Source organism: Hippopotamus amphibius, chromosome X (assembly GCF_030028045.1).
Source record: "Hippopotamus amphibius kiboko isolate mHipAmp2 chromosome X, mHipAmp2.hap2, whole genome shotgun sequence".
Lineage (NCBI taxonomy): Eukaryota > Metazoa > Chordata > Mammalia > Artiodactyla > Hippopotamidae > Hippopotamus > Hippopotamus amphibius.
In genome coordinates this window covers 100,968,564-101,110,650 of record NC_080203.1, presented here as the reverse complement: position 1 = coordinate 101,110,650, position 142,087 = coordinate 100,968,564, and the positions used below count along the sequence as shown (strand labels likewise).

At 52.3% G+C, this 142,087-nt stretch overlaps 1 protein-coding gene across 14 annotated transcripts; it reads right to left on the bottom strand.

Annotated features, from left to right (window-relative positions):
- Nucleotides 1-32,401: 32,401 nt before the first annotated feature.
- Nucleotides 32,402-122,413, bottom strand: BCOR (BCL6 corepressor). Of its 14 annotated transcripts, none has more exons than XM_057718230.1 (16): nucleotides 122,293-122,413; nucleotides 59,455-59,580; nucleotides 58,039-58,117; nucleotides 54,254-57,088; nucleotides 53,538-53,591; nucleotides 52,880-53,066; nucleotides 46,456-46,716; nucleotides 45,806-46,150; nucleotides 44,874-45,199; nucleotides 44,297-44,551; nucleotides 39,212-39,378; nucleotides 37,920-38,065; nucleotides 37,395-37,472; nucleotides 37,050-37,206; nucleotides 35,560-35,847; nucleotides 32,402-33,334 (listed from the first exon to the last, which is right to left on the bottom strand). In XM_057718230.1, exons 2-16 carry the CDS (start codon nucleotides 59,538-59,540, stop codon nucleotides 33,304-33,306), a joined length of 5,295 nt encoding a protein of 1,764 aa, XP_057574213.1. In that variant the 5' UTR covers nucleotides 59,541-59,580; nucleotides 122,293-122,413; the 3' UTR covers nucleotides 32,402-33,303. The 14 variants fall into 14 exon arrangements, with proteins under 14 accessions (XP_057574213.1, XP_057574214.1, XP_057574210.1 ...); XM_057718231.1 differs by lacking the exon at nucleotides 122,293-122,413 and adding an exon at nucleotides 122,270-122,291; XM_057718227.1 differs by lacking the exon at nucleotides 122,293-122,413 and adding an exon at nucleotides 78,723-78,989.
- Between the last annotated feature and the right edge of the window lie 19,674 nt (nucleotides 122,414-142,087).

Below are 142,087 nucleotides of genomic sequence, written 5' to 3'. Positions count from 1 at the left end.
AGTTCAGTTCTAGCCTGCAGAGCTCCAACACTGCGGCTTGAAAATGGGAATGGGGTGGGCATCTGTGCAGGCGAGGTCAGCCCCCCAAGCCAGGGGGCAGGGACCAAGGGATGTGGGATTCAGGAAGAGAAACACTGCAGACAAACCCCAGAAAGCAGCTGAGGATTTGCAGCCAGAGACTCAAGAAAGGGAGAGAAAACCAGGCAAAGGCTGTTTAGGCTTTGACTCCTGTAGAGTCTGGGGGCTGCGCTAGGGGAAGGCCAGGAGAAGAGGCCCCGGGGGTCCTGTGCACTTCTTAGGACCCGGGCACCTCTGGTCAGGCTGTCCTTCACTCCAAGCAGGAGTCAGAAGCAAGCGAAATCGTGGGCTAAGACTTCCAACTCAGTGGCCATGAGAGATGGTCAGCTGTGGCCCCCCAAAGAGGGACCCCAGAGAAGGCTTTCTGCCACCCCCAACCCGAGAGAGGCTACTGAGCTCTGCAAGCAGCAGGGGGAACGACTGCAACACCTCGCGGTGGAGAAAAATGAGAGGAAATACCATTAAACCTACTTCCTCTAAAGAGCGCCACCCCCAGTTTTCTCTGAACTGCACCTAAAAAGTCAGGAGAGAGAACTCGTTAACCTTGGTTTGGTTTAACATTGCCAGCTTCAAATCAAACGTAGCTCCCCCCCGCCAAAGGTTTTATAAAATATTTCACCTAGCTCAGACAATTTCCTGCAGTCCCTAACCGGACCACCCCATTTACTGAGGAGCCGCCAAAAAGCAGGCTTGACTACAGGCTGGCAACCAGAGGCCTTCCAGGTGCCTGGCTGGCCTTGTACTCTCCACTCAAGAGTCTGATCCACACAGACCAAGACCTGGATAACCCTATAAGTCCAAAACCGGAAGGAAGAAGCCCAGAAAAGAAAGTTAAAGACGCTTTTCTCACTAAGCTGGTGTGTGTTGTCTGTGTGAATTCCCCCACCCCCCACCCCCCGCCCTCCCTCGCCCTAAGTCTCTACAATGGGCATGCGGATGTCTCACATTCCTGGGTGCGATGGGGTGGGAGGGGGTGACCCCCCTGTGTACCCTCCAGCGCCCTCCACTTCCACCCGTTCACTGTTTTCTTCCGCATCATCTCACTAGGGAACAGAGCAAGCGGGGAGTGGGATCCTTCGACTGCGCTGAGCCTCGGCCCCTTCCAAACGTGAGGCTCACGGGGAGAACTCCTGCTCTGCCCAGTTTCCACTCCCGCCTCCAGAATAACGAGCCGAAAACATGTGTACTGTAAATAAAGCCTGTCTAAATAAAGCACTCTCGGTGAAGGCTGCCGAGAAAACACTCGGCATCGCTCTGTGTTCGGAGCGTGAGTCAGCTTCCCAGCTCCCAGGGAACAATGGGGACCTTGCCAAGGGTCCCCTTCTGTCGACCCCTTAAGGCCCCCGGGCCCGTTTAGGTGGCAGAGGCGCCGGCCCATTGGGATCTTCGACCTCGAGGTTCGGGAGGGGGAGGGGCGCTCCCGGCGGCCGGAGGTTGGGGTCCAGCACCAGGATTAGCGCCGCCGGGAATCCCTCTACCCGCAGCTGCCGCGGAGGGGTTGAGGGTTAAACAAACACAGAGCAGAGGAGCGAGCCTGGGGCGGTGTGGGGCTGCGGCCCGGAGACGGGAGGGTAGAGGATACTGGGGGAGCGCGCTGCGGAGCCTCCCGGGGGGAAAGACGCCCCCTCCCCGTTCCCAAGCCCGGCTCTCGCCCACTCCGCTGGCCGCCTCTGCTCCGCGGCCTCCCAAGTCTCGGCGGAAACGAACGTAGCAGCTGCCAGAGTCACCCCACTCCTTTTAGAGTCCCCATAGGCCCATACACCGACACTGACCCCCCCCCACACACACACACACACTATACACGTGTGCGTGCTGGGGACTCGAGGAGGCTCGGCCCCAGACTTCGCAGTGTGGACGCCAAGGCCGAGTGAAACGGCACCCCTTTGATGGAGGGCAGTGTTGGGACTCGTGGTGGCCTCTGCGCTACGTCTTCTAGCTCGTCCTCTGGGCTCCCCTGCGGAGCTGCGCACCCCCCAGGAGGGTTACGACTGGAGCGTTGGCCTCAGCTCTGGCGTGGGCCGGTGGTTTCCCCGCGCCCCGTGACCTTGAGGGTCAGTGATCCACCCGGCAGGCCCGCGGTTTCCGGAGTGGCGCGGCCAGCCCTTCCTCCCCGCCTCTCCGGCCAAGGCCGCCCCTGGCCGCCCAGGCTCGTAGCGCTCAGCCTCCGGCTCCCGGCCCCGGGCGGGGACGCGGGGGTGAAGGCACCGAGGACCTCACCCACACCCTGCGGACACGCGCCCCGCCGGGGCCGGGGTTGGCGCTGTAGCAGCCTGCAATTGCCAAGTCGTCGCTGAGCAGAGTTGGGGGCGAGGCTCTGGGAATGGGGTTTGAGCTGGAGAAGGCGAGGAAAACAAGTGAAACGGGAGGGGCGGAGTGGGGTGACGGCCCATAAATCACCCAGCCCCACCCTCGGGCCACACCGCAGAGGCGTCCCAGGGCCGCAGGGATGGAGGGTCACTCGGCCACTCCTGGCCGACCTCTGAGCTCTCCCGGAGCCAGCGCCCCACCCTGGGCTCAGGCCGCGCTAGGACCAGCTCCCGGCCTGGATGGTAAACCACCCGCCCGATTCGGCGGGAAGCCACCCTTGGACGCAGCGCGCATCCGCCCAAGGGGAAGTTTATTTATAGCTTGTAAACGTAAAGGAAACCAGACCGCGCTGGCTCGCCGCGCTCGGGCTCCTACGCTCCCCACCTGCCCACCAGGGAGGGCGCGGCGGGAGGCGAGTAGGCCGTCTCGGTTCTTTCCCTGCCCCCTCCCCGTCCCCACCCCCGCTCCGCTCCCGGGGGAGAAAAGGGTAGGGTCCTAAGGGGCTGGCAAGCCTTAAATTCCTTTCGGGGAGCCTATCTAGTGCCGCGAAGGCTGGAGAGGGTGGAAGACAGGGCCCAGGCACTGGCCTGGTGAGGGTGGGGACGGCCGAGCTGTCCCACTTGGCACGCACCGGCGGGCAGGCCCGTCAGTGCGGCGCGGGATTCCGCAGCTCCCGCTCCGGGCCCGGGGAAGTCCTGGAGAGCCCGGGATCGAGGCGCTCCGGGAACCTCTCCTTGGAAGGCGGGACGCTTCCCCGGTTCTTCCCGAGCACGTGTCCTCAGCAGAGCAGGCAAGCGCTGCGCGCCTGGGGCTGCGATCTGCGGGTGACAGCGGCTTAGTGCGCTCCCTCCCCAACCCCCGCCGTCGCCGTCGCAGCCTCTCCCGGGGAGCTCCAGGCTCCGGGGCGCGCTCGGGGCAAGCCCGAGGAACTGGAGAAAAGGAAAAGTGCCGGGGAGGAGATTAGGGAGAGAAGACATTAAAAAGCCCAGCCCTGAATAGACAGGCAGCCGAGCTGAAAAAGACGCCTGCTAGCTCCTTCTCCCCCCAGCCCCCCAGCCCCAGCCCCAGCGGCCTCTCCCAGTCCCGGGGGAGCGCACCCACCCCACCATCCCCCTCCCCCCCCCCCCGCCTAGGCCCAGGCGAATTCCTGTCTGTGTGTGTGCGTGTGCGTGCCTGTGCCTGTGCGTGTGTGTGTGTGTGTGCGCGCGCGAGCGCGAGCGCCGGGCGGGCAGTTGCGAAACGGGCTCTTGGCTGCAGCGCGGCATAATGGAGGTGGCTGGAACAATGCGCGCTTTGTGCGCGCGGGGAGTTGTTTTCCACCCGCCTCGCCCCCCTCGTTCGGGCCGTATGGCACTTTAATCCCCACCACGGCTCGGCACAAATGCACTTGTGTCCTGCGGGTCACCGGGGGCCGTGCGGCTGGAGCCGACCCCCTCCATCCGCGGGCCCCACCGCCGACTGCCCGGTCTTTCTTCATGTGCACCCCGCCCCCCAGCCACCACCACCTCAATTCCCGGCGTGGGCCAGTGAGCCGGCTTGGAAGCTTCCGGGCCCGCGAGCCACTTTTTTTTTCCGTGGAGACAGCGCATCGCCCCCCCCCCCCCCCCCCGCGAGCTCACACAAACACACACCCCGGCCGACCGCAGGCCCCACACTCGCCGCCCTCCCTCTCCCAGTCTGGGCCCGCCCGCCCCCGCCCCGTGCTCCGGACTCCTGCGAACAATAGTAAATGTCAACAGATTCCGCGCGGCGAGTGTCTGACTCGGCCGAGATAAGGGTGCGCGGTTGGCCCCGCGCTCCTCGCCGCCGCGGGGGGAGCCCGCCCTGACCCCGGCAGGAAAGAATCGGCTGTGACGAAACCCGTGCCGGAGCGGGGGGTGGATAGGAGGGGAGGCCACCAGTCCCTGCCCGGTGGGGCAGTCTCGCCGGGAGCCCAGGCCCTGCCCCGCCCCCACTCGGCTTAACCCGGTGCTAATGCGGGGCCGGTGGGCACGGTGAAAGCGGCCGGGTCGACGTGGCGCTCCGGCCTGCTTTCAGATCACGATTCCAGTGCCCTGCGGATTGTCGGAAAAACGCTGACCCGGGTCAGGACGCGGGCAGTTTTCGACCTCCTAGGAGCTGGCACCCGAAAGACGCGAAGGATTCTAGTGTTTGTCCCCGGAAACTCATTAAAAGATATTTTTAAGTGCGCACACACCCTCGCAGGTCCTCCTCCTCGATCGTCCGCAACCCACCACCCAACCGAGTTAAAATTCGCAAATTGATTCTCACGCGTTGGTATTAATGGGTTGTTCCTCTTAAATTGTTGCCAACTTTGCTAATGGATTATTATTTAAATGATTTCTTTTTTATAAAGTACGTCTTGTTTTATAGATGCGTATTTACTTAAAGAAATCAACTGCATCTATTAACATATTAAAGAGAGAATAAAGCATCGGGGCCGGTGTAATGTACTGTTCAGCCTTACTTTGGGTGCTCGCAAAGATAGGAAAATCTTATTTGTTTAATAATAAGTCACTCATGAATATGCAAATAGCATCGGTGCAGTACCTCACTTCTGTCACTATTAATGAGTTGCAAATTAATGTGACAACAAAAGGAAAATCTATTTAGTGGAGGAACTCGGGTTCCTACCTGGGGAGATCACAAGCAGGCCTGGAACCTGGGTCTCCAGGAAGGACAGGAGTGGGGATGGAGGCTTCCTCATCCAGGCTTTTCCTGGAGACCACTATTGTCTGGTCTCAGGGACCTGCTTTGTCAGGAGCCCCTTAAAATTCCTGCTCCAGGCCTAGGGAAGAAAGGCTGTTCCAGGGTAATTAGGGCCAAGTGTGATTAATGGAAATCAGCCCACAGATTGAAGGAAAGCAGTTGGTGAAGCAGATTTGGGGGGAATCTCCTCCATCTAGCTTAAAGATTCCCCAAAGCTTTTTTGGTCTCTGTTGCTTTGGACAGAGTTAGAACTGTAAGTACCAAATCAGGCCTCATAGGCCTGACCACAGGTATTAAGACAGCACCCTACGCGCTTGCATTTTACAAGGTGACTCTGCTGATGGGAGGTTTAACAGCAGATCAGCTCATTTTCCTGCCGACCTACTTCCCAGAGGTTACAGACTGAAATCTGGTTGTCTTCTATTCGAGCCTGAGCTCTTTTCTGGCCTACACATCAGAACCTGTTTTTATTCCATCGATGGATACTGAAGAGAATGTTTCTAATCCAGTTTAGTTTGGAAACATCTCTGAGAAAAAATAAATGCTGAGCTGCCGGGAACTGTGCGCTAATAGTTCAGGTGCCTGGGTAGTATTTCAAGAAGGTGTTTGACTAGGGAACGTTCTGCGGAGATGCAAATGTTCTATATCTAACCTGATTGATGACTACTTGGTTATTTACAAATGTAAAAACTCATCAGGCTGTACTTGTAAGATTTGTACGCTTTACTATGTGTAAGTTATATCTTGTTCTGTTTATCTACTACTGGGTAAAGCCACCTCAAAGCTTAGCAGTGTAAACAACAATAATCATTTATTTTGCTCAAGAATCTGCAATCTGGGCAGGTCTTGGCAAAGACGACTCACCTCTGCTCCACGCTGCGTCAACTGGGGCAGCTCAACTGGGACTCAAGAATCCATGTTCAGGATGGCTCACACACATGGTTGGCAAGTTGGTTCTTCTCCATGTGGGCCTCTCCACAGGATCGCTTGGGCTTCCTCACAGCATGGTGGCTGGGTGCCAAGAGTGAGCACCCAAGAGAATGAGGAAATGGAAGCTGCCAGTTACTTAAGGAAACAAAGCCTGGAAACTAGCAGTATCAGTTCCGCCATATTCTGTTGGTCAAGCAGTTATAGAGCTCAGATTCAAGGGGGGAGAGGACATCAACCCCTCCCTTTTATCTCTCAATGGGAAGTATGTCAAAGAATCTTGGGGCTCTGCTTTTTTTTTTTTTTTAATATTTATTTATTTTGGCTGCACTGGGCCTTAGTTGCGGCACGTGGGATCTTCATTGCGGCATGCGGACTTCTTAATTGCGTCATGTGAACTCGGTTGCGGCATGCATATGGGATCTAGTTCCTCCACCAGGGATCGAACCTGGGCCCCCTGTCTGGGTCCCCTGTATTGAGAGTGCAGAGTCTTACCCACTGGACCACCAGGGAAGTCCCTGGGGGCTCTGCTTTAAAACTGCCACCTAGCGACTTAACTGGCGGTCCAGTGGTTAAGACGCACTTTCACTGCCGTGGCCAGGGTTCAATCCCTGGTAGGGGAACTAAGATCCCGCAAGCTGTGTTGCATGGCCAAAAACAAACATACAAAAAACAAAACATTTTTGCTTCATGTCCTACCCTCCCTTTTTTTGGGGGGGGGGGAGGGCCTCACCTTGCGACATGCAGGATGGAACCTGTGCCCCCTGCATTGGAAGCGTGGAGTCTTAACCACTGGACCACCAAGGAAGTCCCTGCTACCCCTCCTTTGCCTTCTTCCGCATCTCTTTCCTCCAAACCATCAGTGGGAATTATTTGATATCCCAGTAAATTCATGTGGGTGTATATAGCAAAAGACCATTCAGTTTTGGGTAAGTTGCTATTGATTTTCTCAAGTTCCAGATTTTTAAATCTAGTCTCACCAGTCTTTAACTTCCATTTATTAACCTTGTTATTTTTATATAAAATTAGAGCAATCATTTTCAGAGAGGGCTTTGATTAAAACTCAATCAAGACAACTTGAACAGACAATGCTCAAACTGTCCCATCCCTTTATAAATTTAGCTAAATTTCCCTGAACATTTTATATGTATTCACACACACACACAATTTGTTTTTTCTTTTTAAGCATTCAAATGCCTGAATGAGCAAACTTGTGAACCTAATACAGTATCCACAGGGGATTGGTTCCAGGACCACCCCTCAGATATCAAATCCAAGGATGCTCAAGTCCCTTCTGTAAAATGGTGTACTATTTGTGTGTAGCCTACACATTCTTCCATATACTTTAAATCATCTCTAAATTACTTATGGTACCTAATACAATGTAAATACTATGTAAATAGGTGTAAATACAATGTAAATGCTATGTAAATAGTTGCCAGCATGCAGCAAATTCAAGTTTTGCCGTTTGGAACTTTCTGGAATTTTTTTGTTTCCAAATATTTTCTGTCCACAGTAGGTTGACTCCTCGGATGCACAACCTGCAGATACAGAGGGCCGACCAAAAGCAAAATCGAATCCATTAAATGTGTAAATATAGTGAATATCCAGTTCGCTTAAACATTGCAACTCTTGCTTTCCAAGTCAAATTTTAATTCCTTTTACCTTAAAATTGCAAGTCTAAAGTCTATTATACAATTTTAAGTTGAAAACATAAGGCTAATCTATGAGATTCTTTATTACCCCCAATTTGTCATAAACACTACAGATTAAATCACATGCATAGATTGTTCCTGAATTTCACACCAAAATATCGCTAGGGTATATTTGATTGACTTCATCTTCTCAATATTCAATTCTCAACCTTCCCAAGGTTAAAAGGACACCCTCTGAGAAGTGTGTTTTGCCAGCTCAAGAGAGGTGAAGTTATTTGATACAAGGAAAAATATAGGGCTTTGGAATAAGCAAGAGATTACTGGCTATTCTTTCAATGGAATGCTGGAGGCTGAGGGTGGGGGTATTTTCTGAACCTACGGCAATATGAACCTTTGTCTTTGCCAAGGCTATTTTACAACTCTATAAGATGCAGAGAGCTAGTAGCGCTGTGAATACTTATTGCCTATAGATAAGCAAATAACTTCTCTCTGGGGAAGTGACAACCCCTACCCTCACCCCCAAAGCCAGTTTTGCGTCCATTTGCAAATTTATTTCAATATTCCTGATCTACAAATGTTTCTGTTCTTGGGATGCTCCTTTGAGCCAGTTATAGCTCACTCATTCCCTCATTTAATTAACGAGTTATATAAAACCTGTGACATATGTTCATTTTATATTTGTATGAGAGTCATGATTTTGCCTTCTTTTGAGACACTGAATGCTTCACGTCGGTCACGAGTTCATCACACTATATAGATAACTTTTGTGGCTGGCTAGAAATCGGAGACCAAGATGCAGGATATGGGCCCTACAGACCTCCAGGGAGAATTTGCTTACACCCCAGACAGACCACCAGAGCCCTTCTTAATCCTGTTTATAGTTGCTATGACAACTGAAGATCCAAGGCCATACCCTTTGGGTGGAATTTTTTTTTTTTTTTTTTTTTGGTTGTGTTGGGACTTCCTTGCTGCACGCGGGCTTCCTCTAGTTGCCAAGAGCAGAGGGCTACTCTTCATTGTGGGGCACGGGCTTCTCAGTGCGGTGGCTTCTCTTGTTGCAGAGCACGGGCTCTAGGCAAGCTTGCTTCAGTAGTTATGGCTCGTAGGCTCTAGAGCGCAGCCTCAGTAGTTGTGGCGCGTGGGCTTAGTTGCTCCACTGCATGTGGGATCTTCCCGGACCAGGGATCGAACCCGTGTCCCCTGCATTGGCAAGCGGATTCTTTTTATATATATATATTTTTTTAATTTTATTTAGAGTGTACAATTTGGTATTTTTTTTTCTTATTAGTAATGTACATATGGCAATCCCAATCTCCCAATGGCAGGCAGATTCTTAACCACCATGCCACCTGGGAAGTTCTCAGGTGGAATTTTTTTTCTTAATCTCAGGTTCCCAGTTCAAGGTCAATCCTACCCTGATTCTTTCCTAACCTCTGATCTCTCTGTACCCTGTCATCTGATTGAAGGAGAGAGAAATGTGTAGCCACCACCCATGTTGCCTCAATACTTGATTGGATTCAATTAACCTATTTACCACCTGTGCTGGTTTTTAAATATGTCCACAAATTCTTTGATTCTCCTCCCTTCAAAAGGTGGAGTCTGATTTTCCTTCCCTTGGTTGTGGGCGGTGCTTAGTGACTAACTCCTAATAAATAGAATGTGACAGAAGTGACTGTATGTGACATCCATGATTAGGATAGAAAAGGCCTGTGGCTTCCTCATTGCTATGTGAGGAAGCCAGCTGCCATGACATGGGCATATTCAGCCTCCTGAATGTCATGGGCACATAGCAATCCTATTGGGTGAGCCAAGTGTCGAAGAACTGAGGCCTCCTGTCAACAGCCATGTGAATGAGCCATCTTAGAAACAGCCCCAATGGAATCTTCAGACAGACATCTTGACTACAACCTCATGAAGGCCCCTGACTCCTGAATTCCTAACCCACAGAAACTGCGAGATAATAAACATTTTGTTGTTGTAAGTCACTAAATTGTAGGGTAATTTGTTATGCAGTGATAGGTAACTCATACATGAGTCAACCTTGCATTTGGACATAGCTCTAAACCATTCTAATAACACTAAACACATTTCTATTTTGCCTAGCAAATGGATGTGCCTCTGCCAACCCCCAAAGCGAGACAGCCACCCAACTCTAAACCTTGAGAACCATGTTCTCTTTTTTTTTTTCTTTCTTTCTTTCTTTCTTTCTTTATTGGCTGCATTGGGTCTTCATTGCTGTGCAGGCTTTCTCTAGTTGCGGCAAGTGGGGGCTACTCTTCGTTGTTGTGTGTGGGCTTCTCATTGCAGTGGCTTCTCTTGTTGTGGAGCACGGGCTCTAGGCACGCGGGCTCCAGTAGTTGTGGTGCACAGGTTTAGTTGCTCTGCGACATGTGGGATCTTCCCAGATCAGGGGTCGAATCCATGTCCCCTGCATTGGCAGGTAAATTCTTAACCACTGTGCTATCAGGGAAGTCCTGAGAACCATGTTCTAAAAGCCACGAGAAATAACCTAAACTGCATTGCAGAGAGTGAGAGAAAAGAGTGAACTAAATATATGGCAAATTAATGTTTCCGGCAATAACAGTGATGATAAACTAGCAGAAGCAGTAAAACAGTTTTAAATAGTTCTTTTGATCACTTTGCAGTTGAAAGTTAGATCTTTGTAAGAATTCATTACCACTTTAACTTACAGAGAGGAACCATTCTTGGAGATGGAGTCAAAACGAAACAAAACACACACTCATACCCTACAAGAAGTCACCAAAAGTGTGAAAAGCTAAACTGGGATGATTAAGTTCTAGAGGAGCGAATATCCTATAGGTATGCCCTGAAGTGCTACTTAAAGATAAAATAACTTCCTTTCTGTGTGCATGGTATTTTTCAACAACTGAAATGATAAAACATTTGGAGTGTGACCTAAATGACTCAAGCTGCTTCCTGTCCCAGGAACAGGGACTTCCTAAGGTAGCTAAGACTCTCCTCTAGAAAAGAGTAGATAGACCATCACATAGTCAAATTAGTCCCACTGCTTTCTGAGTTTAGATGGGAAAAAGGAAGCTCTGTGTGTGTGTGTGTGTGACATTTTTCCAGAAAGGATTTTGAGTAAATTTTTAATAAAAATGTAATAAGCTAATTGAAAAATATAAATAGTAAATAACAGAATCTGGGAGAATCTAAGAATAGAAGGATGAGACAATACAAAGACCAGAGGAGAAATACTTTTCTCCTAGCAATTTGTCAGCATTCAGTATTCATTCATTTGAAGAATATTTATTGAATGACTACTATAAGCTAGATGATGAGACAAAAATACGTAAGACATAGCCCATTGTTAAAGATGTTCACAGTCTAATAGAGGGAAACAGAGACACAAATTATAGTGATTTGTTGGGAATTAACCGGTGGTCCAGTGGTTAAGACTCCAAGCTTCCACTGCAGGGAGCCCGGGTTCGATCCCTGGTCAGGGAACTAAGATCCCACATGCCCCATGGTGCAGCCAAAAAAGAAAAGGAAGAAAAACAAAGTATACTGATTTGCAGTAAAATGTTGCGGTTGTTTTAACCTGTTTTGTAGGTTTCTAGAAATGTATTCAACCAGAAATGTGTATCCATGTTCCTCAAAAGGCAGGGCCCACTACATTGCTATTGGTAATGACCCCAAACTGGAAACTACCCAAATGCCCATCAACAGCAGAATGGGGAATGAAACTGTGATGTCTTTGCACAATGGAATACCATACAGCAGTGAGAACAAACAATCCACAATTGCACCTAACAATAGGGAGAGAATCTCATAAACATGATATTGAGTAGAAGAAGCCAGACATCAAAAAGCACTGACTAACACAACATTGTATACAACTATACTTCTTTTTTTTTTAATAAATTTATTTGTTTATTTATTTTTGGCTGTGTTGGGTCTTCCTTCCTGGGCACGGGTTTTCTCTAGATGCGGCGAGCGGGGGCTACCTTTCGTTTCGGTGCGTGGGCTTCTCATTGCCGTGACTTCCCTTGTTGTGGAGCACAGGCTCTAGGCGCCTGGGCTTCAGTAGCTGTGGCACTCGGGCTCAGTAGTTGTGGCTCGCGGGCTCTCAAGCACAGGCTCAGTAGTTGTGGCGCATGGGCTTAGTTGCTCCACGGCATGTGGGATCTTCCAGGACGAGGGCTTGAACCTGTGTTCCCTGTATTGGCAGGTGGGTGCTTAACCACTGCGACACCAGGGAAGTCCCACAACTATACTTCAAATAAAAAAAAAAAAAAGCACCTACTGTGTGATTCCACAGATCTGAAGTTAAAAGCAGGCCAACTGGTCTTTGCACTTAAAAGTCTAGACAATAGTTATCCTTGGGGGGGAGAGGCATAGTGACTGGGAGGAGGTAATGGGGACCACTGGGGGATTAGGAAAGTTTTGTTCCTTATTCTGGGAGCTGCTTACACACACGTACAAGTCTCTCCAGTCCCCAAAAATCCATTGAGCAATACTCTTATGACACATGAACTTTTCTGTATGTGTGCTGTCCTTCAATAAAATGTGTAAGGAAAAATATCCACCCTTTGAGAAAGTGGGTGGGCCAATGAGGAAGGTGTTGGTAGTTACTCTTAGGGTGGGGAGCCGAGGAGAACTTCCTGGAGGAGGTGATGCTAGCCTGGTTTTCACAGGTATACCCGCCTTAGCCTTGGGGGTGAATTCAGGGGAAGGCGTTGGGAGAGGGCAGAAATGCAAAAGCAAATTCAGGGAGGCTGGAAGCAGCCCGAGTGCTGGGAAAAGATAAGAGATGTGTCGTGCTGTAGAATAACAGTGGCCAGGAGAGAGGGGTCTGCTTCTGGCTTGTCTTTGTCAGAGAAGCTTTTCTCCCCCTCGCTCACCAGTATGGCCTTGGGAGCTGGAGCCGGAGAGGACAGGATTGCATTTGTGTTCTAGAAAGTTCTCTCAGGCAGGAGGGCAGTGGGTGGGTGGCACCGGGCAGGACTGAGAGAGTGTGCTGCGTGGTCCAGGCCAGGAGCATGGGCACCGGAGCAGCTGGGTTCTGGGGATGGAGAGGAGCAGAGAACAGTAAGGAGACAGCAAGAGCTGCTGTAGGAGAAAAATGGGAGAGGACATCAGAGAACAGGGAGAAGAATGAAAGGAGGGGTATTTTTAAAGCTTCCGGTAAAACACATTTAAAAATACAGTCTGTTCAGCTGTCTATAAAAGCTGCTTCACTGAATTCTTAAGAAGGACAGAATCAGTCATCAAAGGGATGCCCCGATTTCGCTCTGAAATAGGGCTTCTTAACTTGGGATCCGTAGATAGAACTCAGCAGACTTGTGAACATGGATGGGAAATCTTTTTATTTTTCTTTTCGTTAACCTTTAGCTGAAATTTAGCATTTCCTTCGGCCCTGCACGTAGGCAACTATTATCATTGTATTAGCAGCACCTGTGACTTGGTCACCAATCATAATCACAGTTATTTTCATGTCAGAGTATAGTTGACACCGATACCTCATATAGTGATTACACTCATCACTAATTCGAAATTATGATATTTGTTAGGCCTGCTGTTAGATCTTATTTAATTCATAATTAAATAGGCCCATGCTTTAGCGTTCTGGTTATCTATGCTCTGGAACAAATTACCTCAAAAGGTAACGGCTGGGACTTCCCTGGTGGTGCAGTAGTTAAGAATCCGCCTGCCAATGCAGGGGACACGGGTTTGAGCCCTGGGCCGGGAAGATCCCACATGCCGCGGAGCAACTAAGCCCGTGCGCCACAACTACTGAGCCCGTGCACCTAGAGCCCATGCTCTGCAACAAAAGAAGCCAGAGTAATGAGAAGCCCGTGCACCGCAATGAAAAGTAGCCTCTGCTCACCACAACTAAAGAAAGCCTGCGTGCAGCAACGAAGACCCAATGTAGCCAAAAACAAAGAAAAAAGATAATGGCTGAAAACAGCAACAATCATTTCTTTTGCTCTTGAACCTGCCATTTGGACAGAGCTGGGTGTGCTGTGTCTGCTCCAGCCAATGTCGGAGGCCTCAGGTTGGATGATCCCAATGACTGGGGGCTCCTTTGTGCATCTCTGTCTCTCTGTCCCTCTAGGTAGTCTGCTAGCCTCCCCCAGGTCCTCTACCCACCTGAGCTATCTATCATGGCACCCTGTGGGTAGTGGGACTTCTTACATGGTGGCTCACAGCCCCAAAAAGAATGTTCCAGAGAATGAGGAAGCTGCCAGGCATCTTCTCATCTAGCCTTAGAAATTCCAGAATGTCAAGTGCGTGAAATGGATGAAGGGGGTCAAAAGGTACAAAGTTCCAGTTTTAAAATAAATAAGTCCTGGGGATATAATATACAGCATGGTGACTATAGTTAATAACACTGAATTGCGTATTTGAAAGATGCTAAGAGAGTAAATCTTAAAAGGTCTCATCACAAGAAAACAAATGTAACTATGTATGGTGATGAATGGTAACTAGCCTTATTGTGGTCATTACTTCATAATATATACCAATATCGAATCATCATGTTATATACCTGAAACTAACAGAATATTATATGTCGATTGTACCTCCATTAAAAAAAGGAGATTCCAGAATGTTGCTTCTGCCACGTTTTATTGGTCGAGCAAATATCTTTTCTTTAATATTTATGTATTTATTTGTTTGGTTGTGCTGGGTCTTAGTTCTGGCAGGTGGGCTCCTTAGTTGCAGCATGCATGTGGGATCTACTTCCCTGACCAGGTATCGAACCCAGGTCCCCAGAGAGCGCAGAGTCTTAACCACGGCACCACCAGGGAAGTCCCTAAGCAAATTTCTTACTAAGGTCAGGCTAGATAAAAGGGGAGGGGACATAGACCCCACCTCTCAGTAGGGGAAGTGTCAAAAGATTTGTGGCCACAATGACTATATCACAAATTTGTGGGGTTTCGGTATTTTGATAGCATATTTCAATATAATTGGTTTCCATTGTAATCCTGTTGTTTTAGTACATGCATTGTAAAGCGCGATTCTGAGAAGGGGGTTATAAGCTTTCTCAGACCAGCACAGGGGTCCATGATGGAGAACCTCTGCTCCACAATGTCCCTCTATTATAAGCATCCTCCTCCTGTCCACCCACCACAGCCTTGGCCCAGGCTCTCATCATCTCTTGCTGGACCACTGCAATAGCATCCTGATTGGCTTCTGCCATTGGGCTCTTTATGTCAAATCCTTCTTCCAAAGTCTATCCTTTCTTGGGGATTCCCTGGAAGTCCAGAGTCCTAAACTCTGTGCTTTCATTGCTGAGGGCCCGGGTTCAATCCCTGGTCAAGGAACTAAGATCCTGCAAGCTGCACAGCACAGCAAAAATTAAAAAAAAAAAAAAGCCATCTTTAAGCCCAGATTCATTCCTTCATCTATTCATCCATCCGTCCGTCTATCCATTCCATGAATGAAATGTCCTTGACAGCCAAATATAAAATGATCCCACGTTTTCCCAGTGAGAAGGTCCCCAAACAACTTTTGTGACTACCTTGAAGTTTTAGGCCTTGAATAGTCGACACAGGCCAGGGCTGCAGGGCAGCAGGGGCTGGAAAATCGCATAGCTGTTGGCAGGCCTCAGTTCCTCACTGACAGTGGCCAGAGCAAGTTCTCCCTCAGTCAGTCGCCACACAGGCCTCTCCATCGGGCCCCTCCCAACATGGCAGATGGCTTTCCCCAGACATAGTGATCCAAGAGAGGGCAACCAGATGCCCACAGTGCCTCAAGACCTACCCTCCAGAGCCACACACCATCATGTCCCCTTTAGTCTATTCATTTAGAAGTCTGCTACTAGGTCCAGCCCCCAATAAAGGGAAAGAGGATTTGGCTCTGCTTCTTTTTATTGTATTATTGTATTGTATTGTATTGTATTGTATTGTATTATTTATTTATTTGGTTGCACTGTGTCTTAGTTGAAGAAGGCGGGCTCCTTAGTTGCAGCACGTGAACTCTTAGTTGCGGCATGCATGTGAGATCTAGTTCCCTGACTAGGGAACGAACCCAGCCCCCTCCATTGGGAGCTCAGAGTCTTAACCACTGCACCACCAGGGGAGTCCCTGGCTCTGCCACTTGAAGGGAGAAGTGTTCAAGAATTTGTGGACATATTTTTAAAACCATCACAGTTATCTTTATTATTTAGAACTTAGTATTAAAATAATGCATAAGTTGAGATTGTATTGCCTTTTCTGCTGTCATAGCCCAAAGCCACTTTATTAAACTTTCCACAAATCTTTGACATTAGTGATTTCATTAGCACTACTCACTGAGTAGTTTGAGACCCTACACTTCCTGTGTGGAAGTTCTATCCAAAGCTACAAGCACTTGTCCAACCATTAGGTTCTCTCTTCCATGCCTTCTTTCTGTGTGCATTTGGCCTTCACAACAGAACCACTGACTGTGTTGCTTTTGAAAGCAGGTGTTCAAGGGCTTGTCCAAAACAGCATCCAATATTTGTGTTGTAACCAGGAATAATGAGTAAATCTTGGTTAACTTTCTTTGCCTCTACAAAGGACTGAATATTTGCATCCCCCCAAAATTCATATGTTGAAACCAAAGGCCTTGGCATCAGGAGACAAGGCCTTCGGGGGGTGATCAGGTCATGAGGGTGGAGCCCTCATGAATGGAATTAGTGTCCTTATAAAAGGGACCCTAGAGAGCTTTCCTGGTCCCTTCCACCATGTGAGGGCACAACAAGAAGACAGCAGTCTATGAACAGGAAATGAGATCTCACCAGACACCAAATCTGCCAGCACCTTGATCTTGGACTTCCCAGCCTCCAGAACTGTGAGAAAGAAATGTCTGTTGTTTTAAGCCCCCTAGTCTATGGTATTCTGTTACAGCATCTTCCTTTTCTTTCTTCTTCCTTCCTTCCTTCTTCTTCTTTTTCTTAAATAAACCAATTCTGTTAGGTGACCTCTCTAAGCACTGCAAACCAGCATTGATTGAGGCCATTTCGGGTTAATGGGTCTTCCCTAAACACCACTTTGTTGTTGGAAATAAAGTCATTGACGGTGTCATCCAAATCAAGAGAGTTTTCCGGGACTCAAATACAAGGCAACTGTCACCAGTCAAATGGATCAATGCACTGTGATGAACCCATACATTGTGGACAGTTCACAGAATGGAACACCACATAGCAATGAGAGTGAACAAACTATGACCACCCATAACCACGTGAGAGAATCTTACAAATTCAACGTTGACCAAGAGAAGCCAAACACCAAAGAAAAGGCACAGTAGGATTCCATTTATATAAAATATAAAAACTGGCCAAACTCATTTATTGTGTTAGAAGCCAAGCTAGGGGTTACCCTTGGCGGGGAGGTGACTGGAAAGGGGCATTGAGGGACTTCTGGGGTGCTGGTCATGTTCTGTTTCATCTGAGTGCTGCTTAGATGGGTGTGTTCAGCTTGTGAAAATTCATGTATTCATCAAGATGTGTATTTATGATTTGTGTACTTTTTTGTATGTTATGCTTCCAAAAAAGTTTCTATGAAAAACCTCTGGGGTAGCTTCTGCTTTCTGAAGGAAAATTTGGTTGCAGTAGTACTTGGGCAATAGAGACAGGTCTGATCATATTCTCTTTAGTTTTATTTTCCTACTACCCATAGTTATTTGACAAGACAGATGCTTATTTCTCTTCCATTGAAAGACTCCATTGCAGGGAACTTCTATTTTTTTGTTTCAACATCTTAGGCACAATATGGCTACTCAAGCTCCAGCCATCACAGTTGCATTCCCACCAGCAGAAAGGAGGAAAAAGAAGCTCTACTGTTTCATCTCTGTCTCTTTCCACTTGCCCTCAAACCCACTGCCTTCTTGGATCTGCTCTCCCACTAGACTGTAAGCACCAACAAGTTGGGAATAGTCTGCTATTTTACCCCAGGTCCTGATATGGTGCCTGACCCATAATAAGTGCTCAATAAACAATTCTTGAATAAAGTGAACATCAGGGGCCAAGTCTGTGACTTGTATTATGCTCCTGCCTCTGCTTCTCACCTCCTGCCTCTGCTCCCAGGCTCTGCCTTTGAAATGCCACTGTCCTTCACGACCCATGTATTTTGTCACCTCTTCTAGAATGTACCTGTTATGAATTGAATGGTGTGTCCCCCCACCCCCAAAATTTGTCCACGGAAGTTCTAACTTGCAGTACCTCAGAATGTGACCATATTTGGAAATAGGGTCCTTGCAGATGTAGTCAGTTAAGATGACGTCATATGGGAGTAAGGTGGGCCCTACTCCAGTATAACTGCAGTCCTTGTAAAGAGGGGACGTTTAGAGACAGACCCACAAAGGGAAAATGAAGGCAGAGATGGGGTGATGTTTCTACAAGCCAAGGGACGCCGAAGACTGCCAGCGAAGCACCAGAAGCTGGGGAGAGGCCTGGAACAGACGCTCCCTCTCACCCTCAGAAGGAACCAGTCCTTGTGATATCCTGATCTCAGACTTCCATTTCCTGAAGCCATGAGACAATCACAAAGTACCACAGATATGGAAACCCTAGGACACTAATACAGCATCTCACACCAAACAGTTGAGAGCTCTGGTATCTGAGTTCCCTGGGCGCCCTTTCACACGCTCTGGAGGAGGTTGTGAAATTCGCTCTGGACAGGGGCCTGTCTGCCCTCGTCCTGTATGTGAGTTCCTGAGGAAGGAGTGCTATGAGTCCTACAGAGTGGAGTGACCCTTGCCCAATACCCGGTAATTCACAGATATTTGTGAATTTGGCAGGGCCACCAAAGTACCCAGAGTCCCAGGAGTTAAGCCATGTTGGATGCAACAGTGTGATGCAGTCATATTTTTCTTTCTTGTTCTTAAAATATGTAATGAACACCCTCCAGTGTAAGAGAAGTAGTACCTTTTGAGCTGTTTTAAAACCAAGCAATAAAATCTAAGAAAACTGAGGTGGGAGGGGTGGTGGTGTTCTGTTTGTTTGTTTGTTTTAGTGGTACTGCACCTTTCAAGAAAAGACCTGTCTGCTTTGCAGTTTGCCTGATTCAAATGGTAGGAAACAGGGAACAAGAAAAAGTTGGAGGAGCGCATGGCTGGACAGGAAGGGGACGGCTGTCTGAGGACAATGTAGCGTGAGGCGTCCAAGGTTAAAGGCCCTGGCATGGGGGCGGCCTTAATTCTGAATTCACTGGACCTCTTGTGTCCAGAAAGATGCTGGATTGTTTAATTAACTAGGAAATATATAAATGAATAAACAGAAGTATAGGCCTCTCTGCTTTAGGCTTCCCTGAGGGAACACTGATTCCTGGGTCGGGTCATTTCTCTTTGCTGATGGAGGAAAGAGGTACAATAGCGCACATTCTGGCGGGGCCTGCCCTGACTCAGGCCTGGTGCTCAGGCTGAGGAAATACAAAGAAAAGTCTCTCCAGCTTCAACCATCTTGCAGTTTAGGGACTGACAATGCAAATTGCTACAGGTAGATTGCCTGGATCCAAAGTGGCCGGTGTAGACAGAGTAAGCGTTGACAGAGGGGCCTTGGTGGGCAGACTTCTGAGACTCAATACTCAGGTGGACACGAAAGACCTTGGCCACTGTCCTCAAGGAACTTACGACACCCCAAGGCAGAAATACAGCGTGCCTGTTCTGTTCCAGGGACCAGAAAAGACAGAAGCTCCTCCTGGGTTTCCAGAAGCTTCATTCTAATCATGAATTTTTGGTGGTGCCTTACATTTTACTTCATTTGTTTTATTTCTTTTGTTTGTTTGTTTGTTTGTTGTTTTGGCCATGCCACGCAGCTTGCAGAATCTTAGTTCCCCAACCAGGGATCAAACCTGGGCCCTTGGCAGTGGAAGCACAGGGTCCGAACCACTGGACCACCAGGGAAGTCCGTATATTTCCTTTTAGAACCGCATGGTAGGGGAGGGTTTCTGAGAGAGCTAAAGGAAGGCGCAGCTGTGAGGGTGAAGCCACAGCTCGGGGAGCAGGAAAGATCTGGCAAGGTTGGTGTGGAAGGAAAGGGTGGGTGGTGGTGATCTGACAGGGGAGTTGGGAATGCGAAGCCCTGGGTGCTGTGGAAGGAGAGAGGGCTGAGGGCGGGGGTTATATTTGAGGCTACCCAGCCTTGCTGCTGGGCCCTGACTAGCCTGGGTTCTGGCCTTGGGCCTGGGAGAATAAGAGGAAAGTGGTTCTGAGGGACGTGGTAGCAAACACGGGTTGACCTGGAGGTTGACCTCGAGGTCCTCAGAGAAGGAAGGGCCGCAAAGGGGAGCGGGGAAGTGGGATGGGGGAGGTTGGGAAGGGGGGAGGGGTCTCAGTCAGCAGAGCGTCACGTGGGCCGCAGCCAGGAATAAGAGGGAGCTAGAAGTGGGAGAGCGGGCTGAGACTCGGTCTAGTGTGAGGAAAATGGCGCTCTTCCAGTCTGCGAAGAGTTCCTTGAGGTGAGACTGAGTGTCTCACCTAAGCGCTCCTGGGTGTCCAGTCTGCTCTGAACACCTGCCTCCACCCTATCTTCCCCCGAAGCAAGGCGAGTCGAGAGAGCAGGGTCAGTTGTTGGAGGTTCAGGGGCTTGGATAGGCCAGGGACTGAGGAAAGGGGATGTCAGAGGAAGGGAGAAATTTAAGGGAAGGTAGAAATTTCTAGATGAAGACCCAGGTGACATCAACAGATCCATCAGGCCTAAGGGGCCTAAGGCTACTTTTTTCTTTTTTGAAGCCTGTTTCAAAGTTTATTTTGTTCGTTAAATTTCCAATTCTTTCAAGATAAGAGCCTTTAAAAAAAAAACACCTCAGAAAATTCCACTGCTGGGTATATATCTGAAGAAAACAAAAACGCTGATTCAGAATGATACATGCACCCCAATGTTCACTGCAGCACTATTTACAATAGCCAAGACATGGAAGCAACCTAAATGCCCACAAGAGAGGAATGGATAAAGAAGATGTGGTATGTATGTACAATGGAATATTACTCACCCATAAAAAAGAATGAAATAATGCCATTTGCAGCAACACAGATGGACCTGAAGGGTATAATGCTCAGTGAAATAAATCAGACAGAGAAAGACAAATACTGTATCTTATCACTTATATGTGGAATCTAAGAGGCTACTTTTTAAGAGGACTTTGGGGACTGGTGAGGCCTCACCACGTGTTCTTGGCCTCCATTCCAGTTTGTGGCTGTGTCTGGTCTTTAACCCACCTGCTGGTTGAGGAAATGTTGCTCTTAAGCTATGGGACGTGTCAGGGTGGTGGTAGTGGGTGACCAGACCCACTGGTCTGGGCCCTGAAACAGGATCCAGGACTCTGGGGACTAACATTCTTATAATAAAGTGAGAAGGGGAATTCAAGAAGAAAGCTACTTATGGGACTTCCATGGTGATCCAGTGGATAAGACTCTGTGTTCCCAATGCAGGGGGCCCGGGTTCGATCCCTGGTCAGGGAACTACATCCCACATGCATGCCGTGACTGAGAGTTCGCATGTCGCAACTGAAAGATCCCATGTGCCACAACTAAGACCCGGCACAGGCAAATAAATGAATAAATAAATATTTTTAAAAATAAAAAATAAATAAAAGTTGGGTTAAAAAAAAAAAAGGAAAAAGAAAGCTACTTATAAAACACCTGTATGGGAATTCCCTGGCAGTCCAGTGGTTAGGACTCCGTGCTTTCATTACAGGAGACACGGGTTCGACCCCCGGTCAGGGAACTAAGATGCATGTGTGGCGTGGCCAAAAAAATAATAATAAAATAAAAATTTTTTAAAAACACCTGTATGATATGAAAAAACAAAACAAATACATGAACAGAAAAAGAAAGTTGAAAGGCTATTCACCAAAACTTTGTCTCCCCCGACCCATGGGCTTGCAGTTCATTTGTATAATAAAAATTTTTTAATTTTTAAATTAAAAGAATTTTTTAAGTTCATGCTCTGTACTGGATTCACTTATTTATTTACCAGGAAATTAACCAAGACCCCAGGCTTAACAGCCTCATTGCCCTGCTTCTCTGGGGGGGGAGCGTTTGAAGCAGAGGCTCTTGAAATTATCTTTTCACCTCCCCCCACCCCCAGGGGGTGAATCATGCAGACCATGGACAATTCTGGAAATTTGTATTCCCTATTTTGATGTGAGTGGAAAAAAAACCTCTACGGATTTACATCAGACTTTGCAAACTGGTGGGCCCGGGGCCTCCCTGGGATGGTTTTATTTGGCCTACCCAGTGTTTTATCAATGTCATGAATGCTTGTGAGAGTTCACGCAAAAACCCAGAATACTGGCTTCCCTTCTGAAAGGTCAGAAGACCTGGCAATCCAGGGTCTGATCGCAGCGTCAGCCCATCCCAGAGCCACACTGCCCCTTCAGACAGGGCACCGATGGTTCTTACAGCCTCTGTCTCAATCTGGTGTAACCCCAAGTCAGGTGCATGTGAGCATTTGGCCCGAACTTATCCTTTATGTTGTTTCGTGAAACATAAATCCCTCTGTGGACATTTCAGTGGGGATCCTTGGTTTACACTCAGTGAATGGTTTTCCCTCCATAAAGATTTGGAGCACGTATGGAGCAAAGGGAGTGTGATGGCTTGAAAACATGCCTCTAAATTCTTTGATCCTCTTCCTGCAAAAGATGGAGTCTAGGGAATTCCCTGGCGGTCCAGTGGTTAGGACTCCTTGCTCTCACTGCTGAGGGCCTGGGTTCAGTCCCTGGTAGGGGAATTAAGATCCCACAAGGCGCGCAGTGTGGGAAAAAAAAAATGGACTGTATTCCCTCTCTTCTTAAATATAGGCTGGCCTCGGTTACTCGCTTCTAACAAATAGAATGTGTGGAGAGTGACAGCGTGTGACTTTCAGAGGTGGGTCATGAAAGGAAAGCTTCGGAGCAGTCCCCACTTTTTTTTTTTATTTTTTTTATTTTTTTTATTGTTTTGGGGGGTACACCAGGTTCAATCATCTGTTTGTATACACATATCCCCGTATTCCCTCCCTTCCTTGACTCAGTCCCCACTTTTAAGGAATGCTTGCCCTTGGAAGCCAGCCACTGTGGAGGGAAGTGTCTGAGGCCACATGCAGAGTTCCAGCTGCCAGCCCCCCCACCCCCAGAGCCCCAGATGATGGCTAGCTTCAACTGCCAGACGTGTGAGAGAAGGAGCCTCCAGAAAATCCCAACCCCAGCCTTTGAGCTATCCCAAAGGAGGCCTGCTCAAGTTACGGATTCATGAGCAAAATAGATGTTGCTGTTTTGAAACAAGAAGTTTCTTTTTGACTTCTTCACTGACATATAATTCACATATCATAAATCTCACTTATTTGAAGTATATAATTCAATGGTTTTTGTATATTCACAGGGTTGTGCAACCATCACCACAATCACTTTGACAGCATTTTCATCACCCCCCAGAAAAGCCCCACGCTCCTTCCACGCTCGCTCAGCCCCCGGCAAATACTAATCTGCTTTCTGTCTCTATGGATTTGCCTATTCTGGACATTTCATGTATATGGAATCGTGTAATATGTGGCCTCGTGTGTGTGGCTTTCTTCACTCGGCATAACGTTTTCAAGTTTTATCTGCATGGTAGCAGGTGTCAGTCCTTCATTCCTTTCTATGGCTAAGTAATATTCCGCTATATAGATAGACTACATTTTCACATTTATCAGTCCATCCATTGATGGACATTAGATTTATATCCACTTTTTTTCACTCTTATGAATAACGCTACTATGAATACTCATGTACAAGATTTTCTGTGGAAGTGTTTTCATATCTCTTGGGTATATATCTAGGAGTGGAATTGCTGGGGCATATGGAAAATTCCCTAGTTAACATTTTAAAGTACTGCCAAAGTGTGTTCTGAAGTGGCTACATCAGACTTCCCTGGTGGCGCAGTGGTTAAGAATCTGCCTGCCAATGCAGGGGACACAGGTTTGAGCCCTGGTCTGGGAAGATCCCACATGCTGCAAAGCAACTAAGCCCGTGCGCCACAACTACTGAGCCTGTATGCTGCAACTGTTGAAGCCCACTCACCTAGAGCCCGTACTCTACAACAAGAGAAGTCACCACAATGAGAAGCCTGCGCACCACAAGGAAGAGGAGCCCCCGCTCTCCGCAACTAGAGAAAGCCTGCGTGCAACAACAAAGACCCAACATAGCCAACAAATACATAAATAACTAATTAAATAAAGTGGCTGCATCATTTTACATCCCTACCAGCAATGTACATGGGTTCCAATTTCTCCGCATTCTTACTAACATCTGTTATTATCTGTCTTTCGATTAGAGCCATCCTGTGGGTGTGAAGTGGTATCTCATTGAGGTTTTGATTTGCATTTTCCTAATGGCTAATGATCTTGAACATTTTTTTTAAGTACTTTTTGGCCATTTATGTTGATATATCTTCCTTGGAGAAAAATCTACTAGTATCCTTTACCTATTTTTTAATTGGGTAATTTATCTTTTTGTTATTGAGTTGTAAGAGATCTTTCTATATTCTGAATGAGTCCCTTATCAGATATAAGATTTGCAAATATTTTCTCCCAATCCATGGGTTATCTTTTCACTTTCTGGATGGTATCATTTTTTTAAGTTTTTAATCCTGAAAAAGCCCATTTTCTTTTTTTTTAACCTCATTTATTTTATTTTTTTAATTGAAGTATAGTTGATTTACAATGTTTCAGGTGTACAGCAAAGGGATTCATATATATATACATATATATATATATATATATATATATATCAATTTATTTTTTCTTTGGTTGTTCATGTTTTTGGTGTCATAGCTAAAAAAAATCGCCAAACCAAGATTTGCTCCTACGTTTTCTCCTAAAAGTTTGATAGCTTTAGTTCTTACATGTAGGTCATTGCTCCATTTTGAGTTTCTTTTTTGGTATGCTGTGAGGTCGGGGTCCAACTTCATTCTTTCCAGGTGGATCCCATTTTCCCAGCATCATTTATTAAAAAGACCATCCTTTCCCCACTGAATAGTCCTGGCACCCTTGTTGAAAGTCAGTTGACCATCTATGTGAGGGCTTCTTTCTGGGCTCTCTTCTATTCTATCCCATTGATCTATATACCTATCCTTGTGCCAATATAAGCCATAAAGCTTGGGAGTTACTTTTATGCAGCCATGGTAACTGGAACAGGGAGGCAGCAGGGAGGGGAGTGGCTAGAAGAGATGAAGTGTAAGATGGAGATGGAGAAAAGTGGCTGGAAGAAGAGATGGGAATTTTCCCTGCTCCTTGTTGAGTTCCCTTAAGCCTACCTTTTGCTTAAATTTGCAGACCCTAAAAATGCCAGCCTTGCACATGCACAAGCTGTTTCTTCCAACCCCAGGGAATGGGCTATGAGTGCTGCTCATTTCTGGGGAACTGAAATTTCACGCTGTAACAGAACAAGTAGGCCAACTTACAAAGGTTTCAGGCTTGTCCTTCTCGATCCCATCCTTTTAGCTTGAAGCCTTTTTGGGGGGCATTGTTAGGACTTGTATAGACCTTGCAAATCTAGCAGACTTGGGGTTGGGAGTGACAGAGGCAGAAGTTCAGCCTTGGGCCAATCAGCCAGGCTCACAGTTGCCTCCAAAACGTGCTTTGGGTGATGCTCCCACCTGCTAGAGAGATTAATCTGTAGAGAAAAGCCAGACAGATAAGCAATAATTGCAAACTCATAATTTTCCTTCTAGGATTGTGGACATAGGATGTGCCGGAAGACCAGAAACTATTTGTGATTTTAAGCATCACACATGCTTCAGTCAAAAAAAATTTTCTGCTTCCAAAGTTCATATCCTTTGCATTGCCTTCCTTCCTTCCTCCCTCCCTTCCTTCCTTCTTTCCTTCTTCTTCCTCCTCCCTCTTCTCCTTCTCCCATCCCCTCCTCCTTCTAGTAACCATTTCACTTCCTCCGCTGCTCACCCACCCAGAGGTAATAACTATCCTGAATTAGGTATGTATCACTCTTCTTGTTTTTATATCTTTACTAACTGGTCGGAAACCCATTAAGAGTATAACACGGTACTTGGCCTATTTGGAAATGTTAGAGAAATATGTCATGCGCTACATATTCTTCTGTAATTTGCCTTCTATTTTGGTCAATATTATGTTTGTGACATGCATCTGTCTTGGTCGGTGTAGCTGGTGTCTAGTATCTCTTTGCTTGACTATAAACCAATTTATTTATTCACTTGCCTGAGCAAAACGCCACCTCCCTGGAGAGGCCCCCTCTCTCCTGACCAGTCATCTAAAGCCGACTTTTTATTTCCTCTTCTTCCTCCCCTGCCTCCTTTTAATAAAAAAAAAAAGCAGTTTCCAAAATCAAATTAGACCCCTGCTAACTCTGGTCCTAGTCCTCTTTTATAGCATGTGTGGCAGAGGGAAAGTTGTATGCGTTTGGGTTGCCCAAGAAGTAGATGCCAAGATGGGACTAGATAGGAAAGCCAGTCATTGGGGAAGAAGCCGGAAAATGTAAGTCAGGTCAGACACTTGTGGAAGGAGAGGGGAAGGAACACTCAGACTGCAGTGTAGTTCCAAGAAAGCTCCAGCCAGGCTGTAGAGAGTCTTGAGCTAAAATGAACCATCGGAGGAAACTCACATCTGGCCAGAAAGAGCAGCCTCAGTACTGCTGCTGGGCTGGGTCCATGGCTGGGAACAGCCACCCCTCACCCCCTCCACCCCCCGCCCCGGCCAGGAAGTGTGGCCTTGGCCTGAACTCGGTAGTGGTTCCGGAGGAGAAAGACAGCTGGGACCTTCCATGAAATATGCTCCCTGAGCGGCAGGTGTGAACAGTACACTCTCATGGCAGGCTCAGCAACCCTCCCCAGCAGCTTGGTTCTGGCTGCCCTGCCTGCAGGGACTTCATGCAGGAACAGCCTGCTCAGGTTGAGGCCTGGTGGATCAACCCTCCCATTTGTCCAAACCGGAGGGCTCTGGGAAGGAGGGTGTTGTGGATTGAATGTTGGTGTCCCCCTCAAATTTCATACGTTGAAAGCTTAATGCTCAGTGTCCTGGTATTTGGAGGCGGGCCCTTTGGGATGCGATTAGGTCATAAGGGTGGAGTCCTCATGACCAGAATTAGTGCCTTTATAAGAACCCAGAGGGACTTCCCTGGTGGTGCAGTGGTTATGAACCTGCCTGCCAATGCAGGGGACACGGGTTCGACCCCTGGTCGGGGAAGATCCCACATGCCGTGGAGCAACTAAGCCCGTGCGTCACAACTACTGAACCTGTGCTCTAGAGCCCGTGAGCCACAACTACTGAGCCCATGTGCCACAACTACTGAAACCCACACGCCTAGAGCCCGAGCTCCACAACAAGAGAAGCCACCACAATGAGAAGCCTGCGCACTGCTATGAAGAGTAGCCCCTGCACAGCAAGGAAGACCCAATGCAGCCAATCAATCAATCAATCAATCAAATAGAAACAGTTTGTCTTAAAAAAAAAAAAAAAGAGGCCAGAGAGCTAATTAGCCCCTTTCTGCCATGTGAGGACCCAAGAAGTTGGCAATCTGCAGTCCCAATCCCAAAGAGGGCCCTCCCCAGAAACCAACCATACACATACCCTAATCTCAAACTTCTAGCCTCCAGGACCATGAGAAAGAAATTTCTGTTGTTTATAATGTCCCTAGTCTATGGCATTTTGTTGTAGCAGCTTGAACAGACTAAGATAGGGAGTGACTTCAGTGTGAGGGGGAGAGACACCCCCTTCCCCAAACCAGACCCAAATCCAAACCCCAAACTCTGAACCTGGGCTTTGGGAGAGGCCTTAGTGGGGAGGGGCTGCGAAACCTTTGGGGTCCTCTGTTTTTGACAGAATCCTAAGACCTTTTAGAAAAGGAAGAAGAGTGACAAGGTAATAAATGTTTTAACCTGTCTTTGTTTCATCTTTCTCTGCGGAAGCAGTTATGAGAGGCATTGAAAAAAGTCTGAGATGAAAATTACATTTTTTTCTTTTCTTCCCCCCCAACTTATTATTCTGAAAATTTTCAAACCTATAAAAAGTTGAAAGAACAGTTTAATATTCCCTTTGCCTAGATTCACCAATTATTATTTTGCCATGCTTTTGTTATCTGTGTGTGTGTATACTCTTTTAGCTGAACCATTTGAAACTAAATTACAGACATCATGATAATTCACCCCTAAACACCCTAGCATACATCTTCCAAGAATAAGAACATTTTCCTACATAACCACAATGCCGTTATCACTCCTAAGAAAATTTACATTTATTCAATAATACCCTCTAATTTATAGTCTTTATTTCAATTTCCCCATTGACTCTATAGTGATAGAAACCACATCAGTGATTGCCTGGGGTGAGGGTAATGTTGAAAGCGAAGAGGCACAAGGGAACTTAGATTCTTGATTGGGAGTGGTGGTTACATGGGTGTAAAATTGTGAAAACTCATAGAACATTTAAAATGGGTGTCTTTTATTGTATCTAAATTATACCTCAATGAGATTGAGTTTTAAAAATTTCCCCAGTAGTCTCAAAAGTGTTTTGGTTTTTTTGGGTTTTTTTTTGTGTGTGTGCTTATTATCTGAATTATTAGTCAAAAGTGTTTTATAACTATTTTTAACCTGATCTAGGATACTCTCAAGGTTCATGCATTGCATTTTGTTGTCCTTTCTCTTCAGTCTTCTCTAATCTAGACCATTCCCTCCTGCTTTTGTTTTTCAGAGCAGTGATTAAAAAATAGAAATAAAGGAAAGCCAGGCCACTTGTCTTGCAGAATATCCCACTTTCTGGATTTATCCAATTCCTCATGATTGGATTCAGGTTCCTCATTTTTGACAACACCGCAGAGGTGATGCTATGTCCTTCTTATTCTTATTCATCATGTTGGGAGGCATATGGTGCCATTCTCTTTCTCTATGGGTGAGGCTCACCTTGTACGTTCCCTGTTACAGACTCAGGGGCAGCCATTTCTCCAAGCAACCCCTGGTTCTTGATAGTGGAGAATGGTATTTAGAAACCAAGCACTTGGTCCTGGATATGTTCATTGCTACTGGGGTATCAATATTTTTTAGGCCCTTTTAGTGGGCAGACATAGCTTGGAAATCCACATTGTATTTGTTTAAATATTGAGCTGACAATTCAAATCCAACATCACAAGGTTTTCTCCCTTCTGCACATTCCATCTTCATATTTCCCTTCTCACACAGAGGTTCCCAACATCGCCAATATATTTATCATTTGCTCTATCTTATAATGCTTATAAAATATCTTCAATAAAATACAATTTCAATAAAAATATCACTACAAGAGATCTGCTAAGTAAAGTTCATGATACCTTTAAGTTGTTTTTTTCCTTAGAATATATTCCACTAAGGATGTACACTCTGTATACTATGTTTAAAACTGGCTAGAGAAAATTCTTTTCTCTGTGTGGTAATGTTGTCAACAGGATACAAAGTTTCATTTGTTCCCATTTATATTCAAATTCAGCATTTATTCATCTATTTTTATTTTTGGCTTTTGAATATTGAAAACATTAAAAACTATATAATACATGTACACAGAGAGACTTGCCCCATTCCTGACTGAGCTTTTGCCATTGAGGACTAACATTTGCTGTAATTTCTCTCTCTGCCAGTTTTCCCAGTGACCAGGTCATTACCAGATGGTAGAGATAAGGAAAACAAATCTAATCTGCAGGAATTTACAAATTGTATGTGAAGAGACAGGATCATTTCAGGGTCTTTTTTTTTTCCTTTTTAAAGTATACACTTTTTAGAAAGGGGAATCTAAGCATTTATCTAGTGTCTACTACCTAGTGGGCATTGTGCTTGGTGCTCTAATTTAATCCTCACAACTCTGAAAGGCAAGTATTGATGCTCATTAAAAATAACAACAAAAATCTTTTATTGTGGAAAATTTCAAATATACCCCAAAGTAGAGAGAAGAGTATAGTGCAAATAAACCCCCATGTACCCATCACCCACTTCCACAGTTACCAACTGACGAACAGGCTTATGTTGTCTATACACACCTCACCCTTCCCCCGTGTCTCCTGGATGATTTTCATGCGAATCCCAGATATCCTATCATTTCACCCATAAATATTTCAGCATGTATCATTAAAAAATAAGGTCTCTACCAAAAAAATGTTCAGTATTCCTATTTCCCTGGTTTTCACAAATATTTTCTTTTTTTAGTTTGTTCAAATCAGACTCTAAGATCCATATTTTGCAATTCTTGGTATTTCTCTTAAATCTCTTTTAGTCTATAGGTTCCCTCTCCATCTGTTTTTTTTCCACTTACAATTTGAAGAAACTGAAATGTGCCTTACAGAGCCTCAATTTGGCTTCTGCTGAATGCATACCCATAGTGCCCTAACATGTTCTTCTGTCCCCTGTATTTCCTGTAAATTGTAAATAGATCTAAACCTGCACTGTCTAGTATGGTAGCCACTTGCTACATGTGGCTACTGAGCACCTGAAATGTGGCCAGTCCAAACTGAAAAGTGCTGTAAGTATAAAATATACATTGGATTTTTTTATAGTTTTAGTAGAAAAAAAACAAAAGTATCTCATTAATCGATAACATGTTGAAATGCTAATACTTTGGATATATCGAGTTAAAATATTAAAATTAATTTCATCTGTTTCACTTTTTTAAATGTAGCTACTAGGGAATTCCCCAGCAGTCCAATGGTTAGGACTCTGCACTTTCACTGCTGATGGCCCAGGTTCAATCCCTGGTTGGGGAACTAGGATCCCATAAGTTACGTGGTGTGGCTTAAAAAAAAAAAAAAAAAAAAAAAAAAAACTCTAAAAGAAAAAAACAAACAAATAACCAAAACACCTCTCCTAAAAAAATGTAGTTACTAGAACATTCAAAATTCCACGTGACTCACATTATATTTCTATTGAGCAGCACTGCTCTGGAGGCTCATCAGTTTCAGGTTCAATTTTTTGGCAAGACTACTTCATAGGAGGAGTGTCTGCTTATCAGGAGGCTCAGAATGCCTGGTTGTTCCTTTTTGTGTTTTATTCTATTTTCAGTAATGTTGCCATTCATGAATGGTCATTGCCTAGATCTACTATTTCATTAAGGGTTGTAAAATGGTAACACCTCATATTGGATGTAATACTGTTGTAAAGCATTTCTTTTCACCTAGAAAAGGCAGGGAAATTCTTCATTTTTTTCCCCCTTTATTTGCCAGTTTTCAAATGATGAGGTTTTCCCTAACATCCTTCCAAAGAGATCATTGAGTTTGCTGTTTTGTATATCATTATGAACTCATGGATTCAAACATATTTAATGTTTACGGTACTCCCCCCTTATCAATGAGGGATTCAAGACCCCCCTGAAACTGCAGATAGTACCAAACCCTATGCCCAGGGGCTGTGACAGTTGATCTGATTACCCCTCCGCTACTAAGTGACTAATGAGCAGGTAGCATATACAGCGTGGATAAGTTGGACAAAGAGATGATTCACGTTCCGGGCAGGACTGAGCAGGACGGAGCAAAATTTCATCATGCTACTCATAACATTGTACAATTTAGAAATTATGAAGTTTCTGGAATCTTCCATTTAATATTTTCAGACCAGTGTTGACTGTGGGTAACTGAAACTCAGAAAGTGAAACTGCAGATGGGTGGGGGTGGGGACTACTCTATATTCATTGCAGTTATCCTCATTGATGCTAAAAGAGACCCACATTTCTAGGGGCTTCTCCAAGTTAGCTACTGAGTCTCTCTGACACAGCCCTACCAGCTTATATTGTGTATGCCCATACTCCCTACCAACTCTCGATGGAATCAACCATTTCTCAAAGGAACCTCAATTCTCTTTAGTGGGAAAAGGTATTTAGGAACCACAGTCTGGGAGTTAGTGGTGCTCATTTCTATTAAGTCATTGTCTCTAGGCATTTTCAGTGGACAGAACTGGGGAACTTTTTGCCTTTTTTTAAGATAAAATTCATCATGAGTGCATAGTGATACTTCCAATTTAAGCTCAGGACTACACAATTTTTTTCTTTTTTGGCAGAGGCATGCAGCTTGCAGGATCTTAGTTCCCTGACCAGGGATTGAACCCGATCCTACAGCAGTGAAAGCATGGAGTCCTAACCACCGGACTGCCAGTGAATTCCCAAGGACTACCAATTTCTATTTAACCTCACCAGTCCTATATTTGCATCTCCTTTCTCCCATGCCAAAAACCCCAGTTCTCAACCATGCCAAATACTTTATCTCACAATACAAAGAGGACAGTCTCAGCATATAAGAATGCTGACACTATCACCAAGGATAAGATTAGTGAAAATAATCTAAACCGTTTTCTGCACTTTTCTGTCCTTAGGGCAAGGGATTACATAATCACTTCATTGTGTTTTAAAATCACTTGAAATAGTTCCTTTCTATGTGGTTATGCTTCCAACTGGATAGTTAGGTTTGTTTCATTTTGCTTTTTGATTTGACATTGCTTTTGGTTTATAATTCTGTAAACTCTAAAGTCAAATCGATATTATAAGAACATTAAGAGAAGTGAAGCTTCCACCCCCTTCCCTGGCAGCTTGTTCTGCCTCACCCAGAGGTAACCATTTCTAAAGCAATTTAGAGAGCTAGCTCTCAATTCCTAGTACGGTTGCACAGTACCCACTGGGCAGATGTACCACCATTACTTTAAACAGGGCCCGGCTGACAGAGATTTGGGTGTTTTTACCCTTTTGCTGTTACACTATTGGGCCAATTTGACAAAGATGAAAGAGAAAGATGCGCAAGTGCACAAAGATGGTAAGCATATTAAGATTAGATTTGATGTGAGTAGCAGAAAAACTCAAAATAACAGTGGCTTCAACATAATTGTTTATTTTTCTCCAACATAAATGACAGGCAGATCAGAGCAGGGCAGGGCAGGGCTGGTACGGTGGCTCTGTGCCACTAGGTCTTCAGGGACCCAGGCTCCTCCAAATACATTGAGTGCTTGACTCCTATGCTTCATGGTCCAGGGTGGCTGCTGTGGCTATAGCTGTCACAACTACATTGTGCCCTTGACCTTTACAGGCACCTTCAGAAGAACCATACTTCTATTCTTCACCAGTGGTGAGTAGTATGAGTGAATCTATACCTGGGAGCCCGCTGCAGCCAGTATGATCTTATTTACACCTTGTCTTCACTGTGGAGAGCTCCTCTACACCCAGTGGAATGTGGTCTCTACCTGTGCTCCCTCTGCTCCCATAGGAGGTACATCTACACCTATGGTACCTCCTCTGTACCCATGGGGAATTCCTTGACATCCAAACTTTTCTAAGCCATGGGCAGCTCATCTATACCCTGCATCAGATACCCAGTTGTTCTTCATCCACGTTTTCAACACCCTGATGGTTCTTACAATAAATGTTCTAACTCGCCTGCAGCTCTTCCAACTGCATAAACCACAACCTTAAATGTCTCCTAAACCAAGCCCATTACTTCCCCCGCACCCCCTTAAACCTGTGGCTCCCACCTATTTTCTTGGCTTAATTAACAGAATGACCTTCATCCAAGATAGAAACCTCAGTTGGTCTCAGGCCCTCCCTTTACCTCCAGCCCAAATGCAAATACAAAGAGCCAAATACCTTGGAGTTATTTTTTGCTTTTAATTTGGGCTCTCGGGAGCCCCTTGTTGCCTACAGCAGTTCAGGCTCACCACAGTGCTCTTTCGTTTCAATCATTTCTGCAGGTCTGTTTTACTGGTCTTGCTATTTGCTTTGTCTTTAATCATTTTCATCTGTTTCAGATGACTTCCTAAAAAACAAAAATTCAGCAAACTATTAACACTGGTTTTAACTCTGGAGTGGGGGATGGGAGGAAGGGTTGGCTTGGGATGATAAGAACCTCTATTTCTGAAATGTTGGGATTTTTTTTTTAATGAAAGTGTATTTTTTATGACCAAAAAATTAATAAATCAAGAACAATGTTGGTGCCCTTTTGTCTTCAGAATACATCCCAAACTTCATTTGGTACTCACCAACAATGGGCTCTCTCTCATTTTCACATCCGACAGTGCTGGATTTCCCGGTTCCCAAATATGACTCTCTTTTCCCACCTGCCAGGTCACAGAGCTTGCCCGTCCCCTCCCTCCACATACTTTAAGACCCTCCCCACTCAAGTACATCATCTTCATGGCCCCTTCTGTCTGCTCTGCCTAGGTGTTCTCAGGGTTCACTGCAAGACCGAAAAGCACGAAGGGCATTCTGATCACAAAAGGATTTGATACAAGGAATCAGATGCTTATAAAATCTTTGGGAGGGCTGGAGGAATGTGAGTCAGGGACAATACCAGAACCACTGGATTTAAGAACAGTCTGCTGAACTTGTCATCCAGGCATCACCACAATCACTACTGTGTCTCATTACCCACGAAGCTGAAGACCCAGTATTGGAAGGCTGGTCGAGTCACTCCAACTGGCCAGCATGTCTCCCTAACCTTTCTTAGCAGCAGCCAGTAGAGCAGGAAGACGCCTCTACCTCACTCTGCCTTCGAAATCAAACAACCATTCGGAATCCTAGCTGCAAAGGAGTCTAGTAGTTTTCAGGTTTCTAGCCTCTGCAATGAAGGAAGGAGTTAAAAGGATAGAGGATGGAAACTGAAAGCCAACTGAGAGTACCCAACAGGGATACTGCTGCAAGTGCTAAGAATGGCAGAGTAGCAGAGTGGTCAAAACTACAAGCCTGACTATCGGGCCAAGCAGGTTTGGACTTGATGCTAAAAGGTAACAAAAACATGAGGTCTGGAGGGAGAAGTGACACAACAAAAGCCCTGTTTCTGGAAAAAAATGCTCCTAAAGAGGGTTGGCCATGATGAAGCTACTATAGTCCATCAAGGTCAAAGGCAATGTAAAAGCCTACTAGTGCATCAGAAGAGATTAGGCAGAGAAGGATCTGAGAAACATCAAAATACACGTCTATGAACTGAGCTTTCAGGACAGAACTTCAAATTGTCTTCTGAGTCTCATTCCCTTGAAATCCTCTAGTCTGTTTCATTTTATAAATTGCCCTAAAGTTACATATAGGGAATTGACCATCAACACCACTTAAAAAAAAATTGTGACAACAGTAATGTTTTAGGAAAATACATAGGAAACAAGGTACTTCAATTTCCTCCTTTCCTCAACAGGTTTATTGCCTTTTAAGAAAATTTTTGTAAAATATAAATACAAAGGCAGAGAATTTACTTACAAAGTTAAAACACAGATTTCAAACATAAACACACAATTCAGAAAATTTTAGTTTTATGTACAATTTCAAGCAACCTCAACATATTATGTTAGTTTTCAATATTTTACAGGGTACAGAAAAAAATAGCTCAAAGTCTTCTTTAAATAAGAGCATAAAATGTTTAAACATATAAACAATCCGGTTTGATGCGTGAAAACTAATTTCACAGCTTTTAAATTAGGATATAAAAGTTTCATACAATTAGTTGTTGTGTGTGGATATGGTTTGAATTTATATTACATACTACTGGATCACATCCAATAGCACTGACCTGGCCCGAGCAGGTACTCTGTAAACAAAACATAAAGTTACAACGTCGCCAAGTGCCTTCCCCCAAATTCAACCCCGAAACCAACCACACGGTTCTGACCACACTGTCAACAGTTACAGCCTCTGTCCTCGGAGCTTTGTATGAAATTAAGTCAAAGTGTGGAGCTCCTTTTCCTTATTTTTTTTCTCCTTAAAAAAAGAAAAGAAACAAATGTTCCGAGTAAAAACAAACATATCCCAAAGCATGTGTGCATTGAAAAGTAAAGAAACATTATAACAACTTCATAAAAACTGACTTAAAAGTTTAAAAAGAAAAAAACATGTTTCTAAGTCCTTCCGACTGGAGTCATGTCTCTTATATAAAGAAGAGATATTTTCATATGTAATAGTGTCCTTTCTTTACAGAAATAGTCGTATTATGACACATATGCACAAGGATTAACACTATGACACACTGTACACGGCGGGCCCCGGCGAGCTCACCAGTAGTCGTCTGAGCCCATGTCGCTGGGATGGAGCCACTCCATGGATGAGCCCAGCAGAGTCTGAAGCTCGTTCGTGAACTCCACCAGATCTAAGAGCTCCTTGCTCTCAGGGTTAAAGGCTTCCAGGTCTTTGGAGCAAGAGAACAACAGACTTGCTGACACTTGCCGGTAGAACTCAGCCTCTGAGATGGTGACAATTTCCACATTTGGGAAATTGCAGCGGAATATGCGGGAGGACATTTTCAATTTCTTGAGCACGTCTGAAAGCAACAGCCAGTTCCGAGGCCTGCACCAGAGAAAGGACAGGGGTTGGAGTTTCCGGCAAAATTAAAAGCGCTCCCAACTATGAACTACCTATCTCCCAGCTGTGAAAGGGCCAGTTACCTCCGCTTTGATTGCCCGCCCACCGCCCCACCTTCTCACTATACTTAGAAGATGTACTTCTAGAGGGGGACCTCTGGACTCATCTGGATGTATTAAGAGACCACCTAAGGCGGATCAGCCAACTTAGACAAAAGTGGGACCAGCACCCCTGAACAAGCCTCATCACAGGCTGCCCCGGTGCTGCCAATGCTGATGGAAACATCCCAGGTAAAGGCTTGCTCCCTCGGCTCTGGTCACAACTCAGGTCAGCCCTCTCCAAGTTAGTTCCCGCACTCTTAGTCACTGGGGAAAACCAGTCTGTCTGCCAACCCGAGGGAGACAGTGACCCCCACTCCAATCTTGCCTCTCCTCAGACCCTCATGGAGAGGGCATGACAAACACTCAAGGTCGCCTGACTTTCCTTTCCTTCCCCACACCTCCGACCCGCCCCTCAGTGCTTCTGGGAGCGAAGCTTTCGAGAAGGAAGGTGGTACAGTCCTTCCCTGTACCCTGCCATGCTTGAAGATCTCTATGCCTAATAGAACGTCACCACAAAGGCAGACACGTTCCCAGCCTCAGAGTCCGAGGAGGACGCTACTCCTTAAGCACTGGGGTCAACACACAGCAGAGCAAGGACACCTGACATGTTCACGCTGAAGGGTTACTGCTGGGGCACAGTGGCCCGGCCATGGGGGCAAGACTCAATGCAACCAAACTGAGGACACAGAAGATCCCACTGCCTTTTCTAATCTCACACGAGAAGAGGGCATATCGGTATCGTGCAGTGGACCTCACGTGCCTTGGAAGGCCCCTACAGTGGCCCTTTGGGGAAGCTCCTAAGGGGGATCCCTTCCCCAAGAGTTTAGTGACTGAAACTGTGTGCAATTCCAGTTACCGATTCCCATGTCCTTTGGGCTCTAGGGGTGGGTTCCAATGAGGGTAGTTTGCTGGGACCCCACCCACCTTTTCTGGAAAAGTTCTACTGCATTATGTGAGGTCGGTGGACACTTGGTGAGGAATTCCCTCCCCCCGCACGTGCACCCTCATCTGCTGACAGGAATTTCTAACTCCTGCCACCCCAAGAGCAGCTGGGCTGGTTCTCGACCACACGCTGGCCATGCTCACCCCTGAGCGACGGACACCTGGACGTTATAACACGGCAAGAGGGGGGTTTCTGAAAATTCAAATTCAAACACGTCGCTGTAGGTGTCGTCGTCATCATCCTGGTCCTCCGGTCCTGGGGGATTTGCTAAAACGTCATATCCACTTTCATCATCTGGTTCTAATGGGGGACAAATGAGAGAGAGAGATAGGTAAGCCAGAGCAAGATTCCAGCTGTTCTCCAAAAAGGACCCTTGAAAAATTCTTTCCTGCTCACGGCACCACCACCCCTGCCAAGCCCTCGCCCAGAGAGAAGCGTTCTACAACTCTTACACATCCTGCCCAGCTGAAATGAACAAGGCTGCTCACCGCACACAGAGCTGCCATAGAACTCCCAAGAGCTATTGGTGTCATCTTCATCGCGACCCTGCAGGTCATTTAAATAATCTGGGGAGAGAGAGAGAGAAATTAGGTAACACCTGCTGGCAAGAGGTAAATGCTGGCAGAGTTTGGGAACATCTCACGCTGGGGCTGGCGTGTTACCTCCCAACAAGTCCCTCTGCACATGCCTCCAGGTATCTGACTAAAACCTACACATGCATCCACCCACCTGCCTGAGGCACTGCCTGCCTCACTGCCCCAGTCTGCCAAACAAAAGCCAGCCTGGCTAGCTAAGAATTTTCCAGTCCTCCCTTGCAAAACTCAATTATGCATCTCTTCTTTTTTTTTTTTTTTTCTTTTTCTGGTATCTCTTCTTTGATAGACTAATGTGACACTGTTTTCCCAGTAAGTGTAACTTACGGTAAATGGGCGGGCGGGGGGGAACCCAGGTGAAAGCATATGAAGTTACCATCTAGATGCTTGAACTAGACCGTTTCTTGACCTCTGTCGTACCTGTTAAGAACTTTTCCATAAGTTCGCTGTGGGTCATTTTCATGATGGTTCTACCTGAGTATGTAGCCAAAGTGGGATCAGCACCATAGGAGAGGAGCAAACGGACAATTTCCAGGTGATCATTCTCAACAGCATCATGGAGAGGTCTAGGAGAGGTGCGGGGGGTTACACAAGGCAAAATCAAGTCTGTGCGGCCAAGCCTCGTAGGCGCACTATTTCACCAAGGAAGTGAGTGTACAGTCATGGCCATTCCACACAGGGAACCTGAGGCACCGTGACTGGCCCATGGTCGAGTGACAGAATTACTGTTATTATTTCTACACTTAACCCTTTATAGGACAGGCGAAGGGACTATCTCAGGCCTAATTCTCAAATGCAAATCTCTCTTAATCCATGGCCTAAGGAGGAACTCAATGAAAACATTTCCATTGAACTTAAATATTGACAGACTGTAAGAAAATAACTTACAGGGAGGAAAAAAATCCCAGCATCATGGAAGCCAATACGACAAGCAATTATCACACCATTTAAAAAAAAAAAAAAAAAAGTGCCGTTTCTAAAAGAAACTAGAGGCAAAGTGGAACCTCTCCTGAAACCAACTTGGGAGATCAATGATCAACCCTTTGGCCTAGAAGCAGTCACCAGGCAGGGTGAGTTCTCAGGAGGGTACAGAGTCCTCCTGCCTGCGGGAACACTGCCCACAGTCCCATCTGTAAAGAATGTTATTTGGAAACCATGAAGCACCAAATATATTTCGGTTTTGCTAATTTTATGACTGTCAGGAAAGCCCTAGTGCCTTGCCTCCTGGTAGCACCTGAGGCACAACAGGAAGATGCTTGAGCTGACTCAGACCTGGGCCTCCGGCCAATAAGCCGAAGTCAAGGTCAGAGTGGGGGCCGGGCCCGGGGATGTGGGTGGACACGGCAGGTCCTATCAAGCCAGTGGCCATCGGCCCTACCTGTAACTCCTGAGATTTTTCAACTCATATATTTTAAATACTGTGATTTAACAAGTGCTGGTGAAGAGTCCAGGGTCTTAAAAGGCAACCCCCCTGATTATTCACGCAGGCTCAACATTTTCAGGGACTTTTGTCCATGAGAGCATCACAACGTTTTAAAATTCTATCTAAATTTGCCAGAAAGATCTGTTCGATTCCATTCTAGAGGACTCCGCCATCAGTGTGCTTACATGGCACTCACGCTCCATCTTTCCTTCTGGGGTTCCCCGCACACCCTGAGAACCGCTGCCTGTGCCCCAGCAGGGCCAGGCCGAGAGCCAGATCTGCCACTGACCTGGTTCCATCCTGGGCACTGCAGTTGACATCGGCGCCATATTCAAGGAGGTGTCGTACGATGTTGAGCCATCCCCTCGCACAAGCCTCGTGCAGGGCACAGTAACCTGCATTGTCGCGGTGGTTCACGTCACAAATCTTGTTCTCTAGGCAGTACAAGACCACTTCCTGTGGGGAGAGGAGAGGAGACGCCATGAGACCACCACACAGTGAACCTTGTAAGGGTGACCTCTCTACAGCTTGTGTCCAAAAGCCCACTATGGTGCGGGGAGGCGGTGGGCGTCTTGGTGAGGGGCAAGAGCGTGTGAGAAGGGCATGGAGATGCAGATGGCGTTGTCTACGGCTCTGCTGCCCCAGTGGTCAGGCCCTGGGCAAGTTACCCTTGAACTGCTCCAAGCTTCCACAGGGCGGCTAAGAGGACAAGTTCAGATAGCCATGAAAGCCCTCAGCCCAGGGGCTGGCATGGCCAAGTACAGAGGTGTCCTGGCTGCTAACATCTTAGATGATGCACCACCAAGTACAGACCATTCTCAACTGATGGGTCTGTTCAGTTGGTGGCAAGTTTAGATAAAAGTATGGATAAAAGTTTAGATAAAAGTATGGATGACTGATGCTTAAAGAGAGCTTAAATCAGCTGGAGAACCTTCCTCAGCTTAGAGAAGGAGCGATATCCAGGCCAGCTACATCCTCACACCCCGTGTTAAGACCCCAAATCAGAACCTGGGCCTCAAATGCTCTTGTTTGTATGTTGGGCAGAGTTAAAGAGAAGCTCTCTCTAGCCATCAAGGAATGACACAAATGCTTCAAAGAACCCCACCCTCTATTTTGCCTCACTCCACCCCACTCGGGGAAGAATCAATCTAATATTTTCATATTTACTCAAGTTAATGACAGGGATCTGATATACCACATACCGCAACCTACACATTTCAGGAACCAAATAAAACAAGTCTACCCTTCCCCCTCCCCAGAAGGTGTTCTGTGTCAACAGTGTGCATTAGAATCACTGTTATTAATCTTACTTCTTTGGCGTGTTAAAATATTAATATGAACCGCTCCCAGGAAGCAGAGCAGTAATTTATTCAATGTTTTATTACCTTGATTAAGAAAGTTCTCAAACGCATCGAAAGCATTTGCCACCAGAAAACACGTTATACTGTTTTCCTCCAAGTCATGCGGTTCTGAGAGCCGGGGGCAGGCCGAGCTTGCAAGTGGCCCGACACATGGTCTGCTCGGTAAAGGGGGATGGGAGGGGGTCCAACAGGCCTCCTTGTGACATCGCTTAAGTAAACTCATCTGTGAAACCTAAAACGGGGGTCATTCTAGCCACCCATAGACGTGAGATGGGTTCTGTCAAGCCTTTTATGCCCTTTGGAAGACACGCCAATCAAAGGTGACCACTCACTTGGGAGCGAACTAGAATGTTCCATGTGTTCACCCCGAGAACCTAATGGGGCATGCTGGTAAACCTGGCCATCGGTGCCCTGTTACTTCAGGACTGTGGCAGCTCCCTTCCAAAACAAGAGGAGGAAGAGAGAAGGCACGCCCACGAACGCATTTCTTCGTTCAGATCCCAACCTGTCAGAAAGCCCACAATCCTCTGGGCTCCCCGGCCACCTGCCCCGAGCCCTGGTATCCAGGATACCGCACGAAGCTGCTGCTCTTTTAGCAGGCCCTCACTAGCCGGACTCGAGTGGACGGCTGCAAGCTAATGAGTTGTGTGCCCAGCCAGGGAGAGGCCCCATCATGTGGCTCTGGAATCAGGTCTGAACACCACCAACTGCTGTGCACAGATCAATTTACCCAGGCCCCGGAGGGCTGCCTGGGGTCCTATCAACTCAGGGTTTATTTGCTCTGACAATCATGGCCTTCACCTGGAAACCTTCAAGGGTACCTAGAAATGGAAGGCTGTCAAAGCTGATGGGTTAAGTAAACCCTCTTCTCTTGGAAGACGGCAGCAAAGGCAGCAGTAGCCCCATGGCCAGGTCGGACTTTTGGCCACGGGCTGTCCTACCTCAACTGTGTCGATACCACTATTTACACAGTGCTTCTCGTTTCCCCGGATGAGGACGTCTTCTGTCAGCCACGGGGACCCGGGAGATATCAAGAAAGGAAGGTACTACTATCCTCGCTCAACACTTGGGGAAATTGAGGCCCAGAGATATGAAACCCCAAGTTCAGTTACCATTAAGTACTAGACTGTAACTCAGGTCTTTGGTACCTGGTCAGCTGGGAAGATTCAAAAGGCCCAAGAGGGCCCCAGCTAGAGGGATGCAATCCAGCTGTGGATGAACATCTTACAGGCCTTCTCTGTTGGGGGGCCAAGCGGGCTAACTACACTCTCCTAGCTGGGACGGTGATGGCCTCTAAATGGTTGGCAACCGCTGTCACCAACAGTTAGAGAGAAGGGTGAAGAGGCCGGGCAAGTCTGTCTACCCAACACATTTCTTGGTTTATCTTCTTCACTAGAAATGGGAGTGTTTGAAGGGCAGCCCACCCAGTCCCAAGAAAATCAAACTGTTTTTGTTGGACAACTCTGTCAAGTGGCTATCAGCCGAATGCCATTAACCGCAAAATGTAACCACAAAGGCCATAAACCCGACATTGTTAATTAATTAAATGCCTCATTAACTGTTTAAAAAAACATGATTTATTCAATTCATAGAAAAATTAACCATCACCACTAAACACACAAGCATGTGGTTGCACGTTGGCATTTTAGCCTCAGAAATAGAAGCCTTTTTCCTGGGAGGGAAAGGTTTGAGGTCTCTGGCCGTGCAAGTGATCTATTTAACGCAGATCTGAAGCCAGGGCGTGTTTCTAAACTTTCAGAACCAGATTATCATGCCAGAAAGCTCAGACAGACTTTTTACTGCACATGGTATCTTTAGCTAAACAGAAAATGACCAACAATGGTTAAGACAAAACTTCAGGAAAACACAAACTGTGTGTTCAAACCACACCCTTACCTGGTTAAGCAAACTATCCTTCAATTTTAAAAGGTTTTAATTGCCACATCTCCCAACTGCGCCATCATCCCAACATTTAAAATTCTGCCTAGAGAAATCCCAGAAAGTTGGATTCAAAGTTGAAATGTTCATCTACTAGTCACAATGTTCAGCAACAAATCTGGAGATCTGTGTAATCTACATACTGAAATTTACATTTGAAGAAAAAAAAACAAGTCCAACCATAAACATTCTCAAGGCTTCCTGTGCAATTAAAGGCCAGGTAGCCTAAAAAAGTATGGATCAAGTGCCCCTTGGTCCAGGCCTCAAGCCTCACCAAACCGAAATGGACACTTTCTTGGGAGATTGGGGTTGTCATATATACATTACTAATAAGAAAAAAAAATCAAATTGTACACTTTAAATATGTGCAGTTTATAGTGTCACTTACATCTCAATAAAAGTTCTTAAAAATAAATAAATAAATAAATGGAAACTTCCTTAGAGGACCAACGAGGGTCTCTTGAGGTCTCTGGTCCCAAAGGGACTCTGCTTTAAATGATGCCAAGTTCACAGGTGGGGTAGGAGCCCTGCCCTCTATGGTGGGTGCAGCAGGCTCCCCCTGCTCCCCATCTCCAGCGTTTGCTGAAAGCAGGAGTCTATTTCCTCAACCACGACTAGTAATGAACAAACACTTGGCATGGGGGTGGGGTGTCTAGCTCAGCGCTAACACGTAACATCTACTCTGTCTTAGGTGCTGTTGTTCTCAGCTCTAGGGAAACCAACTGGGTGCTCTTTGGACTTCATCTGCCAGTAACTGTGCTAACTACCAGAAAGTTCTCTCTAGTGAATGGAGAGGTCTCCAAGAGACATGTAGATATAAACAACAGCACATTCAACCGACAGCCAAAACACCCCCAAACTAAGCATAGCCCTGGTGCTTCAAACTTCCCACCCACAGTTACAGCCTTATGGCTGAGGCGGGTACACCTTGAAGGGCTCACAGCACTATGGACACGGGGACAGGGGCACAGAGCTGGCTGGGGTGTGGGCGCCAGGGCTCCGGGCCAGCATGGGTCCTGCCACCCTAGTGCTCGTCCACACATCCACGCTCAGCCTGCTGAGCCACATTTTATTGTCACCATTCAACTCCCAGAGGGCTGATGCCAGCATAAAAAAATGCCTCTGCCCTGTGGGCTATGATGTCACAACTGCAACTAACAAGTGCGGTGGGGGAGCTGCGCGGGGCAGAGGGAGTAATCTGTCTCACAGAGGTTTTGAACTGTAAAAAGGGCAATTCCAATGTGAGCCAGTCTCAGTTGAGGAGCGTGCTGGGGGAGGGGTGGAGGAGATGGCTGGATCGCTACCTGTACAAGTATCAGTTAACCCCTCTGAGGCTCAGTTTCCTTGTCTGCAAGTGCGCTAGTACTAGTTACTACCATGTGAAGATGTTAAAAGGGTGAAAGGAGTTACTACAGATCACACGGGCTTAGAAAGATACCAGCTATCTTTCTATCTATATTGCTCTAGCAATAGAGGCTATCACTGTCATCAGCCATGCTGGAGTGGATACGGCGGTGTGGACAGGGAGTTTTGGTGCAAGGTTCAACCCCGCCCCCCACCCCCCCACCCCCACTGCCCATCATGTCTGCCCCACCCCCACGCCTACTCTGCCCAGACACTTCCCGCCCGCTACCCCACAGGGGCATCACTCTGCCCCAAACAACACAAGCAACCCGAAATAGAGCTAATAACTTCTCTCCCTCTCGCTGATCAGAATCCAAAAGGGCTCATTAAAATTCCCCTAGTCGCCAAGCCCCGGGTTAGGTCAGATTTTGTATCAGAGATAAGTGAGCCAGACTGGAAGATGCTGAAGCAGCCTACCTGCCTGAACATGATCGGAACATCAGAGAGGCCTTTCTTTTCACACCGTGACTGAACAAGCCACCAAAGAGCCGGCAGCGCGAGCGGGGCTCAAGCAAACATTCTGCTGGAACACCCAACCCAGCCCCCCACGTGGGGGGGGGCCCTGGGCTCCGAGACTGCCCCCCACCCCCCCATCTGCAGCCAGTGTGTCCCCCACCCAAGCAGCAGCAGTCAGTGGCTCCTGAATCCAGGACACCCACAAGGATGCTTACCTCGTAGCCAAGGCGGGCGGCCCGCTGCAGGAGGGTCTCGCCTGCGTTCTTATTGACAATAAGTCTCCGCGCTTCTGGTGGCATCGGGCGTGACTGGGTGGTCTCTGGAGGGGAGTTTGAGCGTGGCAGCTGCGAGTTCTGGGAAGCTGGTAGCAGTTGTTGCAAACGGTCCAAGGGCTTCTGGTCCTGCTTGGCCGGTGACAGATCATAGTCGGAACTGGGCTCAGGCCGCTTTCGGAATCTCCGGACGGTCACCTATCACGAAACCAGGCAGCGCGCACATTTCAGGCTGTCCCTCCGCCACCCGCCTCTTCCCCGCCTCCCTGAGTTACAAACTGGGGTGGAGGAAAGCACTTTTTCCTCCTCTTTTTCGGGGGTGGGGATGGGAAGGAGGGGTTGCATTTTTACTAGCCGGAAACTTCACCACCACCCAGGAGACATGCCCCCCCAGGACGGGGCAGTGATATTTTGGGGGAGGGGTTCGGGAAAAGGAAAGCTTTGTCCCCAGAAGCAGAGGAGCAGGCAGGCGAGATGTGCTCGCACAGGCCCAGAGGGGACAGCCAGGGGCAAGAGGTACCTTGCCGTCGGCATTCTCCACATAGTAGTCCCCTGGCAGCGGCAAGCTCCGCCTGGGCTCCTGAGGGATCAAATGCTTGGTTTTACACAGTCGCTTCCCGGATGGTTTCTCGCTGTTGTCGGTGTATTTCTGCAGCAGGGAGGTAGCCTGGCAATCCTCTTCTTCGTCCGTGCACAGCACATCTGTCTTCTGGCTTTCTTTAATTTTCTGCTGTTTGGCAGGAAGCCTCGAGGCTGGCGTACAGCTTGGCTGACTCTGCTTTCTGCTGCTTGCATTGGTGGATGAAAGGCTCTTCATGGGCGGAGAGCTGGAGAACACAGGCAGGCCTAAATCCGGAGGGGGGGTGGGGGGGAGGCGGGAGGCAGGGGGAGAAGAAGCGGGCGTTACACAGTTGTAGCCGGTGCAGAAAGAAAAGCCCATTGTTAGCACTGATCACTGGAGTGGCTTCAGTTTTTAAAGATATACCAATTATGTTTTCAAAGCATTAATATTTTAATTATCCCACATTCAAACGGCAAATAGGTTAACCCACGAAACGCCAAATGGCAAGTTGCTTCAAAGGGCCCTAAGAGAGGGCAGAAGCCAGCCCTTCCTGCTCTCCCATCCCCACCCAGGAGAGGCCTGGGTGCTCGGGGACCCGGCGACTGGGGACAGCCTGAGGCTGGAATGAGGGCGCTGACCAGTGCCTTGGGGTCATCCCAAGACTTCCCTTCCTGCCCAGCCACGCGCTGGGTGAGGAGCAGCCCAGGAAGGAGGGCTCCCTCCCCACTGTACATTCCGTAAGGAGGTGTGGAGGCTGAAAGGACCTCGTGAAGAGACCTCCCCGCTGGCCACATGCTACTTTGTCAACTTGGATGGCGCTCAGGTCCCCTCCAGGGCCCTTTCCCACAGAGGGCAGGTGACCCACTCTCTACGAGAGGGCCCCCCCGTACCTTGTTCGTTGTCACTAGATTTGAGGGACTCCTCCGACCAGCTTCTGTGGCCTTTGGCCTCCGCCCTTTTCCTGCCAGGTTTCTCTTCAGAGATGTTATTGCCTTGGGCCACGACCTCAGGCTGACTCGCCTGGGTCACTTCCTTCCTGCCCTGCCGGCTAGGTTTGCTGTCTGCTGCCGACACCTGCTGCTCCCACCGTTCTCTAAGGTGCAGCAAGTGGCGTTGCTTTTTGGGGTGGAGCCCTGTTAATTCAATGCACACCTTCAGGTTGGTCAGCTCACTATAATGTGGGTCTTCTAAGTGGTTAGAGGAACTGTTTGTCATTTCCCTCTCAGGCCAGTCATCTAATGGAGAAATAACTACAAATTAATCAAAAAGCCCCCTGGGGGGGTGAGGAACAAACTGTCTTACACATCACTAATGGGGGTGGGGTGGGGGAGGGGGTGTGGCCACTGTCTTGGCTGGAATCTCGGGAGGGGGCCTATTTGCCTTTGGCCATCTTTGGGCTGGAGCCCCTGCACCTGGCTTTGGGGGCAGGGAGGTATGAGTGGCTCCCCCCGGGGCTCCAGGGTGGGACTGGAACCTTCCACTGCTCCGCCCCAGGACTTCCGCTGGGTGCCCTGCAGGCCCAAAGCTGAACCGAGCTCACCTTTGGAGACCCGTCTCCGCTTGGCTTTCAGCAGAGGGTCCTCTGCGAGCTCTTCTACGGTGGTCTCAGTGTGGCTGCTGTCACCCGAGACCTTGCGCTTTCTGTCCAGCCGGAGGGTGGGGCTCTGCGGCACGTCCAGGGCCACCTGGTCGGCGGAGGGCTCGCTGGCCGGCTGCCTGTCCACGAAGTACTTCTCCACGGGAAGATCTTTGTCCTCTGGGGCTTCAAAGGGGTCGTGTTTGCTTCCAGCACTATACTCGCCTAGGGAAGGGGAGACAACCCGGAAAGGAAGGAACAAAGGTCACCAGGAGCAGGCAGGACCCCCATGCCCAGGGTAACCTGCTACCAACAGACCCTCCTTGGGAGACTGGGGGCCTTTCACGCTGGAAGCACGAAACCCTCAGAAAGACAATGTCCCAAAGGAAGGGTAGCTGTAGACGATCAACAAAGAAACCAGAAAGTGAGGCATGGAGCACACTCACAACTTTCCTTCTTCCTGTTCATAGCTGGGGCAGGAGAGTCAGGATGAGGTGTCAGCATCATCCTTCTATAAACACATGAGAGAACTCCCCCCGCCTGCCACCTCCCAGTTGGTCAACTTTGATGGTGTTCTGGTCCCCCTCTAGGGCCCTCTCCCACTGAGGGTGGGTGACCTCGCAGCAAGACTCAACCAAGCCAGGCCTGAGCTAAACATCTCTATGGAAACAGTTGCTGAGGTCATTATTTTGAAATAAAAAGGCTGATGTAATAATGAGACCAAACATCCCCCAAATGTCCTGTGCGAGGGATAGCGCCAATGACCACGTGGGTCAGCAGGGTAGGGAAAGAACAGCGGAAGGCTGGCAAGCCAGGAGACCAAGGGAAAAGGAGCCTAGCAAAGATAAAGGCAAAGCTTCCTGGTGTGCGCCCAAGGGTCAAGGGCAATTTCAAAGAACTCAACCAGAGTGCTACAAGTCCCTCTGTCCCCTTTCTACATCTGTTGGGGGAAAAGCATTTCACTGCCACCAAGGGGCTGCTCCTATTTCCTGTCTAGGGAGAAGGCCCTCAGTGACACCAGGCACGCCCAAAGGGACACGAGTCACCCCCCCCCCCCCCCCCCCCCGCCACTCCTCCACGCCTTCCTTCCCAGGCAGGCATCGAAGGACATGCCAAAGACAAGACTCTGCCCCCTTTGTTGGGGGCTAAACTACTCACACCCCAGCTCCGCCGGTGCTGCTTCCGCTCCCTCTGCTCAACCTAGCATCCACTGGGGGCTTTTCCTCCAATCGGCCCAGCCTAACATCACTTCTCACTTGTGCGCTAGCCAAAGAAACAGTCCGACTGCTTTGCTGCTCGCATTTTTTTTCTAACACACAAAGAATTCCATAATGATCACTGTGGTGTTAAGATGTTCCCCTAAGATGACCCTGCCCATCACCGGGGGGTATGAGTTTGGTATTTCAGTAACACCTGACCTAAGCTCCCACAGCCCGTTTTTCTAGCTGAAATCACGGACGCACCCCTCAACATGCGGCTCTCATTCCTCCTCCTCTGTTCCCTAGACCACTTCAAGTATCGCTCCCACTTCTGCCCGCCGGCTGGTCCCCTGATCAGCCTCTCTCGGGGGCATTCCCAGCATTTAATGGCAGTCAGGTGGGGGGATGAACTTCACCCTGGCCTTGGCTAGCCTGGCCCGTGTTCTCAATGGTGGAACCCATCCCCATCTACTCTTGCAAGGAATGGTGGCAACACCCCAACTGTGTGGGTCTCCTGTCATGGCAGCAGGAAAAACCCCAAACTCCTGGCCTGTGCTTAGGGGTGACGCAGCCCAGACTACCGCGGGCCTGGTGAAGGGGGCGCGCTGCGACTCTCACTCCGGCTGCTCTGTGACCCTCTTAACCACTCTGGCCGGAACAGCACCGCTTTACAACTCGGCCACCTTCAGCTGTAAAGTGAGACTGTTACTGCAAGCCTCCTCCCAGGGGTGGGCTTCATAATCACAGGCTGGGCTCAGCACAGGGAAAGACTGGAAAAATCCCTTTAACCAAAAGATGCCAAGACTTTCAGACCAGCCTGCATTTCAGGCCCGAAATGTATGAAATTTTAAGAGGTGAGCCCCCCTGGTTAAACTACTGGACTTCTCTGGTCCAATGAGCCGTCCCTAAAAGCCCCATGGGACGGGATCCAAGAAGAAATGTAAGGGCTACCTTAAGAACCCCCATGTCCAATTTTAAAGTTAATTTAAGTTAATTTAAAGTGTGTTCTCCCTCCCCACTGTAAGTAGGAAAGATGGGTCCAACCCGGTGATCTGAAAACACAAGTAACTAGGTGATGTCAGCAAATGCCTCCCAGGGTTCCTAGCACCATGCAGATTAGCCAGCGTGGGGCCCCACCCAGAAGCAGCTGCCACATCTGCCCACACCTGAGATGGCCCCAATCACATTAAGAAGCTGTCAACCCTCAGGGTTTCTGATTCCACTCCCACATGTTACATTTTAACCCTGTCTCTGTAACAGTCTCAATCTAGGAGGCATCTTGATGAGGGGAGGTTTTCCACCTAAAAGTTTTCACCCTCATGGCAAGCTTCCTTCCTCACAGTGAAATTAGTTTATGTCTCACATACTCGACCTTTGGCCACAAAAGGCCGGCATCTCTTGTCCACAGAAAACCACCTGGAAGACCTGTGATGACTATTTCTCAGGTGTGGGTAGGCAGTGAATGACTGGGGAGCCTCTGCCCTCTGCTCCGAGACAGACCCTTCCCGAGGGCTCCTCCAGGCTTCCCATCTGGTAAAAGCTGCCTGGGTACAGAGGGCGCCCCTTCCCCTGCCAGCACTGGGAGTGTGTCACACACGTGCCCACCATTCCCGCTCAGCCAGGGATGGCATTCCTGTGCCTGACCTTCCCGATGGTCCCCTCCTGCCTTGTCCCCAGGGGCCCCATGGAGTGATGTCTGTGGTTCCCCATCCTGAACTATTATCAGGAATCCTCCACTGCTCAAGTCGGGCCTCACCGAAATCAGCCACCCATGCACATTGCTTAGTTGCTTTCGTCCCCATTAGGCAAGAGGATCTTTCCCCAAACTAGGTCCATCCACCCTTCCCCCAATGCCCGAGCCTTTGAGGGCAAAGATCTCAATTCTCTTCAGTTAAGGTCCCCCAAGAGCGTACGCTAGAGTGCCCTTACCCAGGCCAGTAATAACCCTGAAGGACACCCACCCCGACTGCCCGAGATACCCATGGCCACCAGCTATGGGGGAGAGACTCTGTGTCACTTGGAGCTTCTCAATGACTGTAATAACCATGACCCACAGGATTACCCTTGAGGGCAAAGGAGATGGGGGGATAAATATACACACGGGGATGGCAACCATCAGGCTTTGCCATCACTACTACTTTTGGCCCTTCTGAAAGCGGGAAGCCATGTGCCCGTGGTCACCCAGTCTAAGCAGATGTGAACGTGGCTGTATTGTTTGAGGTTTAACACTTGCTCCCTGCAGCATGGTCATATGACTCACAGCACACATATCCCATAATTTATCACGGTTGCACCATAGCATCACCTCACAGAAGCATCACCATAGCAACATTTACAAGTCACCGTGGCAACAAAGCACCCTCACTTACTGTTGAGCCATGCCCAGTGAGGCCTAAACAAGGTGGGAGGGTTCTGAGATGTTGGAGGGCTCCCCAGGACTAAAATCCCCTTCCCTGCAGCTTAACTATAGCACCTCCAGTAAAGGCTAACCTTGTTAAAACTTACACCCTCTACAGAAGGAACACAGGGAATTTCTGTTCTAAATTAGTTTACAAACGTGCAGGTGCTCAGCTAGAAGAGAAGTTCCCTGAGCTAAGAAGTTTCATGAAGCCCCTTGACTGAGGTTTCCTCCAGTTCCTGGCTGGGCATTGCCACCGAGCAGGTCCCAGGTCTGTCCCAGCCAAGTGGTTGGCAAGGGAGATGGTCACTCTTAAGTTTGAGAAGGAAGGGACCAATGCCTCCTTGTCCCACCCCATCTTCAAATGCCACTGAGGGTTCCTAGTAATGAACTTCCAAGTTTGAGGAACCTGCAAACTCATTTGGTGAACTTCCAAAATAAAAATAACTGAGCCACCCATGTGATCATAAAGAATAGGTGAATATCCTGGCCACTGTGTTTTCAAGTTAATTCACTTTTTTAAAACAAGCCCCTCACGACGAGATGCACCCACACCAGGGCAGCCAAAGCCGCGTAAACAGCACCCATCACCTTAGAAGCTCCCGGTCCCTCCAGGGGGTAGGCGCTGCCTCAGAAGAGAGAGGGCATCTTGAAGGCGTCCTGGACCCTCTTTGTGACCCTCACCCATCCCAAATCCTCGCCCCAGCTCCTGCATGGTGTGCTCATAGCTTGGCTCTCAGCCACACTGACACCCATGAGAAGGACCTGAGCCCATATCGACTCAAGACATGACGGCCCAAGGACAAGAAGGCCCATTAATTTCCAGCTGAATGGACTGAACACCTGCTGTGCCTTGGATCAGGAGGCTGCAGTAAGGACAATGGCCCCTTTAGGTGACTTTTCTTGACCGACTCTTTACAAATCAAAGTCTCTGGTGACCCGCCCCCACTGCCCTAATCTTTCAAGGGGAGCCTCTCACCTTCCCCAACCCCTCTCCTGCCCTCCCATGGGGGCGCTTCATGGCTCATTGGGTTATGTCCTGGGTGCTCCAGGAAGAGACCTGTTGGTCTGAGCTTGCAGGGGGGCAGTAGGGGGAGGGGGGCTTTCTGAATCATCTGGGGCTTAGGCCCTGCTCCCCAACAGCCACACCGAGCTCTCGTCTCGAGGCTCAGCAGGAAAGGGGGAAGGACACACACAAACTTCTCTGGGAAGACGGCCGGGGTGAGGCCATTGAGATCTGAAGGGCACCGGCCACCCTGGATCTGGCCACGTTTCTGGAAAAAAGGGCAAGAAGACTTGAGGCCAGCTAACTTCCAGCTCCCTTCCTCCAGCCTCCCTCACCATCCACCCAGAACAGGTAGATCCCCGCCTCAGAGAGGCGGCCTTCCTGTGAACTTGGCCTTGCTCACTTTGACCAGATTGCTCTGAGAAACTATCCCAAGAGCCAAGTTATGAAGCCACTCAGGAGGGCAAGGGCTATGTGTTGGCTGTGAGCATCGGCAAGGAGGGAGGCTTTCTTGCTGCTTTACTCCATGGTGGCCTGGACCCTTCTCCACTTTTCACTCCAATCCCGAAGGGGGAGGAGTTCAGAATCATCTACTTCAGGCACATCAAGAGTCCCCACCACTCGGGCAAAGCTGCCACTGACTAGCCACAGAAATCCCCTCCTACGGGACCCATGTAGAACAAACCGGTCCCGGTGTGGCTTACCTAGAACCCTGGCCACAGGCCTTTGTCTGACCCTAAAGATGAGCTGCAGCAGGTGGGGTGCTCTAAGCAGCAGAGAGCACGTTACTGCTGATCACGAATGTTCCCGGACTCCATCAGCGTGTGGGCGAACGCCGACCCTACGACTCACTCACCATCACCGGTGAGGTTTCTGGGGTCCGGACCAGGCTGCAAGGCCATAAGCACGCACTTTGAAGAAGGCAGGAGAAAGACCCCCACTTGCTGCCAACACATCTCACTAGCCCAGGAAGTCTCCGAGAGCAAATCCCAAAGTCCTCCCCAGTGGGGGAGCAGCTGTTGGGACGGCAGAGTCACCGAGGCAAACAGTAGGTTTCTCTCCAGTTTTGCCTCCAAAACAGAATACACCCCGTCTGGTAGGAGGAACGCCCTCGTTTATCCACGCCCTTGGAGCGCGTTGTCAACTCCTAATGACCGCACACAAGCCTGCCACAGAGGATAATCACGCTTATCTTTCCGGCGCCTTCATCAGCCCTCATCCCACTTTAACGAAACCTCTGCCTTTGGAGGGATTCAGAATCCGAGTGCTCTCCATTCCCTACCATAGGAGACTGTCACTATGGAGGCTCTGGCTCTGGCTGCAAGTGTCATTCCACTCCTACCATACCTGCTACAGAACAGAACACATACCTGCTACAGAACAGAACACATACCTGCTACAGAACAGAACACATACCTGCTACAGAACAGAACACATACCTGCTACAGAACAGAACACATACCTGCTACGCTTGAGGTCTTGCCCCGCCATTCCTCCCCTCTATTGTATTAGACTATTACTGACTACGGGACTATCATTTCTCTAGAAAAGGAGAGGCTTCATTCCTGGATGCCGCAACGTTCAAAAAAGGACAACGAGCCCTGCCATCCACACTGGGAAGGATGGCCAGAGCGGCCTGTTCTCCGGGCAGCCGCCACCCAGATGTCGGGCCATCGGAAGTGTATCGCTTCCTCTCACCTCCCTCAGCGCCGGGAGCGGAACTGTCCCGTTCCCACCGATTCCCACCGACGTGGTACCCCATGCAAGCCGCCTGGGTTCACTTACATCTCTCACTGTCATTCTGGTCGGCAATGGCCTCCTCCAGGGCGACTGACTTTGGCTTTTTGTCCTGACTTCCTTTCAACCTTTCCCAGTCAGCAGGGCTGAATTTGCACACCTCGGAGTCTTTGGTTGCGGGGTGGCCACCTTCTCGCTCTTTCATCTCCAACTCTGAGAAGCGCATCATTGCACGCTAGAAAGAGAATGGAGATGGAAAAAAGACACACCTTACCATCAAAGCTGTTTCACTGGCCTTACCTTAAAGGAAAGTATTTTCAAAGAAAAGTTTGCCCAAAACCAACCACAATTTATGATACAACTGAGATATTTTAAAATTTAACGATAAAAATGTAAGAGTGTCTATATGTAAGTAGTTACACACTCTTTATTCATAAAGCCATATGTATGTAGAGATATATGCGGTGTGTATGTATAGCCATACATACACTGTGGCATAGAGACAGACATTCTTTTTCGAAGGTAAATAAAACAAAACAAAAACACAACGCAAAGAAAGCAAAACAAAAACACAACAGAAAAGAAAACAAATGCACAATGAATAAAGACGACCATGGCCCACAAACTTCCCTTTGTATATTTGGAAATGAAATTTAACTCAAAAGGTTTATGTAAGATTCTAGTAATAAAAATTTGAAGAACTGACCTCACAGTAAGCAGCGGGTAGACATAAAATACTGTCCTCTTGTAATCCTTCCATCTATGTAATTAAAATGGGCACTCAATGGATCATTTAGATAACTTCATCCATTTTTATAAGCATAAACCAATTTTTTTCTTAACATTGCAAAACAATTTGGCTTTATTTATCTTTTAATTAAAAGTAAAATATCTTAAGGAAATTCCTATACAACATCTATCATTCACTAGCAAGTTAAATACATACTCTATCCCTTTAAGCGAGGTTTTGTTGTTTTTTTTTTTTTTTTTGGTTTCTCTTTTTTTTTTTTGGTGGAAAAAAAAAATTGCACGAATCTCACAGACATGCGGCCGCTACACACCTCCACCAAGTATCACGTAAGGCATTCTAAGCAGCGCTTTTAGGTATATTTGTTAACGTACAGTAACGGCAGAGAAATCAAAGCAACTGATAGGTAAACGTCATGCAGTCTTTTAGACATCCTTTGCAATAATTAAAACTTCCGTTATCAGCATTCGAGTGGAGTTTGCTTAAAATCTACAGAATAACTTAAAGTATCCACTTATGTCCCCTTACTGGACACATTTCAAACATTTAAATTATAAACTTCATTAACCAAATCTGCCCGGTGTCCTGCCCTATCATCCCCCCACCCCCTCCTCTTCGCACATTAAAAAAACTGACAACTGGTCAAGCTGCTGAAATTCGAGTGGAGGGCTCACCTGCAATGCCCGCTGCTCCCGGCTGAGCTGACTGGAATCTGCGTACAGTTCGGTAGTGACGCACTTGAACCGGTCACCCACGTAACCAGCGGAGTTTGCGATTCTCTTTGCCAGCTTAGATGGCTTCGGTTTCAGAACTTTGCCATCGGTTGATTCTGCCTCATCCGCTCCATCTTTGGTATAGGTGGGGGTGACGTCCACACTCGGTGGGGCACCGCCCACACAAAATGGTTTGGGATCCTCTTGGGTTTTCCCAAAAGTGACCGCAGGGCTATCGCTCCCCAGGGTCGGCTCCAGGAATGGAGTCGAGACTGGCATCGCCAAGTTCTCCTTGTTGGTTCCCGCTGGAACATTCTCCTTGCTTAAGCTGAAGACTGACTGGCCTGGAGCCTGCTTGAAAGCATAGGCTTCGTGGAAGTCACTGATGCGCCCCAACTCCTCTCTCAGGGCGATGAAATCCCGGTGTGGCTGTAGGGCTGGGTCTGGCGGGGGTTTGGTGGGCTCGGTGCTCTGGCCGACATTCTCAGCTGTGAAGCCGGATTTGGACACGCTGGCGTCAGTTTTTGCATCTGGCTCTTCCCGGAGGAGGTCCACATAGACAAGCTTGTCGCTCTTGAGGACGGTTTTCCCTTGATTCCAGCTGGGGCTGGGCTTTAAGTTCTTGTCCGCGGGGACGTCTGGATGTAACTTGGTGCTGCTAGCTTCCAGCATCTCAGAAAACCGGTTCCGAAGGTTTGGGTCCTCGTAGCGGGCCCTCTCGTGGGACCGGGACCTCCGCTCCGGTTTCTCCTCTTTAGTGATCTCCATGGGCGTGTGAGGTATCAACATGGGATGCACCATGCCCAACCCCAGTGCGTCCTGGTAGGTCACGAACTCCGGCCTGCCTGTGGGCAGCCCGTAGGGCTTTGGGGCGAGGTGCCCAGGAAAGAGACTGCCATTGGGCAACAACACCGGGTGAGGGTAGACAGGGCCTTTGCCGTGTAAGGAGAGGGGACTTATGGCAATGCCCTCAGGCGCTGGGTAAGGGAGGTAACTCCTGGGGTAGGGGATTGGTGGGGACCTGAACGCCTCGTTTGGAGAGAGAAATATTGAGCTTGGCGGGAGTCCATTCTCGTTCGCTTTGAAGCTCGGCTCTGGGTTGCTGGCTTTGGCGCCCTTGCTGCCGATGCTGCCGCTGTGCTTGGCAGGCGTGGTTGGGGGCTGGCCCACGTGCTGGATGACGGATGGCGTGGTATCCACGGAGCTCCTGCTGGTCTTGCTGCCCTCGGCGGTGGCGTTTGGGGCTGGTGACGCAGAGGCCGGGCGGCCGGCGCTCGACACCGACCCTGAAACATTAGTGATCACGGCGTCAGCGGCGCCCATGCGGGGACATGAAGAACTGCGCTGCTGCGGGATGGCCCAGTCCAAGGCCTTGTTTTTCAGTGGCAGGCCTTTGCCGTTGTTCTCTTCGTTAGGACTTGGCCCGGGCACCACCCAGGACGAGGGAGCTGTGCTGATGATCTCAGATCTATAGATAGCACAGCCGTTTCCTGGAGGAGATAGAGTTTCTTTCGGAATCTCACTTCCGGAGAGCACGAGGCCACTTCCAGCCCTGCTGTGAACCAGGACTGTGGGAGCCATCTTTTTCATGTGGTCAGCTTTGGAAGCATCTACATCCACCACTTTAGAAGACAAGTCTAGTGGCTTGTCAGTGACGTCTTTGGTAACCGTCTGCTTCTCCAACAGAGGAGGCGAGCTGCCATCTTTTCTGTCTTGCCCCGCTGTTTTCCGGGCGTGCCCGGGAACTGGCTGGGCGCTTTCGGCTCCTTCCAGAGCCTTTGGATACTTGCTGCTGCACAGCCTGGCTGTGGGGAACTCGCTGCTGACCGTCATGTATGGCTTCGACAGGGTGACGGAGGGCGAGGTGGAGATCCTGGCATAGTGCTTATGGAATTCGGAGTAGGTGTCCGCGGTGGGCTGGGAGGGAAGGTGGACTCGGGGTGAAGGCCGAGGTGAGGGGGGCAACAGGAGAGCCGTGTCCCCTGGCAGGCCGCTGGTGACCGCCTTGGCAGAGGGCACCCTAGGCTGCTTACTGTTCTGGATGTGGGGATACGAGTGGGAATCAACCGGGTTCCCAGGACTGACACCCATCTTCCAGGGCAGGCTTTTGTCTGCGCAATGGACCAGAGGTGGGATGGCTGGTGAGGCTGAAGGCGTCGAGAGCCTCATGGGCGAAGCCAGGGATGACGGGATGTGGGGACTGACGTAGTGAGGTGGTGGCAGGTAGAGAAATCGCTCCCCGTTGGTGCAGACCGGAGAATACAGCGGCTGGGCCAGGCCGTAGGACTGCTGAGGTAGCAAGGCCTTGTACATGTTCAGGGAATATTTATTTGGCGAGTCAAGGAAAGGGTAGATGGATGGCGTGGCCCCCTCCATGTAAGGATTGACCCAGGGCAGCCGCAGGTAGCTAGCACCATTGATGTTGAGTGGGCTCTGTTTGTCGCTGGCAGGCCTGTCCAAGCCCAGTGTTTCTGCCGTGGGGACAGCACTTTTTTGTATTCCGGGTGGCGTTTTGTATATAGCACTGAAGCCATTTGGGGGTTTTCCGGACACAGCGGAGGCCTCCACTGTCTCGGGTGTATTCGGTTTGAACTGCATCTCTGGGTTTCTTTCGGAAGAAAACCCCAGACCACCTAGAGTGGTCGTGGCAGCCTCCCGCCCTTTCTCTGAGCCCAGTCCACACAAGCTAGAATAGACGATGTTTCCAGGGACACGCAGCCCTTCCCGGATCAGGCCGGTGCGGTCCATGCTCAGTGCTGCCAGGCCATCGATCCGATGGGCCGTGGTCGCATCCACCTTCGCAGAAGAAGAACACGGGTGTTACCGAAGACACACCTTCAAAGCAGCCCATCCCAAAGAGAAACCGAAGACTAGCTCGATAGGACATCAGCCTCAACATATGAGCAGAAAAGGTTAAAAAAGAGAAAGGATTCACAAGGTCTGTGGCCCCCTCCCCCCCTTATCCAGAACCCTCCTCTGCCTGCCTTCTCACCTTTGTCCAACTAGTATCCTGGAAGCACGTAAAACGTTGATCCCTTTAGACTTGAGGCCCCTGTATTAATTCAGTCATCTATTAACTCTGGAAAATCCACATTCTCGGCAAAAATTCTTTGCTGCAACTGAGGTGATACCAACTCCACTGCTCTCAGCACCACCATCGTGGGGTACAGAATTCAGACTCACCCTCCCCGGCCCTGTCAGGTTGGGGGTGGGGTGATGTTCACTGTGTTTTCCCCAGACATAGTGAGGCATTACTTAACATAACAAAAAACAATCTTCAAGGGGACAGCAAGGAAAGGAGGACTTGAGCTGTCTCACTTCTAAATCAATAAAGAGGCCATGGGTCAAACTGTAGTTGTGTCTTTTGACTTCCTCTCACTGGTGTCTGAAGACAGCTCTGTTTCATATTTTACTGGGAAGGTAAACCCTAAGGGTCTACTTGGAGGCTAGAAATTTATCCAGCTGGGAGCATTGATGTGGCACGTAGCTTATCGAAGAAAAGGCAGCCCGTATCCCACCAGTCACCAGGGGACGAGGACATAAATGACGAGCACAGCCAAAGAAAGCCAGCCAGGAAGAAATTGAGGGAGGCCTCGTCCTGCGGCCTAAGCTTTCTACTCAGCCCTGCCCTGAAACACCCTGCCCCGCCCCCAAAGGGCCCTTTAATGGTATGCAAATGAATGCACGATTGATTACAGATCACTGATACTCATAGAGCACATCAACAGAAGCCATTAATCTCTTACCACGTTGTGGTTCAAGGGATTTTCTTCCCTTAGTTCCAGTCTGGCCTTTGAAGCGTCACCATCATTTACAGGAATTTTCCTGTTTAAAAGGACACACCAACTTCGTGAAAGCATTCCTCACTTAAACCATCTTTCATAGATTGCCCCAGAACAGACCAGTTTCTAATAACTCCATTTTGTCAACTGCCCTTAAAAAAAGAAAAGAAAAGAAAAGAAAAGAAAAAAATTTCCTCCCTAATGGCCCACATTGAAAGTTGTCCCCAAATGATGATTCAACGGGGCTGGGAAAAATAAAGGAAAGGCAGGGCAACAGGGATGTGAAATCACAAATACGTCCTTGAGTTGGGTAATGCAGAAATTCTGCACAATCACGTCTACCTCACAATTTTTTCTCTAGAGAGGCGGGGCAGGGCAGTCTGGGCTCTGCTGTCCTTGCAGACCCTTGTAAGCTTTACCTGAGGACAGGCATGAAGTAGTACAACGGCCAACACCAAAGAGGGGAACCTCTAGGTTGGCATCTATGGGCTGGCCACATCACTCACTTCTGTGTGACCCATGAGGACAGGCTTTCAAAACTTTTCCCCAAAGTTAGGTACCATGCCCTACGAAACTGGTTTCCATGGTGATAATGAAGCCATATTTGACTGCCTTTATCAAAATGATGGGGGATACACACTAATATACAAATGTCAGCTGCTCCAGGCTCCAGAGGAAGCTGCACATCTGTGCCAGGCTGCTGCGGCTGCCCTGGGACTTGTTTTCAGAGAGCATCGATAAAGAAAGTGTTTGGTGCCAACTTCCAAATCCCCAGGATAAAATCGCTGACAAGCAGCAGAGGAAAGTTTCATCATTACCCCGAAGAGCAGCTTCAATTATCTACTGCTTAGCTGCCTCTACCCCACACTCCAAAAAATTACTGACTAGGAAGCATAACAGAGCTGTCGGGTGACTGAAACCAGGAGCCAATGGCCTCACCGAACAGGCAGCGGAGGGCCCAGAGAAACCCTGGGCTTCTGTGAAGTGAAGGGTGGCTATCGCCCCATTTATCACTGAGCAAACTATTTGTTTTAAAAGCACATCGCATGCTGATCCACCTGGGCCCACACTCCTGACATTTAGAGTTAAAGCAGCATATAGACTGGGATTAATTCTCCTTCATAAATATGAAATAATAAATTAAGGACGAAAGTGCACTGAAAGGCCACTTTAGGGGCTAATCTCTTAAAGGGCGGCAATGCTTCGCTGAGCTGGGTTGCCTGTTAAAACTGTAAATCAAGGGCCGCCAGCTAGGCAGGAGATCTCCCCCCACCCTCTCTGGGCCCACTCTGGCTGTGAGCAGGTGAGGGGGGCTCTGCTCAGGAGCCCTGGGGAAGGACCTGCGCTCTCCCCAGGCCTCAGCCAGACACGCGCATTCACCTGTCGTCGCTGAGCCCACACATGCGGACCCTCTCGGTGTTCATCCAGCTGTGAACGTTCCCATACAGGGGGGTTGCTGAAAGCATGTCGTCTTCTTGGATGGCAGCTTTTCTTCAAGCGTCTAGTCTGTTTAAAAAAAAAAAAAAAAAAAAAAAGAATCCCAGGAGGTTGAATAAAAAAAAAAAGAGCCAAACAGGGAACGAGAGAAACCCTCTTTCTAGGCAATTCATACAGAACGCACACTCGGGAAGTCAGATCCTGCTCCGTGTTCTACAGATAGCCAGGAGCAAAGGAACACACCTGACCCAGAGGTTCAAGGAGGGAGATGGAAACTTCCTTGGCAGGAGGCGCTGGGGATGCGGAGAGGATTCAAGCGCCACCCGCCACACCATTCAAGGTACAGCACGTGTCACCCTGCACCTGCCATTCTCCCTTCCCCTTTCCTTTCCCAGCCTTTGGAGAATACACTTGGATTGAAAGTGGACCGTGTTGGATCCCAGGGAGGCCCACACTGATTCTTCTTGGGGCTGAAAGGATTGGCGGGGGGAGGGGGGCGGGGGAGTGGTGGGAATAAAAGGCACAACAGTCCGGCGTGGCGGCCCAAACTCCGACTCATTTCCAGGGCTGCGGTGTGTGTGACTTACAGATGGAGGGTTAAAAAGAGTCAGTGGGCTGGCGAGCCACCCCACCCGAGCCCTAGATTAGATTAAGCCCCAAACCCGGGTGGTTTGGCCTGGGAGCCGCACAGGGAGGCGGCTGAGTAATTCAATGACGCCTGCTCGCTGGGGACAAGAAGTCATTAGCGAGCGCAGAAGTCTCAGCAGCCCAGGCTGCCGGGCTCGGGCTGCGAGCCGCTGGCACGAGGAAAGCGGGCAAAAGCCACCCGTTTTCCATCTACCGTGAGGAGGCGGGGCAAAAGGAGGGGCAGGCTGCGGAGGCAGAGGGGAGAGCACCTCCCCCCCCTTCCTTAACTTCTCTGCTCCCCCCCCCCACCCACATCACATTCCAGTGTGCTGCATGAGTGAAGGGTCACGACAAGCTGCATTTTAGTAACAGGATTATCACGGCGCGTGATTTATCCTCGTGCAGGATTTTAATTGCTCTTTGGAGGTTGAGCCGTTTCTTTTGACTGCGCTTCAGCCCATATCCTGCTGTTAAATGCTGGGTTAATAAGTAGGGGAGCCTTTAATGCCTGGGACCGATGGCCCTTGGCAATTCCCCCGCTCGCAGACTCCCTTGTCCGGGGGCCCCCAGCCACGGGCCTCTTTACACGGGACCCAAACCTGAGTGTGAAATCACTGGCGTGCAGCTCATCGGGGGAACTTTTCTTTCTCCTCCCTCACACACCCACCCACACAGTTTCCGAAAGCCCAAATGTTCCCTAAGTCGACACATTTCCTTTGTTAGCAGGAAAAAATATGCAAATGCTTGCTTTTACACTTTAGCACACGGAGCTGACTGCCAGGTCGGTTGGGTGGGAGCCACCAGGACTGGGGACTCTTTTTTCCGAGAGTGACTGGGGTGGGGTGGGGTGGGGTGGGGGCGGGGGAGCACCTGGGAGACCTGAATCCCAAAGCCAGGCTATCTCTTCGCATTTCTTTGTCCTAACTTGGGCTTTTGTCCACCAGCATTCCGCATCGGCCCCTATACATAGAACACTGTCTGTTAATCAAGAGCCCCACTGCGCAGACACACCACGCATAGTTAGAGCTCAACAATGAAGCTGGAGGAGAGAGAGGCAGAGGCAGAGATCTCCCAGTTGTGTCTGGCCTGGTAGGATTCTAGAGAAGCTGCTTCTCCAAGAAGCATCCCCTTCTTCAGACAGACTGGGGCATTTCCAGTGGCTGGCCACAGGGCCCCGAAAAGATGGACTCGGGTGTCAGAGAAGGTTCTGTGGGGACTCCTGGGCTGTTCTTCCGTGTTCCAAACATACAAATCAAGTTGGGGGGGGCAGGCCACCACCAGTGCAGGGCCGACCAGAAGGCACATTCAACAACGTGTCCCCTCCCTAACCCCTGCCGCCCCTTCTAACAAAAGGAAGACCAAAAGGATGACGTCCAGGGCAGCCTCATCTAGAAGGTGGAGCAACGTTCCTCAGTGTCCTGGGCGTGGCTGCAGTGGGAGGACCGCACCCGTGTCCCTCCCCGCGCCCGGGCTGGGTGTCATGGTGAAATTCAGACGTTACACCAGAAGCCAAAGGGTCGCTCCATCAAACCCTTAAGAAAAGGATGAGGGAACAAGTGTATATGCCCTCGAAGCCCCAATCTTCTGCGCCCCAGTCTTCAACTTACACAAGCTTCCTCCTACACACCTCCTTTAGTTGTCACCATGGGATAAGGACCTCTGAGCACCTGACTGAGGAAACAGGAAGGCAGCAGCCGCAATTGCCCTACTGAGCCCTCCTCCCTCCCCCCAAAAAGGGCCAGCAGCCCCCTTCCCTTGAAAGGACTTTGCTTTAGAAAGGGCGGCCTGGACTTAGTGGGAGAGGCGAATGCAGTTTAGAGACACCTGGGACCACGGGGTGCTTTCAAAGCCCCTCCCCCTCTTCCAGGTCTTGTCTGGTGGGGTTTTCAATATTAATGCTGCACAGATAAATAACACCTGGCGTCAGAATGAAGTGTTCTTACGTGCATAGGGTCAGATGGAGGGTTGAGGCTCAGAGCGTGGTCTGGTGTCATGGGGGTGGGGGTGAAGGATGGGGGTGGGGGGGGGCTGGCCGTGAAGAAGCAAGAGGAGAAGGGGGGAGGCACAGTACTGGATCCTGCTGACTACACCTACACACACACCCCTACACACACACACACACACACACACACACACACACACACACACACACACACTCTCTTATAATCTTTAAGCTGCCCCATGAACTTTTTGTGAACTGTTTAAAAGTGGAGGTCTGTTGAACAAACTGCGGCGCCACTGCCAGCCATAATTTCATTGCAAGAAGCTAAAGACTTTTAACTCTTCAGGTTCCTGGCCAAAGATGGAGCTGAGTGGAAAGGGCTGACCAGCCAGGGCCCTGCCTGGCCTGAGGCCCTTCTCCAGAGTGACAGCCCAAATCCTGGGCGGGAACATCCTTATCCTGGGCAAAGGCCATACTGCTTACACCCCACCATCACTGAAGAACACCCCCCCATCTCTCTGGGACGTAGAACTAACTAAGGGGATCTTGGGGGTAAGGGACACAGAGACGGGACAGAGACACAGCCACGCTTGTCCCACTCCACTTCTAGAAGCAGCTATTGAAATAGTTGGGGGTCTGTCTTTCTTTTTTTTTTACCTCCAAGGAAAAGTTCTTCAGAAGTGACTTTCCTGACCTTTGGCTGTAGGTCACGCTGAAGGGGGCAAATGACATGATTTAGATGACAAACAGAGCAGGCGCTTTGCTGCTGTATGTAAGAGGCTCATTTGCTGCTATTTCTCAACGACCCCCACCCCCGCCCAGCTTTTCTTACACAGGCAGGCTATGCTTCTGGAAGTGCCAGGATGTGTGAAGTCAGTCATGAAAAGCACCTTACAAGCACCAACCTGTTTCCAGTGCGAGCTGCTAAGCTACACCTTGGCTCTGGGTTTTAACCCTTTTTTCTGGTAGTGGTGAGAAGGGGGCAAGGTTGCGGAAGAGGGATGAAGAGGGAAGGTAGCTGAGAGAAGGGATCAGCCAGGGAGATGGAGGAGTGTCTGGTTTCTGGAGAACAGACCGGGAATTGTGGCGGCTGCCCACTGAACACCCAGTTCTGGGAGAGACCCGGCTCGCAAAACGCAGACATGCCGCGTGGCCTCCAGCTTTAGGTCTGGCAGAAAGCGCAAGCACAGGAGAGCTTGAGTCTCCCTTGACAGACTTGGGCAGGCACCTGGTCCGCGAGCCAAGAGTTATGATTAGCATCTGAGCTTCGCCTGGACGCTGGGGAGAAGAGCCTGATTGGCAGAAAGAGGTCAGAGGGACCAAGATTAGGAGCTGTCACCCCAAACTTGGCATCCCTGAGTGGGGACACCTTGACCCTCTGTGAAAAGACACGAGGGGGCACACGGGTCCGAAGCTGTATCACCATTTCGCCGATTCCTGCCACGAAGACACCATTATGGACTGAGGAAAAGGAGAGAACATTTGTTTTTTTTTTTTTTCTTTAAAGGCGAGTTCCCTTGGCAGACAACAAATAGGTTGCAAAGGAAGGACCAGTGGCCGTGAGAGGCTGGCGTGAGTTCAGGGAGGGGAGGCAGCACCAGGCCACTCTTGGCACCTCTCCTTTCTCCACCCCAGCTCCTCCTGGCACCGGGCCACTTTCCACTGCCTCCGCCCTTGAGGCGGCGGATGGATCAGTTCAAGTCTGCACATCACGCTTGTCAAGTGGCACCGACAAAATGGGAAGCAGCACCACCAAACCATCCCAACTCCACGCCAATACTAACGGTGCCCCTTCCTAGAGCCTCACTCACTAGGCACCCCTAGCCCCATCAGGCAGTTATCCAGTTAGTGGCCAAGGAGGCCTGGAGAGGTTTGGGGGGGCTTCCGGCTCAGAAGGCTGAGCAGACATCGAGGGATCCCAGCCGGTATGCCATGTGCTAGGGTCCTCAGTAGACTGGGGACCTCTTCGCGGAAAGGGTCTCCCTCACTGCATGGCTGGTTCTCCGTGGAGGACACGCAAGTGTGCGGTCACCACAGCCTCCCAGCTCCCACTCTCAACCACGGCATGTCTCTGGGCAGGTGGCTGAACCTCTTCAACTTTGGTCCCCGCATCTGTAAATATTTGGCACCGTGTTTTCCAGAGGATTAAACTGCACTATGGACTTGAGTTCTGCCTGGCAATAGCTGGTGCGGGCCACATCTAACCCCATTAAACAGCATCTGACTCCACCAAACATACTGTGTAACAAACAAACCCCAGGACGGCTGCATAGTTTCTCTGTGGCAGAGGGAAGGCTGAGGCAGGGACACAGAGGAGGCTAGGGAGGAGTGACCTTCAGCAGAGTGTGTAGCTTTCACGGAAGCACAAAGCTCACCGTGCGGGTGCCCTTCCTGGGGCTGCTCCAAGCGCAGACTGAGTCACTGACAGGCACTTCTCTATTGGTGTCAAGGAAGGGAGGGACGAAGTTACTATTTTAGGATGGGGGCTACGTGGAGGTGGGAGATGAGAAAAAGCAGTCCAGGGTGTGCAGTGTTGGGGCAAGTCCTCCTGGGATGTTTTCCCCAGTATGTGTAGCAGGGTGGGGAGGAGAACCCCAAGGATGCCCCCCAGGTCGGGGGAGGGTCGGGTGGCAGGCTTCCTGAAGTGTGTCTGAAGGAGGTCCCTGACTGGGTCCTCCAGCCCAGTGTGGGTGCTGAAGTGGGGGGGACGGGGTGGGTTGGGAGGAGTGATCTAGCCTGCCCAAGCACACTCCAAGTCCTGGCTGTCACTGCCTCCGGAGGTGTCCCTGCTCATGCCCCAAGTTTTGCATTAGGAACAGCAGAGCTGTGGAACGGGGGGGGGGGGGGGGGGGGGGGGAACAAGGGGACGGGAAACTCACGCGGCCGGTCCCGACCTTCTGAGCAACCAGAACCTTCCCTGCCTCCTCCCAGGGCTCCAGGATAGAGCAGAGAGCCACTCGGGTCAGTCGGGAGTGAACTTGGCCCCGCAGCGGAGGCCGGCGGAGGCGACTGGGGGAGGGGCACCCCCTCCCCCGCCTCAGCCCCGAGCGCGATCATTCGGCAACAAAGGGATTTTCTCTCCCACCACACACACCAGTGCTGCTGCAGGCTCCTCACCCCTCCTCGCGGCTCCTCTGCCAGGTCCCTGCACGCTCGCGGGCGAGGCCGCGCCCCCACACACACCCCACCCTCGGCCCACGCCCCCGCCCGACCTTCCAGGAATTCCAGCTCTCTCCGCCAGCCCCCCCCCCCCCGACCCCAGTTCACCCCGCTTGCGCGCTCCTCTGGGCTCCCCCTTCCCAGGCGCCTGCCACTGAATCTCTGACAAAAAGCAACTTTGGGTGGGCGCACGGAGAACCCAGGATGTGCGGCGGAGCCCACCAAGGGAATGGGGCACTAGAGACCCCTCCGGGCCATCGTCCTGGGCTCCCTTGGACCAGTCTGAAGTATTGCTCTCCGTGGATGCCTCCCCCGCCCCCCGTCCCCCCCGACTGAAAGATGCAAGCCAAGTGCAGCCAACTGTAAAAGGGGGCTCCGGGGCTTGGGGAGGGAGGGCACCAGTAAGATCGACCCAGAGAGCCGCTGTCAAACTGGGGCTGCCCTCCACACACCCCCTTTCCCACAGACAAAGCCGTGGCCCCCGGTCAGCTCATGGACCAACCTCAGACACTTCCCCTTCTCCCTTGACGCCATGCCTCGGCTTTTTGTTCCTTTCACTTTCTTTCACGGTTGTGCCACACACAACCACGTGAGTATGCAAGAGGGGGCCGCATTTGGAAGCTGGTGTCCCTCAACAGGAGGCAGCAGCCCAGGGCAGGAAACCTAGGTTGAATGCAATTAATCACCCTTACTCCTCCCCCCTCCCCCCCACCCCCGGGCATCTGGTCCCTAAATAGGGCTGGGTTCCCTCTTGGAGTCTACACAACCTGAAGGCAAATCCAGAATAAACGATCCATATACCAAAACTCTAGAGGGGGTCCCCCTGCACTGTAGCCTCTATCAGGGCTTTGTACCAATAAAGTGAACTCAATGCAACCCCCCCCCTCCAAAGGAACAGGCCATACCATAAGGCTGTTAACAACAGCTATCATTACTACACACAGGAAGCACAAAGGAACTTTTTACAAACACAAGATGCATAAAGCACAGGGTCCTGTGATCTGCACCCAGGTTCCCTGCTGATTGTGTGCCACCTGGGAGTCCTGGGAAGGCTGGGGATGAGGGTCAGGGGAGGACAGGGGCTCCTACTTTCTTTACAAGGAACAATAGGAACCCCATGTCTGCTACTCAATCTTGGAACCCAGATCACCCCAAACAAAGCTGTGGGAGAACTGCGGTAGACGTGGGGGCCCGTGAATTTTTGTAGCTGTTCAGAGCTTAATTACTCCTCCTTGATCCGTGGGACTAGACACGACACCGCCAAGGTTAAAATGCCCCGAACAGCGCCGAGCAGATGTGAGCGAGCTGGCAGACGCGCAAATGAGGCCTGCCTCGGAGCACGATAACAAGTGACTAATACATTGCATATCGTTGAAAGAAAATTATTTTTCTCTAATTTGCATTTGCTTGGGGGAAAAAAAAAAGCCAACCAGAGTCCCTCCTCACAAGCATGAGTCTAATCCTGGAAATACAGCCCGGCTGCTTTAAGAGAGCTGGAAGGAGGGAAAGACTGCCAGTGTTTTGGCGTTGCAGGCTTGTTTATCTTTCCGCCTTTCCTCCAAGGCGAAACTCGTTTTGCAAGCAACATTCCTACAGAAAATGGCACACGTCATAAAAAGAGACCAATTTATAGAACTGGCACCGAAGTTCATGTATCATTCCAGAAGCATCTCCCAGCTCCCCACTAGGGAACCCAACTAGATGTAGAAGTCCACAGTATAACTCAGAGAGTAGATCGGGGGGCGGGGGTGGGGGTGGGGGGAGATGAACTCGTAATTTGCAGATATCCTGCAAGGGTCCAAAGTCGCACACAGAAGGGCAGGATATAGAATTAAGTCAGCTCTAAAAGATCCTCCAAAGCCCCGGGGCCAGGGCTGCGAAGCCTTCAACTTTGAGACTGGGGGGAGCGGTTCTGACACCCAGCTTGCCCCGGGATAACCCAGGGGCAGGCCCATCTTCCTGACCATCCTGAGGCGGCCAGCTTGGGCCATGCGTCTCCAGGACCGGCCCAGCGGGGGACTGCCGCCACCCACCAACTGTTCTCCCTCCCACCCTGGCGCCTCCCCGCAGTGCCTGGCAGAGGACCAGGAACTCAGAGAAGGCCGGTGGCTGTGGGCATCTAGTTGATTAAGTCACAGAGTGGGTGGCACTGTGGGCAGACCTCAAGACAGCACCGTTGGTCCTGCAGCTGGAAGGCAAGTGCGCTCTTAAAAAACGGGAAGGCAAAGGGAGGTGGGTCATCAAAAGCCAACTTGCACCCCTCCCCCCCATTCACCCCCCTTCGGGTCCTGAACCTCCACACTTGTGTTTCCAATCCAGGAAACAGGGCCGAGTGCGTAGAACACATCGGCTGCCTGTCTCTCAAACTTGTCTGAATAACAGGGCCATTTCAGAGAAAGAACAACGGCCTTCAGAGCCTCTGCAATTTCCAGAAAGCCTTCAGTTAATAATACATTCTTTCCAACAGGCTTGCTTTAGGGCGGAAAGTTATTTTCCCAAATCTTAACAACCCGGTCACAAGCCGCTGAGGCCCCAGGTCAACAGATCCTGGCCAAACCCCTCCAGACAGTTGACACTCGTGACCTCGCGGGCCTTCTCCTGCCACCTCTGCCTAACAAGTTCCCTAAACCACAGCACACCAACCAGTGTGCACGTCCACCCCCGATCCCAGGAGCCAAAAAGATGTGTGTCGCGGGGTGGGGGTGGGGGGTGGGGGGTGCTGCCGCCGAGAGCTTTCTTGCATCGCATCCGAGGACGCCCGGGCCAGCAAGTGGCGGCCACCTCTGCAGCTCTCCGCGGGCCTGCATAGTGCGCGCTTTGTGTGAGCGCCGAGGAGGCACAGCGCTGCTCGTGCACCAACAGCTGTCACATTATTTGCACTCGCTGTAAACAGCCTTCACATTCCCCCCTTACCACATAGTTAAAGCCAGACTAACAATCCACAGTTAGAGATCAAACCAACAACAGCAGCATTGTGTCTGCCTTCGCTGCCTTCGCACCAAGCCCAGCAGCTGGCAGGTTTCTCCGGAACAAGGGACCCCCCCCCCTTCCCCCACCCCTCCGGGCTCCAGCCAAGGCTAGCCGAGGCAGCAATGCGTGTGTCGCTGCTGACTGTTAAAGCAAGACAACACAGCCATTTCGCGCAGCAGAGAGTTCCGTGGGGTTCATCAGCTCTCTCCCAGAGTTTCCTCCTCCCAGTTCCCCTCCCCCATTTCCTCAGCTGGGAATAAAGGTTGTTCAGACTCCCAGGGTCGGATTTCTCTGCTCAGCAAGGCGTGGGCCGGCCTGCCCTGGCCAGGCCTGGGGTCCTGCAGCCCTCTCGACCATGTCCCAGAGGCCAGGCAGCTCGGCACTTTCTACAGCCCAAAGCCTCTTGTGTCTCAGAAAACTGTCCAGTTCCCTGAATCCTTACTGGTCGCCCCACTGATCAAAATGTCTCCTTTATGATTTTTGGTTAAATTGAACATTTCCATAATCGTCATTATTAGCGCAAATTACACGCCTAATCGGTCCTTAAATAGATTTTAATTAAATAATCATACAAGGCTCATTTTATGACTTAAGAAAGGCATTACTTTCCGTTATAAACTTTCCACCAGGATATAAAATACTGATAGCAGACAAATACTACTTCTCTGAAAGGCGCCAATAACCAAAGAGCAGAGTATCAGGAGAGTAGACCCCACTTCACACCTTCTGGAACCGAAGCAGAGACTAGACAGACCACATCTGCACAACTTTCCTCCAGAGAAGGGACAGGGGATTTCTTTCTCTAAAGCATGACTTTTCTCTTCTCTTTGAGGCCAGGAGAAAGGAACCCCAAATGTTCCTTTTCCTTGGCCATCTGAAGAGATTCCTCCAGCTTAGAGGTCTCTTCTAGGGACCGCTCCTCGCCACCCCCATCTGTCTTCCACCCCTCAGTCTGCTGAGAGCCACGGTGGAAAGCAGGCAGGCTGCGCTTGTTAAATGCTGTGTAAAATGCTGTTAATAAAATAATAAATACAAAGGATGGAGGCCACTGGTTCCATGGGTGTTTTGACTGGAAATGCCTTGGCACTTGTCATGTGTTTACGGGAGGGCGGACAACTCTAGGACTTACAGAGTTTGGACGTTTCTGTACTTCATTTATTCTTTCCTAAGTGACGTAGGGCTAGAGCTATTTCAAGTTTGCATTTGTACAGAACTGTTAAATGCCTAAGAGTTTCTCCAATTAAACCAAGTTTTAAATCAGACGCAAGGCTGGAACGTACTCTCTGACTCACTCCACCCCTCAGCCTCTGTGGCTGGAGAAAACAAACAGACCCTCAACAACAATCCCCTGTCCTTGCTCTCCCCACCTTCACCACCATCCCCCCTGGGGGCACCTAGGGCAAAGGTTAAGGTGTCTTCAGATTACAGGCAAGGCCCTGGCTACACACGCGCTGGAAAGCACTGCAGTTGGGTGCAACCCGGGCATACTCTAACCTCTAAAATAGTGAGCTAAGATGGGGGGAAAACTGCTGGCCTGGTAAAACCCACTGTTCACAAAACAATGTCAGCAAAGGCTGGAAGGCATTCTTTAGAGAGGGACCAGGGATTCATGCCTACTGAAGCTCTTTCAGCACAAAGGCTTTTAGGGGAAGAAGGGAAGGGGGGGAGGAGAGAAAGGGAGGGCTCCTGTTTCAGAGCAGGCATCCCCAGAGAGTCAAGAACCAAGTGTAGCTTCAATCAAACACTGACTTCCCCTCTGGGAGTCGAGTAGGAAACCTGATCACAGTAGCTTACTACCGGCCTGGATCCATAGGGGTCTGGTTTTCTTCTCATGCTAGTAATTTTTTAAAATACATATCGATATAAAAGTAGCAATCCCTGGCAGACTTTATTGAAAACCACACTGAGACCTCACAACATCCGGACTTAATCCCTATCAAACAAACCACAGCACCTCTGGCCTCTGCAGCAGGCTAGACCCTTTCACCTCTTCCCACCAGGTCTCTCCCCTCCAGCCACTGCTGTTCCCTCCACGGAAAAGAATGATGGGAGGACTTGCCAAAGAGCACCTAGATACTGGTTCTGGAATCAATTCCTAACCATATAAATGATCCCACTTAGGGAGAGGAAAGAAAAAAAAAATCCCAGCCTTTTCATATGGAATCCTTTAAAGCCCAGAATGCGAAGAACGGTTAACAAAGGGAAAGAGGAACCCACGGAGGCAGACCTGGAGGAATAGGCTCAGGAATACCCTTGGAAGGGAGCTTAACCTGTAGGTTGGTCCCCAGACACAGGCCTACGCAGGGCTTGGGCGGGGGGTGTCCTCAGGGGCAGCAGGGAATGGAGAAGCAACCTGTAGGAACTGGACCAGTCATTCAAAGCAATCACTAATCCTCGGGGCCTACTATGTGCCAAGTATTCTTCTTTGATCGTAAAGGTGGATAATTATTCCCAGTCTTACAAATGAAGAAACTTACTGAGGCTCGCAGGCCATAAATAACTTGCCCCCAAGGTCACACAGCTAGTAAAAATGGGCCACGGTCAAACTCAGTCCTGGAGTTGCGGAGGGGAGCCAATTATTGGTCAAACTGTGCCACTCGGAATCCCTAAGAAGTTTGGAAGGCTTCCTTAGCCCTTGTGCTCCAATACTGGGTAAAAGGATCGCGCTGAAAACATATGAGCCTCGGTCCACAAGGAGCCTGGACCCTAGTTTCTCCTACACCTAGAAATCTCTGGGTCCAAATGAAGTCTTTCAAAATTTCCACCGACATCCTACACATCTCCCTACACTGGAACACCCTGGTGTGACGCCAGGGATCCCAACAAGCCTCCACTTTCCCCTCCTCCAGGAGCCCAGAACAGCCAGTGGGAGGTGGGTGCTACCCTTAGGTCTCTGTAAAAAGTGCTGACACCTGGAACTAGAACTAGGCTTGCCACCCTAGTTTTGCCACTTAAAGCAATAAATCAAATTATCTAGACACGGCAAAAGCCCTCTGGAAAGAGTGCCTACACCCCCCTTTCCTATGACTTTAATGAAAAACCCAGGGACCAAAGTGGGCTGGGGAGGGAATTGAGGGGGAAGTGGTTTGCAAGATGCTAGACCCTCCTGGACTCCTGGGGGTCCCCACAAAAAGCCAACTCCCGAGACAAGCCGGAGACTGGGGTTATCTCTCCTCTCCCCAACTTCTCAACCCGGCAGCGCAGAGTCAGCACTTGACATCCCCTCTCCACCCCATCCTCAATTTCCTGGTCTGCCCCGGGCTTTCAGAGGCTCCGGGAACTATCCACACCCAATGCCACAGACGCCACAGGCTCCACGACGGAGGGCCGTCTCCTGCTCGGCTGTGCGAAGGGGAACGGGCAGGAGGCGCTGGACACTCAGCCGCCCCTGCGGCTTCCCGGCCCCAGGCGGGCGGCTCCTCCAGAGGCCGAGGCTCCGGATGTGTGAAATGGCTCCAGAAGCGCCTGGGGCGGGCCAGGGCCTCGGCAGCGGCAGGGATCGAGGCGATGGCGGCGCCGGGTCCTCACCCCACTGGACAGCCGAACACGCCCCGGCGGCCCTGCCGCCCCTGGCTCCCGGCCAGTGGCTTTCTCTCTTTTTTAAACTTTCCGGCCTTGGCGATCACCGCCGATCGGGACAGGATTTCCAGCCCCCGCCTTCCCTTCTCCACCCCCTCCTTGCAGGCCCTTCCAACCTCCAGGGAGGTGACCCCCCCCCGCCCCCGGGCACTGCGAGTCCGTGGCCCCGGCGGACCCTCCCCTTCCCCCACCCCGCCCCCAGCCCCCCACTTAGGCCACCTGGAGCGAGCTGCTTCCCGAAGTAATCAGCGTCCGGTCGTGTCCGGGACTGCGGGACTGCTGCTGCGACTGGGGAGGAACTCCCGCAGGCTCGAAGGGTCCCAGCCTGCCCGCGGCGCGCGTGCAGAACCGCCCCCTCCTCTTGCTCTCTCGGAAGGACCTAACGCTGGTGGGAGCGGAGGGGGGGGGGGGCCGACTTTAAGGCCTGCCTTAAAAAAAAATTTAACTCTTCAGATCCAAGAATTTTGGGTGTCCTTGGCACGACTGTGAGCACTCGGGTAGAACAATAGAAATGGGGGGGTGCCGGAAATGGTGCAGGAAGACCCCTCTAACCCTATAAACCTCTCCTCCCCCTCGCAGTTACTATCAGCATTGAAAGACCCCAGTGCCTTCAGTACAATAGTGCCTGTTTATAACTTTTCCCCGCTGGGTCCCCATACCCTAAACAAGCCCCCTCCTCACTGTTTGAAATCACCAGGGCAAAGATCGCTCCCAAATCTGTGACCTCCCGCAGCTCTTGGGCCTCTCACCTGCTCTGCCCCTGGCACCCTGACCTGACTCAGCCCCTTCCCCCCAGTAGTTCCTCTGGTTTGCACCTAGACAATAAATTTAGTTTAATTTAGCTTCCGGTCTTTAATTTTAGCAGGTCTTCTTTTTGCATGCAAATCAATATGGCAATTACCATCTAAAAGCTCGCCCGGCCCCGGGTCAATGTAAATTGATCATTGTCCGCCTTCCACAAAATAACACCGGGAGTCTGTGGTGCATAATGAGATTATACTGGAAACTGTCTTTTAGATCACAAATTATATTTTATGCTGTCAGAATCTTCTCCTAGTGGACTTCCCCGCTGGTCTAATCAAGGGGCGCGGGAGCCTGTGGGTGCTATGGGGCGATGGTTGGCCGGGGAGATATGGCTCTAAGAAATAACAGAGTGCGGGGGACCCCCCACTCCCCAATTTCCAAGACTTTTGACTAGGGGCAGGCGGAAATGAGCCTGCGCTGGGAAAGGGAGCCTTCTACAGAACCGGAGCGGGGGAGAAGCTCGTTGGTTAATTCCCATCCAACAGAAAGTCAGCTATCGCTTCCGGAGAAACACATTGGGGGCAACCAAAGAAAGCCGTCGGGCCGGGCTAGAGGTTGGTAGACGTCTCCGGCCAAGTGCTCGGGACACAGGCGGCTTGGCCGCCACGGGGGTGGCCCGAGGAGGCCTTCCACTGCTGCCCCGACTGCTTCTCAAGCCGGCGCCGCCATCTAGGCCCCGGCAGTGCAGCCAGCCTTGCAAACAGACGGAATCCAGCCGTCTGTACACGGGCGGGCTGGGGCCGTCCTCGGCCTCCCCTCCCCAGGATGGGGGAGGCCCCGCCAGGCCTGAACCGTGTGAGCGGGCGGCTGGAGGCCTCCGAGCCAGGAGAAGGTCCTTTCTCGCGGACAGCAAGGCCCTCCCGCCCCTCGGGGCACGGGTGAGACCCTGGCGCCTAACAAAAGGCCTTCAGAGCTCCTTTCGGCCTCGGACTGGCGGGGGAGGGGTGGGGCCAGCGGGGCGGGGGGGGGGGGGGCGGTGCGGCGGCCCCCCGCCCCTCCGGGCTGCGGCGGCCGGCCCCCGCGCCCTCGAGGAAACCACCGAGGTGGCACTGCCGGGGCCGCTGCGTACTCCCGAGGGCCGTCCTGGGGTTCGGGCGGCTTGGAGGCCGGCAAGCCTCCCGCCCAGCCCCGCGGCCCGGCCCGGCCCTGCCCGACCCAGCGCGGGCTCCACCCGAGTGCGGTCTTCCCAATAAAAGATGGAATTCCCAGCTGGGCTCAAACAAAGAGGGACCGCGGCAAATCGACGCCGCGGGCAAACCAAGCCGAAGCCTAGTTTACGCGCGCGTCTGAGGGCACAGAGGCGCCTGATAATCCTCCCTACGCAGGCCGTCCCCGCACGGTCTCCTCCAGGAAAAAAGAAAAAGAAAAGAAAACAAGCATACCTCCCCCTGATTCCGCCCAGAGGCCGAACTTCGCACTTCTTTCGGTTCAGTCTTTATCAGTTCACTAGGCCCTGCGCCACCTTAGCTAACAGGACTTCGAGGAGCCCCAAATCCCTTCCTCCCGACCCAGAGTGGAAAGCTACTCCTCTTTTTCCTTCATCGTCCATCCTCTCAGGGTGAAGAACTTGAAAATCTTTTAGAAATTCTGCTACCTGCTCAAAACATACCCTCTTCTCCACTCCAGACAGGAAGAAACTATGTAACCAGAAGCAATCTTAGTAACAGAGGGCCCTCAGTTTCCCTCTAGTCAAAGACACGCTATTTCCCAGTGAATGAGTGTGCGAATGTGGTTGTGTGGCCCACACTTCCGAGCCCTAGTCGGTCTCGCTGGGCAGGAAAGTCTTCATCAGGCATTGAGGAGTTTTTGTCATTCAGCCTGTGTATCTAAGCATGGATGTGTGCATATGAATGCTTTTTGTGTTTCCAAGTGACCCTCTTCACACCTTTAAATGGGCTTTTGTCTCTGGAACGAACTTACAGAAATTCTGCCCCAGTTTCCAGCTCAACAAAGTCCGGGATTTTCTCCTAGAATCTAGCTCTAGGTCTCAGTATTTGCATATCCATGTTTACATTCCTCTTGGCCAGTTCTTTATCTCTTCTGTATCTCTTGTTCCAAGTGGGCATCAGAGCCCAAGTGTCTTGATTTGTCTCAGCACATGTCATTCAGGAGCACATCTTAATCTGTGCATTCCTGTTTAACACGTACACCTCCCCACGACTTACATTCTTGCTTTGCCTACAATGTGGCTCATTCCCAGACCAGCCCAATATGGGTTTGCAGTTTAAATGTAACTGGAGGATCCCCTAAGACTACCAACCCTAAAAGGGAGAGGAGGGGGAAGGAGAGAGGAGTGCGACTAAAGACTCATTTCTCTAAAGGGTAATCCACCCACCAATTTCTACCTCTGGAAAGAACTAGATCAATGCCTGCAAAGTTGCATTAAATTTTTAGGCCAATTCAATGTTGACCCCATGGATGTGCATATAAATAATCGATCTTGTACCCATCACTGTCCAACTCCTGTTTGGAGGCCGCCTCCCTACACATCTCTTATTTGAACTCTCCACAAGTTCATGGTTAAAAGTATGTCTATTTACACAGACAACTCAAGGACCCCTTTGCTCTCTCTGATGCATACCTGTACACACTGGCCAGGCATTTCAGGCTTGGGTCTTTGGTCCGCAGCAGTCTCGGTCAGAGGCCCCACCCGACGAAAGCTCTGAGCAGACCTTCCCATACTGGGCCGCTGGGAACACTGAGGTCTAACCTCTGCCATCTCCCCAACTCAGTTCCTTAAGAGAGGGTGCCCATTGTGTGTGTTCACACCTCCCCCACTGAGAAGTACCGGGTCAAATTAGATCACCTAGCAGCTGCGTTTGGTTCGTCGAAGAATCGTACCCAATGTACCAGGATGTGAGATTGCATACACAGAGGAGAAAGAAAAACCCTAAGCCCAGACTCCCGCCCCATCCACTCCGGGGGATATTTTGCCTCCAGAAATTTCTACTAGACTCCCCACCCCCACTCTCCCCACAACCCTTAAAGGGTTAACAGAAACCCTCGCAGCCTTCCCTCCACCCCGGTCGCTGGGCCCGCAGGCTTGCTCGCTCACTCGCGGCTCACGGGAGTCTGCCGCCGCCTCCGCGGCCCGCCCCCCCTTCCCGTCCTTCAGCCGGGAGGGAGCCTGCATGCCTGTCTAGACCGATCTATCACAGGCACACCAACAACACCCGCGAGAGCGCGGAGACCCTGCCCAGGTCCCCCTGCCCGCAAGGTTCCCGGAGGACAGAACCCTGGAGCGTGACCGCGCCTGCGGGCTGGCGGTGGGAGCCTACCGGCGCGGGCCGCCCCGAGCGCACCGCGGGGCCGCCCCGGCCCCGGCCCCCGGCGTTCCCGCCAGCCCGGCGGCCGGGGCACAGTCACAGCTCTGCGCGCTGGGCAGTCCTATTTTTATCTTGTCTAATCCCAAACTGGGCGGGGAGCACAGGCGTCGTGCTTAGAGAACAAGAGATAGGCGAGGGAGGCGGGGAGGAGCAGCCAGGCAGCGACGCGAGCGGGAGCGAGTTAAAGACACAGTCGAGGCGATCGAGAACAGGAAGAAAGAGCGGGCTGCGCGGGCCTCGAGGCGCCGCACGCAACGCGCTGCCCGGCGAAGTTACGCTCGCCTCCCTGCCGCCCCTCGCCGCCCGTCCCTCCCCACGTCCCAGCGGCGCTCTCCGCAAACCCGGCCGCGGGGCCCCGGCCTGTGTGGGAGGCAGAGGCCCGGCCGGCCCTGCAAAGGGCTGGAGAGAATCGCTAATGAGCTGTGCGGCCCATTGATCCGGAGAACACTTCCTAATTAACTCTCAGTCACCTACTGGTGACAGCGCCTCAAAGGACAGCGCTGGGGCCGTCCGAGCCCCAGCCCCGACCTGCCCGCCGAGCGCCTGGCGCCCGAACCCCGCGCGCTCCCCTCACCAGCCCAGGCAATCCCGGTGAGTGGCGGCGTAAACCCGCACACTAAAGGCCAGCCTCGGATTAAACCTGGACGGCATATTAATCACCGCCATCTACCCTCTTCCTCCACGCAGTGAAATCATGACCAAAATAAACACGAGAACCAACACTGCAAAGCCCAGACCAGATAACAGGTCGGGGGTGGAGTGGGAAGGGCCGAGACGCAAACGTATTTTACAAGTGTCCACGTACAGGAGTCTCGGAGGCCGACAATTAAAATGCCTTCCACACAAGCAATTCTGTTGGCAAAACCGAATCCAACACCTCGTAAGGATTGATTTCGGCCAGCGGTGTCCGTTTCCAGTGCCACAGGAAGTGTCAGATGGCTAGAAATACCCAAGTCTGTCTGCGTTCACCACCCACCACCTTCTGGGGTGGGCCATTTCCTCCTCGTTTTTATTCCCAAGTCATTTTAAGGATTTTTCTCCAAGAGGCTATCCCTAGGAGCAAATACCACTACCCCTCCTCTAGCCTTCTCTGAAAAAAAAAAAAAAGGAAGAAAAAAAAAAAAAACAGTTAGAACCCTAAGATGTCTAGTCTAGACACAGGAGGCTGTACGAATACCTATTTGAAGCTCGCTGGTTTCTTTTTAAGGTTTGTTTTTAAATACACGTAACCCTCCCCCCTCCTTCCCTCTTCCATCCCCCCAGCCCCCACCCTTTAGACGCCGGCGGCGCGCGCCCTCGCGCGCGAGCACTCACAGCCTCTAGCCTGGAGATCGCGGACTTTCTGGAAAAGATTCATTAACGGCAAATTAAGCCTCGCCCCGGCCTCGGCCTACACGCGGCCAGGCTCAGCCGTCTCAGGGACCTGGGGACGTGCCCACTCGAGAGTGCAGGCGGCGGGAAGCCCGCCGGGACTACGCGTGCCTCAAGCCGCCCTACTCCGCACACGGCGCCCCGGGGCTTGCTTGGTAAACAGCAGGCGCACGTCGCCGCCGCCCCGAGCCCCCTAGTTGGCGGAGGCTCTGCAGCGCAGCCGCCCGCCCGCTCAGAGCGCGGGCCCCGCGGCGCGGCGGCGCCTCGCCCTCCCCGCTTCGGCCGAGGATCGCGCCCGGGTGCGCAAGTTCCTCTTCGTCCTCAGCCTTTGCGCCGCACGCCCTCCGAGTGGGACCAACTTCCTCCGGCCGCAGACTCGCACACGCCCTACAGGGCTTCCCACCAGACTCCTCGCTGCCCAGAGGAGGACCCAGGGCTCGCCCCCCCCCCCCGCCCGCCGCCGCCGCCCCCGCCCGATCCACCCCCACCCCTGGGGGCTCACAACTGAAAACCAACCCCACGACGTCGCGGCGAGGGTGGAGGTGGGCCAGGATCGCAGATGGAAATTTTAAAAGAACATTTACAAAACAAAGCGTCTGACCTGGCGGGCGGGCGGACGGGCTGAGTCGGAACCCCTTGCTCTGCTCGATTTCCTAGTATTTTTTTTTTTAAATCCACGTGATTCGCGCTTTGGAACAAGCCAGGGGAAAGAAAAAAGAAAAAAAAAAAAAAAAACAAGAAAAAAAAAACGGGACTCCCCTCCCGAGTTGCGCGGCGGCGGCGGCGGCGGCAGGTCGAGCTCGGCTCGGCCCGGGGCGACCGCCACACACACCCTGGCGCACGCACACGCCGTCGTTCCACGAGCAGGAACGAGCGGCCCCCGGAGAGGCGAGACGAGGCAGCCGCGCGGTTGGGGGTTTTTACAGTTCTTTCCCGAGTCGAAAAAGAAAGCAGACGGGAACCCGTCGCCCTCCCCTTCCTGCTAGCGAGCTAACGCCGAGCCGAGCTTCCCAGCTTCCAGCCCGGCTCCCCCCCCCCGCCCCGCGCCGGACTCGCGGCACTCAGCGACGACCGCGCTCCCGCGCACCCAGGCACACACTGGCTGCAAACTTCCACTCCGCCAACTCCCCGCTCTCCTCCCAGCCCCCAGGGAGGCGGCGGGCCCCCCCGCCGCGCCCCTCCCTCCCCGAAGCCCACGCGGGGCCGCTTAGGTTGGCTGCATTTTTAATAACTTATAGCTAGGAAATAAAAACGAAAGCGAGCAGAGCAGCCAAAGTGAAGCGCGAGGCACAGGCTTCGAGGGGTACGCGAGAGTCAAGAGGAGCCACCCGCCGCGAGCGGGGGCCCCGAGGGAGGGGACCGACTGCAGCCCGCCGCACGCACGCCCGCCTGCCCGCGCCGCCTCCCCGGGGAAAGGTGTTCCGGGCACTGACCTGAAATCCCCGGCCGGGGAGTAAGCAGGGAGCCTGCGATCCGGCGCTTTGAAGTTTTTTCCCGGAGCAGAGTCGAGGCGGCGAGGAGGAGCGAGGGGCGATGGGGCGGGTGGGGAGAGATGTGCGGGGCTGGAGGAAAAGTGGGGTGGCGACGTTGGCGACGGGAGAAGGAGCCGGGCCGGGGGAGCGCGGCGAACAGCAAAGTTTGCCGTCCCCGGCTGCCCGCAGCCCGCTCGCGGAGCCGCGCTCGCTTGCCTCCCTCGCCGTCTGCTGCCAGCCGGCTGCCCTCAGGGTCGGCCCCGCCGAGGGGGTGGGCTCTGGGCCGGGTGGGGGCGGGGCAGGGCGGGGCGGGCTCAAAGCCTCCGGGCAGGTGGCGACAGCCCCGCGCGATCCTCCGGGCTCCGGCGGCTGGGCCGGGCTCGGCCGGGCTCAGCAGCTCCCGCGCCGCCGCTGCTGCCGCCCGCGCTCGGGCAGGAGCCCCAGCGCCATGTTGACGGTTCGCCGCGAGCGCCCGCTCGGGCTGGGTGTGTGAGTGTGAGTGTGAGTGTGTGTGTGTGTGTGTGTGTGTGCGCGCGCGTTGGCCAAGTCTTCCCTGCGCGGCGACAGCGCGGCTTGGGCTCCCCGCCCGGAGGCTCGCGGGCTCCCCCTCCGCCGCCGCTGCCGCCTCGCTCCCGCTCTCGGTCGCGGTTTGGGCTCCGGCGCGTCTCCCCCGCAGCCGCCGAGCTCGGTCCGCGTTCAGCGAGGAGCGTAGCTCTGCCTCACCTTGCCGCTGGGAGCCCAGGCTCCGTCTGCCGCCGCACGCCGCGATCCCAACGCGTCCCCCCTCCCTGGTTCCCTCCTCTTCCTCCTCCCCCTCCCTCCGCCCTCTCGCCCGCCCGCCCTCCCTCCCTCCCAGCAGCCGCCTCCCCTCCCCCCGCAGGCGCAGCGCTCGGGCGACAGCCGCCCGCCCGCCGCCGCCTCCAGCTCGCGCAAGTTTGAGCTCCCCCAGCCTCCGCTCACCCTCCGCTGCGGCGCCTCGGCGGTGGGGTTTCGGAGGGGTGATTCCCCAGGAAAGGTTTGCCCGAGTTTCCCCAGCCGTCATCGATTCCCGGCGCGTTTCGCCTCTCTGGGTCCGAACCCCAGACCACTTGGGTGGCGTCCCCCTCGCCCCTTGCCCTCCCCTTCCCGGCTCGGACCGACTTGGCTGCGCACACCCCGCCCGGGCGCGCGTCCTGGGCGAGCCAGAGACCGACTCGGGCGGCGGCGGCGGCGCGGGCGGCCCGCTGCTCCTGAGCCGAGGGGATGGGGGGCGGCGGGGGCGGCTCTCGCAGCCGCGCGCCGAGACTCCCCTCGCTACCCAGAAGGCCAGTGGAGGACCGCAATTACCATAAAGCGCCTAGCACTCCGCTCAGCCAAAGCTGTCAAACCCCAGCGGCAGCCGCCGCTGCCTCCTCTCGCCACCAGCGCTGCGCTCTCCCGGCCGCGCGTCCCCTCCGAGACCAAGCAGAGCCTGGCGAGTGCGCCTCGGTGCCCATCCCCACCCCGGGTCGCCCTTTCCTCCCGGAGGAGCCCTTTCCCATTTCGGTGTCAAGAGCTACCAGAAAACACCACCCTGGGCAACAGTGGCCGTTCCGCCCGAACTCCGCGCCCGAGTTCCCCGGACGTGTCGATTGTGTGGGAATTGTTTGGAGAGGCGGGGGGTGGAGGAGGCAGCCCGTGGGGCACAAGGAGGCGGGCGTGGGGGCGATAGGGGAGCGAAGATCTGCCAGAATTTCTCCCGGTTCTCGGGCCTTTCACAGTCTGCATCTCAGATGATTGGAGGGTCTGTCCTGGCCCCTCACCCCTGCCTCGGGAGATTATCTCCCGCGTTTTATTTTCCTTGGCAGGGAGCAACTTTTGGCTTACACCGTTCGCTCCATAAATTTCCACTCGGTAACGTCGTGCTGATCGGAGCTCGGCGGCGGCGTACAGCCTGCGCCCGCAGCAGTTCAATTCAATTGACACATATTGAGCTTCTCCAGCGCACCCGGCGCGGCGCGGGGCGCGGGGGGAGGGAGGGGGCAGGCAGGCGAGAGGGGGAAGCGGAGAGGCGAGGTTCCGGCCTCCCCGGAGCGCAGAGCCTCTAGGGCAAGCCGAGAAGCCCCAGTTCGTGAAGCGGGCGGGAAGGGGTGGGAGTGGGGGAGGGGTGTTCCGGCCTAACCGCACCCAGACCGCCGGCCAGGACATCACCGCAAAAGGCGACCCCACTCAGTTGCTGGATAGGGTCTTTTTATGCCGAGGGTGGGGGAGTCTCTTTCTGCCTAAGGACAAGATGGTGCAGGCTCGATGAGAACATCAATCCGAAATGGAGGTGGCTTGTAAATCCACACGGAAAGTTTTAAAATATCCTGGAGTGTCTCCATGCCAAAAATAATCAAAAGCATCTCAAGTTGATTACTAAGTCAAGGTCAAGGCCAAAATCAGCTCTAGCTAGCAGATCCCTTTAAAAAAATTAGACGTAATACTGACTGTGGGACTGGTGTTAGGTGCGATTTTATTTATTCTGTTTTAGTTCTCAGTACATAGTTATAAAAACAGCCCTTTTCAAAGCAGAAGTGAAACATCTCTACCGTTTGAAACCCGAAACTTCGGGCAAAATTAAATCTTCATGCTCCAGAGCTGCTTAAAACAACTGATGCAAAAGACAGGCGGGCAAGTGCCCCTGTGAGCAGTCCCCAGCCCTGCAGGGCCGCCACCGCTTCCAGGACCGGTGCCTGCATAATGGAATGTACGCCTTTTTCTTCCTGGTCTTTCTGGAGGTGGATGTCTCTGAAAGCTAACCCACACATTTTTTTAATCTCCGGTAACAAGCAGAAAGACACCTGGACTGTTATGCTGTAAAGCTATTTTTTATAAAGACATTTTAGGGCCAGACATTAAAAGTTATTAGACTGAACGCATGCGAGTTACAGACACAGCTGGAGAAAAGGCCTCTGGTTATGTGTTGTAGCAACATTTCTTTTCGAAGCGACTCCTTTTATTCAAAACAAGTCTAAAATAACCGGGAAGGCTGAAGTTGGGTATTTGTGGGGAAACTCTGAATGCGGTTCCAGGCAAGGAGGCCTCTGTGCCACTGGGTGAGTGCGGAGCTGTGCCAGGCTCTTCCGGCTCAGTTAGGCCGCCGCAGAGACCCTGGCCCCATGCCCGGCCACCTTCTCTCCCCTTCCCATGCCTCCCCAACTGCCCCCAGGCACGGGCTCTTCCCGGAGTTAAAAGTTGCATGTAACCGTCCAGAACTTTCGGAAAATCCAGGAACCAAGTGAAAACACGGAGCCTGCAGCCTCTCTGAGTCCTGTGGCCTCCCGGGGCTGCTGACAAAGGGGCCTGTTTGTCTAACTTTAAAAGTCCTAGAGTTAAAATGAATTGGGGGGGGGGGGCGGTGCTGTAAATGCAAAGGGGCCAGAAGAGGGCTGACTGTGGGAGAAATTTGATGCTGGAGACAAACAGACCAGTAAATTTGCCTTTGACGTAATTTGCAACACACACACACACACACACCCTTTTTAAGGAGTCTTGCCTCCGTGGTATCCTTGTGCAAGCTGGTGGGATTAAAGTGTTTCTCTTCCATCTCTGAGGGATACATTTGCCAACTCTGTGGGACTTTAAAAAATATCTTATTAAGGGAGTCCTAAGAGGCATGAATGTATGTGGGGCTGGGGGGGGGAGGGGGTTCATGACTCCCTGGGAATTAAAATGTGAGATTTTTCCTGAGGTGCTCTAAGGTGGAGGAGGGGTAGGTACTCTTTGTTTACACCTATTGGCCTGGTTAGCTGGCATTGTTCCAGGGATGAGAAGGAGCAATCTCACGAAGGGCAGTCCCATCTTGTGTCCTCACTCAGGAAGGGGCTCTGGGAGCTGGGGACACCACGGAGCCTACAACGTGTGCGGGCCTCCTCCTGCTCCCTCCTCCCCTGCCCTCCCACGAGTCCCTCAGGAGCTGACCTGAGGGTCAGGCTGCTACACTCGGCACTCAGCAAGGGGAGGATTTCAATGAAAGCAGAGGAGGAGGCTGCGGGAAAGAGGCAGCGAGTGAGCGCAAGGGAGGGGAGGCTGCCCGGGCAGCGGAGAAATAAAGAAATAGGCACAGAATGGTGAGGTGCTTCCAACTGAGCTGCAGGACCACCCCTCTCCCATCTGCCTTTTGTCCCCTGGGAAGGGATTCCCAGTTATAACCTACAGCGCTCAGGCACTCTCCTGCTGCAGATTCTACCCAGCCTCTGCAACTGGACAAGCAGGTTGGTGCTTTGGGGGGAGGGGAGCAGGCCTAGAGCCTGGTCGCCCTTTTCCTGCCAGGCTGACTGTGTAAAGTCGGCCAGGCCCTCTCCCACACCTTCAGTCACCGCGCAAAGCCTAGGGGAAAGGCCACGCATACCGTGGTGAGGTTCTTACCTGGTGTTTGGGGGACCCTGGAACCCCCAATATGGTGCGTGGGGTTTGTTTGTAACACACATGTGGGAACTAAATCATAAAGCTCTGTAGGCCCCACTGGCGCTCTTCAGAGACTGTTCTCAAGTCTATGACGCTGGTTATTGGAATTGGTGGGATTTGGGTGATTACAGAGAATGTATTTTTACTTTATATACTGTGAGCTAGCCTGTTAATGTTAACTATTTTTAAAAACACACAAACACCTACAATAACAGTCTTCCCTGGTCACTTTGTAAAAGAACTGTGGGCTTACCAAGTGGCACTTAGAGGATCCACTGGCCCATCCCCCAAGCACAAGGCATCCTTATCCCAGGGATTTCAGTTATCTGGAAACATCTGACGGTAGCTGCCTTCCCTGGCAGGAGCCTGCTAGACATAGGGGTCTCCAGGTTGAAGCTGGCTGCTCTTTCTGTCTAGTCTTTGAATGGTTACTGGGCATTTGTGGGAGGAGGGTCCAGAAGGCAGGCCCAACATGGTAGTAGCAATTGCCTCTCAGAATTTCTGGTCTGGGCTAGATTTCAGGCTCTGACCAGGCACCAGTGGGTGAACTACCATTGACACTGAGGGGCTTGCTGGGTAGATGTGTGTCAGCCGAATGAGCATAAATACTGGCGGTTTGGGGAGGCCCTGTCTTGCGCCCCACCTGGCCCCAGCTTAAGAGCCCTCGAGGCCGCCGAGCTGGGCTGGATGCTCCTGTAGATAAACTCGGCAGCCACATCCTGCCCTGGCTGCTTATTTAGCGAGGTGCCTTCGGCTCATATTTTACCCGATCCGGGGCAGTGAGTGGGCACCGCGGGGAGAGGGAGTGGAGAACACCAACTCCTCGCACGCAGACCCAGCAGGGCCGCCTTCCGCCCGAGCCCTTTTGCACGCAGCTTCCCTCCTCGGTGGCCGCGGGACCCCTGCGGACAAGCACCACCCCGAACCCCTTCGCGGGCACCACCCCGGGGACTGCAGGGATCTGGAAGGCTCCGTCAGCCCCTCGCTCGGGGCAGGAAGGGAGTACGGCCCAGAAGATGGAAACGCGGCGCTGGCCTGTCCCTGGGTACCGCTGAGGCCCCCACAAAGTTAGGCGCGGAGGTGAGCGGCGCGGGGCGGTTGCCTCGGTAAGGTCAATCAGGGAGCAAAGCTTGGGGCTAGCGCAGGGCTGGGGATTCCAAACGGCCTAATCCGCTGCAGTTCCCCCCTCCCCCCATTCCCCCTCCGGGTCCAATCTGCTCGGCCTTCGCCCCCATGCGGGCCCCCCCCCCCCATCCCGGCGTCTCCAGCACATTGGCAGCCCGCAACCCCCGGGCGCGAGTGCGGGGGTGGGGGGGGGGGCGCAGGGTGGTTTGTTTTGCAAGGCCTGACAGAACCTTCTGTGTGCGGCGGAGGGAGGAGGCTAATGCATAATGCACAGCGCCTGGAAGCCCGGCCATTAGCGGCCTGTCGGTGACACAGACAAACGACTGAGAAGGAGGAGATCCAGCTCGCTCTGGAGTTTAAATATACCAGCGTGGAGGGGAAACGCCATGATTTAAAAGTGTGTGTTTGCAGACACTCGCATATATTTTAATGATTTCCAGCAGGCCATGCGCCCCAGCCTTGCATCCCCCTCCCCAAAAAGGGGACGTGCATGGGGGGGGGGCGGTGAATGAGGGCAGAGAGAGGCCTCAAGCCGAACCCACCGATAGCTTTTGAGGGATGAAGGGGAGGAGAGGTTGGTAAATGCAACGCAGAGACAGCGAGGCCTAGGGAAGCCACACGACCCAAGGCCATCCCCACATTTTTTTCTTTTAATCTGGCCATCGAGACTTCTACCCGGACTGGACCTTCTAAGTTTTACTAGAAAGAAAGTCCTGGGGGAAAGAATAAACCCTGCTACCCTGGCTTCCCCACCAGGCGCCCACATTTTTGAATCTTCCCTTTCCACTGACAAGCCAGAGACCTCCTTCCTCCCGGTTTAACACACCAGTGTTTTTTAGCAATTAAGGCGAGAAGGGGGTGGGGATAAAGATAAGCCAATTTTTTTTTCCGCCATGCAAGTGTGAAAGATAAGATAACGCTAAGCTGAGGCAAAGCGGCTGCTTACAACCTCCCTTCAGCGATTTTGATCGGTCACTTCTTATCTCACAAAAATGCTCCTTTCGAAAACTGCATCAAAAAGAGAAAAAGGCTGAAGGAAAGCATTTTCATTTGGAAGTGACATTTAAAACTCACCTCCTCTACACCAGCTACCCCTCCTCATCCGCGGGGCTCCCCAGGAAAAGTCGCACCTCGACTACAGGGTTTCGGGCTTTCTCATGGGGGGCAGGATTACTAGTGTAATTAGGCTGAATAAAACCAGGGATTCGTGATGAGGATTTATCCTGCATCCAACCCCAAGCTCGCAGCCGGGTTTTCCTGCTCTGAGTTCCTGATCGGTGTTTGTGTTTCACCATCGCGCTCGTGTGTTAAAACTAAACAGGTAGTTATATTTGGGAGGGTCATATAACTATGTCAACAAGAAGCGGTTGTTAATGCGAAATAACAAGAAACTCTGCTGATTTTTACAGGCCTCTGTAAAGGAAGGAAAGGCGTCATGCGCCCCGGAACCCGAGAACTCTCAGTCGAACCGAACTCTCGGGGAGTCTTATAAAATCCTTTTCTCGCACAAAAATCTCACCAAGGGGTTTCCGGAAGACTTTGTATTTGTTGAGGGAGGTTTCGGTATTGAACTCCAGGCCCTCAGGGCGGCCTGTAAATTCCCCCCAAGCCCAGCCACTGGCCCCAAATCACAAGCATCAAGGCAAGTGCCCCAAGCCGAGTTGATGAGCCTCTGCGCCCACCTCCGGCTTAGAGCTCCCGAGCTTCCACCTCTTCACCCGCCCCCCCCCCATCCCGGGTTCGCACCTCGGCGCTGGGCGCACACCGAGTCTGCCCCCTCCGGGCACGACCTAAAGCCCGGGGCTAGCGGCGGCCGGATAGTCCCCGGGGAGCCGAAACCGCCGAGCGGGGAAACCCCTCCTCTCGCCCTTCCCCGAAAAGCCTGGCCGCGGCGTAGGCGCCAAGCGAGCGGGCATCCGCTGACAGCCGGGCCTCACGTAAGGCCCACACGCGTCCCATTAGTCAGCCTGAGTTCCCCTCGGGCGAGCCGTCTGGCGCGGCCCCAAGGCCAGGCGCGGGCGGGGAGGGGGTACGGGGACGCGGCGAGCTGGGAGCGGGGCGGGGGGCGCGGGCTCTGCGGGGCCCGGCCGGGCTCGGTTCCGCGTTCCTGGGCCCGCGGGTAAGCTGAGCCGGCGGGGCAGGCCGCTCCCTGGCTGGCGCCGAGGCGCCGAGCTGCGCTTCACGTGCCCGCCATATCAGCAGCGGCGGCGGCGAGGAGCGGGGGCAGGGAGGCGCGCCGCAGCTCCCGCGGGGGTCTCCGGCCCCCCTCCCCCGCGTCGCGGGGGGCTGGGTCGGGACCAGCCCGCAGCCCCCGTCCCCGCGCCGGCCGAGAGCGGCGCCGCCAGACGCAGAGGGGTTTCTAGGGCGCCGTTCCGAAAGCTGCGCGGCGGCGGCAGCCGGGGGAGGGTGCTCCTCGCGGCCGCCCCGGGAACTTCCCAGCCGCCCCGCCGCCGCCGCCGCCGCAGTCACCGGGACCGGAAGCCCTTGCGCCGCCCCGAGCGGCCTCCGCTGGCCCCCAGGGCTGTTCCAGACGAGGGCTGGTCGCGCGTCACCTTCGATCCCTCTTGGTCCCAGGCGGCCGCCCTCGCCCTGGGGCATCCCCATTTAAACCCGGAGGACCCTTCGCGAGACCCTCCTCTATTACCGCCATCAGCGCGGCTCCCCCCGCAGCTGGGACGGGAGGGGCGCGGAGCCGCCACTCCGGCCGGGCAGGAACACCTGCTCCCGGGCCCTGCAGCTGGGCGCGTGGTGCCGGGAGAGCCTGCCTACTGTTGTGTGCAGAGATCGCAGAGGAGAAAATGGGGCTCCGAAGCTCAGGGCCAGGAGCAGCCGCGCCCCGGTCGCCCCCATCTCCCACCCTTTCTTTTCGATCAAGCCTGAAGCTCCGGGACTCGGGTCTCCCTGAGGTTCGAAGGGCCGCCACCCCTGGGATCCGGCTTCTGGCCTTAAGAGGTCGTTCGCAAGACAGATGGGGCAAAACCTGTTTTGGGAGCCTTCCCGGTGTCCGCCCCCGCTCTCCAAACAAGAGACACTCATCTCCCCTCGGCCCCCACTCTAGCCTCCGGAGGGGGACGAGAGTAGGTCACAGCAGCACTGGTACTGGGTTCGGACTTTGCCACTCCGCATGGGGAGGGCCTATGGACCCTCCCCATCTCCTCTGTGCCCCGAGGAGATCGGGCAGCCTAGATGACCTGTGCTGCTTGCCCTGCCTCGCCCCCCCTCCCCCGTCCCGCCCTCCCCGGCGCTCCTGGCCCAGGGCCCGGCCGGGGAAGGCGTTGTTTTGCCAGCGGGAGCCGAGCGAGTGCGCAGAGAAAAGCCTCCCTGCTCTAATGAGAGTGCACACAGCGCTGCAGCGAGGAGGATGATTACCAGGCAGGCGGGCAGGCGGGCGGGCGGGGGTGGGGGGGTGGGCGCGGGCCCGGGCCGCGGGCGGCGTGTGCGGCGGCCCCGCGGGCCCGGAGTCCCCGCCTGTCTGGCTGCTAATCGCACGCTTTCTGCTGTTACGGAGGCAGGCGGGAGCCGGCGGCCGAGCCCAGCGCCGGCGACTCGGCGGGTGACACGGAAACATGGCGCAGCGCCCCTCCCCCGCCCGCCCTCCCTCCCCGCGCTCCCGCCTCCCGCCTCGCACTTCCTCCCGCCCGCGCGGCTTTTGCAGTTCTAATGCTCTGCTGTCCGCCCGGCACCATTACGCTAGCAGCCGCTTTTCGGCCGCCCCGCGCGTCTCTTTCCCCTTTGTTTTCGGGGTCTATAGAAAACGTTTGCTTTTGTCCCGAGCTCTCGTTAAACCAAACTTGTGGTGGCAACGGAAGGCGGTGCGGGCGGGGAGGGGCCCGGGGATTTTGGCAGCAGCCGACCAGAGCGTGGTGGAAACTTCTCTCGCTGGGTTCCCCGCCACCCCGCCTTCCCCCTCCCCCTCCCCTCTCACACACAGGCCAGTCGGCCTGCAGACGCTTCCCTCCTTCTCCCCTGAGAGGGCTCAGCGCTCCAGAAAGGAGGTCTGGGCTAGAGGGACTGTGACCAGGGGTGAAGAACCTAGGGCGCGTGTCTGTGGGCCCCGAGTTTTTGGCACTCGGTGACCTCGCTCCTTGAAGCCTTGACTTGCCTTTCCCTCCCTTGGTCATTCGGGGCTTTGTATCAGCCGATGGAGAAGGAAGGGGAGGGAAGAAAAGAAAGTGGTTCACGTGTGTGGTTTTTATATTAAGGGTTTGTTGGAATCTCTCACCTCCAACTGTATAGCCTTTTTTATAGGATCTATGGCGAGAAGGGGGAACGTGGGCCCCACGGGGGAAAGTGTCAGAAACCTAGGCCTGGGAGCTGGATCTTACTCTACTGGTCGCTCAGCTACAGGCCGGTCCGCAAGCGGTGTGGGGGGACCCTGCAAAGTGGGGGACGGACGGGGGAGCCAGGTCCCTTGATCCAGGAGACGCCAAACCTCCCTCCCCCGGGCGAGAGCGCAGGTCCCCCTGGCGCGCTCCCCAGCCCAGAGCGCACGCCGCGGCTCCGCACCGGAGCTGCTCAGGCGGCAATTTTTTAAGCCTGCAATTAAGCGAGGCGTCGCCGTGTCCTCTGCTAGTGTCGATCCTGTCAGTCGCACATGGCCTTGGTGCTCCGGTCCGAGGCCCCGCGATTAGTCACAGGCTCGCTTCGCTCCTTCCCTAATCCGCCTCTGCAGGCAGCCTGGGGACGCGGCCGACTTGGCGGCGCTGGCAGGGAGCCACTGCGCGCGGGGCGGGCCGCCTGGCCAGTACCAGCCCCGCTGCGCCCGAGCCGGCGCGGGTCCCGGGGTGCGGGCTTGGGGCTCCCTCTCCCCTTCACAGCCCCCAGGCTGGGGCGGCGGCGCCCCTCCTCCTCTCGCCCCACTCCCGGGCCTGCGAGATCTATTTGTGTGGTGTCATTTGCATAAAAATAGGACAAGTGTTTCAGTGCGTTCGAACGCGGGAGGCGAAATCCTTATTGATGTGTCTGTGTGGAGCCCTCGGTTGTCGGAGCGGTTTGATTTAGGGTGTTTGTGTTGCCTTCTGCGAGAAAAGAGAGGAAATCCTGCGCAACGCCTTCGGCGGCCCGGGCCCCCCAGAGCATCCCCCTCTGCACGGCCCGCAACGGTCCACCGCTTGGACCCCGGCGCGCCAAGTCCACAGCGAGCAGGTTGAGGGCCAGGCGGGCGACCCATTATGACTCTCATAAAACTGGGCGGCCTAATCACCAGCTGCCAACCCGTTTACGTGTGGCGCTTTCTAATGCTCCCTTCGCCGGGCCCGGGCCTCCAGCAGGTTCGCCCTGGACACGGCTAGAGCCGCTCAGTGGGGGCTAATAGAGTGGTCGCTCGTTCTCGTCGGTAGCGCAGCTTCCCTTCCCGGGCGACCCCCGCGCTGCCGGCCTTTGCGCTGCTCGCCAGCAACTCCTCAGCTTGGACAAATAGCTGGGAGGGCGCCGGCCGCGCGGAGCCAGTAAATCAATCATTAACTCCCCGGCGAGGCCTGGCCAGGGGAGGGAGAGGCGGCCAGCGCCGAGTCCGCGGGGCGAGAGCGAGGCCCCCACCCCGGGTTGGGAGCCGTCCACACGCCAGCGGACAGGGTGCGTGAAAGTGGGTCCCCCCCCCGGGGCCGCCCGATCCCCTCCAGGAGCCTCCGCCTGCCGGGCCTTTCAAGCCCGCACCTCGCCTCGCCGGGCAGGTCGGGTTACTGTGCGGCCCCCGGGCCGGCTGGAACATTAACGAGCCGCCCCGGGCCTCGCGGCCTTCTCTCCCCAGGAGAGCCTGCCGCGCTTGGGCAAGCTCCTCGGATCCGGTGGGGCTCCTCCAGACACTGGCTTGCCCCACCAAACCGATCGCCCCCGTGTCGACTAGTCTCCCTGCGGCACCCTCCCCACGGAGCCCACCGTGGGGCGGCACGCAGCGGGTTAAAAGCTCCGGTTCGCCCTGGCTCCTCGGCGGCGCCGAGGAAACGCTGATCAAAGTGCTTATGGGGAAGGAAACACACACGCACACTCGGGCCTGAGTCGAAGAAGAGCGACTGGAGAGACGGCTCGGGAGCCGCCTGCCTCGACCCGCTTCCCACACTCCCGGGAACGCGGCGGCGGCGGCCCGCGCGGTTCTCTCCGCGGAGCTCGGCGCGGCGGGGCCGGGAGGCCGACGGGGACGGGGGGAGGGACGAGGGGGCGGGAGGCGAGCCCGGGCGGCGCGCCAAGAGGCCCAGAGCCGCAGATTAGTCACCGCTCGGCTGGGCGCTCACGGGTGCGCCCGGGAACCGGGAGGGCAGGCGTCGGCCCCGCTCCGCCGGGCTCCCGGGGGCTCGGCGCCGCGGCGCGGGTGCCCCCGCCCCCACCCCCGCGCGCGACCGGCGCGGCTGGATGGACTCTCGAGGGCTCGCGATGCGGAGATGCACTTGTCAGTTCAAGGGCAGGACAGCAACTCTGCAAGCGGAGTCTTGCGAACAGGAAATTTCTCATTGACAAGGTGCTGCCCCTCCCCCACGCCCGGCTTCAAAACAAAACAAAAACCCGGCGCGAGCGGCCACCGCACCCAGCCTGGGCCCGCCGTGGCCTGCGCCCCTCCGTCGCCTCCACGACCCCTGCGGCTCGGCCCCGGTCCGGGGAGCGGAGAGCTCGCCGAGCCCCGGGCCCCGAGCACAAGGCGGCCTCCAGCAAACAGGCCCGGCGGGCAGGTTGGGTTCGAGTCCCGCCGAGGGCGCCCAGCTGCCACCCTCCGGGGCCCTGGCAGGGTCGGGCGGGGGCGCAGGGCCCGGGAGGCGCCGCGCCTTCTCGGGCTGTGAACCTGGCGGAGCGGCTTTGCGGAGCTGGAGGCCGCCGGGTCAGCGGCTCCCCGGAGGCGTGGGGGGCGGGGAGGCCGCGCGGCGCCGCCGGCTCAGTGAATCCCGCTGCGGGGACCCGGGAGGGCGGCGAGCTCGGCCTGGCAAAGTTCCCGTAAAAACTCCATGTTTAGAAACTCCAGCGGCGTCGCGGGAGGAGGGGACGAAGAGGGCGCGCGGGGCACGCGGGGGCGGCCGGCACCCACCTTGCGCTCCCGCGGAGGGGTCCGGGGCCCCCAGCCCAAGGCGAAGTCTGGAGGGCGGGGACGGCCCGGTCCCCGGGCCCGTTCTTTTGTGTCTGTCCCTCTCTTTTCTGCGCACTCTAAAGGAGATGTCTAAACCCGTTTCATTTATTGAATTCAGCCAGGAGAGGAAGGCTGCCTTTTTAGGGACCCTGATATTCATGGTAATTTCGTATTTGACACATGTAAATACTTAGTACTCTCAGGTAAGGTCAAATTATTTATCATCTTAATTTATATTTCAATAGGCCTACAATTTAGAGGCGCGAAATGCCTCCTTATGAATCATTATGGTCTATTAGGGGAAGTAATGTATAAACAGCACTATTTGGGAGGGAATCACTTATGTTGACATTTAAATGGCTCTTCAATAGTTAAAAAAAAAGACATTCGAGTGCCTTTGATTAAATATACAATTTACACGACCATCAGCAAAGCCATCAGGAATATAAATTCTTCTTGGGATTTTTATTTATTTATTTCCTTTTTTTTAAATTTTTTTTTTTTTTTTTTTTTTTTTTTTTTTTTTTTTTTTAGCCTTCCAGGGCATGCATGTCATTTAATCCCTATAGGAAGATACACAAATTTCAGGCAAAATATTCTCCTCTCCCCCAGCTAATGGCTTATCAGAAACCCAGGAAATCACTGGAAGTGTGAGCAAACTCCACCAGCAGGCACCCAGTGGGATGTTTGTAGATCTTTGTACCTCAGTAACAGAATCAACCACTTTCTAACAATATTGCAACTGATTCGTGAAACATTGTAGCTTCCCTGCTGGAGCGGAAGCTTCCAGAAGGTCTGTGTCCATTCATCCAACCTGCTGTTCCCACAGCACTCAGCACAGGGCCTCATACCATTTTAAGTCATCCTCCTACACCTGCTAAAATATCACTGGCAGAGGCTCTTCCTGGCTGCCTCCCTCCCCCACCCCATGCACCCTTTATTGAATTACTCTGTTGTATTCATTCCCTTGAAGCATCTTACATCTTTAGAATGCCCTTCTTTAACCCCACATCTCCTTCCCCAGCTCCCTATTTATCGGTTCCCCTGCACAGCTGTACTTCTCAAAAGAGGTGGCTACATCCACTAGTATGTCCATTTCCTTACCTTGTGTGCACTCTAAAAGTCAGCTAGTTTTGAAGTTGTTCTAAGATATTGGGATAAATTGCAGCTTTGTTTATAACAGCATAAGATTAGAAACAACCTAAATGTCCAGCAATGACATTGATGCAAGGGAATATTCTGAGCCTATTTTTAAAAATAAAAATTCGCTCTGTAGCATTGATAGGAAATGACCCCTAAGGTCTATTGTTAGAAGAAAAACAATGTGAAGAAAGTGTGTGTAATATGTTACAATTTGAGTCCTTTCTGGAAAAAACAATGTAGGAAGGATACAAACACATATTTGCCAGTACATTAAACATCTTCAACACTGCTGGGGAGCACCCCCCACCACCACTTTATTTTCAGAACTGGGAACACACCACACAAGCTCTTCCTTCCTCACCTATGAAACTTATTGCTACATCTTACAGGGTCATTTTCTATATCAGTAGTTGGAGATGGGCTCTGTGCCAAGGCTTGTGGAATTTCATTGTATAGATGTATCATTTATCACACTCTTCTACCCACAGCCTTCAACCTCCACCCTCCCTAGCTGTTCTGCAGAAAGGGCTCAAGATCACCTGTCACTTCCTCGTTGCTGGAAGGTGGGGATGGGGGAGCAGTTCAGGCCTTCCTTGGCCTTGGAAGCACTCAGCACCCCTGACTGCTCCTCACCTGAGCTGCTCTTGGCTTCCCAGGTGCCGCATACACATGGTTTTCATCCTACCTCTGAGTCTCTTTCTAGACTCTTTCTGCTCTATTAGTTGCCTTGGGCCTGGGTCCTTCCTTCCCAGTGCCCGCCTGCCACCAATCTCATCCAGGCTCATGGCTTTAAATACCACCTACTTGCTGATGACCTTTCAATTTGTTTTTCCAGTTCTGGACCCCCATATCAAACTGCAGGCCTGACATCTCAATTTGGCCATCTACAACCAGCTTCATGTTAACCACAGCGAACATTTGCAGAGTGCTGGCAACACTTTTCTAAGGACCTTCTAGAAATTAACGATTAATCCTTACAACTACCCTCTGAGGCAGGTAGAATTATTATCCACATTTTATGGATGAGGAAATAGGCAGAGAGGTCACAGAACATTTCCCGAAATCAATCGGAAAATGGTGGGGCTAAGATTCAAACCCAGGCAGTCATAGAGTCCACATTTCTTTGTCATTCTGCTTCATAGCATGCCTAAAACTGAATTTATTTATTTACTTATTTATCTATGGGTTTTTTGTTTTTTGTTTTTTTTTTTTTGGCTACACTGGGTCTTTGTTGCTGTGCGAGCAGGGGTTACTCACTGCAGTGGCTTCTCTTGTTGGGGACCAGGGGCTCTAAGTGTTCAGGCTTCAGCAGTTGTGACTTGTGGGCTCAGTAGTTGTGGCTCGTGGGCTCTAGAGAACAGGCTCAGTAGTTGTGGCTCACGGGCTTAGTTGCTGTGCAGCATTGAACTTTTTAAAAAAAAAATCAATCTACAAATATTTGGGATATTTACTCAATGCCAGGCCCTGCAACAGGTCCTGGGGAAAGAGTGGCAAGCAGGACAAACTGTCCCTTAAAAAGGGACCAGCTCTTCCCTTGGGATCTGCCCTTTGTCCCAACTCCCTTCCCTAATGCAGAAAATGTCTCAGCCACTTAAGTGCTTAAAGCAGAATCTTGGGGGTGGCAGGGAAGGGGTCATTCTAGACCTGTCTCCTTCATCTCCCACCTCGCCTTCCTCCAGTCCGCTGGCAAGGCTAACCGATTCTACTTCCAAATGTTCTATCCAGTTAACCTACTTCTTCCCATTCTCCCAAATCCACTCTGGCCAGGGCACCATCTTCTTGCCTGGATTAGCATACAGGATTACTAGTCCTTCTGTCCTCTGTGCTGCCATTCTCACCCTTCTCCAACCCATCCTCTACATGGCAGCTACAAAGGTCTTAAAAACAAGCCAAAAAAACAGAAACAAACACGTCATGGAACTTCCCTGATGGCGCAGTGGTTAAGAGTCTGCCTGCGAATGCAGGGGACACGGGTTCAATCTCTGGTCCAGGAAGATCCCACACGCCGTGGAGCAACTAAGCCCTTGTGCCACAACTACTGAGGCTGTGCTCTAGAGCCCAGGAGCCACAATTACTGAGCCCATGTGCTGTAACTACTGAAGCCTGTGTGCCTAGAGACCATGCTCTGCAACAAAGAGTAGCCCCCCAACTCGCTGCAACTAGAGAAAGCCTGCGCACCACAACAAAGGCCCAACGCAGCCAAAAATAAAATTAAAACAAAACGACAATGTGTCACATGTCACTACCCCACTAGTTTTCACTGTACTTGGAACAAAACCCAAACTCCTTAACAAGGCTTCCAGTCCCTGCCACCTCGTGGCTTGCCACTGTTTGCCTCACTCTCTGAGTGCCAGCACACATGGCCCTGTTGTTAATAAGCTCTGAGAAATCTACAAGTAAATGCTGGAGAGGGTGTGGAGAAAAGGGAACCCTCCTGCACTGTTGGTGGGAATGTAAATCGATACAGCCACTATAGAGAACAGTATGGAGGTTCCTTGAAAAAGTAAAAATAGAATTACCATATGACCCAGCAATCCCACTACTGGGCATATACCCAGGGAAAACCATAATTCAAAAAGACACATGCACCACTGTTCATTGCAGCACTATTTACAATAGCCAGGACATGGAAGTAACCTAAATCCCCATCAACAGAGGAATGGAGAAAGAAGATGTGGTACATATATACAACAGAATATTACTCAGCTGTAAAAAGGAACGAAACTGGGACATTTGTAGAGGCATGGATGGACCTAGAGAATGTCATACAGAATGAAGTAAGTCAGAAAGAGAAAAATATCATATAGTAATGCATATATGCAGAATACAGAAAAATGGTACAGATCAACCGGTTTGCAAGGCAGAAATAGAGACAGATGTAGAGAACAAACATATGGACACCAAGTGGGAAAAGGAGGGGAGTTGGGGTGGGATGAATTGGGAGACGGACTGCCATATATAGATTACTAATAAGAAAAAAAATCAAATTGTACACTTTAAATATATGCAGTTTATTGTATTTCAATTATATCTCAATAAAAGTTCTTAAAGAAAAAAAAAAGGCTCTGAGCGTTCCTCCCTGGGCTGTTACCTCCCTAATGAGACTGTACACTCTGTAAGGACAGGCGTGCCATCACTGTGTACTAAGTTTGCATCAATATCCAGCCTGAACGTATGGAAACATATTGTTCTCATAATGTTGTCTGCAGCACATGCATGGCACAATGCCTGGCACATATAGATGCTAAGAAAAATATATTTTTATTTTTGGCCTCACCACGCAGCATGCAGAATCTTAGTTCCCCGACCAGGGATTGAACCCGTGCCCCCTGCAGTAGAAGTGTGGAGTCCTAACCACTGGACCACCAGGGAATTCCCCCTCAAAATACTTGATAAACAGTAAATGAATCACTGAATGCTTCATACTTTTTTGCTAACACTTTTTGCTAATCAATATTCTATATCACAGCCAGAGAAGAAGCCAAGTTCAAGAGAGCAAGACAAGGGACTTCCCTGGAGGCCGGGTGGTTAAGACTCCGCCCTTCTAATGCAGGGGGAACTAAGATCCCACATGAATCACTTTTTTTGGTGCAGCCGGGCCAAAAAAAAAAAAGCATAAATAAATAAATTTTTAAAAAAGAGAGGGCGAGACCACTGTGGGCATGTGCTTCAGGAAAAGCGGGGTGTCCGGGCTTGCAGGAAGTAGCTCTGTAGTTCTGGTGAGGATTGAGACCTAAGAAATTAGGAAAGTAAAGCATGAGGCCGGAGGAGCCATTATCACCTGGAGAGGCTCATGGGAGCATGGGATGCAAGTATACAGGTGTTTGTCAGAGGAGCCAGGGTTCCTGGGTATGCACGCTGGGGGACAGGACTTGGACGTCCTGTCACAGAATATCAGCCCCAGGAGGTGAGAGAGAGGGACCTCCTGGCCAAGAGCAAGACAGCCCAAGCCAGACTTTCCTTAGAGTACTTTGCCTGTTGCCAACCACTTGGTCTTTACTTGGTGGCAAAAGATTGAGACCACTCTTCTTCTCCAGAACCTCAGAAACCAGAATAGTGGGCTCTGGTCACAGGTGACCTTGGGAAGTTGGAGTTCTTCTCTGAATTCCATGCCATTTGACTTTGAACAGTAACTGTGTCATTACGATGCATTTGATAGAAAAGCAAGTCTTTTTTAAGGATGAATAATTCCTCCATGATAAAAATAGCTACTGTTTATTGAGGGCCTTTGCTCTTTTCAGTTACTTTATTAGGTACATTCCCAAGTTACCTCACGGAAGCCCCCAAAATAACCCTATGGGCTAAGAATTACGATTCACATTTTACAGCTCAGGAAACTGAAGCTCACAACTGCCCTCCCCAAATATATAGCTAATCTAATCGAGTTTGGTGACAGGGATGCTACCTGACTCCAAACCTGGGCTCTTTCCAGTAGAGTAATTGTCTCCCACGAATATGCACTGTTCCCCCCAAATCTTAAACTATTTCTGGGATCAGATAGCTTCTCCAATCCTGTCCTTCTGGGGTTGTCTTGACAACTTGCCAACTGCAGTAAATATCATAAAAGGAGTTTGTTTCTTTCTGGGATCAGCAGGTCTCGGCTGATCTGATGTGTTCACCATGGGAACCTAAGAATTTATCATCTACGTGAAGAGTTGCTTTCCTCCCAGGTAAGCTTTGAAAAAGTGTGGGGCCAAGTTCAAGGGAAGGACTTCCTCCCCAGAATGAGTAGATTGTCTAGCTCTGTTTGGAAAGTTTCTGTACCTCCACCAATACTAAATTATGACTCGGTGTTTGCTGAGATTATAAACCACCTTGCCCTTTCAGACTTCTGGGCAACATTTTTCCCGGCTTTAGGCTTTGATAAAGATTACTCTGCTCTTACCACAGGGAGAGTTAAAACAGGGAAGACAGGCTATCGGAAGAACCCACTACACAGTCCTTCTGAAGTTCTTGAACTTGGAGAAGAGGAGGGCCACTAACCCTTTTCAGCTCTTAGGAAAACAATAGCTAGGATTTATTAAGGGCTCACTGTCTGCCAGGCACAGTTCTAAACATTTTATATGCATTACTAATCTCATTTCATATAGAAAACTACCCTATAATAAAGGTACTATTATTATCCCCATTTCACTGATGAGGAAACTGAGGCTTAGAGGATAATTAACTTGCCTGCTTGCCTGGACACTCACAGCCTGATTCCTAGAGCCTAAACTTTGATCCATGCAGTCTTTCCAATTCTCCAGGCACCTGTGGTCAATGTCATTACTCCGCCAACTCCACAGGTGCATCATAATTGGGTGCTTTCTTTGGATCTAAAGGAAATGGCCTTCACTGCATCATGGCATGCCAACGATGTCCTCTGAGGACATGACAGCAGTGAATTTGTCCTGAAGGTCCCTCTGAGATGCCTCTTGTTTTTTGTCACTTTCCAAGATGCAGCCCGTTCAGGGCGAACGGAAGCTCTGGGATGATTCCCGTGACACAGTGTGGTCATCCCTGCCCTGGTCTCTTTGACAAAGCACACTGGTCAGTCGGTGGATGCCCTTGCCGGTTCAATGCCAGTGGCTGCGCCGGGACCTTCCTGACCTATTTGCTGGCACAGGGAGCGTGGAGGAGGGAAGATCAATCTCCAAGATAATTTAGGTTCTGTCTTTCCTCAAACCAGCCTCTGTCCTCTGCTCTAGGTCTGCCGACGATGATTAATGCGCCACTGACTATTTCCTCTCTACAGCTTCTCCCTGGCTTTGGGGTTTATTTTACAGCCGTTGCCAGAGTTTCTCCTCAGCAGAGACTAAATACTCGGAGATTGGAGCACAGCCCTTGGTGTTCCTCAGAAAGCGTCCCGGGCAGCAGGTGGCACCGGGCCATCCCTGGAGTAGGTGATGCCAATGTTTAGGGTTCAACGCGAACCCATCACCTCCACCAATGAAAACCTAATCTTTTAATTATTCTGAAAATACCCAAACTAAGGATTGCAGGGAAAGCAATTAATAGGATTCATACGGTCTAGTCCTCATTTGTAATTACATATTATTATTTTTCTCCCTACTTTGTTCCAATAATGATTTAAGGCTGCTTCCAAAGATACACAAAACCCAGCAAAGATAAATAGAAGTGGGACATGAATTATAATGTCATGCCTGCTCACAACCTCTATGCCCCGTTCCACATAATAGAACTGAATTCATAACGCCTTTCAAAAATGAGGTAATTCTGCTCTTTTGATGGCAACACTAGGCTCTTTGTAAAGCAAGGGGGTGGTACACAGTAATGAAGGACCGGGGAGGGCACATAAGATCCCATTTCTAATGCTGGTTCCCTTGGTGTGTGACCTTGGGCAAGTCACTCACCCTCTCTGGACTTTGGATTCTGAAATCCTCAAATGCCTCTGTCCACCTCTGACCCCTCCCCCCCCATCATCACCATCACGCAGGCGGAACACGCAGGCAGAAGCCAGCACTGCCCATCTGGCATGAGACCCCCTAGGAATTACTATCAGAGAAATGGGCTCCCAGGAATACCTCTCTCTCTCTCTCTCTCTCTCTCTCTCTCTCTCTCTCACACACACACACACACACACAAATCTTCCAGGACACGGGAACAATGGAATTTGAATGGTCTCTTCCCCTAAGGCGAGGACCCCTTTCCAATCTTTAACTAAAGAGACACTTCCAGGATCGGGGTAGCATGGAGAATGTCGTTCTGGGAGGCAGGAGGTCTCTCCCTCCCTCAGGTGTGAGCTACTTTCCTTCCTTCTCTTACAGTTCAAGACCCTCTTAGAACCTGGCCCGACTCTCCAGGTCCAGTCTCAGCTGCCTTCACTCCCTCCTAACCCCATCTTCCATTTGTTTATCCCTTCTAGCACCTAACACCATACTTAGCATATCATTTGCATACCCTCCCCCCAGTCCTCTCCCCGACCCAAAGTCTCCATCACCCCTCTACTGCCTTTACAAGGGCTTCTCCAAGTTTTTCTGGAAGGATTCCTTTGGCCAGAGGGGCTCTGGAAGCTCAGCCCTCCTCACTAGCCTCAAGTGGGAGGCTGCTGGGAAGACTGGTTTTAAAATGCAGGCCCGTCTCAAAAGAACAGGTACAACAGGATTCCATTTACCTCAAGTTTTAAAGTGGGCAAAGCGGGGACCCTGGTTGGAGAACTAGGTCCCACATGCTAGAGAGAAGGCCGCGTGCTCCAACCAAGCTGCAACACAAGATGCCACAAAAATAAATAAATAAAGTGGGCAAAGCCAATCTAAGGTGTCAGAAGTCAGCCTGGGGACGACCTTGGAGAGACAAGGGGGAGGGGCATCCCCCTTGGGAGAGGGCACAACAGGGACTTGGAGGGGGCGCTGGGAATACGCTGCGTCTTGATCTACGTGCTGGCTACACGGGTGTGCCCAGCTTGTGAAGATTCATCAAGCTGTACATTTAGGATTTATATACTTTTCTGTCTGTGTGCTGCAACTTCAACAGAATGTTAACAAATTAAAAATACAATAAATAGGGCTTCCCTGGTGGCGCAGTCATTAAGAATCTACCTGCCAATGCAGGGGACACGGGTTCGAGCCCTGGTCCGGGAAGATCCCACATGCCGAGGAGCAACTAAACCCTTGCGCCACAACTACTGAAGCCTGCACACCTAGAGTCCGTGCTACGCAACAAGAGAAGCCACCACAATGAGAAGCCTGTGCACTGAAATGAAGAGTAGCCCCCGCTCTCTGCAACTACTGAAAGCCCACGCGCAGCAACCAAGACCCAACGCAGCCAATAAATCAAAGTAAATAAATTAGTTAATTAATTTTTAAAAAATACAATAAACAGGGAATTCCCTAATGGTCCAGTGATCAGGACTCCGTGCTTTCACTACCGAGGGTGAGGGTTCGATCCCTGGTTAGGGAACTAAGATCCTGCAAGGGATCATGGGGCGTGGCCAAAAAGAAAAAAAATACAATAAATAAAAAATATGTAAACAAACAGGAAAGTTAAGGCTTATAATTGCATGCGAGCTCGGGTTAGGAGACCCGGCTGCAGGAGAATGGGGGACACTCTGGGTGGAGTGGGGGCGGGGAGTGGGCAGGGCAGTGAGGTTGCTCTAGAGACAATCAGGAAGCACGATTTAAAATCACAGGAACAGGGGGCTTCCTAGGTGGCGCAGTGGTTAAGAATCTACCTGGCAATGCTCAGGACCCGGGTTCGATCCCTCCTCCAGGAAGATCCCGCATGCCGTGGAGCAACTAAGCCCATGTGCCACAACTATTGAGCCTGTGAGCCGCAACTACTGAAGCCCACACGCCTAGAGCCTGTGCTCTGCAACAAGAAAAGCCACAGCAATGAGAAGCCTGCGCACCACAATGAAGAGTAGTCCCCACTCACCACAACTAGAGAAAGCCCATGTGCAGCAATGAAGACCCAACGTAGCCAATAAATAAGTCAATTAATTAAAAAAAAATAACGGGAACAGGGACTTCCCTGGTGGCACAGTGGTTAAGAATCCACCTGCCAATGACCCGGCAATGACCTCTTAACTGGCCCTTCTCATCCGCTCCTGCCCCTCTGCCATCCATTTCTGGCACAGCAGCCAACAGCAACGACCATCCCTGCAAATCTTGACTGCTACTGGGTACCAGGTGCCCTTCCAGGCACTCAGCACATCCTGGGGAGCAAAATGGATGCCTGTCCTCGAGGTGCTTATATTCCAGCAGGAGAGAGATGGATGATAAACAATAAAGGTAACAGGTCTTAAAATTGCCTCGGACAGTAGACAGTGATACACACCAAGGAAAGAAAAGTGGGAGCAGGTAAGGGCCAGCAGGAGGGCAGGGAGAAGGTTTCAGGATTCAGGGGTGGTCAGGGGAACCCTCTTTGAGAAGGTGAAATGTGAGCAAAGACTCGAAGGAGGTAAGGGAGCCAAGAGAATTTCTGGGGGAAGAGAGTTGCAGGCAGAGGCATAGCCAGTGCAAAGGCCCTGTGGCAGGAGAGTGCCTGTGGGGTGTAAAGAACAACCAGGATTCCAGTGTGGCCAGAGTGTAAAGCAGGAGCATGGATCAGAAAGATAATAGGGGGTAGTTCCTGGAGCCAGAGCGATGGTACCCTCACAGCCTTCACTACTGAGATGAAGATGAAAACCCTCAGCTAGCTCACCAGGCCCTACCCTTCAGACCTTTGCTCTCGGCTTCTGTCTCCCACCCCTTTCCACATCCAGGCCATCCCAGGAGCCTGCCCGGATCCGTCTTCCCTCCACCCCCTTTCCTAGTCATTGGGAGCTCTATCCAAACAGCATTGCCTCTAAGACACATTCCCCAGGTTAGTCCCCCAGCTTCACCCTCTCAAATCACCCGGCCCTTCCCTTACACCACAGGCCTCACCAGTTCACAGCAATCTATCTTTAAGTCTATAATTAGTTCATTTGGTTCATCGCATCTCTGACAGGTGTTTATGCTGAGCACTGTCCTGGGTGCCAGGGCACCGTGGAGAACAGGATTGACAGGGTCCCTGTCCTAAGGGAGACGGACCATAAACACAAAGCAAACAGAGAAGATAACTTCGGATGATGCTACAAAGAAGATGAAACAGGGCTTGGCGGCTGCGAGGGGCGGGGATGGCCAGAGAGGCCTCATCCCGGGCATGGCTTCTGAGCTGAGAGGGGGCCAGCTGTATGGGGATGAGGGAAAAAGAGCTCCAGGCAGCTGAAGGGCAAGTTCACAGGTCCTGAAGTATGACTGTCCTTGAACTATTTGAGCAAGAGGAGGACGATGGCCTACGTGGCTGGAGCAGAAGGGGCTTGTCTCTCCAGCTAGAAAGGCGGTCCCACAAGACCCAAGACCTCTGTGTTTCCTCTGTGGCTGCACCCACTGTGCCTGCCTACAGCTGCCACTCACCACGTCTGTTGGATGAAGGAGCAGATATTTCACTTCTCTCCCTCCTTCAATCCCACTTTCTCCCTGAACTCTTCCCAGCCCTCTCCAGACCTCTAAGAACACTTCCTTCCCTAAGCCAAAACCTCAGAATCTTTCCTTGAGATCACTGGATGGTCAGTTTGGGGCCGGGCAACCCCTTGAAATGGTGCAAAAATGGTGGCCTCGATGCCCATGTCCATTTTTCTGGGGGCACATGCGTCAAAGTCCAGAAGGTCTGAGACCTGACCTTTCAAAACGTTTGTGAAACAGTGACCCAAATCCCTGGCTTTGCAGACTCGGCAGCCAAGGTCTGGAAGGTGGACCATGTATCCTGGGCTTCCCATCAGGCCGCCAGCTGCTAGGCCACAGGATCCACCCGATCTGGCTGCAAGAAGCCAGGGGGGCGGGGGAAGCTCTCTCCTTGGCACCTGCTGCCTCACAGCCTCGTGTGAGGTGGTGGCTCGCCACTGGCCCCTTCTGTTTGGTTGTCCCTGCTTTAATCTACAACGTGCTCTACGGCCCTTGTGGATGCCGTCTTTCCTCCTGGGATTATGCATTCCTTGAGGGCAGGATGGGCTTGTTGGATTTTTTTAAATGTTACTTGACCTTCTCTTTACTTCTGTGTCAACACATTTCCAAATGAGGGACCCTGTGAGCACCGGCTGCCCGGTCAGCTCCTTCCTCCCACGCCCGAAGGACCATGGAAAGCACCACGTGGGGCGTTCACTGGCTTGTGGTCAGGGCTGTGGCTGGATATTCTTAGCAGCCTTCAGCCGGTCATCCCGAGAATCTCAACTCCCCTGTCACCAGGGCTTAGATCGCTCACTGCCAGGGCTGAGATGTCCTCTGTTTCCTAGCAGACGACTCAGAGTCCAGAGTGAAGCGAAGCGTGCTTGTTTCAAAGGCCCACAGCCCAGCGTCACACTTAGCCAGTGGCCGCTCACTGCCTCCCGGGCCCGACGAGCAGCCAGGCTGTTGGGAGAACGTGTTCTGACTTAGCAGGAACTGCTCGGCGCGGCAGGGGCTCTTGGCCACAGCAGGGCGGCCAGCACGGCTGACCTCTTTCCTGGGCCCTGGGGCAACTTGGAGGCCAGGCAGTCTCAGATACCGGCTGACCTTCCTTTCTACAGGCCGAAGGCATCCACTGTGGGTCAAGCAGCAACTTTTGGGGGGGTCATTTCTTATTATCATTTTTAAAATTCGGATTTCGTATTGGAGTATAGTTGATTTACCATGTTGTGTTAGTTTCAGGTGTACAGCAAAGTGATTCAGTTATACACATACATACATCTGTTCTTTTTCAGATTCTTTTCCCATATAGGTCATCACAGAGTGTGGAGCAGAGTTCCCTGTGCTATACAGTAGGTCCTTGTTGGTTATTTACTTTATACACAGCAGTGTGTATATGTTAATCCTAATCTCCTAATTTATCCCTCCCCTTACCTTACGGCTCTGGTAACCAGAAATCTGTTTTTGACATCTGTGAGTCTGTTTCTGTTTTGTAAATAAGTTCAATTGTCTCTCTCTTTTTTTTTTTAACATTCCACATGTAACTGATGGCCTATGATATTTATTTTTCTCTTTCTGACTTACACCTGTCTCTCCCATCCTGGAGGGGACCTTACATCTGGCCTGCCACCAAGCTGTGTGTGCAGTGACGGGGGTGGGGACGGTGGAGGGGGGTCCCTGTGAGTGGGAGGGCAGTGTAGTCAGTAGGGGCGCTACAGCCAGTTAAGCCCGTTTTGGGGGTGAAGGCTTCTGCGCATTCACCGTCTGTTGACAACGGCGTTCAGAGGCCGAACTCGTTGGGCCGCCCCGCAGAGCTGCAGCTCTGGCGATGGGTGTTGGCTTTGTCGGCCTTTTCTGCTGGGCCGCCACCACTGCTGCATCCCTGAGCTGAGCTCTGTGCCCATCAGAGCTGCACATAATATGGCACTTGACTTCTCCCAACTCGGTACATTTTCTTCTTGTTTGCTTCCACACTTTCTCCTTTCTCTTGGGGTGGCTGGCCCTGCAGCTGTGTCTTACTTTCCTGCATTTATCTGCCTCCAGAAATGTTTCCTCTCTCCCCGCACCACCGTTCCACCAATCCACAGCAGATAAAAGTCAGGTTCAATGTCAAAACCCCGCATCTTTGAGGGTGTCACGTGGCGAGGAAGGGCAGCTGTGGAATGGATTTGGGGGAAGGGGCAGGGGCCTCGGAGGGGAGGAATAAGCACCAGAGAAGCTGTGACAGGAGAAGCCTTCCAAATCCCCACTGGGCTCTTGCTGACTTTGGGATATAAGGACTGGGGGGAATTGTTGAGCTAGGGCTTAAGGGGACCACAAAGATTCTGAAATCAATTCTATTCTACAAACGCTTATTAGGACTTCCCTAGTGGCGCAGTGGTTAACAATCTGCCTGCCAATGCAGGGACACGGGTTTGATCCCTGGGCTGGGAAGATCCCACATGCCGCGGAGCAACTAAGCCCGTGCGCCACAACTACTGAGCCTGTGCTCTAGAGCCCTCAAGCCACAACTACTGAGCCCACGTGCCACAGCGACTGAAGCCTGCATGCCTACAGCCCGTGCTCCGCAACAAGAGAAGCCACCGCAATGAGAAGCCCACGCACCAGCACGAGAACGAAGAGTAGCCCCCGCTCGCCACAACTGGAGAAAGCCCGTGCACAGCAACGAAGATCCAACGCAGCCAAAAATAAATAAATAAATACAGAAATAAATCTTAAAAAACAAACAAAAAAACGCTATTAAACACCCTGTATATATAAGTCAGCTGTTATGAGAACTAGGCTGCCTTGAAAAAGACACCCCAGGCACCCGGGGGAAGAGTCAGGCCAGACAGGAAGGTGGAAGGGTTTGTGTGGGGGCTGGGCGTGGGATGATAAAGGCAGCTGGGGCCAGCCTGGCTGGTCCTGTTCTGGGAGGCTGCCCACACAGTCCACGCAAAGCCAGGGGAGCCTGAGGCACAGGCACATGAGGTCCCTGCAGCCTGCTGAGCGCCTGGCAGGGAGGTACTAGGGGCAGTTGACCTTGGAAACATGTGTGTTTGTTGGAGGCAGTAAATCTGGAGGGCTTGAGAACCTAGAGTTGGAGTGTTTCCTCGCTAACCTCACAAGAGACAGATAATAAAATAGCAGAAATAGTCATACTAGCCATTGCATGTTTGAGCGTTTACTAGTCTCCTGTCATAGGTTAAAGATGTCCACACCTTCTTTGTGGCTCCCCCCACCAAAGGGTGTGTGAGGGGATGAACTGTGTCCCCCCCAAATCCATATTTTGGAATCCTAAGCCCTAGTAGCTCAGAATGTGACTGTGTTTGGGGTTAAGGTCTTTACAGAGGTAATTAAGTTAAAACGTGGTCATTCAGAATGAGGTCACGTAGGTGGGCCCTAATGCCCTTATAAGAAGAGGAAATTTGGACACAGAGACACACAGAGGGAAGACCATGTGAGGACACAGGAAGAAGGAAGCCATCTACAAGCCAAAGGAGAGAGGCCTCAGAAGACACCGATTCTGCCCACACCTTGATTTTGGACTTCCAGCCTCTAGAACTGTGAGGTGGTATATTTCAGTGGTTTTAGGCACCTGGTCTGCGGTACTCTGTTATAGCAACCCGAGCAGACTAATACAGAGTAGAATCTCCGTCCCCTCCCCTAGAAGCTGGGCTGGCCTGGTGACTCGCTCTGACCAAGAGAATGTGGCAGAAGTGACACTGTGTGACTTCTGAGATAAGGCCTTAAAAGACCTTGCAGCAACCAGCTTCACTCTCTCAGGCACTTCTGAAAATGCCACCGAAGGAAGCCAGTCTTGTGTATTAGAGGATTCGAGGTGACAGGTTGGAGAGCCACCATTCCCCTCAGCTGAGAGCTGGGCCGTACTGTGCGTGAGGCCATCTTGGGCCTCCCCTGAGGTGAGTGAGCTGCAGGAACGAGCCCGGCCAACCCACCCAATGGTGAGGAAGAAGAAATTGTTGTTGTGTGAAGCCACTGCATTTTAGAGCAGTCTGTTACACAGCAATAACGAACTAATACATCTCACTGAAACTTACTAGAAAGGTTTCCGTCCCAGAGTTTTGGAAGAAACTTATGTTTTCATGACTATTGGGCAAAGCCCTCCATTAACTGAGAAAAATCTTTATCTAGAACTCTTTCTTCCCTCCGCTACCTCTGGCTTGACCCCGCACTGTGTCTGTGCCTGCTGTTTCCAATTCTGGGGCACAGCATGGGGTACCTCTCAGGAGGGAAAGGGGGCAGGAAGCGCTTTCCCTGAATCGGGAAGAGAGAGGAAGACCTCCATTTCTTTATCTGCCAACAACAAGCAGCTTCCTATGCCAGTCAAATTCTCAGATGTCATTTAACCAAACACCTTCTAGATACACAGCAGTAGAATCACTATGGAAATAGCCACCATTTATTAAGCCCCTAATAAGTGCTAGGTGCATATTTAATACATTCTCTTGTTTAACTCTCCTAGAAGCGTGGGCAAAACAAGTCAGTAGTCACAATGATTAGCCTCCTGTTGATAAGGAAACTGAGACTCAGAGAGGTTCAGTACCTCTCCTAAGGTCACAAAGCTAGTGGGCCTGGACTTGCAGACTGATGGTCTTCCGTCTCCCCCAGGGTGTGCTGCTTAAGGAGAGCGGGGATTCCCCTCCTCCCCACCCCCAGCTGTGAATAGAATTAGGAGGGGCTGGTTGGTAAGGAGGAGCCAGGCCAGGCTGAGAGGGAGAACAAGGGTGGAGCCACTTGGAAAAGCCTCAGGGAGCAGTCTGAAGGTGGGAGGGGCTGGGAGGCCAGGGGGAGGTGGGGGTGGGAGGCTCGTTATTGTCCTTTCCTGGGGGCAGGAAGGAGTTGAGGGAACCCACCCCTGTAGCAGGCTGCCCCTCCACCACCCTCCCTCGGGGCTCCCCACTGGCTTCCCGGGGAAACTCCCCAGGCTCCCCTCCCCCCTTCCCCCACTCCTGCTTCTGCAAATCCCTAACCAGTGAAGAGCAACTCGATTAGGGGCTGACGGTGTGCCCGGGGACCCCTGCTTCAAGGTGGGCACCTTGTCACCCGCACTTTACCGATGGGGAAACTGAGGCATGGAGCTGTGAGAGGATGAGCAGCCTGCAGTATGGTCTAGCCTAGTCCTCTCCTGGCCTCCCCCAATCCTCCCAGAGCTGCCTGGGCATGGATTTCTGAGGTGCTTACACGCATGTATCATTCACTTGGGCATGTGGTCCGTGTTCATCAATTTGCTCTCCTTGGCCGGCATCGCAAGGCCTGTGGACCATTTCTCGCCCTCAGCACGGTGCTGGGCACATAGGAGCCCAATAATGTGAGCTCTGGGGGCTAAAGTGTTGCATGGTTGTGCGGCCCTGAGCCTTACCCTGCCCTGCTCTGAACAACACAGTTGCCCAGCGGGAGGTGAGGCTAGAGGTGGTGATGAAGCAGGTGAGGGAGCCCCAGAAGGAAAAGCAGGAGGACCAGAGGGAGCAGCATCCTCAGATGGCCAAACACAGGCCCCACTGTCTTTCTCCAGAATAAGACTGTGAGCAAGAGGGGTTCATGGGCCCCCACCTCAGAGAGACCACTCGACCACCTTCCCAAAGGACAGCTCATTGGAGCAGATGCCTAAGGGCTCCTCCCTCTTCTGTCATGCCTCCCCTGTTGAGCAGATCCTACCCACCCTGGCACCAACTGGAACCCTGCCTCCCTCTTAACGCTGCCTTATCCGGAGGCATCCTTGAATGCAGCTCTGGAAGGCAAGTCATCCCCCACCTTCCCCTGGCAGCCTGGGAGCTGGCCCAAATGGTCTCCCTTTGACCTCTTCTCAGCCCCTTTGACTCCCTCCCGACCTGGGGTGAAGAAAGCAAGGGCAGAAATGGGACCCACTCCTGAAGAAAGGGAGGAAGAATCATGCTCAGAAGAGCCCCTCTCTGATTGCTTTCTATTCAGCTGCCTCTCAGTGCCCCATCCCAACACACGTGGGCCTCCCGAGGGTCACACACCAGGGCATCTGTTGTGGAGACATTGTGTCCTCAGCCGGCTGTTCCCATTTGGAGCCCAAGAAGGTTCCAGTTGAACCCAGACACTTGGTCGGTGCTGCTACGGGGCCACAAGGGACCATGGGAGGAGACCTTGTGTACCCAACAACCCCCATTTGGGGAATCAGAAAGTACCCCACGGTTGCCCTGTACTAACTATCCCAAGGGGTTAGAAATGGCTAGAAACTGAGAAAGAGGGAATTCCCCGGTGGTCCAGTGGTTAGGACTCGGTGCTTTCACTGCTGGCGCCCAGGTTTAATCCCAGGTCGGGGAACTAAAATCTCGACAAAAAAAAAAAAAAAATCGAACAAGATTGTCCCTTCACCTCACCCTTACAGCCCAGTAGACACGAACAAAAGCAACTGGAAACCTGGCACCTGGCACCAACTTTGCCCTGGGAGCTCCTGGGCCTCACACTAGATGAGGAATTTGTCCAGCACTTCAACGATATCTCACTTCATCCTCATCACAACCCCATCAGGTACTGTGGCAGTTCTGAACAGGTCTGTGGGTCATCTGACACTCTATCCATTGAGAGGTGGGGGCAATGCTCCCACTCCTAGAAATCTGGGTGGGCTCATGACTGTTCCGAACGCAACAGAAGTGATGCTGTGTGTGACTTCTAAGGCTAAGTCAGAAAAGGCCAGGCAGCTTCCTCCTGGCTCTCTGGGGCACCCACTCTGGGCCAGGTCAAAAAGAAGTCATGGCTATGCTGGGGAGTCACAGGGAGATGCCCCAGTTGACGGCCCAGCTGAGCTCCCAGACAATGGCCAGCAGCAACTGACAGCCACGTGGGCGTGCCACCTTGGACATCGCTCAGATGGCTGCAGCCCCTACTGGTATCCGACTGTAACTCCCAAAGAGAACCACCTGACTGAGCCCTTCCCTGAGTTCCTGACCCACAGAATTGTGACCAAGATAAAACAGTTGTTTTAAGGGGCAAAGCAATTTGTTGATAAATTACCAACAAATCTGGGGTAATTTGTTGCACCAAAAACAGATCCACAGTGATGTCCCCATTTTGCAGAAGAGGAAACTGAGGCTCAGAGGGGCTGAGTAACTTGTCCATGGTCACACGCCTGGTAAGTGGAAGAGTTAAGACTCAAACTCTGAGAGAACAAACATATGGACACCAAGGGGGGGAAGGGTGGGGTGCGGTGGGAGGAAATGGGAGATTGGGATTGCCATGTATTCATTGCTAATAAGAAAAAAAATCAAATTGTATACTTTGAATATATGCAGTTTATTGTATGTTAATTATATCGCAATAAAAGTCATTAAAAAGAAAACAAGACTCAGACTCTGTCTCTCTAAATCCAAATCGTTCTACCACAGCCCCTCCTCACAGGCATGCCCTCCTGACATTTTCTCACTTCCTAGAAGAGAACATTCTTTTCAGAATCAACTAGTTTCCAAACCTGGCTGTGCAACAGCATCAACTGTGGTGAGGATTGAAGATTTCCAGGCCCCACCCCAGGCCTATGGAGTGAGGCCAGGACCCTGCATTCTACGCTGACACCCCAGGTGACACTGAGGCCGTCGGTAAGTGAACCAACCAGTGGGCCCTGCTGCTCAGCCAGGTTATGACAGACAATCAGAGGGGCCCAGCCAGCTTTTCTTCAAAATATACCCAGTGTGGGGACATCATTCACCATATGTGCTCATCTGATTCCATTGAGACTTTCTTGATCCTACCATCTGAGAAGTCTTTTCCAGCCCCATGCAACTAAGAGACAGAACCTAAAGCTCATGTATCTGATCAATAAGCACATCGTAGGCAACTGGTGTGTGAGAACACCTTGCTAGACAATGGGGTCCCTCCAAGAACTTATAACTAAGCTGAGGAGATAAGGTGTAATCAAGCAACCAAATAAGTTTTGTGGCTGCAACAATAAGCACAAAAGCACCCTGGAGAATTCAACTTAGAGGTAGTCTGGGAGGGCTCCGTGGAGGAGGTGTGCCTGGAGCTGGGCATCAAGGTGAGCAAGGAGATCACTCCAGGAGGGGGAACCAGGAGCTGAGTCTCCCTCAGGGAGCAGAGCGGGCAAGAGGGCGTGGGTAGGCAGAGGGAAGCCTGGGGCTGCCTGGTGGGTGTGCTTGTGGCATATGGAAACCAGCGCAGAGCAGGACCAGATTGGTGGTGGTCAGTTGCGGGTTGCGGGGTGGGGAGGCCTTGGGGCAGGGAGGTTTGAGGCTCGGTCCAGATTTTTATATTCTCAATTTCCAAAAGCTACTGTCATTAAAGATCAAGGACCACATTTCACCTTTTCCTGAAAAGTAAAAGAAAACCATATGCTTTTATTTCCCAGGGCATCAGCTAACATTTTTGCCAGGATGGTTTTACAGGAGGCACTGGGAGAGTTTTCAAGGAGGAAAAATACTGTTTTTGCCCTTTAGGACTTTGAAATCTCATAGGGTCCGCCAGAATGCCTAAAAGGAAAGAGAGAAAATTCCAAGTGCTGGCAAGGAGAATTCTCCCATTCAGCTATGCGAGTATAAATTGGCATGACCACTTTGGAAAACTTTTTGGCACCATCTATTAAAGCTGAACATAGGCCCAAGGACTCAGCTCGTGGGTGTACATTCACCCGGCCATCTATTCACTAGAAGGCATGTACATAAGTGTTCAGAGTGACACTATTAGGAATAGCCCCAAAGCAAAACTGCCCAAGTGCCCATCAACAGGAGAATAGTAGAGAAATAAAATGTGTTGTATTGGACTTCCTGGTGGCGCAGTGGTTAAGAATCCGCCTGCCAATGCAGGGGACACGGGCTCAATCCCTGGTCTGGGAAGATCCCACATGCCTCAGAGCAACTAAGCCCATGTGCTGCAACTACTGAAGCCCATGCACCTAGAGCCCGTGCTCCACAAGAGAAGCCACCACACCACAACATAGAGTAGCCCCTGCTCGCCACAACTAAAGAAAGCCCTTGCAGCAACGAAGACCCAACACATTTCCGCCCCCCCCCCCCAAAAAAAGTAGTGTATTCACACCATGGACTAGTACACAGCAAAGAGAATGAGTGAACCGTACAGCACACACTACGGATGCATCTTATAAGCACAGTGTGGAGCAAGAGGAGCCAGACACACAAAAGTTCATATTGTAGATTCTGTTTCTATAAAGTACCAAATCAGGCAATGCTACTCATGTTATTAGAAGTTAGGTTAGCAGTTATCTCTTGGGCCGTAGTACTTGGAAGTGGGGTACGAGATGATTTCTGGGGTGCTGGTGATGTTTCCTGATCTGGGTACTGGTTATATGGGTGTGTTCGTCAAGCCTGACGCTAATGATCTGTGTGCTTTTCTGTACAGCTATTTTGCATCAATAAAAAGTAAATTAGGGACTTCCCAGGTGGCACAGTGGTTAAGAGTCTGCCTGCCAATGCAGGGGACACGGGTTCGAGCCCTGGTCCGGGAAGATCCCACATACCACAGAGCAACTAAGCCTGTGGACCACAACTATTGAGCCCATGTGCCGCAACTACTGAAGCCCACACGCCTAGAGTCCGTGCTCCACAACAAGAGAAGCCACCGCAATGAGGAGCCCGTGCACCACAATAAAGAGTAGCCCCTGCTTGCTGCAACTAGAGAAAGCCCGTGTGCAGCAACAAAAATCCAACACAGCCAATCAGTCAATCAATCAATCAATCAAATAAATAGAAGTAAATCATCACCATTGTCATCATCATCATCTAATGGGGAATGAAGGCAGAAGGCACAGAAGGGCCTCTGGGATAGAGTTGTGAAGAGATTTACGAGAGTGACAAAGAAACAAAGCTGAGGGACGTTCCAACATGGATAAGTTCAAGATGGACCCGGTTAAGTCAAGCAAAGTTGTTGGTGAAATCAGAGAGCAAGCTGCAGTTTCAGGAGTCCCCGACATGCTCCATTATGGCGGCTGGTCTAAGAGGGGATTATATTCAGCTGGTCCCCCTTCCAGATCTAGCCTAGGATTAGTTACAGAAGATGGATCATCTCACACACCTTTGGAGACAGGAGGCAGAATTGCCCCAAATAAGAGATGGTCTGAATCCTCATGGGGCCCCACCATTAAACATCTGCCCCAATGCTCCATTCTCTCTGCTTACAAGATGTAAATCTTGATGCTGCCACCTTGAATTTTTATACAGTGGATTCCTTTGATTGGAATCATTTTGGGCAAAGGCGAGTAGACTCCATTAGCCTTCGGAATCAATTGAACAGCGAGCTTTCCTTCCTCAAGGGAAGGGCCAGGTTCCAGTACTTGGCTTACTGCAGAGCCCTGGAGGAATTCATTGAAGGGAGGCCCGATTTTAAACATCATCACTTTTTGAAGAGACATTAGGCATCCCTCCCACATTATTCAAGGATGGCATGAGAAAGGCAGGGAGGACTGGGGGGAAAGTAGCTGTAAGAAAGAGCTGGAATCTTCAACCTATTCCCTTAAACAATCAGTGCGTGAAGGCATGTCCTAGACAGCCAGTAAGACTAGCTGAATATCTACTTCGTAGTAGAGTGAGGTCCAATGGTGACACTTCCTGGGTCTTACTCCAGATTTGCGGCACTCCAAGACATGCTCAGAGGCCAGCAAGGGCATTTGCTAGATCTGGATTCTCCTCTGGTCTTTCCCACCTACACCCCATCCTTAGATAGGAAACCCAGGCAGGAAGAAAGGTCTCCATCATGGTTGTCTTCTCTCTCAGCATGGGGATGGCCTGTGGTCCATCTTCCCAGGTTTCCTGAGGTTGGTGGCCATGATAAACCACCTCTTGTCCCATAATAAACCACCTCAGGGATGTTAATGTGTAATTATTACATGGATTTATTTAATCTAAAACAGAAGATTCCAGCAAAGGCAGTTAGATCATTTCATATACACATCTGTATATATAAACAGCATAGCTAGAGATACATAGTTTTGGTTAGGACCATCTGTTTCAGACTGCATTACTGTTCCCAAACCTTCACCCCGCCCTATATCCATGCCCTTTGCCATGTGACTTTACAATTCATCCCTCTAGAGGTGGAGTGGACCCAACGACATCAGGCCACTAATGTCCTTTGGCCAATGGAATATAAGCAGGAATAATAGTGTACAAGCTCTGAGTCTGGGACTTGAGTCATTGCATTTCAACCCTACCCTCTTGCACTTCTGCCATTGCCAGGAGGTCACATCCCAGATAGCCTGCTTGTCCTTAGAGGAGGAGAGATCCATGGAGCAGACTGGACCCAACCCACACTTGGAGTCAAGCCCAGTTGGGCACAGTCTAGATCAGCTAACCACAGATGATCCATAGACACAGATGTGAGAAATAAATGCTTACTGATGTCAACTACTAAGTGTGGGGGTAGTAGCTTGTTATACAGCATAATTGCAGCAAACACTGACTGATACACTATCTAAGCACTTTATTCTGTCAATGTACAATCTGCCATCTAAAAGAACATCTCATCTCTCTCCCCTTGCCCCCCTCCTCTTCTTTTTTTTTTTTTTTTTTTTTTTGCCGTGCTGCACGGCATGTGGGATCTTAGTTCCTAGACCAGGGATCAAACCCACTCCCCCTGCATTGGAAGCGTGGAGTCTTAACCACTGGACCAGACTATATATATATATATATATATATATATATATATATATATACACACACACACACACATCTTTATAGCTCATGCAGTTCTTGTTTCTCAAGTAAAACAAAGTTTTATGATGGCCAAGATACTGCTTTGTTCCCTGCTATAAACGCCCAAAGCCTTAGTAGGTGCGTGGTAGGTGTTAAGTAATTATATGCAGAATGGATGGACCGTCCTTTTGGTCTTCAATTCATATGCCTCTTGTCTAATTTATGTTCCTCTGTGCAGCTCAACGACTTGCTGATGGGCAAAGTGTAGGAAAAAGAAAACATCTTGTGGAGGCAAAAATCCGTGAGCACGAGATCTCTGGATATTGTGCCGGATGACGGATGAGGGATTTTTCCTCAAGGAGCCGCTCCCCACAATTAGGGCCCTCAGACACCACAGCAGGCCTCCAGAACTGTGACAAGCCAGCAGGTGGCTTGGCCAGTGCCATCCAATGGAACCGTGACACAGCGAAATTTCTGTGGCCCATCTCAGGGGCTGTCCTCAGCCTTAGGAGGTCTCTGTGTGTCAGTTCACTGGGGTGAGCTTCAAAGGGACTGATGTGCATAGACGTATATACACTGCCAACTGTAGAATAGATAGCTAGTGGGAAGTTGCTGCATAACAAAGGGAGATCAACTCGATGATGGGTGATGCCTTAGAGGGCCAGGACAGGGAGGGTGGGAGGGAGTCTCGGGAGGGAGGGGATATAGGGATATATGTATAAATACAGCTGATTGACTTTGGTGTACCTCAAAAGCTGGTACAAAAGTGTAAAGCAATTATATTCCAATAAAGAGCTTAAAAAAAAAAAAGGGGACTGATGTGGCTTCTAAGAGCCGTCAGAACATTTGACTCCCTGGCATTGTGCCAGCATCACACGTTAATTAAATTATATGGCAGAAACACCACAATGTCAAGGTCAGATATTACAGCCGTCAAAGCCTAACATTAGGCGCAGTATTTTATAGTGCAGAGCAAAGTATACCTTTAAACAAATTTCCTTATCTTTCCCGAGTCGTCTCTTGCCTCTGGCTCTCCAGACATCTGCCATTCGAGGCTGCCCACGTGAAGAGCAGCCCAGACAACTTTGTCTGAGGATCTTTAAGACCCTCTCTGGCTTGTCAGATGGGGGGGGGGTCAGCTCCTGGGATCACACCCACGTGCTCCGTCTGACCCTCAACCTGGGCCTGAAATGGGCCTTTGTGAGCCTGGAACTCCCTGAGAGAGAAGGATGTATTCTTCCTGGCTTTCCCCCCGAAAGTAAACGCTAGTTCTTTCTTTGAAGATGGTTCTATCAGAAGGGCAGCAACTAGCCAGGCTAGAAAATGGGGAGGGAAGAAAACACAAAAGGCTTTCCCTCCAAACGTCTTTTCAATAAGCATGGCTAGAAACTCTTCATGAGTGTGGAAACTGTCCATGGGAAGCCCCCGGCTCCGAGCAGAGCTGAGCAAGGGCAGTTCTCTCAGGCGGGGAAGGATTATGAAGCCACATTCTGGGTTTCCTCAGGCCTCTCTTGCGGTTACTGATGAAAACTGCGAAGCCATGAACTCGGGGCCAAACTCGCATGCAATCACTGAAGCAAAGCTGATACCAAATGTGTTTGTCTCGTGTCCCCAGTACCTATTAAGCACCTTCTATATGCCAGGCACTATTTTACATGCTTTATCTCCATCAACTAACTTAATTCTCCCAACATTGTGAAATCTGTTGTTTTATCTCCCCCCTCCCCCATTTTATAGACGGGCAAAGTGAGGCACTGAGAGTAATTGCCTAAGGCCACACAGCTAGTTAAGTTCCCGAGCCAAGTTCAAAAGGAACCAGGGCAGCCTGGCTGTGCCCTATCAACTACTGTGTAGTGTTGGCTATTGAATCCCACAAACCTCTGATGAGTGAAACGCAATGATAAGGTGCTGGGGGCTATGGGGGGAGGACCCTGTACAAGCAAGTTATCCACGAGGGCCAAGTATTCCTAAGCAACGTTTTAAGATAAAGTTAAATTAACTCAGATCTTTGAAGGGGTTTTGGATTCTTTCCGAGGCTAGGAGTGTTGAATAAACACAGTGCTTTTGAAAACCTGCCGTCCTATATGGGTGTTCATTGTACTTGTTCTTTACATTTTTTTTCTGTGGGTTTGGGGTATTTTTCAAAATAAAATTAAACAATTTTTTAAAAAGAATTAGCTTTAATAGATTATCTTGGGGGACTTTCTGGCAGTCCAGTGGTTAAGACATCACACTTCTACTGCAGGGGGCATGGGTTCGATCCCTGGTCAGGGAACTAAGATCCCACATGCCATGGGGTGAGACCAAAATTTTAATTAAAAAAAAAAAAAAGACTATCTTGGGGAGGGTAAGCAAGAAACCGGGAGAGGTGATTGCCTGTAGAGAGGTAACCTGGGTGACCGAAGTTGGGGGGGGCCAAGAGGCGCTCCCTTGATATCCTCAGAATTTTGTGCCACAGGCAGGTGTTACCCGTAACATCTGCCATGAACATGACAATGTCTGGGTGGAAGTTCGGGAAAGAAAGCACAGGACTCCCGGTTCCCAAGTCCCTAGTCCCTATCCAGCAGGCGGGCTGCTCAGGGTGTGGGGGAATCTTTGGGGACCCAGCTGTAAGTGGAAAGTGGGCAGAAACACTCCATCCACTCTTCGGCTTGAAAAATATAAGCTTGAGAAGCAACATCAAGGGCAGCTCTTTCTCCCGGCTTTAGGTGCTATGAGCACAGGCAGGCTTTTGGCCACATGAGCCTCAAGTCTCCCCGTGAGAGCCTGGTAGCCTGGGGTCTCCCCGGGCCACCCACAACAGCCACGAGCACAGTGCTCAACAGGCAGAGGGGCTCTATGGAGTGCTTGTGGAATGAATGAGCCGAGCTCACCTTTGGACAAGGGCCACCTGGCCCGATGCTCTCCCCATGATACTCATGGGGCCGGGATGTCGCCCTTATCGCGAGTTAGCAGTGCTTCCTAGCCTTGACACACGTAGAATGTGATGATATTTTTACGACGCACAAGGGTAAACAGGGACCAAGTGTTCACAACGGCCCCACTTGACTGCTCAAGGCCTGAAGCTACCAGTCAGGGGATTTGCCTTACCCCCCACCCCCCACCCCTGCCAGACCCACCAGGCCACCCCCAGGGTCCGGCCCACTGGCAACCCCCTCGCTCTTGGCAAGCTCGGGGATTGAGGGCTGCAGGGGCCATTCCCTGGCTGTCTGGAGCCAGCCACCTAAGTGAGGAGAGGGCGGGCTGAGGGGGCTGTTAAGGGGCAGCGGGGTTTCCTGGGGATGGGGCTGGGTGCGAGGGTGTGCCCCGGGCTGGGGGGCAACGCGGGCCTGAGTGGTGGGCTGGACGGGGCAGGCTGCCAGCTCTGCCTGGCCCACGGCCAGGAAGTCTGACTGAACTTGGGCCAGCCCTGTTGGCCCACAGACTCTGTAAGCTGAACTGCTCCAGCGCTCCTGGGCCTTTGTTTTCGCTTCCCCACCGCTCTCCCTTAGTGTTTAGGAATGTGCTTTGAAGGTTCCAGCGTGTTTCGCCTCTGCTTAGGGAAACCAAGAGCAGAGGCTGGGCCGAGGCCAGATGGCTGCAGGGAGGGCACCTGTGATCACACCGTGAGCGCCCCAAGGGGCAGGTGGAATCCGGGGGGTGGAGGTGGGGGGGGACAGAGCGGGGCGGGGGGGGGAGGGGCGGTGCTTAAGCCAACCCCCTTTCTCTGCTGGGAGACTCTGTTTCCAGTGCTAAACCTTGGAGAGTCTCGGGTTTGTTTTGTTAAGGGAGGCGGTATTCCCTTACCAGCTCCCCTAGAGAGCCTCCATTTGTCCAGGAGCTTTTGGGGGGTGAGCTACATTCTCGTATGTGTCCACAGCAAAAGAGAGAGAGTGAGCTAGAAAAGTTGCCTCCCTCGATTTGCACGAGGCTCACAGGCCCTCCGACGACAGCCAAGGGAAAGGCCCTCGTCCCGATGGCCTCTCTCACACCTCCACCCCTGGGAGAACGGCCTCACGTCCAGACTGCCCTCCTATAAACCTCACTGTGGCCCTTAGAGAGGCCAGCTTCCTTCTACCCCAGCCCCCTCGCCCACCGTCCTTCAGTCTGTGTTACCCCCTACTCACGTGCTCAGGCCTTTGAGGGCTCCTAACACTGTGGTCTCATAGGCCCAGCACAATGCTTTGCACACAGCAAGCACTTAATAAATGCTATATGACAAAAATATCAGGGCTCTGCAGTGACCAAGACCAGCCTGGGTCTCTCTCTAACCATACGTCCCTTTCCTCCTCTGATTCCCAAATCAGGGAGTTCTGGGTTCTGGTCTTACTTTTGCCACTGATGTGAACGGGTCTCCTCAGCTGGACTAAATGGGAGCTCAATCAAAGCCCTGGTGGCCACGCTCTGAGATCTGCACACACTCCTATTTTCCCGGCTGTTGCTCTAAGTCCTAGTCTGGCCATTTCCATCCCGCCCGGGCTCAGGTCTTAGTGGGGTCCCTGGCCTTCGGTTGAGGATGCTTCCTCTGCTTTTCCACGGTCCGTTTAGCTTCACAACACACACCTGGTCCTTGGGTTCCCGACGCGTCTGCTCCTTTCTGTCCTCACAGCCATTTATACAGCACCGGCTCCCGCGTGCGACGGGGCCGTGGCACATGAGCAATAACTCCAATGCCACAAGGGCACCCGAGTCATTTTTCTGCAGCTAGCATTGTCTGTTTGGAGCTGTGGAAGACCTCCCTCCTGCCTGATGGTGACACAGGCCCTGTTTAGTTATGTGTGGGCTCTGGATTTTTTTTTTCCCTCATTTCCATTTCTCCTTGATTTCAGCACGAGAGTTAAATGTGCGCTCAGAGGCTCTGCTGAGGATAAACAGAGATGAGAGACATGCCTTCTTGTCTCTCTCAGAAGATTCACTTTCCCTGCCTAGGTAATGACCGCCCCGCCCCCCACCCCAGCTTCCTCTCCGCCTTCCTATACGTAGTGCACGTTGCCCTGGATAGAGTTTAATTAGGCACCAATGCACCCAGGGGCAAGGACCCAGGACCCCTCTCTGTTTGAGCAAATGGGGCCCAGCTCCTGCGCAGGAGCCTGCAGCCAGCCTTCCCCTGGCTGGTAAGTGATGGGCTGCCAGCAGGTAGAGGAGGCTGCCCATTCTCAGCTAATGATCGCCTTAGGCGCCAAGTGATGGAAAATCCAGGCGGGCTGGCGAGCTGCAGGGCGCGGCCAGGGACAATTGTATGGACCAGTTTAACAGGGCTGGGGGGGAGGGATGGCAGAAGGAATGCTCAGTGCGTGTACGTGTGTGTGTGTGTTTCCTGGTCTCTTTTTCTCTTTTCTTTCTGCTCCCCGCTGCCTTTCCCTCATTCTTGCTCTCGCTTTCGGTTTTCTGTTCTGTTTCTAGCCCACGCGAGTTGAAATTAGAAAGGTCTCTGCATTCATTTATTTGTTTTAATAAAGACAGCATTTTTTAAGCAGCATATTTGCAGCAATTGAGTGCTAAACTAAACACCAAGCCAACTAAATGTGTTAGGGGGAAATGAAAAGTCAGTTTACAAGAAACATATAATTAACACGTTCTCTGACTTTCCCTAAGCCTTTGTCTGGCTGAGGACAAGACAGAGGAATCATAATCAACTTTAATAAAATGAAAGATGGTATCGAGGCAAAAGGGGAACAAAAAAGTTTGGAGTAGGAAACAATCCTCCAGAGGGGATTCTTGAGTTAATAATAAATGTTTTAAAAATGAATCTTTTCTTGCCTTATTGTTAGTCAACAGCCATTTTCTCCTTCTAACTACAAAGGCTCCAGAAGGCTCTAGTTTGTACTGTACCTGTTAACAGGGACTGAAGCTGAGACCTGGAGGGGGGAGGGGGGAGGGGGGAGGTGGTACAAGGACCGGGTAGGAGCTGCACGGGGTTTCCGGAGGCTGATATACCCAGGATAATGGAAATTACTATTGCACAACACCAGAATCTTCACGTGGCCTGACTTCCAATAAACTGTTCCCCTCCTCGCCCCTTGGAGAAAGTGAAATAAGACATTAGACTTTCAATAATCTCATATGGTGATGATCAATCAAAACCCGGAGAAGGCCAATTTATAGAACTTGTATCTGCTTCACTGGGCAGCTGGAACCGGGGAGCTGATAAGAACACCAAGCGTGCCTTTGATGTGTGAAGTTGGCCCAAAATGACAAATGCCAAAAAAAAAAAAAAAACCACTGCCTGTACACATGGGGGCCTTCCAAAGGGAGAGGGTGCTGGGGAGAGGCCCCTGCCGAGGCAGATCACTGCAGCGAAGCACATCTATAGGCCACATAAAAACGATTTAGTTTTATTATCTTTGGGCTACTTGAAGTTGGTGTTTCCATCTGTCCTGTCTGTATTATCACCAATGAAGTTTATTTGCTGAATGAACTTTTTAATGGATCCTCTACTCTGTTCTTCAAAGTTGGCTTCTAGGACTTGGGCCTTTTCAGTCCGGAACCCCTCTGGCCTCTGTCATCAGCTCTCACCGCCCCCCCCCCATTCCAATCGTGGCGGTGAAGGGCTCAGCCTCTGTTAACTCCTTGCCTGCTGGTGTCCTTTCTCTGTAGCTACTAATCACCTCCTTTTGATCATTGCCAAGTTCTCAGGTTGAAGGAAGGAGAAAGGACCTCTTGACCATTCTGCCTGGCTTTCCACATGAGCCTGAAAATGTCGACAAATTTGAAACATCTGCCGGGCTGCTTTGGTCTGATTGCTAAAATATGCCGACCTCAAGCCCCCTCCCCCCCCGCCCCTTTTAATCTGTTTCATATTCACAAATTAAGCATTTAGTCTGGGTAATAAATCAGGGCGGTTTACGAGGCTCACACGAGACAAACAAGCGAGTAGCGCACAACGCAAGCCTCTGGAAGCGGCGTGCGCGGAGCTGCCAGGAGTCGGGAGCTCCACGAGCTCGAACGCGGAGAGCAGCCCTGGCGCGCCCTGACACGCCGCCAGCACCCACACTTTGGCTGGTCCCCGAGCGGGCGGAGCGGAGGGGTGCAGGGGGAGCAGCCCCAGCCCGGGCCCACACCCCTCCAACCTTCCGCGCGAACCCGCGGCGCCCGGCCCGCCCCAGCTCTGGGCAACTCGGCGCCCCCGCCCCGCCAGGGAGGGGCCGCTGGCAAGGGCGACAGCCTCAACGGGCGCACACCCTGTGGTGGACCCATTAAGCCTCTCCCAGCCGAGAAGCCGAGAAAGCTGGATGCCCCCTCCCCCACCTCTTCCATCCGGCTGGGCTCGGCCTTAAAGATCCCAGGCCCACAGCCGCAAGCAATACGAAAGATCCCTCTCCACATCCACGAGTGACCTCCACTGAGCCTGGGCTCTAGGCACCGACCCCCCCCCCCCAATCTCTCCGCGTAGCCTCCTCCAAGGTTTCGGTCCCAGCAGCCACAAAGCTACTTTCAGATTCGAAAGGGGGGGGGGTCGGGGGAAGGGTTCTCCTTTAGAGTGGATCAAGGCTTAAGAGAGGCACGGGGAGGGGAGCAAAGGCACAAACAGGGCTCAGGGCCCCGCTGCAGAGACCCCCGTCCGGGCTTTAGCGACCACCCAAACTCAGGGGGCTTCAACCCCTGCGTTTCCCGTCCTCCCCTGTGCATCAGCGAGAAGCAGACCTGGACCGGGGGTCTCGGACCAGTCGCAGCCTAAGACCTCGGGAGACCCTGACGGGGAGAGTGGCTCCAGGTCACCTCGTCCGAACCTCCGTCGCCGTGCCATGCTCAAGTTCCCTATCGATTGGCGTTCTCGACGCTATCGTGGGACGCGGCGGCAGGGAGACGGAGGGCGGGAAATCGGGAAGCCGGAACCTGCAGCCCACCCCGGACTAGGGAGAGGGGGAGGCATAGGAACAATTCCCCCATCTCGCAACACAGTACACGCATCGCCCTTCCTCTCTTCTCCTAGCACACATTCCGACTGCGAAAGCCATTACCGCCGGCGCGCGAGAGACTTTTTAAATATTTACAGCCCGCTCTCCGCACGGTAGCCTGATCCATCTTGTGGGCGCGGAGGCGGGGCGCGGGGCTCCGCTCCGGGGGAGGTGCGGAGCTGGGGCGGGGGGTTCCAGCCGCTCCCCCCCGCGGCCCCCGGGTCCGCCCGGAGCTCCCCACCTTGTCCCCCCCACCAGGTGGGGAGGGGGCCCGGAGACTGCGCGCAGCGCGCCGGGGGCCCTGCCGGGGCCTGAGCAGGCGGAGGGCAGCGTCCGGGAGGAGGGAGGGCCGGGAGGCTGATTTAAAGGTTCTCACCGGGAAGCGAGCGAGGCACAGACCTGAGAGCCGCCGCGCGGTGAAATCCGAGGAGCTCTCTTGGCGAGGAGGGGCTGTCAGAGGCCATTTATCTCTCGCCAGAGTGGAGGCTCGGCTCCCACACCGCCCGCGAGTAACAATGGCAGCGATCAGCAGCTCTGCACGCGCTTCAGTGCATGAATGGATTGCGGAAGATGCCTGCGCTCCTCTCTGCTCAGGCGGCTCTCCGAGCGCCCCCTCCCCGCCCGCCGCCCCCGCTCCGCCGGCCTCCTCCGGCCCGAGAACGCGCCGTGCGCCTCGGGGTTCGCGAGTCGGGCCCCGCGGCACGGTCACTCTCACCCCGACCCCCCGCCGCCCTTCCCCCTGCTGCCGTTCCCAGGGCCCTGGCACCTTGCCACCGAGAGTCATTAGGGGCTGAAACTTGACACAAGCCTTCCCGACGCAGACACCCCCGCCAGCCCCCTCCCTTCTTCGCTCCCCTCGCAGCAAGTTTACTTTCAAGGAGTTGGGTGGCGTTTCCGCCTCAAAGGCCGGCCGTGTGCGGGTCCCAGGGGGAAGGGGCGGGCTCGGAAGGGTGTCTTCACCTGCTCGGCGGCCTAGGGTGTTCACAGGCCCCCGGCTGGCCCCCAGCCCCAGCGCCGGATGCCCGCGCCCCCTCCTCCTCCCTTTGTAGCGGCTAATCCTGCGATCCGCACAGGCAACACGCACTCCGGGCGCCCTACCCGGACCCCCACGTCCGGCCACCTTTCGGGTCAGCGGCACAGCCATGTACTCAAGTTCTCAGAGGCTTACAGTCTCGAGAGTTCGCAGAACGCCACAGACCGCGCGAGGTCGGCCGCAGAAGTGGTTCCCTTTAACTCTGCAAAGTAGGTCTCATAAAAGTCCCCCTCCAGTTGCTGCCTAGGGCTGGGAGCAACGAGGAGCGCAGTGAGGGATACTCCGAGCTCTCTTGGGTTTGCTTTGGGGGAGCTACACCAGAACCTCGGGATGTTTCAGTCCCGGAGGTCGCCGAGCCCCAGATGCGGCAGCCTGGGGCGGGGGAGGGGGCGCCGGGGATGCGCACTCGTAGCGGTCCAAAGGCAGCGCCAAGTAGCCTGCGAGAAGAGGCCGAGCTGAGCCTGGGTTGAGGGAAGGCGGTCACACACGTGCGCAAAGAGCGAGGCAGCGTAAAAGCTGAGACGCACTCGGAGAGGCAGAGCGCGACCGGCCGACCCAGGAGACTGGCGAGGGCAGGCGAGAAGCTGGCAGCGAGACAAAGCGGGAGGAGAGAGCCAAGGAGGCTCAGCCGCAGACCCGGAAACGCAGGCAGCAGCAGACGCCCGAGCCCCGACGCGGAGGCGTGCGCAGCCAGGCCCTGCCTGGCATCCCCCGGTTTGCGCGTCCAGGGACGCCGACGCGGACTCCCGGCGGGGCCTACTGCCAGAGCTGGTCTCTGTTGGGCCTGGGCTGGCTCGATGAATCAGCTTGGGCCTTCCCAGCAGATGGTGGGGTCCACGGAGTGGGCTTAACGGATAGGGACCCCTCTGGTCCCCGCCCCTCCCTGACCCCCCGGACAAAGGTATGGGTTTGAGGAACTCCGCACTTTCTCAAGGCAAGAATACAGCCCTGGTGTCTCCACTCTGGGGGCCTCTGGCAACTGTTAATCTGACTTGGAGGTGCTGGGAGGCCGCCACCCTCGACCAAATTGACATTCCATCTTCGCGATCGCAAGACCCCCTACGGCAAAGCCCACGCCCTGAGTTTCCAACAATCGGGAATCAAGGCTGGACTTCCCGCAAGGAGGAACAGTGACATGTGAGAGGAGACCCCCCAGCCTCAAGTTCTCCGACGCTTCCCTCCCACCACCCGCACACTGAGCCCAGCAGCACCACCCCCCCCCCCGGGCCAGCAGCGTCCCCTATTCAGATCCCCCCCCTACTTCTCCCCTCGCTGGCTCGGCAGCCTGGGGCAGCAAGCCGCGGAGCGCGCCTCTCCTCCTCGAATGAAGCTGAGCGCTTTCCCGCGGCTGTTGGCTTTGCGGCACACTGGCTGTACACCCCCCCCACACACACACATACACACACACACACACACACACACACACACACACACACACACGAGTCGGTCTTGCCCTTCGTGTCTCCCTGCAGGGCGTCCTCGAAACCTGACTGCCCAGCCTGTGTGCAGAGCTCCAGCAGAGTGGGGAGCCTGGGAGACCAAGCGGAGGTGAACAAGGGAGAGGAGGAGAGGGCCCATAATAGAGGAGGGGGCGCATGCCTGAGAGAAAAGAAGCCAGCCTGGAGCCACAGCCTGGAGGAGAGGGGGAGTATAAAGGGAAAGCCAACACTAATCCCTCAGCCTGCTTACGTGGGGCCTGACAGTTTACAAAAGGCTTTTCCCTGAATATTATCTCATTTGCACCGGCCTCACCACTGAGCTGTGAGGGAGGTAGGGCAGATAGCATTACCCCCCATTGGCAGAGGAGAGAAATGGGGCCCAGAGAGGTTCAGAGAGATCTGTAGCAAGGTCTCAGAGCTAAGAGTGGTGGAAGAGGCCCCAGGCTTAGGGTTTCCTGCTCCCAAGTTCACTTTCCTGTTCAATAGCTCTGTGTGTGTGTGTGTCTGGGTGAATATCTGTGTGGAGGGGAAGGGAGAAGGCCGGACAGGAATGAACAGTCCAGTTAGGGAAGTCCAGGAAGGAAGGACACAGCCTCACAGCTCTTCCTCTACTCAGGTCTCACCCAACAGCCCCCGCTCTTTCTAGAGCAGCCTGCGAGCTGGCCCCCAACCTGCCTGCCCAGGGGTGAGCTGTCGGTGCCTGGCTGTGCCTTCAGCAGTGGCTATTCCAGAGGTCTTGTATCTTTGGGAGGCCCCCCGCTCTGCCTGTCTGCTCGGCTCTCCTCTCTGCCTGTCATCCCTGCCCCCAGCCTCGGCTGCAGGATGCCTTGCGTCCAACTGTGGTTTCTGGGCAATAAAACAACTATTAAAGTCTCAGGCACGGCTGGTGATTTGCATCACATCCTCTCGTGCATGGATTCAATATTTAATACACAATATTGAATACGGATATTAAAAATCAATAGCTGAGGACCCCTGGGGAGGCGGCACAGTGCGATCCTGCTTTGGGAACACAACCAGCTCCTCTAAAAAGGCAGGAACGGCAAGTTCAGCCAAGCTGAGCCCAGCACCAGGGGACGTGAGGAGTAGTGGATGTCTCAGCTTCCTGATATGCTTACCTGCACCATTCCTAAGTCAAGCTAAATGGGGGGGGGGGGGGGGCAAAGGAATGATGTGCTCCCAGGCTTTACTAGCTGGGGAGTGGGGTGGGGGAAGATTTGTTTCCAAGCAAGCTACCAGGTGGATGGAGCCTCCCTTTTTGCTGCCATTTGCACTTCGGTTTGGTTTAGGTCTGAGTCCTGCAGGCAAGCACTCAACACTTCCCACCATGATGGCTCCTTCCCAGGGCCTCGTGACATCCATCACCCATTGGCCCCATGGGGAGCTTCTGGCATAAGCTTTCAGGGAGATGGACCCGGAATCCCAATGTCTCAGAATATTTGCACAGGAAAAAGAAATGTGAATTAGGCTCGGAGCCACAGGGTCTTCTGAGGCACCACCAGTCTTCAAGACAGAAACCCTCGGCCATGTGACCTGCCAAAGGGCCTGGTGATGGCTGGCTGGTGACAGAGAAGGGGACAATGAGAAGGAGGCTGGGACATTGAAGCACTCCTGCTCTAGAAGGAGAATCCAGATTGTTAAACAGCCAGGAGAAGAGCAAGTTCCCGGGACGCATAATTATCTTTTCAGGCCTGAAGAGGAACACAAATTACTCTCTTCTTTATCAAAACACAGAAATACACTTTCCCCTACACAGAAACAAGGTTCTCACACACTGATAGGGAAGGGGTGAAAAAGAATAAACATCTTTGAGAGGATTCCTTTTTTTTTTCCACTACAGAAAGAGAAGAGAAAGTAACAGTGGGAGACACACTTAGGTTATCTGATTGGAAGGGCCTGGAGAGTTGTAGATGCCAAAGAACTGGCTAAACTTGACCTACTGAGGTGCCATCCTAGACACCAACTTGTAATATTAGTTTATAGATTCCCTTTTTAACATAGCTTAAATCAACATGGATTGAGTTGGAAATCTTGCTCTCGTTATAAATAGAAAGGACACCTCAGGAAAACCCCAAAATGGCAATTTGGGTAAAAGTTAGAAGGGAAGGAAAGAGGTGTTGGAAAATGACAGTTAATGAGCCAGTGGCCTTGCTTCTTTGTTCCCTAACAGTTGTCAGAGAAACCATCAAAGGGAGGGAACAGGGGCCCTTCTCAGAACCGTCACAGGAAAAGCTGACGCTCTCTGGCTGCTATAGATCCCCTCAGTGGTGGCTCACAGACCCAGCCCCCTGGGAGTCTGCCTGTGTGTATTTATGCGTTTCCGGGCTGGGGGTGCAGCCACTTTTACAACATCGGGCCGGGGCCTGTGAAACCCGCTAGCAAAAGTTCTGTTCAGAGCAAAAGACATTCTGAGGCGAATGTTGGATATAGAGCAACTACTCCAGCATCATCAGAGAGCAATGTCTTCTTTAGTTCCTCGGCACTACCAAACTCCCTGGCTTCTTCCCACCTTGGCCATCCGGCCAGGCTCTGGGCCTCCTCCAGACCCAGGCAGACCTGACCCTTTGCAGCCCCCCCAGTCTGCGCCTAGCAGGCACATGTAATTACGGTATGAGACAGCTGGCCAAGGGAGATGGGAGGCTCATATGGGGGGACCCAAGGGCCCAGGACGGCCTCCTGGCACAAGCTCAGAGCTGATTCGGCTTGGAGGAGGTACGCGGCCAGAACCCACTGAGCGTGACACCTCCCCCCTGGACCCACCTGGTACTCCAAACCAACACAGAAAGCGGCCTTGCCCCATATTGGTGGGCTAGGCCTAAGGTGTGGGAGACCTCTGCGGCATGAAGGACCCACACATCAAGTCCCAAATTTGGAAAGGGTTTGGGGGCAGGCGGGGGGGGATATCTTCGGGCCTTCCACCACTCCACCCGATGTTTTCCTGAAACCAACCAAAGCTGCTAGTGGAGTTGTTCCTGAAGCCCCTCCGGGACTGTCACTACCTCCTGGTGCAAGACAGCAAGGACGATAGTGTTCTGCCGATAGGATGCCCTGGATAGTATTTGCAGTCACCAAAACAAGGGGCTTCGGATTCTGGCGCGAAGCCTCGCAGTTGGGTTAAGACTCTACCTCCCATCCCACGCCCCGCAGGAACACACTCCCGAACTGCTGGGGTGTATACCAAGCTTGAGGCCAGGGTCAGCCGAGGGACGGTCGCCACAACCAACAAGTTGCCGGCCGAGATAACAGCTGTGGGAGGGGGAGGGGAGCCGCAAGCAGCCACGACTGAACGGTTGCGATCTAGAAAATTCAACAAGAGGCCGCCGCGGTGGCGGCGGCGGCGGCTCCAATTAGCTGAGCCAACTGGGAAGGCAGAGAGCGAGGCGGCGGCCCCGCCGATCGTGCCCGGGGCGAGCAGGCGGGCGGGGGCGCGGGGCCTCGGAGCTGCCCGGGCGGCCCTCGCCCTGCCCCTCCCGCGGGCTCTCGGAGCGCGCCTGGTGTTTACACACTGTCCTTCCGACACGGGATCAAGTTTCAGGCCGCGCTGGAGGCGCCGGGGGCCGGCCACAGGCCCGGGAGAGGGGAAGAACTGGAGCGGGATCTAAGGCAGCGCTGCGCGGACAAGAAGGCCTGGCGCGCTCGGGCACAGCTAGTGCAGCGCTTCCCCCGGGGGTGGGGCGAGGGGAAGTCCGTCGGTCTGGGTGGGCAGGGGCAGGTGGGGCTGCGGAGAGCTTATCCGGAGGGAGAAGCATCTCTGAGTCGCCAGAGTTGGTGTGCTTTGCTCACCCTGGCCGGAGAACTAACCCCCGGGGAGGTGAAGGACTGCCCAGAAGCCGGGCGCAAAGACTGCTGTGAGCGCCCCTTGTGAGCTCTTCACTCCTTCCCCCCAGTTCCTCTGATACACTGCCGGATTCAGACCATTGTTGGGGAGGAGGGGGGGACGGTTTGTGGGGTAGAAGAGGAACGCGCTATCGGAGACCTCGAGCTTCCCCGCGCGCCCTGGCCCCCGGGGCTGCCGAGGCCTTGAGTCGAAGGGCTCGCCGCTCCGCGCCTCCTCTGATCTGGCGGCGCGCGGGTGCCCCACGCTGTCAGGCGGCGGCGGGTGAGCTTCCAGCAGCACAGGCACACTGTAAACAGCTGCGTGCGCGCCCTCCCCGCCTGGACTGGGAACCTCACCAAAACACCATGTCGCCTTCTCTCCGGCTCCCGACAGAGGCTGGCGGGGGTGGGGGGGGGAGCGGAGGCGCCGGGGGCGAGGCTTTTGTAGCCGAGCCGGGAGAAAGAGGGCCCCCACCCCATCCCCAGGCCACCAGGGCCCGGGAGCGAGCGTTCTGAACCTGCAGGGGTGCGGGGTGCTGCGGGGAGGGGAAGGAGTCAGCTCCTGCCCCCTCCCCACTGAATGTCTGCTTTGTTCCGGAAAACAAGGGAAGCATTAGGCTGCTGCCCCCGGGGAAACACAAAACTTCTTTTTGAATCTCGGGAAGGGCGGTTGACTGCGCTACGGGGCTCCCGAGACAGACCGAGGAGGGGAAAAGCTGAGAGGGCGGGCGGAGACAGGGAGACTCTGGAGGGAGGACGACGGAAAGGGGGGTGGGGGGTCAGCCGCTCAGGGTGACCGGGCGGGAGACCCGGGAACACGACTCGGCGCGAAGGTGCCGCGCGAGTTCCAGCGAGCAGCCGGCCCGGCCAAGTGGCGCCGGCCCAGCCGGCGGCCGTGCCAGCTTCCTGCCCTGCCCAGGACCGCGGAGCAGTCGGGGACGCCGCCGCAGGCTGGCCCGGAATCGCAGGACAGCGGGGGTGGGGGCGCAAAGCTACAAGTAAACCCCGACTACAACTTTTTGCACCGCAATTCCTCCTCACCCCCAGAGTGGGCCCGGACCCCGGGCCTGTGGGGCGTCGGCTCTGGGCTTTCAGTCTTGGAGGAGGGAGGGGGCAGAGGCCCAGGGAGCTCCCCCGCGCGGGAGGTGGGGGACAGTCTGAGGTGTCTTTAGTCTCATTTGATGACCGCTAATCCGATCGGCTCCCAGGCCCGCCGAGCTGTTGCGAGGGGGCGGGTCACTTCTGCCCTGGCCGGTGCGTGCGGGCGAGGGAACGGACCCAAAGCAGACCTGGAGCCCTCGCTCTCCAGCTCCCTGTCCTCCCCTGACCGCCACCCCTCACGTCGCCCTTCCCGCACCTAAGGAAGGGGAGGGCACCCAGGCTCTACCCCACCCTCCGCGGGGCGCTCCCCTCCGCCTCGGAAGCTCAGAACGAGAGCGAGGGTTTTCCCCCTTTCCCCTGGGCTCGCTGGGTTTCCAACTTCCTCTAAACCTCCCTCCTCGCTCCGAAAAGCCCCGAGGAGGGGAGCGGAGAGGAAGCACGCCGCTAGTGTGCGAAATGAAGACCATGTGTGGGGACGGCGGCATCAGAGTGCAGCCGCCGCGGGGTGGGGGGTGGCGAAGGCCCCCGCGCGGCCGGAGGCTCGGGGCGGCAGCAGCCAGCGCCTCTGCTCGGCGCTGGGGACGCGGAGCCGCAGCGAGGAACAGCGAAGAGGCTGGGCTGGCCTCGTGGCGGGCTGCAGGGAGGGGGTGCGGGGGGCTGCCGCGCCGTGGGGGGCGGGGGGCGGGGACGCAGCCCAGGCTTCCTGGGCCGCAGCTGCGACCGAGGGCGCAAGAGCAGATCGTGCTCGGCGGCGGCGGCGGCGGCGGCGGCGGCGGCGGCGGCTCGGGCCCGCCGCGCTCGCAGCTGAGAATCAACAAAGAGAGGCGGCGGGCGAGCGGGGGAGGGGCGCCGCCGAGCGTTCGCTGGCTGCTGTGGAATAATAAAAAAATAATTAATAATGATAATAAGAGAAAAATCCCCGGGCTTTCATGGCTCTGGGTTTCCGTGTGGCTGCAGCGGGAAACGCGCTGTCCTTGAGGCGGCCTCTCTCGCCTGGTCTGCCCGCCCCTCCCCCTCCCTCGCCCCCTCCCCTCCCCGGGAACAGGGAAGAGAAAGGTCTGCAGCTGACAAATATTATCCATTCTCCCCATCGATCGCGGAGTGTACAGATGTGAGCGCTTGATGTGCCCGCGGAGCGGCGGATCCTCCCTGCTCGCTCGCTCTCGCCCAGGCTCCGCTCGCCGCCCCCCTCCTCCCCCTTTGTTCTCCTCCCCTTTCCCTCTCTTTAAATAGATTTCAGGGCGCTGCCTGTTGGAGAGCAGCTGGCGATCTCTCCCGAGAGAAGGAGCGAGCGCAGCCCGAGGTGCCCTGTCACCAGCCTCCCCTCCCCCACCTCGCCTTCCCAGTGCGGTCCCACCCCCCACCTTTCTCCAGTTTCCAAAACAGAAAACACCGGGAACACCCACGTCCACTGCACCGCGAGTCTCTCGGAGCCTTTGGACCCCTTGCGCTGTCCCCATGTTGTTCTCCGCGTCAGTGTCTGTGTGCGGGGGAGGGAGGGGGCGCACGGAGGGGACCCCGGGACGTGCCGGAAGAGACGAGGGTCGGGATGTTTCCCCGGCAGCAGCAGGGACGCAGCCCCGATCACGCTGAGAGGGGACAGTTTACCCATTAGGGAAAGTCGGCGGAGGCGGCCCTTTTATTCCTCTTTTGCAGATGGCAGATTAAGCCAGCAGCGTCCGGCCTCAAAGGGGCCGGCCGCTCGGCTAAGGGTTAACCCGTCCGCCGGTAATCGCGGGCACACACACACACGCGCACGCGCGCGCGCGCGGCGCGCCCTCCCCGCCCGCCTGAGCGCCCGCCACAGCCCGCAGTGCGCCCGGGGCTGGAGGGGGGGGGGGACTCGGGGGGAGGGGCGGGGCGGGCTTAACCAGGCCGCTCGACTGAGCCGAGGCCACCTCGCCGTCTGTCACTTAAATGATTGTCCTCCGCTCCGCTCGGTGCGGTCAGTACGGGCTGTTAACAGGCAGTTGCAATCAGTTTCCGAAAGGTCAGCCAAGGTCCTCCGGCTCTCGCAGACGGAAGGCATTACGAAACCGCTTTTGTATCTGCAGGCACTTTAGAAAAAGAGGCGAGGAGGGGCGCACCGCAGTGCCGCGGTGCTGCGAGCCCCGGGAGAGAGGCGGGGGCCGTGGGGCGGGGGAGCTCGCCCCACCCCCGCGGCCTAGACCCGGCAGCGGGGAAACCACACGGCGAGTGACCCAGGCCCTCCAGGTTTCGATGGGGAAGCAGGAAGGAAGGGGGGAGCAGGCGGCAAGGGAAGGAGGAATGGGAGGAAGTGGAAGAGGCGTCCTGGCTCCCCTTCTCGCCCGGCCTTCGGCCCACACCAGGACCCAGACCCGGGCGGGTGGTAAGACCCCGCTCGGACTCTCAGGTCCTCCTGTCTCTGGGAAGTGGGGCGGGGGAGGGGTTGGGGGGAAAAAGAGAGACCCTCGCAGAGCAAGCGAGTCCCCGCGCGGTGTCTGAAGACGCTGCTGCTGCCGCCGCTAGAAGACGTCCATCAGCAACCAGTCTAACCTGCCAGTGATAATGTGCGATCAACACCAAATCACCCCCGCCAGGCGCAATCCATCATCGCTGCGCGCCGCGGGCCCGCGTGAGGCTGACTCGGGGCTTGGCGGGGGGTGGGGGGGTGGGGTGGGAGGAGAAGGCTGTCGCCCAGCGCATTGGGACTCTCGGCGCACCTAGCTGCCCCTCCCGGGAGGCCTGCATCCCGGCGTTCGTAACTCTCCAAGTTCCCCAGCCGCAAAGCGCAGACCCGGTGGCTCCGAGTTCCCGGCGCAGGTCACTCAAGAGCCCTCACTCCCTACTATCCAGGTCGCACCCTACAAAGCCGTCCCTTCCTCGGAGCTGCCCTGCCTGTCCCCTCCCCCTCCTTCGAGAAAGCCTGGCTGGCGGGAAATTAATATTTAATATCGTGAAATTGATTAAAGGGCTGGAAGCCGGCGATGGGGTGGGGGGAAGGGTAGGGGCGTAATTAAAGATCTGAGAGTCGTGGCCGCTCCTCGTCTGCTCCAGCCGCACGCGGCCTTTGTGAGGCCGAGGCGGAGCCGCGCTGCGCGGAGCCCGGCGGTCCCGGGGCGGTGGCCCGTGCTGCCCAGGATCCGGCCGGCGCCGGAGGGTGGAAGGCAGGGGCCACACTAAGGGGGTGGGCTGTCCCGGAGGTGGCCAGTTAACCTTGGCACACCTGGGGCTGCGCGGACAACCGCGCTTCCCTGGCCTGCCTGTATCATGGGCTCATCTTCGGCCGCAGGAGCCTGAGGGTGCGGTGCTAGTTAGGCGCAGAAGCGCCTTCCTCGCCCGGGGGGCCCAGGAGGGTGCATTCCCCCCTCCGATGCCAAGGTCCCCAGCGCTGTCTCACACTTCGGGCCCCGCTCCGAAGCCGCCGCCGCCCCAACCCTCGCCTGGGGTCTTCGGGCCTCCCACGCAGCCCTTCGGGAGCAAGGAGTCAGGTCCATCCAGTTCTGTACCCGGGGGATCCCGAGGCCGAGGCTGCCCGGAGCTGCCGCTGGTTCTCTCTCGTCCAGTCCCCATCCCGGGCGGCTCACACTCGGGGCAGCTTAACTCGTTCAGCTGCACTGCAGATGGGGCCTGCCGCTCGAGGCGGCGGTCTCCAGGGAGCCGTCGCCGAACCAGTTCGGCCGGCCGCCTGTCGTACCGTTTACGGTTACTGCGCCTCCAGGAGGGGCACGGGGCTGGACATGGCTGGCGGTGGGTGCCCCCGGGCCACCCGAGCTGGCGCTACTAGAGGAATTCGGTGGGTGCAGGGTCTGTGGTAACCGGTCGGCGCGGGCTACGGCTTAGAAATCGGAGGGTTGGCTTCGTGGCAGGATGAGCCCCCCAGCTCGTGCAGGCCTGGCTCCAAAGGGCCACTTTGAACTCTTTCTTGTACACGATTTATTTCTTTCGTGAAGCCGACTGTCTGAAAAGTATCAAGTGTGCAGAGGGGAGAAAACACAAACACAACAAGCAGCGTCCTTGGCCCTAATCAGCTGGGGGGCCAGGAGGGCCCGCCAGGCTCCAGGCCCGCTAGAAGGAAGGTCAGGACCAGGGAGGATTAGGCCGAGTCTTGGGTTTATTGCCGTACTTGAACAAAGCACCGGGGGCTGCCTAAACTGGGGCAAGAGAGAGGTAATTAATAGAGGGGCTGCAGAAGTAAAGAAAGGCTGGTGTGGCTGCTGCCTGGGTGGGTGAAGGAAGTGTTCTCCATGAGAATAACCAGCCGGTGCAAACATTATGCAGAACGACTTTATTTCACCAAAACAAAACAAAAAAGTTCACATTCAGCCTCTCACGCTGAGCTGATAAGCAACTTGCAAACTTTGGATGGAATCTTGAACCAGTGGGAGGTGTCAGGCTGCAGTTTACAAAGGGCAATGGGAAGCTTTTCCGGGTACTTCTCCGTTCCTACCATTGTGATTCTACCTGCATCAGCTAGTCCCTTGGGTGGCCCTTCTGACCTCCCAACCTGAGCCCGAGGCAAGATCACTCAGAATGCATCGTATTCATCAATGCCATTTCTGGTAAATTGGACCTCAGGTTTTGGAGTGTCCTGGGAGGAAGGCAGCCTACACAGTGCGCATACTGATGTCAGAGCAAATGTGATGGGCGGCTCACATTCTGTAGCCTTTACTGGATTATATTACGGATTTCCCAACCAGATGTACCCCATTTTCCAAGACATTCGATTTCAAGAGCTCTGGGCCCTGAATCTTACTCGGGCCCAATTCCCGACCTGCGGTCATGGGTATTGTGTAATTGTGCACCAAAGGTGTCCCACGTCTTAGCGGCTGAGCTGCCAGGATGGGAGGAAATGGCTTGGGGGTGAGGCCTGCACCCAGTGGTACCCACTGGTCCTCTGTCCGCTGTGTCTAGTCGGGCAGCCATCCTCCTCGAAGTCCTCATCTCAGCCAGGACCTGTCCCTACCTCCCCCTATCAGGAGTCTGGGGGAGTTGGGTGATAAAACATCCCTTTAGGGACCATCCAGGTAGGACGCCGGGCAGGGAGCTTGTCTGGGGAAGGTGCAGGACTGGGTCCTCGGGGGCCCCCCCGTAGGCCCAGGAGGAGCGGCCTCCGCACTGGGGGGCCCGGGACGGGCGCTCTGGCTCCCGGGGCGCTGCGCCCGCTTCTCCCCGGGGCGCGGGCTGCACGCCGGCCGCCATCTTAGCCCGGGCGGTGCGGGCAGCGCTGCCCCCGGCGGTGGGACCGCAGAGTCGCAGGCCGGGCCGAGGGGGCCGCGCAGGCATTCCCGGGGCGCCGCGCCCGCTCCCTCCGGAGGCCCCTCCGCGCAGCGGGTCACGGCTGACCCCTGGCACGGGGCGGCCGCTCCTGGTTAAAGCGCGGCCTGTTGTCGCCCCTGGCCGCCACGCCAGAGCGGATTTTAGTCCCGAGAAACCACCTCCGGTTCCCGGACTCAATGGTCCACGCGTTATCACCTCTCCCGCGCCCAGCGGCCCGGCCGCACATCCTGCAACTTGGGCCGCTGTCATCCCCGGGAGCGAGGCCTGCAGCACAGTCCCTGCCGTTCAAGGGATCTCTAAGCTGCTTTCGGGGCAAGAGAGGATTTGAAAGTTACCTCTCTTTAAGGGATCTTGATTGGAGAAGGCTGTCACTTGTTCGCTTTTTGACAGGCGTTTATGGAGAGCGTGCTAAGGACAAGGCACTGGCTTAGTCTCTAGGGGAATCCAAAAGTACAAAAGTGAATTTTGTAAAAAAAAAAAAAAAAAAAAGGCACCCCTGGCACTCAAGTAATTTACAATCTAGGTTGGAAGGCAGACTTGTAAATGACTAACTAAACACAAATAAAAGGCAACGTGAAATGAATGTAAACAAAGGGCATGAATCCCGCAGTAAATGGTCTGGGGAAGGGCCAATTAATTATTTTAAAAATAACCTTTACTTCTAAAAATGTAGAATCAGTTCTGGGAGGGGAAGGGAGGATAAAAATATGCTAACACTGAATAGTTCCAGGGTTCCGGGGAATAACAGTCATCACTTCTGAAAGGTTGATGTTTAGGAAAATTGGTGAAAGTTTATTTAAACTAAGCAAAATACCAAGATTCAGAAACTTAGGATTCATTTCCTGACATAAGCTGAGCTGTAGAGATGCAATTTTCCATCCAAACACAATACCACCACCTCCTCCCTCCCCCACTTTGAAATCGGTAAAACTCCCACCACACTTCATAAAAGGAAAAGTTTTAGAAAATAAAACTAAATGGAAGATTAGAAACTTCTAAAAAGTTTTCAGACTTAAAGAAAATGGGAATGAAAAGAGAAACACACAAAACAAAAAAGATCAACCTATTTGCAGATGGTCTCCAAGATGTGAACGTGCAGAAAACTGTCCCAAGATGATTTGTACAGAGGTTGGAGAGTGTGGGAAAATCAGTCTGGGGTCAAAGAAAATTAAGCAAATTAAAAAAAAAAAAAAAAAAAAAAGAGGCAATTATTAACTCCAGGAAAAAAAATCTTAGAAGAAAGGAAATGCAATCACTGAAGCTCATCTGCCTCAGCAATTAACAATCTATATGTGGTCACAAAGTAAACACTGGATACAAATTTAATAAGAAATTACAATATAGTTCTATGGTGAGAGTTGGGGAGGGAAGTATGATGCAGAGAACTAAAATCCTCCTCTACCATACCACAAGGTCAACAGATGACATCATTATTATGGATTATTTCAGAGAAGGCCACATCTACATATTACTTAGAAGTATGATGGTATCTACCAGAAGAAACCGGCAGAAGAAGAGACAGGGGTGCCCACAGGGGACAGCTTTTTTGTACCAAGCCTTTACCTACTATTTGGCTTCATAAACTTTGGGTAAATATTCCTTTGTGAAAAATACAAATTAATTTTTTAAAATTAAAAACATGTATTTAGAAGAATAAAACTCTGAGAACTCTCAGTCACAATGATGTAACTATGTCCTTTTGAAAGTATCTTCCTTCATCATACCCAGCTCCAATTACCCAAAGTGTGGGAAGAAACAGGGAGGGAGGCGAATGGATTTGGAGCTCCTGGCCTGTACATTCCTAGTTATAAAGGAAGAGCAAGTCATCTAACTTTTCTGTTCTCAGGAGAGATGCCATTTCTGGCTTTACTGTGAAAACACCTTCCTAAGTATTAATGGAATTCCAAATACCCATACTGTCCACTATAGAAATGAACAAGAGTAAGCTTTACAGGGCTAATTTAGAAGGCTTCCAAAGGCTTCCCCTAGGAGCCTACTGCTGACACCAGAAAAATCCCTCTTTGGAGTTCACTTTGATTAGGAACTGCTTTCTCCCCATGATCCTCCACTTTTAAATGCAAATTGTCTTCGTCCATTACACATTAGTGTGAATTTCAGTTCACAGGTAACCTGTTAGGATATCCAACTCTATTGCACCACCTGTTACGGTCTTACACTCAAATGCCCACATCCACTACATAAAGGCCTGCAGTTAACAACATCCCTGAGAGGCTTCACTTTAAAACCAAAGAAAACATTTCCCCCTTTCCCCCAAATTCCACCTTGCTGGCTAAACAAGACACATGGTAGGGTGACACCCCTGTCTTTTTTTTTTTTTTAATGTATTTATTGGCTGCATTGGGCCTTCCTTCCTGCACGTGGTGTGGGCTTTCTCTAGTTGTGGCGAGCAGGGGCTACTCTTCATTGTGGTGCGCGGGCTTCTCATTGCAGTGGCTTCTCTTGTTGTGGATCATGGACTATAGGCACATGGGCTTCAGTAGTTGTGGCACGTGGGCTCAGTAGTTGTGGCTCACAAGCTTAGTTGTTCCATGGCATGTGGGATCTTCCTGGGGCAGGGATCGAACCCGTGTCCCCTGCATTGGCAGGTGGATTCTTAACCACTGTGCCACCAGGGAAGTCCATTTTTTGAAAACTCCAAATAAAGCCTAGGAGGGATCTAGTATTTCAGTAATTTATGAACACTGGACCCTGCAGATGAGAGCGGACAAACCAAAGAGTGAGTAACGGGCCTACTGCTCCAAACTGCTGGGTCAACACTGGCTTGATCTGCTGCCTAAGGCTACTCCGCTCAGCTCCCAAGATGCCCTTTTGACCTCCATCCTGCCCTGTGTCACCATCTCTTTTCTTCTTGATCAGAGAGAAAATCTGTTTCTTCTCTGCTCTTAAAACAGAACTGCCGCTAACCTACTTGGTGACTTTGGGAGCATTGGAGAAAGCTGCCTCTGGGCCTGAATTCCAGTGTTCACTTCCCCTCTTGGCTGGGAACCTTAGTGCAGTGCCCAAACTACACAACCGGATATGTCGGCCCTGCTAGAGAAGCCAGCTTATTTCCGGGGCTAACCTGGAGGTTGCTTAGTTCTGACCCACAGTGTTCCTGCTGCATGTGAGTTTCTTTGGTTTCTAGCACAGCAGACCTGGTTTTCAGCCCTGCAGACCCTAATCACCTCAAGAGAGGCTGGCATGAACCCAGGTACATCCTGGGAAGTTGGGGTGAGGTCAGGAAAGGGGCAGGTAGGTCAGAGTTCACCCAGGAGTGCTCCACTAACTCTAGGACTTCAATTTTCATTGAGATCTAAAAACATGAGCAGCCTGCCCCAAAGCCTTGCTGAAAATGAAATCTTCATGAGCAAAAAGGAAAGCAGGCCAGAGAGTGCACGTGCCTTTCGGAATTTTAAAAAACGGGAAAATGATTAGATTTCAGATTTAGGGAAGGCGTGTCACATTAAGGGAGCCAGAGAAAATAATAACTGCCAATTCCGAAGCAAAACAAAATCATGTTTTTCCACTACGTTTCTATCTCTGTCTCCTAGTCGAGCCACAATGAAATAGCAGATCAAATAGCAGATCAAAGGCAGAGGCAAATACAATTATGTTGCCTGTGAAACCCCTAGCATGAAATTAGAAGTCAAACTCTCCATTCAGGGGTTAGAGACAAGGATAATGGGAACCTGGGGCCCTAGAGATGTACCCAACCCCTTTCAGTCACAACACTATCCACACTGGATATTTAAAACCACACCTGTGGGTAGGGGACAAACAGTAAGTATTAGAGTAATTTATTATTAGAGTAATGTATTATTTTTTCCACACTTTAGCAGATGCACTGACTACATTTCCAGCTCTGTACCACAGAAAGATATCTGTATGTTGGGGAAAAAAAAAAGGTGATTTGCCAGCAAATCGTGAAACTAATGTTGCCTGAAGCGATGAAAGGTTACCACAGACACCCCCCCCCCAAGATGGCGGGTGAAGGATGGTGGGAGCCAGATTCCCAGTCCTGTCCTTTACCTGCTTTCACTTTCAACACTGAAGGGCCTAAAACCTAGCTGATTCCACCAACCAATTCTTCCTCAGTCCTTTCCACACTTCACAAGCTCACAGAGGGAGCTGTCCTTTGATATCGTCTATTTTTCATAAAACCCATATTTGCTTTATGGCTCTATTTCTTTTACCCTGGCCTAATTTTAGCTCTCTGTCTCCCCCTCACCCCCAATATAATGTACGCAGCCTCTTGAGGGTACAAGCTCCTATTATAACCTAGACTATTCTGTTTAGAGTCAGTGCTAATTAAGCTTAGCTCTCAAGAGTGCCTAGCATGGCTTTCTTTCTTTTTTTTTTCCCCCTCAATGGCCTTGAGTTCTTTGACACTCCTCCCAATGAGGGGTAGGGTCTATGTCCCTTCTCCTTGAATCTGAGTGGGCCTCATCGTAGGCAGGAGAATATAGCAGAAATGATGCCGCATGATTTCTGAGGGTGGGTTGGAAGAGGTGAGGCTGGCATGCTTGTTTTTGGAGCTGCTGCTATGTAACTTCAAGTCCTACTACCCTTAAGCCGCCATACTATGAGGAAGCCCAAGCCACACAGAGAGCCCTGTGCTTGTGCTGCGGAACAGAGCTGAGGGCCCAGCCAGCAGCCGGATAAGTGGGTGAGGCAGCCTCCAGATGATTCCGGCTCCCAGAATTTCTACCAAATTCTGGACCCACTGAGTCCATGAGCAGAATTCAATTGCCTCTGCACTAATTCCCTTGCAGCTGACAAGCTCTGACCCTCACTTGCCATAGTAAGTAGGGGAGGTCAGTTTTATAACATGTTGCTAAATCCATAGAAAAAGGCGAGCAGATTAAAAACAGAAGTGTGGGGAACAGGACATATTTCATCACAACCCAAATCCTCCACCTTGGATGACACAACGTCTTGTTCTTTTCGGAATCCCTGGAGGACAGACGGTGACATGTCTCCTCAAATATGATCTCACATTTCCTCTAAAGGGTCAGCTTGAAAGGACCCCATTTGTTGTTCCCTCCCGACCTACGAGGGCTGTACAAGGGAGCCAGTTCACGGGGCTGAAGAGAGGGACCAAACATTTCCACTGGGCTAGCTTTGCTAGCCCATCTTTCCTCCTCCCTTCCCTCCCCACATTTTTCTTGCCACTTCTTGAAGGTTCTCATATCAGGGAGGGGGAGGGATGGAATACAGAAGAGGAGTCAGCTTACTTCATTTTCTTCCCAATTCCTCCACAAAGCCCACATCTTCTCATTCCCTGACCCTCAACTACCCCATTTGTGTCACAGTCCAGACAAATATGTTTCCCTTCATGATACCCAGTCACATTTGCTTGGCCACACCCACAGAATCACCCAGCAGCACCCCTGGCCTCTCTCTCCCCTGTCCCCCTCTTTCTCCTCCCCTGAGGCAGGTACTCACAGGCCCCTGCCGCCCAGGCAGCCCAGGCAGCCCACTGACCCTAACTTACAGCCTGCCCTCCTGGGGAAGTGCTGAGCTCAGGGGAGACGCGGGGAGGTGCTGCAAGACATCTGGAATGTGGAAGACTGAGGAGGGGAGGATGGGGGGCCAGATCCTAATCTCCCAGCCCCCAACACACACACCCAATAAGCACTGCAGCCAAGGAGCAGGAGAAAAGAACAAGTCGCCTGCAATGTGGAGAAAAATAGGCCAAATTTTGTGTGGGGTGGGGAGGTGAGGGGTGGGGAGGTGAGATGTGAGGAGCTACTGAACAGGTCAGAATGGGCCAAGCTGCAAAGTGAAGTAGGCAATGCCCCTCCCTGCCTTGCCAGATGCCAAGGGGCAAACTTGTTAAAGATAAAACACAGCCGTGGAACAGCAGCAGAGGTCAAGCCCAAGGGACAGTTCTCCCCCAGACCACAGAAAGCCAGCACCAACTGGGATTACCTGCCAGCCACTCATCTCAGGTGGCCTGGCCCTCAGGGCACAAGCAGGGCTCAGCCACAAGAAGCCCTGCAGAGGAGCACCCAAGGGCCTGGGGACGTGCCGCTTCCCCAGAGCCTGAGTCCAAAGGCTGGCACGGCCCCCCAGTCTCACAGCTTTCAGGCTGCGCGACAGTGGGGTCCTGCGGCTCCAATTCACAAGGCTATTGGAACACACGTTTTAGAAACAATTCTCTCTGCTAACCCAAATCCCAGGCCAGTGAGATCTGTGCCCAGCTAGGACCTTTCTTCCTATGCTTCAAACAATATCAGCCTCAACCCTTTGTCACTCTTTCAAGAACAAGGGCCCACATTTATTAAAACCTTATCATTATTATTGATTAAAACCTTATTATTGCTTTACATGCAACTACTTCACCAAATCTTCCCCCAATCTGGTGATGCAGGCATTCTCATGCCCATTTCACAGATAAGGAAACTGAGGCTCAAAAAGGTTCCAGAACCACTGGGGGCAGAGCTCCCATCTTAGGCCCAGATATGTCTTGCTCCAGAGCTTTCCACCACACCTGCGATCTCCCAAACATTTTGATCACCTATTTTGTGCCAACCCATGCCAGGCTTGCAAAGATAAATAAGACAGTTTCTGCCGTTGGGGAGTTTGTAGTCTAGTTGGGGAGACAGAAACACTGCAATATGGTAGGATAGGGGTTCTGAATTCAGGGTGGTTCAAGTACCATGGAGCCCTTCTGAATGTCTTGATCGCCATCACGCTTTCACCTCACTTCTACTTTCTTAGCCTCTCTAGTTTCTTCTCACGAGGCTGCTCTTCTTATCCTTCCTTAAGCACTAGCTGCTGACTTCCCTTCCATGCCTGTTTCTTTTCTCCTATCAATGGAGTCTGTACTCACACACCTGGCAGGCATCCTGGCACCCTACTTGCCTGGAAAGGTTGCCTTGGTTGGGTAGATGTCCTTGGCTTCTGGGGCCCCTCTGGGAGGAGCTAGACCCTGTCTGCAACCCCAGGCTTCCTCAAGTGGGACATGGGCACCGGGGCCTGGACACTGAGCAGGCTGGTAGGCCCTAGCAAGGCTTTTATTGGAGCCTGTTAAAGGGCTTTGGGCTTCCTCTGATGAAAGGCGCTTAAGTGCATCTGGTTTTGATTACAGGGGAGGAGAAAGCCAGGCGGTCTCTCGGGGGTTGGACCAGTCATCTGGCTCTGCCTTCCTCCCGGCAGAGCAGGCTGCTGGTGAGGCCAGGAGGCCAGGTGTGGGGGGCAGGCAGGAAGCAGAGCCGGTACAAAACCCTCCAACTCTCCGAGGCTCCTGACCCCAGCCCCTGGCTATGCCAGGCGGGGACTCCCAGAAACAGCATGGTGGCTCAGAGATGTCAGGCTCCTTTGATAAAGTCAAGTTTAGAGTGGCTGCTGGCCACCTCTGACCAACAGCTCTTCACTGATTTTCACCCCCTCATCTCCAAAATATCCTCCTAAGAACCCCTGACCCTCCAACAACCTTCCTGGCTGCTCCCTGAGACGAAGTTAAAATAGGCTTCTGCCTCAAGGGTTTCCGAAAGTGATGAAAACTAAGGAAATGCAGACTTTTAAAAGTTAAAAAACCCTCAATGTTTTCTTTCTTCTT

Excerpts from the sequence above, each read along its gene's own strand:
- BCOR (XM_057718230.1), bottom strand. The coding sequence starts at position 59,540 with ATGCTTTCAGCAACCCCCCTGTATGGGAACGTTCACAGCTGGATGAAC. Across the intron at positions 46,151-46,455 it reads GCGGAGACGGGTCTCCAAAG|ATGACTGGCCTGAGAGGGAA; the intron begins GTGAGCTCGGTT and ends TTTCTCCATTAG. Across the intron at positions 39,379-44,296 it reads CCGCCCGCCTTGGCTACGAG|GAAGTGGTCTTGTACTGCCT; the intron begins GTAAGCATCCTT and ends CTCTCCCCACAG.